This window comes from Hemitrygon akajei, chromosome 7 (genome assembly GCF_048418815.1).
Source record: "Hemitrygon akajei chromosome 7, sHemAka1.3, whole genome shotgun sequence".
Lineage (NCBI taxonomy): Eukaryota > Metazoa > Chordata > Chondrichthyes > Myliobatiformes > Dasyatidae > Hemitrygon > Hemitrygon akajei.
The window spans coordinates 107,092,965-107,215,911 of NC_133130.1; the positions used below are offsets into that span (position 1 = coordinate 107,092,965).

Here is a 122,947-nt window from a genome sequence, read left to right on the forward strand (position 1 = left end):
TCAATGGTGATTGTGGAGGAGATGTTGTTGCCAATCTGAACTGACTGGGGTCTGCAAGTGAGGAAATCGAGTTACTCACGGAGTTATTGAGGTCTGGGTCTTGGAGGGGATGACAGTATTGAATGCCGAGCTGTAGTCAATGAAGAACATCCTGGTGTATGCATCTTCACTGTCCAGATACCCCAAGGTTGAGTGAGGAGACAATGGCAATGCATCTGCTGTTAACCTGTTGTGACAGTATGCAAATTGGAGTGGATCCAAGAGCAGAAGTTGATATCTTTCATCACTAACCTGGACGATAGTTGCCGAGGCAGATTAGCACATTCTTCTTATTTCTAAAGCCTTGCTCTTTAGCCTCTGCCTGTATGCAGGGAGGAGGAGGAGAGCCAGATGGTCAGATTTTCCAAAAGGCAGTCCAGAGGTGAACAGTAGACATTCGTTATGGATGTATAGCAGTTGGGACTCCCGGTGCTACAGGTGAGAGGTCAGTGATAATTTGGCAGAGATTTCTTGAAGCAAGCTTGATTGAAGTCTCAGCAATGATTTGAAAGTTATCAGGGTCGGCTGGTTCTTGTTTGTTGATGGCAGTACTCAGTACCTCGAGCGCCTGCTTAACATCAGCCTTTGGTGGTATGTAAACTGTGATTAGGGTCATGGAGAAGAACTCTCTTGGTGAGTAGAATGGGCAGCAGGGGAACAATGATGTCTGAGCACCGTGAATAAATCATCATGAAACACAGATCCCCCACCTTTTGCCCTCTTTGAATCAGCAGTCCGGTCCATCTAGTGAGGGAGAAACCCTCGAGTCTGATCGGCAATTCCAGTGTGTCTGAGGTGAGCCATGACTCCGTGAAGCAGAGAACACAGCAGTTCCTCATTTCCCTCTGAAATGGCAATCTTGCCCTTAAGTACACAATCTTGTTCTCAAGAGACTGTGTATTTGCTAACAACATATTGGGTAGAGGAAGCTTTACACCTCACTGTTTTAATTTGGCTTGGACTCTTCCTTCCTTTCTCTCTTTCAGCCATGGCTATGTACCTTTGTCCACTTAAAGGTGCCGTACTCACATTCCTAAGAGTTTAGTCCACTGACTCCTTCAGGATATTATAAAATCGGTTATTCATTAAGATGGGTTAAAGGTACGTTAGTTAAAGGGAAAATGCACACTGCAGATTGCAGTGACAGCAGTTCAGAAGAGGTATATCTAGGAGTTTTGTGCTGTCGTTGTGTGTTGCCAGTGCCATCTTCGTGCTCCAGTCAAACAGTCTGGCAGCATCTCGGGAACCAGTAAAGAGTTGGCATTTTGGGCTGAGACATTTCATCAGATTTGTTTAATTTGCTTAAGTGTTCACTACCAGTTCCTAATGCAGTTTCATAAATCACAAAGTAGGGCTGTTGTTGTAGGTTGAATTTTAATGAAGCCTACAACTTCTTCCACATGGTTCAAGAACGGTTATTACCTTACCACCATCAGGTTCCTGAACCAGCGAAGATAACTTCACTCACCTCAACTCTGAACTGATTCCACAACCTATACACTCACTTTCAATGACTCTACAACTCAAGTTCTCAGCATAATGTATTGCCTTTTTTTTGTTATTTGCATGATTTGTCTTCTTTCACACATCGGTTGTTTGTCAGTCTTCATCTTTTATTGTTTATTATTTATAATTTTTCATAAATTCCTCTGTATTTCATTATTTTCCTGCAAAATGCCTGAAAGATAATGAATCTCAAGGTAGTATATGGTGACGTATCACAAACAAGAGAGATGCTGGATTCAAAGTAGCACTCACAAAATGCTGGAGGTACTCAGCAGGCCGAGCAGCATCTATGGAAAAGATTAAACAGTCATTGTTTCAGGCCAAGGTTCTTCATCAGGACTCGTGAAGGGTCTCAACCCGAAACATCAACTGTCTACTCTTTACCACAGGTGCTGCCTGGCCTACTGAATTCCTCCAACATTTTGTGTGTTGTGTATAAGGTGACTTAAGGAATTTATTACGAACTTTGGGTGGCTTGGTGGCTATATTCCTTCAGCATTAGGTGTGAGGATTCTAGCAGCAGAACTTCCTCCTCTCGTTTTCCTTTCAGTTTCCTCCATGGTTTCTCTCAACCTTCTGAAAACTACTGCAGCAGATGCAATACCTGCCTCTTTTACCTTCCCACCATTCAGGAAGCTAAGTAAGATCATCAGACATGGGAGTAGAATTAGGGCATTCAGTCTGCTCTGCCATTCCATCATATTATCCCTGTGACCCTCAATCTCCTGCCTTCTCCCCAGAACTTTTGACACCCCTACTAATTGGGAACCTATCAACCTCTGCTTTAAGTAGACCCAATGACTTGGTATCCACAGCCAACCATGGTAATTAATTCCATTGATTCACCGCCTACTGACTAAAGAAATTCCTCCTCATCTTTGTTCAGAAGGGACATTTCCTTATTCTGAGGCTGTGCCCTCTTGTCCTAGACTCTCACCCTATAGGAGAAATCCTCTCCACATTCACTCTGTCTAGGCCTTTCAATATTCAATAGTTTTCAATGAGATCCCCCCCCCCCCCAATTCTTCTAAACTTCAGAAAGTACAAGCTTCGAGCCATCAAAAGAGCAGATGTTAAGCTTTTCATTCCCAAGATAGTCAAATTTGGGATTCCCGAATGGTCCCTTCAGGTGAAGCAGTAATTCATCTACACTAAATCATGACATTTGATGCCCATCATATGATGTCTTCTGTGTTCAAAAGATCTAATACAAATTGGTGTTACCACTTTGCAGAACACCCCCATCAGCAAGAGTATCACTTACATCCTCTACCTCATTCTAATCCTGACCTCTCTATCACTGGTCTTCGGCATTGCTCCAGTGATGGCAAAGCCCATGCTCAAGTACAGCACCCCTTGCCTGTGGCAATTTCAGAAGCTAACAGTGAATTCAACAATTTCAGATAATCTCTCTCTCTTTCTTTTTCTCTCTTTCCCTGTCTTTCTCTCTCTCTATCTGTATTTCCCTCTATATGTTTTGTTCTCTCTCTACCTGTCTTTGTAGACTCTCTGACTCTATCTGTATTTCTCTCTATATCTATCGTTCTCTCTACCATATTTATAGACTTTCTCCCTTCCTCTATCTGTATTTCTCTTCTATAGAGTACGTATCATTCTTTCTCTCTCTCTATCTGTATTTCTCTCTAAATATCTATCATTCTCTCTACCGCATTTATAGACTCTCTCCCCTCCTCTATCTGTATTTCCCTTCTATAGAGTACGTATCATTCTCTCTCTCTCTCTCTCTCTCTCTCTCTCTCTCTCTCTCTCTATATATATGTATACATATATATCATTCTCTCTCTATCTGCTTTTATAGTCTCTCTCTCGCTCTCTCTCGATAAACATTTTAATTTTATTTTCTTCTTGTGTCTCTAAATGTCACTTTTTGAAGTAACTGATACCTTTAAAAATCTGATCTGCACCTATCATAAATACTCCCACTGTCCCTTTCACCCTTCCCACAGCCCTGCCACCAGTGCCCACTCACCCAACTTAAAACTCTTTTGTTTTCTTGCCTTCTCCTGTTCTTAAGAAGAATTCCTGACCTGAAATCTGAGTGAGTTCTCTAATGTTGTTTTGGTACCTGGAGGACCAGTGGACCACTCAGTCTGGCCTCTACCCTTTGACCTGTGTGGCATGGGTGACCCTACCCAGAGCCAAAGCCTAAAGCCCTGACTCCAGCCAGCACAGCTCTCTGGGTCACTGAGGCACACAAGCCTCCAAACCACGACAAGGTTGTGGTCCTCTTGGAGGTTAGATTGGCACACAGATGATAGAAAAAATGGAGGACTATGTAGGAGGGAGTGGTTAAATTGGTCTTGGAGTAGGTTAAAATGTTGTATTGTGTTGTAGTGCTCTAAGTTCTATCTGTCTCTGCTTTTTCAGAAAATTTTGCATGCATCATTGAGTTGTTTGCTAATCTGTCTACAATATGTTTTGACATATTCTTTCTGCAGCTCTCTGTGTTTTAATTGGCTGTGTCAGTGATAGACAGCACAAATACAAAGCAATGAAATGCTACCTCAACTAATCCTTTTTTTAAAGTAACTTTACGCTGCTGAACACCCGTCAAGCACAATTCAAAACTTTCACCACTCCCACTACGAGTTCGAGTACATCTGCCGAGTCAGTTTTCGCATTGGCTGTTTCCATAACAATTGTGTTTCCTATGAAATGCCATTATCTGGTTTCACCCTGAATTTATCAAAACTCCCTCTGCTCCCAGGAGGAAATGTAAACTGAGCACTTCTCAGTAATTCCACTTAGCTGACATGCATCCCCCTCCTTTCACTGTATGTTTCGATGTTTCACTGTGTACACATGACCAATAAAACTAACCTTTACACCATTTCCACCAGGTATTTGAAAATAAATGTTACCCCTATCTCTCTCTCTCTCACATACACACACACAAACTGAATAACCCTACCCAGATCCTGACTACTAAATCCTGTTTGATTTTATAAGGCAACAAAATTTTATAAACTTATACATTGTGTTACGAACGTGCCACAACTCTGAGGGGCCGAAGGGTACAAAGTAGCCCCCTCCTTTTTGAGAATCACAAGATCGCTATTAATGCGGGTCTGGGACCCAGGAAATGAGAGAGAGACACGTAGAATCCACAAGGGGTTTGGAATGCCCTGGCCCCTCAGCGATACAAAGCCACGGAAAACGGCCATTGTCTCTTGGAGACGGAATTGTGTATTGAGTACTGTACTATTCATTGAAGCCCTCAGGGAATGACCAGAGTGGGCTGGGTGATGGATGGCATCATCCCAACCTGATTGACATCTGAGTTGAAAGCAGTGGGGGGAGGGGGAAATGTGAAATGATAGGAGAAGACCGAAGGGGGTGGGATGAAGCTAAGAGCTGGAAAGGTGATTGGCGAAAGTGATACAGAGCTGGAGAAGGGGAAGGATCATGGGACGGGAGGCCTAGGGAGAAAGAAATGGGGAGGGGAGCACCAGAGGGATATGGAGAACAGGCAGAGTGATGGGCAGAGAGAGAGAGAAAATAAACTAAATATATCAGGGATGGGGTAAGAAGGGGAGGAGGGGCATTCAGGAACTTAGAGAAGTTAGAGAAGTCAATGTTCATACCATCAGGTTGGAGGCTACCCAGCCGGTATATAAGGTATTGTTCCTCCAACCTGAGTGTGGATTCAGCATTCACCTGAGTGAGTAAAGATAAAAGAGGGTCTGGGGAACAACCCCTTCAGACGCACCAGGAGAAACGCTAGAAATCCCGTGACAGCGTTTAATAGCGACAGCCGGTGGGGCCCGCGTGCGTCCTTTCCCGTTGCCTGGGATTGGCGGGACTGACCATGGAAGAACGGCTTAGCTAAAAGGAAAAGGACACCAACGACATTTCGACGGATCGACATCATAAAAAAGGAAAATCTGGCAAGTTCCAAAATCTCCCTCTCTCGACTCCAACCAAATGCTGCAGCCTGAATGAACTAAAGTGACTTTTATATTTCCATCGGACAATACATTATCCCCTAGACAACAGTAGAGCTATTTCTTATTGATTATTATTATACCCGTGCTTTTAGATTTAGTATTGACGACGTATATTATCTGTATGTTTGCATTGATATTATTTTTGTGTATTTTTATCAATAAATACTGTTAAAAATAGTACCATCAGACTTCAACGGACCTCTCTATCTTTGCTGGTAAGTGACTCAGTTACGGGGTACGTAACAACTGTCATTAGTGTAAGATTTTAACTTCCCCAAACGTCACATGTTATCCAAAAGGTCAAGAGAGAGAGCAGTTTTATAAGCTTGTACAGAAATGACAGTCACTGCAATTATTACAGCAGACTAAAGTAATACACAAGCTCAAGGAAGTCTGCAGATGCTGGAAATCAAAGCAACACACACAAAATGCTGGAGGAACTCAGCAGGCCAGGCAGCATCCATGGAAAAGAGTGGACAGTTGATGTTTCAGGCTGAGACTCTTCAGGACTGGAAAGGAAGGGAGATGAAGACGGAGTAAGGACGTGGGAAGAGGGGAGGACAAGTACAAGGTGGTAGGTGATAGGTGAAACTGGGAGAGGGGGAGGGATGAAGTAAAGCTCACCTACCACCTTGTACTTCTTCCTCTTCTCCCCCCCAAACTTCTTATTCTGACTTCATCCCCCTTCCTTTCCAGTCCTGATGAAGGGTCTCGGCCTGAAACATTGACCGTTTACTCCTTTCCATAGATGCTGCCAGGCCTGCTGAGTTCCTCCAGCATTTTGTGTGTGTTGCTACACTGGGACCAGAGAAAGCGGGATCTCCCAGTGGCCACACTTTTTAATTCCACGTCTCATTCCCATTCTGATATGCCCATCCATGGCCTCCTCTACTGTCAAGGTGAAGCCACACTCAGGTTGGAGGAACAATACCTTATATACCGGCTGGGTAGCCTCCAACCTGATGGTATGAACATTGACTTCTCTAACTTCTCTAAGTTCCTGAATGCCCCTCCTCCCCTTCTTACCCCATCCCTGATATATTTAGTTTATTTTCTCTCTCTCTCTGCCCATCACTCTGCCTGTTCTCCATCTCCCTCTGGTGCTCCCCTCCCCATTTCTTTCTCCCTAGGCCTCCCATCCCATGATCCTTTCCCTTCTCCAGCTCTGTATCACTTTCGCCAATCACCTTTCCAGCTCTTAGCTTCATCCCACCCCCTTCGGTCTTCTCCTATCATTTCGCATTTCCCCCTCCCCCCACTACTTTCAAATCTCTTACTATCTCTCCTTTCAGTTAGTCCTGACGAAGGGTCTCGGCCCGAAACGTCGACAGTGCTTCTCCCTATAGATGCTGCCTGGCCTGCTGCGTTCCACCAGCATTTTGTGTGTGTTCCCTTACATTGAATTGGTCTGCCAGTAGTAAAGATCAAAGTGCCTCAGCTTTAGCTATGGGCAGCTGGGCTCTTTTCCTCAGCATTCTTCTTCCTGGCTGTCTTACCTCCTACTTTTACCCTTCGTGCTCAAACCTAAATATTTCAAGAGATGAACAAGTGCTTCCTGTCCGTCAGTGCACCCATACGTGAATCAATCACAACTGAGCTTGAGCAGTTTCACCCTGACTAAGTACCGTAGATTCCGGATTTTAAGCCGCTACTTTTTTCCCACATTTTGAACAGCTTTGAACTTTGCGGCCAATAATCCGGAGCGGCTAATGCATTTTTTTTTTCATGCCGCCTCGTAAACATTTTGCCTCGTAACAGTAGACCAATAAAATTGATGAGTAGTTCACAGAGGTCCAATGAAATTGTACGATAAATCAAGCGCACTTTCACAATTAAATTATTGTAAATCAGTCATTTGTACTCACCCTCATCAACATGGAAAACACTCGAAGCATTGTGCTACCTACCCTCTTAGTTTAAACTATATTTGTTTTCTGTACTACATCGCGGGATGCTATGACGACACACCCGGTTTCGCGGCGTCTTGTGGGAAAATGCCGTTTGCGATGAAACGGGACGGAGGGGGTCGAGCGGCGGAGCGGCTTTGGATCTGAGCGAAATCTGCTTTTAAATGCCGTTTGCGATGAAACGGAAAGGAGGGGGGGGAGCGGCATTACGCGAGCGGCTTTGGATCCGAGCGAACTCTGCTTTTAAGTTAAAGGTATCAATAACTTTTCCTGGTAGGCTGCAGTATATATATTTTTTACCAGTCGTTAGGAGATATTGGAATGTTGTTCAGTAAAGAAGTATACGCAACGTATATTTAAAAGTAGCCGCGTACGGGCACGGTTCGAAAAAAAGCATTTGCAATATGTATTTGTTTTTGTTACCATATGGATTTAATTAAAAGTTAAAAAAATCCTCACGTGTAATATCTTTCTGTGTAAATATCTCATATTACAACGTGGGACACCTGCGGCCGAAAATCCGGTGCGGCCTAAAATCCGGTGCGGCCTTTACATTTAAAAAAATGATTTTATTTCTAAAATTAGTGCCAGCGGCTAAAAATCAGGTGCGCTCTGTAGTCCGGAATCTACGGTAATGTGGTGTTGAGCTCTCTTCACTTCTGATTAAAAAAAAGTGGTCTTGATATGCTGCCTCGTTCCAACACCAGGGCCTCTCTTTCCTGTATCTGTCTCTCAGCTGGAATGATGCATTTACATTATTTCTCCAGAGGAGCTATGACCTGGCCTTACCCAGATACTCGAGCACAAAACCGTTGCTAAAACAAAGCTGTTGAAGCTTTTAAGTTGAAAAGAGGCTTCTCAACATTTTTCTGTTCCTTCTTCCTAACGTGGAAGTTAAAAGTTCAAAGACCAAAGTAAATTTATTATCAAGTATGTATTTGTCATCAGATACCACCATGTGATTCCTATTTTTGCGGGCATCCACAGCAGAACAAAGAAACACTATAGAATCAATGAAAAATCACACACGAGGACCTGCAAGCACCCATTGAGCAAAAGAAGATAAAATGCAAATACAAAAATACAAATAATCAATCTGAGAACATGAGTTGTAGAGTCATTGAAAGTGAGTCCATAGGTTGTGGAATCAGTTCAGTGTTGAGGTGAGTGAAGTTAGCCACACTGGTTCAGGAGCCTGATGGTTGTAGCGTAAGAACTGATCCTGAACCTGGTGGTGTGGGACCTACGTCTCCTGTATTTCCTTCCCAATGATAGAAGTGAGAAGAGAGCATGGCGTGGATGGTGGGGGTCCTCGGTGATGCATGCTGCCTTCTTGTGGGAGCACTCCTTGCAGATGTGCTCAGTTGTGGGGAGGGCTTTGCCTGTGATAGACTAGATTCTATCCACCACTTTTGTAGGCTTTTCCATTCTTGGGTCCTGGTGTTTCCATACCAGGCCGTGATGCAACCAGTCAATATACTCTCCACCACACATCTACTGAAGTTTGACAAAGTTTTAAAAGACATGTCAACTCTAAAGTAAACTTTTAAGAAAGCAGAGGCTTCAATGATTTTCTTCCTGATTGCAATACCTTTGCCATAGCTAGTCTGTTATGTTGTTAATGTTGTGTGCAAGTGATGCCTCAACTTTTTTCTTTATAATCCTACCAACTAATGAATACCTGAAAACACATGCATGGACATGAATAAAAACCGTTACACTTCCTTGTTTCTGCACAGGGGATGTGCAGACCCAGGTTTCAGCCAACAGGCCTCGACTGTTGGACTTCTGCTTGACCTTTGGGCTTTAACCACCTCAATAAACATTATCATCCATTACATAATATTCAAGTTGGCATTGCATTTCTCAAAACTGCATAAGAACACGGGGGCTGGGATCCTCGTGTCAATGTGAAAGAACTGGGACTGCTTTTCTCAAACTCATGTACAGTGTTTCAGACTGGGATTGGAATTATTAAGAAAGGGTTCTGCTGGGGTTGGCATATAAATGTATACTTTGATTACTCATTGACATACCTGGTTCAAAAAATACAATCTTAGTTGCAACAATTATGTCGTTTGAAGAGTAGTCGTTGCTGCAAAGAATTCATTGATCAAAAGCTCCATGAACAGCACTGCGATCATCGGAACATGAAATTCTCCGGATTCAGAGATGGGGGAAAAAATCACTGAACAATGGCTATCCCTTGCTCAGACATACATCGTTAACTAGAGTGAACCCTTAATGTGTAAAACAGAAAATGTTCAAAAACAATTTTTGATTAAAATACAAAACCAATACATTATTGATTTCCTTAAAACTGGCACGATTGCGATCACATCAATGTAAAGTGTATAGGTGAAACATCATTTAAGTGTGACTAATAAATGTTCAGGTCCAGGATTATTAAGTAGAGAATTTGATATTTATTTAGAGATATAGAGCAGAAAAGGTCCCTCTGGCCCAACAAGCGACACTACCCTGCAACCCACCTATTTAACTCTAGCACAGTACAATTACCAATTAAACTGCCAACCAGTATGCCTTCGGTATGTGCGAGGAAACCGGAGTGCTCAGAATAAACCCATGCATTCACGGGTAGGATGTACAAATCCTTACAGTCGGTGCCAAAATTGAACTCCAAAATATGACACCCCAAGCTGGCACCTTCCAGGTAGCTACAGTTAGAAGCTTAATTATCAAGTGACTTATTCCTTCTTAATGAGACTATATATTTCATAAATTTAGATAGCTTTTTCAGATGATAGAATCCTGGTAGCAGTGTATGTTCCACCTCAGGTCAAGGTCAGGCAGACACTGGAGGAGCTGAGCAACATTATCAGCAGGCACGTAACTGTGCACCCTGATGCCTTTCCTATCATTGTGGGAGATTTCAGCCAGGCCAGCTCTGAACCAATACCACCAACATATGCCAACATGAAACCAGAGGAACCAACACACTTGAATACTGTCATGCCACCATCAAGAACGCTTACCATACCACCCCCCGCCCTCACTTTGGGAAGTCGGATCACTTGGCTGTACTTCTACTCCCAGTGTGTAGACAGAGTCCAAAGGTCACAGCACCACTGCTGAGGACCAAGAAGGCATGGTCAACAGAGGCAGAGGATCGCTTACAGAACTGCTCTGAGTCGGTGGACTGGACAATATTCAGGGATTCAACTTCATCAAGACCTGTATGGATGAGTGTGTGCCTTTGGGAACCTACTGGACATATACAAGCCAAAAGCCATGGATGAACCAGGAGGCTCACAGTCTGCTGAGGGCTAGATCCGTGGCAAGAGATCCAGGTATGACCTACTGAAGGCTATTTTAAGGGTGAAAAAGCAATTCAATTGATGTTAGAAAAGGAATCGGATGCACGTCAGCTATGGCAGGGTTTGCAGGCCATTACTTCCGACAAAGTGAAAGCTAACATCAGGAATGGCTGTGATACTTCACTCCCAGATGAGCTCATCACCTTTCATGCACACTTGGAAATGGAGAATAAAACCACTGCTGCGGTCAGAAGTTCCCACCTGTTTCATACCAGAGCCCAGGAAGAGAGAGCAGGGTGAGCCTCAACAACTATCGCCCAGTGGCACTCATATCTACTGTACTGAAACGCTTTGACAGGTTGGTTATGACTAGAATTAACTCCTGCCTGAACCCACTGTACTTTGCCTATCACCACGATAGCTCTACAGTGGATTCAATCTCACTGGCTCTCCACTCTGCCATGGACAATAGCAATACCTACATCAGGCTGCCATTTATCGATTACAGTGCAGCAGTCGACACATTTGTATCTCCAGTTCTAATTAACAAGCTACAAACCCCGGGCCTTTGTACTTCCCTCTGCAGCTAGATCCTCATCAGGAGACCAGATCAGAAATAACATCTCCTCCTCGCTGGTGCACCTCAATAATATGTGCTTCGTCCTCTGCTCTACTCTCTACACCCATGATTGTGTCGTCAGCCACAGCTCAAAAGCCATCTATAAATTTGCCGATGACAGCTATTGTGGGCAGAATCTCAGGTGGTGATGAGGAAGCGTACAGGAGTGAGATGGATCAGCTGGATGAGTGGTGTCACAACAACCTTGCCCTCACAATCAGTAAGACCAAGGAATTGATTGTAGACTTCAGGCAGCAGCTGAAGGAACTCACACCAGTTCTCAGGGAACAACAGTGGAAGGGGTGAGCAGTTTCAAGTTCTTTGGTGTCAACATCTCTATCCAGGGCTAAGCATATTGATACAATTAAAAAGAAGGCACAACAGTGGCTATATTTCATTAGGAGATTGAGGGAAATTCGTATGTTATCAAAGACAAAAAATTCCTACAGATATAAATTCTGACTGGTTGAACCACTGTCTGGTATGGAGGGGCCACTGCACAGGATCAGAAAAAGCTGCAGAAAGTTACAACCTCAGCCAGCTCCATCGTGGGCACTAGCCTTTCCAGCATCCTGGACTCATTCAAACGAGAATGCCTCAAAAAGGCAGCACCCATCATTAAGTACCCTATCACCAAGGACATGTCCTCTTCTGCTTGCTACCATCAGGGAGGAGGTACAGGAGTCTGAAGACATCATTCCGGCAACAGCGTTTTCCCCTCTACCATCAGACTTCTGAATGGACAATGAACCCATACATATGGATAGATATACTTATTGTAATTTATAGTTCACATTATTATGCATTGCACTATACTGCTGCCACAAAACAATAAATTTCACAACAGTCTGCCAATGATGTTAAACCTGCCTCTGATTCTGATTCTAATAGATTTCAGAGTGGGACTTTGCCATTGCAGCATGTACATGACATAATAATTGGCACGTAGTATTGCTCTCTGCTTTATACATTATTAAAGCTTGCTTACAGGGGTTTCTCTCTTGCTGAAGATGGAACAGAAGAAAGCCTGCTGTTCCCAATTGTGCCTTTTATAGTCTCCATAAGACTAGAAGACATGGGAGCAGAATTAGGCCATTCAGCCCATCAAGTCTGCTCTGCCATTTCCAACATGGCTGATTTACTATCCCTCTCAAACCCACTCTCCTGCTTTCTCCCTGTAGCTGTCAGGAAATGTAGAGGAGGGTTTATCCACAATCAGGGCCAGCGGAGATGATTCAGAGGTAAATGATAACTTTAATAATAACCCACAAAATAGCAAGGCACGAGGGGCCACAAAACAAAGGGGAAGAGAAACTAAATGCAACAGGTAACAAGGTGAACTTTAGGCAGGCAGAGGCAAAGCTTGGAATGACTGGTTGAGGCCGGCTGGTTTGTATAGTGACCAAGGGCTGTGGACGAGAACTGGGAAGAGGCTGCAGATGGAACAAGTGGCAGGGGAATCTGATTTGCTGGCTGCAGACAGGGAGGTGTCGGCAGGTGCGGGTGGGAGGCATCAGCAGAAGTAGGCCTGACAGGGTACCACCCCACCACCCCACCACCCCTACGGTTTAATGCTGATTGCCCTGGGCAATCTGGATGAGTCCGGCGGGACTCATTGACGAGGAATGGATCCAAGACGTAACTGGACAACATCCAAGACCCCTCATCTGGGCCGTACCCTTCCCAGTCAACAGGTCACATCCATGGAGATGTGAATCCAGCAACTGGTGAACCATGTACACTGGGCTACCTTCCACCGTCCTTGGTTCTGGAGGTGCAGGCTCAGGTTTGTTGAGTGGCCCATGGACCACGGTCTTGAAGCAGGACACGTGGAAGTCAGGTGTGTTCCTGAGGCTCTGTGCCAGCTGGAGATGCTAAGGGGGATTGGGTTGATGCCAAGGCTAGTCTTAAAGGGACCAATGAACCGGGGCGAGAGCCTGATGTGTACAGGGGCGGATCTGGGGTGGACAGTCAGATACAGTCCCCAGGCCAGTGTAGTCTGGCTGGGCACTGACGGTGGTTGGCCTGGCCACAGTAGGTGTGAGTGGCAGTGAGGCTGGCCCTCTTTGGGCATCAGTGAACCAGAGCCCTGGCAGCCCTCTTCTCTTGTAAGGAAATGAGGTTTTGGTGGCCTCACCAGATCAGGAAGAGCTTGGAGTTTCCCATCAGACAAAGCATCCATTCCTCCAGGCCCCATTTAATAGCGAATAGCTCTCTGTCTCCTACTCCATAATGGTGCTATGGGGGTTATGACACCATCTTCCACTCATCCCATGGTGAATGAGGATCAGGTTAGATGAGCTCTGTAGATCCAGTTTGGTGAAGATCTGGGCCCCGCAGAGTGTTTCAAATGCGCTATCATCAATGGGAGAGGGTAGCGATTCTTAATGGTGGTTTTGTTGAGTCCAAAGCAGTTGAAGCAGGGTCGAAGACCCCATTGTTATTCTTCACAGAGAAGAATCCTGCACCAGCTGGAGACCGGGAAGGGAAAATGAAGCCATGCTGTGATGTAGTCATGCACGGCTTGGGGAAGAGAGATGGCCTCGGGGAGCAGGGTAGTGCCCAGGAGGAGGCTGATTGCACAGTCGTGTCATCTGTGAGGTGGCTTCCCTTTTACTGAAAGCAATGGCTAGGTTATGATATTCCAGTGGGCGTTTGGTGAGGTCAAGGATTTCTTCCGTCTCCATGGATTAACGGGGTGAAGTCAGCTGAGGCTGCAGGTCCCCAACTCAACAGTGAACCGGATGGCTGGGGGAGGAGAGGGTCGTGAGTGGAGAGCCAGGGGTAATCCAAGAAGATGAGGAGAGTGATGGAGGAGGAATTGGATGGATTCCTGATGCTCTCTATTGCTCACCTGCACAGGCCGAGGGTTCACTCTGACCATCCCAGACCTCGAGGGATATCTGTCTGGCCGTGATGCAGAGGGGGTGAGAGTCAGGTTCAGTGGGGATTTCCGAGCTGCTGACGCAGAGTCCGGTCCAGAGGGTTGTCTCTGTACAGGAATCCACTGGACCCTCCTGAGTGCGTAGAGCCGACCAAGTGTGGGACGAGGAGCTGTGCTCAGCTGGCTGGGTAGAATGCCCCTCGTCTCTAACTGGAGGGGGTATTTCCCTGACATAGAGGGCATCTGATGCTTTGGTGGTCAGCTGCTCTGCAGTAGGCGCTCAAGTGCTTTTCCACCAACGCTCGTGCTCAAGGGGGGGTTAAGGGAATTCTCCTTAACTGTACCGGTTCTGGAGGCGTTGATGATGAGGGTCCCGCAGTCTGAAACGGTTCTGGGAACGGAACTGAGCACCAGGCTGATGAGCTGGAGGGTTGTTCCACAAGACACTTAGCAATAAAGTGGGCCAGGGTGATGTGGTTTTCAAGGCCAGGTAGACAGCTTGTCCTTCAAGTACTCCAAGAAGCCATGTTGGTAATGAGCCAGTAGCTCTTTGACATTCCAGTCGCACTCCACTGCCAGGTTTCTGAATTCCTTGGTGTAACCCAGCACAGAGCACGAGCCTTGACACAGGCCATGTATCTGATCTGCAGCCTGCCTCCCACTTCCTGGACGGTCGACAACCCGGCGCAGCTCAGCAGTGAAATCCAGTTGTTTGAAATGGTGCTTTTATTGTCCCAGTTAACAGTGGCCCAGGTCAGAGTTCGCACAGACAAGAGAGAGGCGAGGAAGGCGATCCTGGGCCGGTCCATGGAATTCGGAGACAGTCGAAGTGTTCAGGCACGAGATTCAGAGGGAGGAGGTTAACTGGTGTGCATCTGTTTCACCATAGTGGAGAGCCGTTTGAGAGTGGCGAGAAGATGGCCAATGGTTCCCTGCTACTTTCGATAGTGTGCTAGTGTCAACAGAGAACTTCCTTTAGGTGAGCATAGTCTTCCGGGTCAGTTGAGGGTTTGCTCATCTTGTCAGGAAATGTAGAGAAGGCTTGACCCGACAGTAGAGCAGCTGAAATGATTAAGAGGCCCATTGGTTCAATGAGTGAACCAGCTCTGAGGATGAGAACTAGGGTTAAATAGGCTGCAGGCAATGATTCTGGAATGAGTGGCTCCCAAGTCCCTTTGCAACTCTGACCTCTGATTTTACTCCCTGTTTAGAACAAGGTCTATGCCTTAATTCCTTCAACAGAGTCAGCATGCCTGCTCTTCAATAGAAGTGTTGGATCTCGACCAACCAGTGGAGCAGCTTCATTGAAATACAGCTCCCATCAGCTCTGAGAAAAGATACTCAAGCAGTAAATGTCACTAGCCCAAATCACAGCCATATATCAGTAGCTTAAAGGCCATCAAAGTAGTAAAAACATAATCTTTAAAAATTCAACCTTTCTGCGTTTCCTTCCCCAGAGACAGGCTTCGTTCTGGAGTGCCCTGCCCCCTCAAGCCTTAACCTTGTCTTACCAACAGGATGAACACTGAGCCAAACATAACACTTTTTCCCTGTCAGGTACATTGTGCAGAATGCTGGCATTGCTAGTCTGAACACAGAGTGAGCAGTGTGCAAACTGTATTGAGATGTTTCCAGTGAACTTGGGAGCTGCTTTGTGAGGGTTTCAAAATCAGAATCAGATTTAAATCCGCTGATATATATACTGTATGTCATGAAATTTGTTGTTTTGCAACAGCAGTACAGTGCAATAAGTTAATAAAATTAAAATTACAGTAAGAAAGGTTTACTAAAAATTGAATTAAATTAGTAGTGCAAAGAGAGAGCAAAATAGCGAGCAAGTATTCATATTTGCAAAGCAAGCATGAGGAAATCTGCAGATGCTGGAAATTCAAACAACAACACACACAAAATGCTGGTGGAACACAGCAGGCCAGGCAGCATGTATAAGGAGAAACACTGTTGATGTTTCGGGCCGAGACCCTTCGTTAGGACTAACTGAAAGGAAAGATAGTAAAAGATTTGAAAGTGGTGGGGAGGGGAAAATGCAAGATGATAGGAGAAGACCAGAGGGGGTGGGGTGATATTTGTAGCTCCAAAAAGTAACTGACAGAAAAACATGGGAGCTTGTGGATAACATGTGTACTTAGTTTTCACTTCTAATGAGACACACACCTATATGTTGGTGTAATGATATATGCTGTTCACATACTTTTACATAATGAATGATGTAGACAACAAAGAATGCTTAATCAAAAAATATGTTTAAAATATTACTGAAATATTAAACGCACTACATGTTGGTTCAGAAATCTGATGGTGCAAGGGAAGAACCCAAAACACAGGAGGTACCTAATAAAGTGGCCACTGAGTGTAACCACTGAGGTTGTTATTATTTCCGGTAGCAAGATTATTACAATGCATTTGTCTCCAAGGAAACTTGCTCAGCAAACACGTCCATCCAGTAAATCTAGTAAAATCAGCAAAGGTTACTGTGGTGTTTCAGGAATAAATACCTCCCCTTTAACATTTCAGGATGGATCTGTTGCCGAGTATTAAATATTGAAAATGAACAGTGGGAGCTTGACAACATAGCCTTCCCTTGAACAGAGAGATAATATAGCACATTGTTCCTCCTATATCAGTACCCAGGTTTATTATTAACAGAAGCTAATACCAATATTCAGATGCTAAATGTAGGATTTGCAGTGTTGCACTACGAAGCTATTTGTCATGCTGAAGTCCACACAGACTGTAAACAATTGATTGAAAAATACTTTAATTGTTAGCATTTTTGTACCTAATTTTTTAAAACTCCAATTATACTGCGAAAGTTGCCATTAGTTTTATTTTAATTATAAAGGCTGTGTTAAAAAAGACTTCCCAGAATTCCTGTACTATATTTCTTCAGGTAAATATTACAGCGCCAGTGATGGTGTTGAAATCCAGCCACTGTCTGTCAGGAGCGTGTACGTTTTCCCTGTGACCGGGTTTCCTCCAGGCGCACCAGTCTCTTCACACATTCTAAAGAGGTCCGGTTTGGTCACATGGCGTGATTGGGCGGCACGGTCTTGCTGGGCATTAAAGGCCAGTTACTGTGCTGTATTTCTGAAAAGAATTAAAAATGATAAGTAACTATGGGAAAATTACTATGACAAATAGTGAATCTAACAGTATCAGATACAACAGCTATCCACATCTCTTTAAACAGGGATAAATGTCAATCTAATGCTTGCAGCGTAACCACGTTTAATTGTTCTGCAAGTGTTAGTGGACTGTAACTTTAAAGAAAATTCAACGTTACTTGAAAACGTTCATTTTGCAACTCAACTAGAGTCAAGTGGGCCTATAATTGGAAATATAGTGAACGGTTTTAATTTCCACATTGATGGAAGGATGTGCAGGAGTCTAATTGGAATGAAGAAGGTGTCTTATGAAGAAAGGTTGAACAGGTTAAATTTGTAATTATGGAAATGTAGAAGAACGGGAGCTGATCTTATTAAAACATCACAATTCTGAGAGAGATTAACAAGATGGATGCTGAGAAGACAGTTTCCCACATAGGACAGTCCCTCAAGTCTGTTCTCCATTCAATAAAATCACAGCTGATCCCATCTTGGCTTCCGCACCACTTTCCCCCTCTTTATCCCCACCTGTCAATTCCCCTGTAATTGAAACATCTGTCAAACTCTGCCTCAAATATATTCTATAGCCATGTTACCACGGCTTTCTGGGATACAAAACGCTAAAGAGTTACAAGACCATAAGACATTGGAGCAGAATTAGGCCATTTGGCCCATCTTTCATGCCTGACATTTTCTCTCTCAACCCCATTCTCCCCCTTCTCTCTGTAACCTTTCACACTTACTAATCAACCCCCGCTTTAAATCTACCCAATAACTTGGCCTCCACAGCTTTACCACTCTTTGGGTGAAGAAATTCCTCCTCATCTTTGTTGTAAGGAGACATCCTGGTATTCTGTTGTGCCCTCTGGTCCTAGACTCCCCCACTAATGGAAACATCCTCTCCAAGTCCACTCTATATAGGCCAGATCAATTGTCAGAATAGATTTTCACCCCATCTGCACCTGAAATTGGCAACTATTATTTTGAAACTGTTTTCCAGTTTCTATTGTCCCCGTGAAAGTGGGGTTAACAGACTTCAAAAAGAGCTTCAAATAGAGTTCAATGTTTCCAGGTAAGAATGAACTCCACTGAAGCTAACTATTACTTGCAGAGCTATGCAAGTATTTGTTCACAGTTAAACCTGTTTAAAGTAAAATGGAACCAGAAAAACCATGTAATGTTGTAATAAAGTAGATTTTGCAACTTCAAAATTTTGCCTTGCAACGTGCCTTTCCTCCGCTCTAACACCTCTTGCCTTACCTTCACCATTGGTAGATTGGTTTGTTATTGTCACAGTCACCGAGGTACAGTAAGAAACTTACCTTGCGTACCGTCCGTAAGATAATTTTAGTACAACAGTGCATCGAGATAGTACAAGGTTAACGAATAGCAGAATGAAGAATCAGTGTTCCCGTTCCACAGGAAGTGAAGTGCAGGTCGACAATAAGGTGCAAGGTCATAACAAGTTAAATCGTGAGGTCAAGCGTTCATTTGATCATATTGAGGGACCATTCAATAGTCTTAAATCAGCCGGATAGAGCTTGATGGTACATGCCTTTAGGTTTTCCTATCGTCTCCCCAGTGAGGCGAAGAGAAGAGAGACTGTTTGGGGTGGGTGGAATACTTCATTATGCTAGCTACTTCATTTGTCCTCAACTTCAATAATATGATAGCAACATCCATTTATTGAACACTGTTAATGTGGCAAAATTCTCAAAGGGCACTTTGTGAGAGCATCATATAACCATACAACATATCAATTACAGCACAGAAACAGGCCATCTCAGCCCTTCTAGTCCGTGCCAAACGCTAACTCTCACCTAGTCCCACTGACCTGCACTCAGCCCATAACTCTCCATTCCTATCCTGTCCATATATGTAACGGGGGTTTTTTTCTTTTTCTTTGTTACTGTGTATGTAATCAAAATGGCATCTTTGTTTGTTACAAGTAGGAATCCTGGCGCCTGTCTTAATGGTAGGAATGCTATTGTCTTTGTTATGATAAGTGCTGGAAGCTTGTTTGGGACTGTAAACTGATTGTTGGTGGGGACTTTTGGGAGTCGGCACGATGGAGTGAGAGAGAGAGGACGGGGTGCTGGAAGCTGGGCGACGGTACGGACCCCGAGCGGGGGTCCCCGGCCCAAGGTTTTCGGTGATGAGAGGAGACGGAGACAGAGGAGTGTGGAGCGACTGGTCGACCACCGTGGGGGTCCCAGGAGGCGGGTCTAGAAATTCGGATGGGATCGAATACCAGAAGACTTCAGTAATTGAGCTCCAACGGTTGTGCACGAAGTGGTTTGGACTTTGATAAGTTTGGCGCCTTTTCTTTTTTTTCTCTTATTCATATATACTGTATCGTTAGTAATCGCTTAGTTATAGTAATCTTTATAAATTGTACTCATTTAATCGCATAAGGTGTACTGTCTGTTTTTTGAGCGAGGCGGGGACATCACACAGCATCCACACCAGCTGATTACCCAGTTTGGCGGGGCCGAAGGCTGCTCCCCCTAGATGAGAACGAGTTTGAGCGATGCCTGAGGTGACCCAGGGGTTACATATACCTATCCAAATTTACTTTAAATTACAATACCAAACCTGCCTCTGCCACTTCTACTGGAAGCCCATTCCACACAGCTACCACTCTCTGAGTAAAGAAATTCCCCCTCGTGTTACCCTTAAACTTTTGCCCCCTAACTCTCAACTCATGTCCTCTTGTTTGAATCTCCCCTACTCTCAATGGAAAAAGCCTATCCACGTCAACTCTATTTATACCCTTCATAATTTTAAATACCTCTATCAAGTCCCCCCTCAACTTAATTCCAAAAAATAAAGACCTAACTTGTTCAACCTTTCCCTGTAACTTAGGTGCTGAAACCCAGGTAACATTCTAGTAAATCTTCTCTGTACTCTCTCTATTTTGTTGACATCTTTCCTATAATTCAGTGACCAGAACTGTACACAATACTCCAAATTTGGCCTTACCAATGTCTTGTACAATTTTAACATTACATCCCAACTCCTATACTCAATGCTCTGATTTATAAAGGCCAGCATACCAAAAGCTTTCTTCACCACCCTATCCACCTTCAGGGAACTATGCACCATTATTCCTAGATCACTCTGTTCTACTGCATTCCTCAATGCCCTACCATTTACCATGTATGTCCTATTTTGATTAGTCCTACCAAAATGTAGCACCTCACACTTATCAGCATTAAACTCCATCTGCCATCTTTCAGCCCACTCTTCTAACTGGCCTAAATCTCTTGGCAAGCTTTGAAAACCTACTTCATTATCCACAACGCCACCTATCTTAGTATCATCTTCATACTTACTAATCCAATTTACCACCCCATCATCCAGATCATTAATGTATATGACAAACAACATTGGACCCAGTACAGATCCCTGAGGCACACCACTAGTCACCGGCCTCCAACCTGACAAACAGTTATCCATCACTACTCTCTCATTCAGCCACTGTTCAATCCATTTTGCTACTTCAATATTAATACCTAACGATTGAACCTTCCTAACTAACCTTCCGTGTGGAATTTTGTCAAAGGTCTTACTGAAGTCCATATAGATAACATCCACTGCTTTACCCTCGTCAACTTTCCTCTTATCATCTTCAAAAAATTCAATAAGATTTGTCAAACATGACCTTCCATGCACAAATCCATGTTGACTGTTCCTAATCAGACCTTGTCTATCGAGATAATTATATATACCATCTCCAAGAATACTTTCCATTAATTTACCCACCACTGACATCAAACTGACAGACCTATAATTGCTAGGTTTACTCTTAGAACCCTTTTTAAACAATGGAACCACATGAGCAATACGCCAATCCTCTGGCACCATCCCCGTTTCTAATGACATTTGAAATATTTCTGTCAGAGCCCCTGCTATTTCTACACTAACCTCCCTCAAGGTCCTAGGGAATATCCTGTCAGGATCCAGAGATTTATCCACTTTTATATTCCTTAAAAGCGCCAGTACTTCCTCCTCTTTAATCGTCATAGTTTCCATAACTTCCCTACTTGTTCCCCTTACCTTATACAGTTCAATATCCTTCTCCTTAGTGAATACCAAAGAAAAGAAATTGTTCAAAATCTCCCCCATCTCTTTTGGCTCCACACATAGCTGTCCACTCTGATTCTTAAAGGGACCAATTTTATCCCTCACTATCCTTTTGCTATTAATATAACTGTAGAAACCCTTCGGATTTATTTTCACCTTACTTGCCAAAGCAACCTCGTATCTTCTTTTAGCTTTTCTAATTTCTTTCTTAAGATTCTTCTTACATTCTTTATATTCCTCGAACACCTCATTTACTCCATGCTGCCTATATTTATTGTAGATATCTCTCTTTTTTCCTAACCAAGTTTCCAATATCCCTTGAAAACCATGGCTCTCTCAAACTTTTAACCTTTCCTTTCAACCTAACAGGAACATAAAGATTCTGTACCCTCAAAATTTCACCTTTAAATGACCACCATTTCTCTTTTACATCCTTCCCATAAAATAAATTGTACCAATCCACTTCTTCTAAATCCTTTCACATCTCCTCAAAGTTAGCGTTCCTCCAATCAAAAATCTCAACCCTGGGTCCAGTCCTATCCTTCTCCATAATTATATTGAAACTAATGACATTGTGATCACTGGACCCAAAGTGCTCCCCAACACACACCTCCATCACCTGACCTATCTCATTCCCTAACAGAAGATCCAAAACTGCCCCTTCTCTAGTTGGTACCTTTACGTATTGCTGCAAAAAACTATCCTGCACACATTTTACAAACTCCAAACCATCCAGCCCTTTTACAGTATGGGCTTCCTAGTCTATGTGTGGAAAATTAAAATCTCCCACAATCACAACCCTGTGCTTAGTACAAATATCTGTTATCTCCTTGCAAGTTTGCTCCTCCAATTCTCGCTCCCCATTAGGTGGTCTATAATACATTCTTGTAAGTGTTACTACACTTTTCCCATTCCTCAATTCCACCCAAATAGTCTCCCTAGACGAGCCCTCTAATCTATCCTGCCAGTGCACCGCTGTAATATTTACTCTGACAAGCAACGTCACACCTCCCCCTCTTGTCCCACTGATTCTATCACACCTGAAGCAATGAAATCCAGGAATATTTAGTTGCCAATTACACCCCTCCTGCAACCATGTTTCACTAATAGCTACAACATCATATTTCCAGGTATCAATCCATGCTCTAAGCTCATCCACCTTTCTTACAATGCTCCAAGCATTAAAATAGATGCATTTAAGAAACTCTCCACCTCTTCCTCTCTGCTTATCTCTAACATTACAAAGAACTTTACTGTCTTCTTTTTCTTCCTTCTCCCATATATCTATTCCTACACTCTGGTTCCCCTCCCCTCTTGCACCTAGTTTAAAACCACTGGAGCCTCTCTAGCAAACCTACAATGTAAGAATACTTGTCCCCCCCCAGTTCAGATGTAAACCGTCCCGCCGGAACAGGTCCCACCTTCCCTGGAAAACTGCCCAATTATCTATAAATCTGAAGCCCTCCCTCCTGCACCATGTCTTCAGCCACGTGTTGATCTGCACTATCTTACTATTTCTAAACCCACCTGCACGTGGCACAGGTAGCAATCCTGAGATTGCTATCCTGGAGGTCCTGTCCTTTTACTTGGCTCCTAGCTCCCTAAACTCACCTTTCAGGACCTCCTCACTCTTCCTACCCACGTCATTGGTCCCTACATGGCCACGACATCTGACTGCTCACCCTCCCTCTTGAGAATACTGAGAACTCGATCCGAGATATCGCGGACCCTGGCACCAGGTAGACAACGTACCATCCGGGATTCTCGATCTCTTCCCTGGTAGGTCGTCCCCACCAACAGTATCCAAAACGGTATACTTATAAAAATTGATTGCAGGGTATATGCTAAGGCAATGTCCAAAGACTTAGTCATTTTAGTAGGGTCTTAAGAGCATTTTATAATAAATGGGCTTGTTTTGGAACTCCCGCAGCTTTAAGCTTTCATAGCTCAAGGTACACTCAGTGACCAATTTATTAGCTACACCTGTACGTTTGATCATTAATCAGCCAATCACGTGGCAGCAACTCAATGCCTAAAAGCAGGCAGACATGGTCAAGAGGTTCAGTTGTTGTTCAGATCAAACATCAGAATGTGGAAGAAATGTGATCCAAGTCACTTTGACCATAGAGCAACTGTGGTGGTTTGATTGCCTCATAAACTCTGGATCTCCTGGGATTTTCACTCACAACTGTCTCTAGAGTTTACAGAGAATGAAATGAGGAGTAATAAAGATACCCAGTGAGCGAGAGTACTGTGGGTGAAAATACCTCGTTAATGAGAGAGGGCAGAGGAGAATGGCCAGAGTGATTCAGGCTGACAGTAACTCAAATAACCATGTGTTACAACAGTGGTGTGCAGACAAGCGTCCCTGAATGCAAGTGTCGAACCTTGAAGTGGATGGGCTACAGCAGCAGAAGACCATGGACATACACCAGTGGCCGCTTCATTAGGTACAGGAGGTACATTATAAAGCGGCCACTGAGTGTATGTATACCAGTGGTGAAATGATTAAACCTGACCTGATTTGAAAGAATCATGGAGGGATTCGAAAAGGAATAAAAAGCTGAAACTGGGAGGTACAGGGAAGTCGGGTGAGGGGCTTGTGTGATTTAGACTGAGGGAATGAGGAGAGAGCAAAGGTTATTACTGAAGAATTGAATGCACAGGCCACATTTCAAGAGGAGTTTGAAGAGTTTCATAATAAAGGCTAATGTTTAAACTGGAAACACAGGTATCTGAAGAGAAAGAGTCAAAGTCAACATTTCAGGTTAGTGTACTTTCACGTAAAGGAGTTAGTAAATTATAGCTGAATTTCTGCCACTCTGCTCCTGCAAAGTGGGCCCTTCAAGATATTAACTACTTCTGCCTCTTCAGACGGTAGTGGTTGTGTAGTCCACTGTACTAATTTTATTAATATAGCAAAATTCCAATAATCCGGCATCTTCAAGACTTTGGTGGTGCTGGACGAGCAGATTTATTGACCTATTGGATATAAGGTACCCTTATTAATACACCAGCACTGTTTTCATTTTTTAAATGTTACTGCATCTAGAGATCATGGGTTAAAGGTGAAAGGTGAAATAAAGGGGAACACGAGAGAGAACTGCTTCATGCAGAGAGTGGTCAGAGCATGGATCGAGCTACCCATGCAAGTGGTAGATGTGAGTTTGATGTCAACATTAAGGAGAAATTTGGATAGGTACATGGTTGGGATGGTATGTTGGGTTGTGGTTCGGGTGCAGAATAGAATAGAATAGAACTTTATTGTTATTGCTCAAGACAACGAGATTGCACAGCTACTCCAGTCCGTGGAAAAAAAATATTTATAATGCACGTGGGACGGCTTAATTAAAAAAAAATCCTAAATTTACATGCAACAAGTGACTTTGATAGTCCATAACATTCAAAGGCCATTAGCAAGCTGGGGCATAGCATTGCTCAGCTGCACGACAGGCCTCGGGAAGAAGCTGTTTTTCAGTCTTGCTGTCTTGGCCAAGATGTTTCTGTATCTCCTACCAGATGGCAGGAGATTGATTAGCAGATGATTAATAGTTAATGGCAGATTAATACCTCAGCATGGACTAGATGGGCTGAAGGGCCTGTTTCTATGCTGTGGTCCTCTATGACACAATGGCAGGATAAAATTGATGAATTGACTTATTTTTGCCAAATGGACTGAAGAACAGTGGAAAAACTTTTATTCTGCTTTGATCTCATTTTATTACAACAGTGTATTGAGGTGGTACAGGGGAAGACAATGATGTGATGCAGAGTAAAGTCTCACAGTTACGGAGAGTGCTCAGTGCCGGCAGGCAAAAAGGTGCAAGGCCCGAGTGAGGTTAGGAGTCCATCTTATCATACTGAGGGGCTGTCTGGGATAGATGCTGGATTTGAACCTGGAGGTACACGCTTTTGCATCTTCTGTCTGATGGGGGGTGGCGGGGGTGAGACCCCATCCAGGGTGGATGGGATAGTTGATTATATTGGTTGCTTAATGATTTTTCCTGTGAACCAAGTGAGCTTAGAGGGAGTTGAGGAAGTCGAACCAGTGTTGGAAGCGGAGGCCCGGTGGGCTACGGGAGCATGGGAACAAAGTCCTAATGAGTCTAAAAGGAACGTGGGAGAAGGACTCCTGATCATTTCAAAGCAGATTGGAAATGGGAGACAGGGAATTTAAAAGAAGCGATGGAAACAGGGTGCTGGTGAGTTTAACAGGAGCGCAGGAAATGGGGTAGTGCTGAATTTAAAGGGAATGTGTGACAGAGTGTAGGGAGTGTAAGAAAGTGAACCAACGAGCCAGATATTGAATCATCAGGACATCCAGACAATAACAGAGCAGATTATCAGAGCACATTGTCTACCTATGAGAGAGCTTTTGCCTTGCTTGAAAAGAATCAGACCTTCCATTAAGCAAATGAAGGCATCCCGAAGCAGTACAGAGTTTCATGTGAAACCCTGGCACTAGCTGGATGCCATCAAGCACAGTGGCTCCGGCAGCAGGGTGACAGAGCTCACACTCTCAGCTCTGAACCCTCACCAACACCCTACGTCCACTGCCCAGCCTGGGGCAGTCCATGCACAGAGGGTTCAATTCCCCACCTGGGCTTTCTATGCAAAACTCCGTCACAGACAGTCACAAGCCTGGCTAGGAAAGGAGGAAAATTGTGCATGGAGCAGGTTAACACGATTCCATAAAAACCCAGAGCTACAGAAACGCCAACAGAAGCTCCAAAGACCTCATTCCTGGAAGGCGTATGAATTCGTGTTGTGAAATCTGTAGGTTCATGGAAGCCACGAGACCGATCACATTTCTTCATCCAGGACCACCACCAACCCAGCCTAGGACAGAGCACTTTGACAGTAGGGGTGATGGGTTTAAAATGTGAAAGCAAAGCTTTCTATGCAAGAGCTGACAGCAAAGAACTTTGCTAGGCACCTGCTAACTTTGGCTCTGCCACTGAGCAGCTCTTTGAGGGCTGGGAAGCAACTTCTAGAAGGAGTAAGACTTTCAAAGCAGCTTGAAAAAAAAATCTCACGGCTGCCATGATAGCGCAGTGGTTAGAGCAATGCTATTACAGCTTGGGGCATCAAAGTTCAGCGTTCTCTGTAAGAAAGTTTGTACGTCCTGACCACACTGGCGTGTGTTTCCTCTGGGTGCTCTGGATTTCTCCCATAGTCCAAAGACGTACCAGTTAGTAGGTCAATTGGTCATTGTAAGTGGTCCTGAGATTAGACTAGTGGGCTGGCAGGTGGAGCATGCCATTGGTCCAGAAGAGCCTGTTCTGTGCTATAAACAAACTAAATAAAAGAAAATCAGGAGTGAATAATGAGCAATGGCGCCAATTTCGAAAATACTTTCAGATTGGAACTAATTGATGTTATAGTTTTATTTATAGATGGTGAGATTGAGGCATCCGTTTCAACAATACTCCATTGCATGTTTCTTTTTCAATTTTCTACCAGACCTTTCAGCTTCTAAAACACAGAGTCATTGTGCAGACAGCTGGGAAGCAATGATATGATAAACAGCCTGAGAGAGCGACGGTGGTGATGATTTGGACATCACCAAGCTCCACAAGATAGTGCCATCTTCTTCTGTCATGACGAACACTTCAAATGTATTGCTTTCAATCTGCTTGAGGTGCTTTTAGAACATAGCACAAAGAATGCTATAGCATAGTACAGGCACTTTGTTGTGTATTACATATTTCAGTAATCTTGTATATATTGTTTGATTAAGCATTTTTTGTTCATTTAAACAATTCATTATGGGTTACAGGTGTAAATACGTCAATTACATACATCATCACGCTACCATATGATACGTGAGCATCTCGCTTTACATAAAGAAGAAACTAAGACTTGCATTTTGGACTCTGCGTCCTTTCTTTGAATGAGTTTAATGTTTTGAAGTTACAGCTCACGATGTTGTGCCAACATTTCATTTAACCTTCTTTTAAGATCAATCTAACCCCTTCCTCCTATATAGCCCTCCATTTTCCTATCATCCCTGTGCCTATCTAAGACTTTCTTAAATGTATCTGTCTCTACCACCAACCCTGGCAGGGCATTGCACACACTCACTGCTCTCTGTAAAAAGCTTACCTCTGACAAAACTCCTCCCCACTTTCCTCCAACCACCTTAAATTATGGCCCCTGGTATTAGCCATTTCCACCTTTGGAAAAAGTCTCTGACTATCCACTCGATCTACAGTATATCCCTTTTCATTTTCCCTGTACACGTTTATGTCACGTTATATACGGATATGAAGTCACCTTAGGTACAGATTCTCCAGTACCTAGTATCACTTTATATGCACACAATCAGTCTATTTTTTAAGTCTGTTTGTTTATTTATTTGTGCACAGTGCAGAATAGGCCTTTGAGCTGTGCCACCCAGCAATCCCCTGATTTAACCTAATCACAGGACAATTTACAATGACCAAGTATGTCTTTAGACTGCGGGAGGAAACCGGAGCACCCGGAAGAAGCCCAGGTGGACACAGAGAGAGTCCTTACAGGCAGCAGTGGGAATTGAACCCGGGTCACTGGTACGGTAAAGCGTTGTGCTAACCAACTGTGTATCAGCTAATCTTATGTACATATTCAATCTGCATTGAATCCAGAGTGACAATCATTTCACTCTCCTTTACACTGGTGTACTGAATAACAACAATAAACAACCTGGAATCTGGAATTATTTTATCTCATTATTCTGCAGGACAGAGCAAATTTCATGCGGTGAATCAATTCTCTCTTTCGGGTTAGGACAACGTTCGTGCAGCTTTTGTTTTCTAATCTCGAGGATGTTTCCCGGACTGCTGTATCACTATTCGTGTCACTTTCATGAAACTGGCAGATTGCCTCCTTCTGAACATCGTGTTGTCAGCACTGAGACTGGACGACAGTGTTTGGTCTACTCATACGATTGGCTGCAGTTTACCATCACTCCAGGCCCTGTATATGTCCAAAGCAAAGAAGAAGGCAGGAAAAATCATTGTGGACAATACCCACACAGCAAACTCGGAAGTTCCCTTCTGGGCAGCGCTATGGGGCTATTAAAACAAAAGCTTCGCACCATCTTAAAAGTCTATTTCCCAGGCAGTTAATCTGATCAACCATTCTAGTTAGCACCCCCCCGTCCCCGTCCCCGTCCCCGTCCCCGTCCCCTCTGTCACTCACTGCACAGTCAACACTTTAATCCCAGAAGCTGCTGACCTTCTGGGATTTTCATGCACAACAGTCTCTAAACAGTTTGCAGAGAATGGTCATCCGGTTCTGTGGACGAAAACACCTTGTTAATGAGGGAGGTCAGAGGAGAACGGCCAGACTGGTTCAAGCTGACGGGAGGGTGACAGTAACTCAAATAACCACACGTTACAACAGTGGTGGTTTGGTAGGAATATGGGGAGGAGGGAGGGAAATTTTTTTTGCACTTCATTTATGAGTGTGGTGGTCTGTTGGGGGAAGGGTGGGTGTTTAGGGAGGTACAATGTAAAATCTGAGGGAAAGTTGGGCACGTGCACGGATGGGAGGATTTGGAGGGTTGTGAGCAACTGGGACTAGCTTGAATGGGCATTGAGGACAGCATGGAAAAGATGGGCCAAAGGGCCCGTTTTCATGAAGTGTGATTCTCCAATGCTGCTTCCTCCTGGTGACCTTAACACCTTTGACGCACGCTTTGAAAGGGAGAATAAAACAACACCTATGAGAATCCCTGCAACCTACGATGGCTCTCTGACCTCTGCCTCATAGACTGATGTCAAAATATCTTTCAAGAGACTGAACCCTCACAAGGCATCAGGTCCCAATGGCGTACTTGGCAGGGTACTTAAAAACCGTGGAGACCAACTAGTGGGAGTGTTCAAAGACATCTTCAGTCTCTCACTGCTGTGGTCAGAGAGTCCCACCTGCTTCAAAAGGGTGAAAATGCCCTCGGAGAGCAGGGTGAGCGGCCTCGACAACTATCGCCCGGGGCATTCACAGCTACAGTGATGAAGTACTTTGAGAGGTTGCACCAAACCACCCAAGTCCATGAGAAACCTGTGTCCAGGAACCTTTGCTGTAGGACATACACCCTATTGTCCACCTGCACTGCACTTTCTCTGTAGCTGTTGCACCTTATTCTGCAACGTTATTGTTTTACCTTGTTCTGCCTCAATGCACTGTGCAATGATCTGCACAGACTGTAAGCGAGACAAACTTTTTACTGTACCTCAATAAATCTGACAACAATAAATCATTTGTAATTCATCGGGGAATGATCATCCACAAGGATTTTGATTGATTCAAGTCAAGGGTCTCCGTCGGTCAGAGTTGACCATGGATATTGTGTCCTAGCTGTCTAGATACACAAGCCTGGGCAGTACGTCAACCACAGCTGACGAACCCCACCTGTCCGAAGCGATTAGTTTTAAGGTGCCTGTAACTCATCTTTGCCCCTTCTCCTGTCGGTAGAAACGGTTCCTCCAGGCTTAGGAGCTAAGCCACACGTGAAGGCAGGAGCTGCACTTGGTTGTCAGAGGCTATTCGAGACGTATACCATTAGGAGCATTTAATAGGTAGTGGGAGCTTATCCCCATATGACCCCTGGCTATAACAGTCTTTAGAAACCATTTGATTGATTAAAAACTACAATTGCACGTTAGTGCTAAAACTGAAAAATTCAATCACACAGAATTGCTCTATATTATTGAAATTCTAGCCCAGATAATCTATTTCTTCTGGTGAGTCAGACAGAACAAAGGTGCACAATTTTATAATTGGGCAATCAGGAAACTATGCCAGGAAATAGGTTTTTCTGCATAAGCAGCAATAAAAATGTAAAGTTATCTATCTCCTCTGTCATTACTCTGGCGTGCTGTGGGAAGTTCCAAGATACAGCAATTTACTACTTTTTCCTAATTTTAGTAGTGAATATTTTCTGCATAATGAGCCAAACCTTTCTTTTTCAATTCTGTCTCATCCAAAACTAATTTAAAAGGAACTCGAAATACAGTGCCTGGCACTCAACACAAAATGCTGGAAGAACTCAGCCTGTCAGGCAGTGCCCATGGAGACAAATAAACGGTCGACAGTTTAGGGCAATAGTCTCCATCACAACTGAGGATCCTGTAGCGTCCTGTTGAAGGATCTTGGCCCAAAATATCAGTTCTTTATTCCTCTCCACAGACACTACCTGGCCTGTTGAGTTCCTTCAGCAATTTTATATTACTCTGATAAGCTGCTGAATATTTAAGAGTGATAGATAGATAGAGAGAGAGAGAGAGAGAGAGAGAGAGAGAAAGAGAGGGAGAAATGGAGTATGAGAGAGATAGAGGTAGAGAAAGAGAGAGAAAGAGAGAGAAATGGAGAGTGTCAGAGAGATAGAGGTAGAGAGAGAGATGGAGAGAGTGGGTGAGGGAGAAAGACATTGAGGGAGAGAGAGGGTCTTGCAAGAAGATCTGTGTACGGGAGAGAGGCTGTCTTGCCACAGTTAATAAGAGCAGTCCTGCTTTCAATGTGGTGGATCCTTCCAAATGACCTCTGGCCCCACCTCTCCTCAGAGTCTGTGGACAGGAGATAACTGCGACCGCACCCCAGCCCTGCCCCAGGAGCATGGTTCTAAGCCAAAAGGTTGCATTTCAGTAGCTCCCTGGGCACATCAGGGTTTCTGACCTGAGCCAGAGTAGGTGAGTGGTGCCAGTCTCGAGCTTCGGCGGACAGCTGCCAACTCTCGTCCCACTCAGGCAGGGCAGAGCCGTCACCCCCCTCACTCTGGCAAGTTATATTTTTCCTCACAAAAAATAAAAGTCTGCAGCTCAATTAACACAGAAAGGCGGTTCAAGCAACAAACTGACTCATGAACCTTGTTATTGAAAGGGGATATGCACAGCATTTTCAGTAGATCCATGTCATAAGGGACCACTGTGAAGTGGTAGATTTTGAAGACTTAAAAGACAGCAGATTCTGGAATCTGCGGAAACCAGTAATCTGCTGGAAGAATGTAGTGGGTCGGGGAAATGGGTGAACATTTTAGATCAAAATCTTACCTGAATACTGAGTATAGAGAGACAAGATAGCCAGCAGATCTTGTAGGTCTTTAATGCATTATTGAGGTCCCCAACAAACAATTGCAAGTGAAACAAAGAAAGGCATCAGCATTAGCTTCGGATTTTTCTGCCCTTTACTATTTATGGAGCACTTTAAACTATCCAGATACGTTGCTCCAACATTTCAAGTTACTTCTTGATAAAACTTAACAATTTGCAGTTTGTGGCCAGAATGGGAGTGTCACAGTTAACGTAATGCTATCCAGCGCAAGTGACCCAGGTTCAATGCCCTCCATTCTCTGTAAGGAGTTTGTACGTTCGCTCCATGTCGGCGTGGGTTTCCTCTGGGTGCTCTGGTTTCCTCCCACATTCTCAAGATGTACCGGTTAGTAGGTTGATTAGTCGCATGGGTGTATTTGGGTGGTGCAGGCTCATTGGAATGTGAGGGCCCGTTACTGTGCTGTCCCTCTAAATAAATTGTGGAGGAGCAGCTTAGGAGGACAATGGTGCCTAACGGCAACTCCTTTGCTTGCATCTTTGGAAACAGCTCTATTTCCATCTTTAATATCTCTATTTTCCCCTTTCAGGGTTCTTTTGAAGACCCTGACCTGGAGTTGCACACTAACTTCAGTTCTTTGTGGGAGCGGGACCCGCTCACAGGGTCTCACGACTGGCCGCTATTCAATATACCAAACACGTGGCCCAGAAGACCAGCGCGCCTTCAGGGTTCCGAGATTCCATGGCTTTGGAAGCGGGTGGACTCAAGTTTGGTGCTGCCGCCTCGTAATGTCGTGGGAGACGGAAGATCGAAAGCAGCAAGCTGGCTGTCTGCCCAGAGACCCGAGTTCTTTGAGCACAGAGCTCGGAAGAAGCGATGCAACAGATTTTTAACACCATAAATCAGTGAGTTGTTTGTTATGTCTCCCCTCTCGCTGTGAAATGGGGACACCTCTTTTTCCCTTATTAGGGAGAGAGAGAGAGAGCACCCGTGGTAGGTCAAATACTGAGTGAACGAGTAGTCTTTAGGGTACTGCAAGTCTGTGTCTCTGTTGATGCTTTACTGCATGCTGGAGTGATTTCAACTGCAGGTGAGGAATGGTTCCCTGATAGGTCAACGTGCCAAGGTACAAGTTAAATCTCTTGTGCTGCAGGGATCAATGATAGAACGTCCACTTTTTAAAGTTTATATAAGGGACTTGGTGAAGGTAGCAAAGGTGTGATTGCTAAATTATCTGATAATACAAAGACATCAGCTGTACAGAGGACTTAAGGAGGGCACAAAATGGTAGGTGAGTGAGCAAATATTTGACAAATATAGTATAGTGTGGAAATATCCAAAATTGTCCATTTTGGCATGAAAATGGAAGAGAAGTTTAGTATATTACCAAAGTGGTAAATGTCACAATGTGTACTGGCAATATCAGAATCCACATGCGGAGGAAAGACAGACTTTGATGCAGAGACGGCGATGAGAGTTTATTCATAATAATAGTGTTCATGGGTTCATTGACCATTCAGAAATCTGATAGCAGAGAGAAAGAAGGAATTTCTGAATCACTGAGTGTGGGTCTTCAGGCTCCTGTACCTCTTCCCTGATGGTAACAGTGACAAGAAGATGGCATACCCTGGATGAGGGCTTTTAAGGATGAATATCGCTTTCTTATGGTGCAGCCTCTTGAAGATTTCCTCGATGGCGGGGAGGTGGAGCTTCTGATGGAGCTGGCTGTTTGCTGTTCAATATGATCATGGCTGATCTTCACTCCCCATATTCTCCACATTCTCTTTTCTCTTTTATACATGAGAATTTATCTCCTTCACACACACACACACACACACACACACACACACACACACACACACACACACACACACACACACACACACACACACACACACACACACACACACACACACACACACACACACAGTGACTTGTCCTCTAAAGTCTTTTGCAGTAGCAAATTTCACTGGTTCTCTATGCTGCAAGTGAAGCATTTCCTTCTGAGATCAGTTCTAAATTTCCTTCATCTCCCAGTAACTGCTTATTCTAGATCCCCAGCCAGGGATCATCCTCCTCACACCCAGTCTGTCTAACCTTGTCAGAAGGTTCTAACTTTCAATATGCTTTTCTCCTATTATTCAAAGCTCTGGTGAGCACAAAAACTAACTCCCCTCAGAAAACAGTCCCAGGAATAAGCCAGAGTTGAAACGCAACTTCTTTTACTCTATCAGAAGGGCGTGAGTCTTTGGAACCACCTTCCTCAATGTTTGGTGAATATTTTTAAGCAAATGTAGCTAGATAAGTGGTAAAAGGCTACTGGGGTAGGCGGTTCTGTAGAGTTCCTGTAAGATGGTGATGTGCTCGCTCGCAGTGGTCTCTCATCCTTTCTATCTTTTATTTTACGATTGCTAGACACTGCTGGACATTAAGTGCATCAAGTACTACATGACCACCCCACTTGTGAGCTGCCTGATGACCGTGGACCTGGACTTGCTGCATATCGTGTTGCTGCCTGCTGCTGTGACCCAAGGGCGGAGGCGTGTGCGGTCCAACAGTCGGTGCAGATGATTGCCTTGTGATCACAAGGCCCTGTTGGACATTGATAATGTAGAATACTGCAAGTCCGGTTCTCCGGTTCTTTGGCAGGGGCGTTGCGTGGGCCATGCCCTCGTGCCGCGGGGTCACTTGTGGCAGCCTGCCCGGGGAGGAGACACCAGAGATGGTGTGGGAGTGAGCTGGAGGCCATGCCCGGTCGAGGGTTAGCTCTCTCATGTCCAGTGTTCGCTCGGTGTAAGGCGAGCTGGATTGCATTTATCTGCAGTTGCACTAGTGCTTGATGAGGAACTCCTGCGTGCTTTTTCTTGCAGAAACTTCGCTCCAGGCCAACATCCCATACATCATCAATCTACAGGCCCTGACAACCAAGGACTCAGGCTATTTTTTGTCAGTGTTGTTTTCTGCTATCGTAGTTATATGTGCTGAATGTTCCTTGTGCTGTGTGTGACTGTCGGTACTGTGTTTTGCACCTTGGTCACACAGGAACGCTGTTTCACTTGGTGGTGTTCATGGGTATGGTTGAATGATAATTGAACTTGAACTTGAGTTGACACTACAATCTGATCAGCCCATGACCTTACTGAATCAAACCAACTGGCTCTTAATATGTTGAGTTAATTCATCATAAAGTGTAGGGGAAATGCAGTAATTGGCTTGGCATCCTTAGACCAAGGAGAGGGTGAAGAGCTTGTGCATTGTTCCCGGTCACTAGGCATTGAACACAACTTCACGCACTCAGACAACTAGGATGTTCAGGCTGGTGTGGAAACGGGGCACGTGTGATGTTCTGCCTACTCCCAGGCTAACTCCGAGGATGAGAGGCTGTCCAATAATGAATAGCAAATGGATCTGTATATGCCTGCTTAGAAGAAGCTGAGCTTCGAGGAATGAGGGATGTTCTTGCTGAGATGTTTCACGGGGTAGAGTTCCAAGCAAGGGGATAAACATACACTCAGTGGCCAATTTATTGGGGTACAGAGGGTGATGGATCTGCAGAATTCTCGGCCCCAGAGGAAAGATATTGTGCAAATGTTTAAGGAGGAAGCAGATATCTTTGTTTTGAAAGGCTGGGAACTGAGGGCTTTGGGAAAGAGATCAGTCATTATCATTGAGGAACTAGGTGACCCACTCAGACACTTATTTTCATGTGTTCTTAGCGTCCCAGAGCACAAAAGCAGGCCCTTTGGGCCAACTAGTCAATTCCAATTTAAATTAGTCTCATTTCCCTGCATTCAAAACCTTTCCTATTCATGTACCTGTCCAAGTACCTGCCAAATGCTTCTGTACCTGCTTCAACCATGTCCACACTCCCTTCGTGGCTACACAGCAACTACACCAGACTCACAAACAGCTACTTCCCCCAAGCTGTCAGAATGACCATCATCTCCACCCCACCACCACTATATACACATCACCGTTCCTTTAAACAGATCCTCAGCACCTTTCATCCCCCCCCAGTTCACACTTCCATTCCACACCTCACACCTATACTGACACAGTCACTGTCCTGCAGTGTTTCCATATACCTTGCTGCTGCCTAGAAGAGTTCCTCTTGCCAAGACTCACTTTGTCACTGAATCATTTCCTGTAAGAGTCAACTTATGTAGAGATACTCCTGCCCTAGCGTCACTTTATGTACATGTGATCAGTCTATCTGTATAAACTAATCTTGTGTATATATGGCCACACTCAAACTTACATTGTGTTATATACGACTGCTTTTATATTTATATTTATTGTGTTTTTTCAACACTGTATCAGATCCGTAAGACCATTAGATAGAGAAGAAGAATTAGGCTATTTGACCCATCAAACCTGCCCCGCCTTTCCATCATGGTTGATTTATCATCCCTCTCAACCCCATTCTCCTGCCTTTTCCTCAGAACTGTTCACACCCTTACTATTCAAGGACATATCTACTCCCATTTTAAAAATACTGAAAGATCGGGCTTCCACAGCCATTGATGGCAGTGAATTCCACAGGTTCTGGCTGAAGAAAAACCCTCTGGCTGAAGAAATTCCTCATCTAAAGAGACATCCTGGTATTCTGAGGCTGTGCCCTCTGGTCTGGGCCTCCCTGCTACAGGAAACATCCTTTCCACATCTACATAGGCCTTTCAATATTTGATAGGTTTCAAGGAGATCACAGAGTCATAGGGAAGTACAGAACAGAAACAGGCCCTTTGGCCCATCAAGTCCATGACAAACCATTGAAACTACCTAGTCACATCGACCTGCACCCGGACCACAGCCCTCCATACTGCTGCCATCGATGTAGCTGTCTAAATTTCTCTTAAACATTAAAATCGAGCTCCCATGCACCGCTTGTACTGCCAGCTCGTTCCACTCTCTCACGATCCTCTGAGTGAATAAATTTCTTATGTTCCATTTAAACTTTTCACCTTTCACCCTTAATCCATGACCTCTGGTTGTAGTCCCACAGAACTTCAGGGGAAAAAGCCTGCTTGCATTTACCTATCTATACTCTCATAATTTTGTATACCCCTATCAAATCTCCCCTCAATCTTCTACATTCCAAGGAATAAAGTCCTAACCTATTCAATCTTTCCATATAACTCAGGTCCGCCAGACCGGGCAACATCCTTAGAAATTATCTCTATATTCTTTCAACCTTATTTACATCTTTCCTGCAGTTAGCCAACCAAAACTGAACACAGTACTCAAAATAAGGCCTCACCAATGTCTTATACAACTTCAACATAACATCATATTGATGAAGGTAGAGCAGTGAATATAGTGCATATGGATTTCAGCAAGGCATTTAATAAGGTTCCCCATGCAAGACTCCTTCAGAAAGTAAGGAGGCATGAGATCCAAGGGAACATTGCTTTGTGGATCCAGATTTGGCTTGGCCACAGAAGGCAAAGGGTGGTTGTAGATGGGTCATATTCTGCATGGAGGTCAGTCACCAGTGGTGTGCCTCAGGGATTTGTTCTGGGACCCCTACTCTTCGTGATTTTTATAAATGACCTGGATGAAGAAGTGGAGGGATGGATCAGTAAGTTTGCTGATGACACAAAATTTGGGGGTGTTGTGGATAGTGTGGAGGATTGTCAGAGGTTACAACAGGACATTGATAGGATGCAGAACTGGGCTGAGAAGTGGCAGATGGAGTTTAACCCAGATAAGTGTGAAGTGGTTCATTTTGGTAGGCCAACTTTGAAGACAGAATATAATATTAATGGTAAGACTCTTGGCAGTGTGGAGGATCAGCGAGACCTTGGGGTCCGTGTCCACAGGACACTCAAAGCTTCTGCGCATGTTAAGAAAGCATACAGTGTAATGACCATCATCGACCGTGGGATTGAGTTTAAGAGCTGAGAGGTAATGTTACAGCTTTATAGGACCCTGGTCAGACCCCACTTGCAGTACGGTACTGTGTTCAGTTCTAGTCACCTCGCTACAGGAAGGGTGTGGATACTATAGACAGAGTACAGAGGAGATTTACAAGGATGTTGCCTGGATTGGGGAGCATGCCTTATGAGAATAGGTTGAGTGAACTCGGTCTTTTCTCCTGGGAGTGACGGAGGATGAGAGGTGACCTGATAGAGGCGTACAAGATGATGAGAGGCATTCATTGAGTGGATAGCCAGAGGCTTTTTTCCAGGGCTGAAATGGCTAAAGTGAGGGGCCATAGTTTTAAGGTGCTTGGGAGTAGGTACCGAGGGGATGTCAGGGGTAAGTTTTTCACACAGGGAGTGGTGGGCACATGGAATGCACTGCCAGTGGCGGTGGCAGAGGCGGATACAATGGGGTCTGTTAAGAATCTCTTAGATAGGTACATGGAGCTTAGAAAAGTAAGGGCTATGCAGGTGGGAAATTCTAGGCAGCTTCTAGAGTGGGTTACATGGTCGGCACAACATTGTGGGCCAAAGGGCCTGTAATGTGCTGTAGATTTCTATGGTCCATGTTCTATCCCATCTCCTGTTCTCAGTACTTTGATTTATGAAGGCCAATGTATTAAAAGCTTTTTTTACCACCCTATCTACCAGACATCTTTGTTCTACTGCACTCCTCCGTGCCCTACCACTTACTATGTAAGACCTACCCTGGTTGATTCTACCAACGTGCAACACGTTGCACGTGTCTGCATTAAATTCCATCTGCCATTTTTCAGCACAGTTTTCCATCTGGTCCAGATCCCATTGCAAGCTCTGATAGTCTTCTTTGCTGTCCACTACACCCCCAATCCTGATGTCATTCGCAAATTTGCTGATCCAGTTAACCACATTATCATCCAAATCATTGATACAGTTGACAAATGACAATGGACCCAGCATCAGTCCCTGCAGCACTCCACCTGTTACAGGCATCTAATCAGAGAGGCAACCATCTATTACCACTCTCTGGCCTCTCCCATGAAGCCAATGTCTGATCCAATTTACCACCTCACCTTGAATGCCAAGTGTCTGAATCTCTCCTGCAGGACCTTATCAATGCCTTTGTCAGCTTTCCTGGTAAATTCCTCAAAATTTTTTTATAAGATTAGTTAGACATGACCTACCATACACAAAGCCATATGGACTACCCTTAATCAGTCTCTGTTGTCCAAGTACTCATATGACTGGTCCTTTGGGATACCCCCCGATAATTTTCCCACTACTGTCGTTAGGGTCACTAGCCTATAGTTTCCTGGTTTATATTTAGAGCCTTTTTTAAACAGCAGAACAACATTATCTATCCTCCAATCCTCCAGCACCTCACTTGTAGCTAAGGGTGATTTAAATATCTCTGCTAGGGCCACTGCATTTTCTGTACTTGCCTCCCACAGGGTCCACAGGAACACCTTGGCCCTGGGGATTTACCCACCCTAATTTGCCCCAAGACAATACACGCCTCCTTCTCTGTAATCTGTACAGGGCCCACGACCTCACTGCTGCTCTGCCTCACTTACGTAGATTCTGTGTCCATTTCCTGAGTAAATATAGATGCAAAAAATCCACTTAAGATCTTCCCCATCTCTTTTGGCTCCACACAAGGATTACTACCATTCTGATCTTCCAGAAGACCAATTTTGTCCCTTGCAATCCTTTTACTCTGAACATAACTGAAGAATCCCTTGGGATTCTCCTTCACCTTGCCTGAGGGCAACCTCATGCCTTCTTTTATCCCTCTTGATTCCTTTCTTAAGTGTTCTCTTGTGTTTCTTACACTCCATAAGTACCTCATTTGTTCCTACCTGCCTCCACCGGCTATTCACTCCCCTTTTAACCAGAGCCTCAATATCTCTTGAAAACCAAGGTACCCTCAACTTATCTTTACCTTTTATTCTGACAGGCACATACAAGCTTTGTGCTCTCAAAATTTCCCTTTTGAAGGCCTCCCACTCACCAAGTACATCTTTGCCGGTCCCAATCCACACTTGCCAGATCCTTTCTGATACCATCAAGATAGGGCTTTCTCCAATTTAGAACCTCAACCCACGGACTGGACCTATCTTTTTCCATATTTACTTTGAAACTAATGGTATTATGACACCTAGATGCAAAGTATTTTCCTACCCAAATGCGTTAACTGCCCTGTCTTATTCCCTAATAGGAGATCAAGTATCACACATTCTCTAGTTTGACTTCTATGTACTGATTAAGGAAACTTCCCTGAACACGTATGAATAGCTCTATCCCATCTAGTCCTTTTACAGTATGGGAGTCCCAGTCAGTACGTGGAAAGTTTAAATCACCTACTATAACTAACTTGTTTCTCGCAACAGTCTGCAATCTTTCTACAAAGGTGTTTCTATGAATCCCGCGGACAGTTGAGTATTCTATAATATACCATTCTTATTCCTCAGGCTCGTCTAGCCCTTCTAGACAAGTTCTCCAGTCTGCCGTGACGTTTTCCCTGACTAGCAACACATTAGTCGCTCAATCTTTTGATTCCTGATTTCGTCTGAGGTCTAACAACTTTTGTCTCCACCTATTAGCCCCCCCGCCCCTCCAGTTCAGGTGCAAACCGTCTCTTCTGTACAGGTCGCGACTTCCATGAAAGAGAGGGCAATGATCCAGAAATTGTCCTCCTTCCTACATCAGATTCGTAGCCACGTGTTAAAACGGCAGATCTCCCTGTTTCTGGCCTCGCCAGCACGTGGCGCGGGTAGCAGTCCTGAGATCACAACCCTGGAGTTCCTGCCCTTTAATTTAGCACCTAACTCCCTGAACTCCCTTTGCAGAACCCCGTCACTCGTCCTACATGGACCACGATCTCTGACTGCTCACCCTCCCACTTAAGAACGGCGAGGACTCGGTCCGAGATGTCCCGGACCTGGCAACATACCATTTGGGAATCTCGTTCCCGTCCACAGAACCGGCTTTCTGTCCCCCGAACTAGCGAATCTCCCATCACCACAGCCCGCCACTTCTCCCCCTCCCCTTCCCTTCTGAGACCTGACCACTGTGACTTTCCTAGGCTAGGTCACCCCCACCGCCCCTCCCCGACAGAATTCAAAGTGTTGTTCAGATCCTCCCTCGTTCTATCCCGATTTAAAAAAATCATTTCGTTCTCCTCTACTGAAGCATAGCAATTAACAATCTTGAATCTTGAACATTGTGTTCAAGTGCATGCAAATTGCATTAGGGTGGGATTTGTGCAACGTTACGAGGCTATTTTGTAAAGAGACACAATTCAGATTCTAACGGGCGAAGACGAGTGAATCGGTCTCGGTGACAGCGACCACACGGGGCCAGCTGGTGACTGGACTAGTGTACCTTAGGAAACCAATCGGTTAAATACTAGCAGGTCCCATGACAGAACCGGAGCAAGACAATACTTCCGCTCTAACAAGAGTTATTGCAATATAGTCCCAGTTAATTGACTTCGTCATCAAAATGATAAATTTCCAGTACAATATACGCAGTGGCTTACATGTGAACTTTGTCATCCAAACAAGCTGACATACATATTGAAACGAGGCGAACCTGGAGAACAGTTCACCGCAGGACTTTTTCACCCCGTTCCTTGGCCGTTTGTAGGGTCTCGGACGTCGCTCGGTTTTAACTAGCGGGATTGAAATCACTCGGATCAGCAAGATGACAATTACAAAAGAAACAAAGAATGCCGTCATTGTGAGCTTTGGGTTTCTGCTGCTGTTTACTGCTTACGGAGGGCTTCAAACTGTCCAGGTATCTATTTTCAGTAAAATAAACTTAATACTTCGATATAACTTTCAATTTTCGATTTTAGGAGGGGTGCAAATTTATAATTTGAAATGTACGATGTATTTTCCTTTAAGAAGTGATAGCTTTGCCCCGAGATAAGCTTGTATTGTATAAAACAGCGTGACCTCGCCGCTCTCGGTTCGCAGTGTTGCAGAACTTGTTAACATAACAGCTCATAGTTAAAATGATCCGTCACAACAGAAACCGATCAGTTAATGTGGGTCGTCTCTTACTGGGACTGTCACCGATAGCGATATAGATCGCCCGGTAACCAACTCCGATCTTAAAATTGTAGAACTTAAAGAACACTATATGCGAATTGGATTCTCTGTGAACACGTGTAGTTTAATTTCAGATCAAATCCTTTCCCGCCGTCGGTTTAGTCTAACTTTTGGCATCAGTAGAAACGCCACAATTAGTTTAGCGCTTTTGGACCGGAGAGGTGGGGAGAGGAGCTCTGCGTGGATGTGTTAAGACGAGGGAACCTTCCCAAGTCAGGAATGCTGGGGCAGTGGGACTGTACTGGGGGCGAAGCGGCGGCGGACATTCATCCCCTCTCACTGGCCAGTGCAAGGCGCGGCTCCGGGCCGGCAAAGTGGGCAGCCGGCGCTGGAGAGGAAGGTGGTCAGAGTGGGCGAGGAGATGCGGGGGTAAGAAACTTTAACACTTAGTGTGAAAAAGGATCTCGTGCTTTCCCGGCGCATATGACGAAGAAACTTTTCTCGGGCTTCCAGCCGGGTACAAATATCGATTTTAACCGAATTTTCAATAACAACTCTGCCATCTTCATCAGGGACGATGCCGAGGTACTTCCAGTTCGCTAGTAGATACGCTCCCGTCATCCGTCCCCTCTGATTGGTTAGTCCTCATCCAATCAGGTTTCCGGTGTCCCACCTTGCTGATGATCGATTTCCAGTACAGTACTTACTAAGGGCAAGACCTTCATCTTTGTTAAAGCTATTATCGTCTGGTTTTATTTCAATGGTTCTTTCACCAGGCGGTCCCAAAAACCCATTCGCGCGGCACAGTAGATTTATGCCTTCGAAGTTAATCCTATGGCTACCGCCGATTTTTTCCGGGGAACCCAAACGAATACAGTACTCCTCCTGTTCCCCTTAATATGGGGTTCCACCGTGCGCTGCTCCGCATTTACAGGGAATCCTGTAAACGTCAGCCGTCTGCTGTCCTTAACCATACCCTCCGGACAAGGAAGAAAGCGAGAGACTGCGAGAAAGGAGCGACGAGAGCTGGTTTGGGGAGAGGGACATATTCTCAGACAGCGAGAGATTCAGATTCAGAGAGGGGGGGGAGAAAGTCCGAAAGAAAAAGCAACAAGAAAAGTAGAAACGGAGAGATAAAGAGGAAGAGAAAAAGAGCATGAGACTGAACAGCAGAGACGGACAGAGGAAGGAGCGATGAAGGGCGAAAAAAACACATGAGAACAACAGAAAGGCGATAGACTTAATGGTATGGAAAGATCCATATTAGCGGTGCGAAGGGTAAGAAGAAGAAAATACTGAAATATGGAACTAGGAGATAGCGAGGGATTGGGAGATAAAACCAGCATGGATAAGCAACTTGTGAATTTCGAGAGACGATAGAGGGCAAAGAAAAATAGAGGGGATGAGGAGAGAAAAACTGATCAGTATTTCCAGCAATCCCTATAATTATTCCATCCGCAATATCTCCACGGCCTTCTCTGCTCCTAGCCGTTGTTCACCCAGGAGACGGGTCGACCCAAGGCGCTCCCTGACTGGAATGGGGTTGGGCTCCTTTTTAGAAAGTAACCAGATTCGGTGATTGGGCCACTGTGCGTTAGCAGACTCTGCCACATCTGGGACAGGAGACAGGTAAACAGACCAGTGCGATGGGAGTACCAATGTTCCTTCAGCCGTATCTGCTCGGTTTCCACCTGCTCCCCAGGAAAACACTGGGGGGTTGTCAGCTCCTTCCCATCTTTGAGTGGTTATGGGATTATCAAAGTACATGTATGTCACCATTTACTACCCTGAGATTCATGTTCTTGTACGTATGGAGAGAAAGCAGGTACAGGGTTCTGAGTTGGATGATCAGCCATGATCATACTGAATGGCGGTGCAGGCTCGAAGGGCCGAGTGGCCTACTCCTGCACCTATTTTCTGTTTCACAGTAGAACAAAGAAATACAATAACTCACACACAAAGACTGATAAACACCCAATGTGCAAAATAAGACACACTGCAAATACAATACTCATAATAATAATGATAATAAGTAATAAATAATAGTGATAATATGAGTTGTAGATTCCTTGAAATTGAGTCCATAGGTTCAGTGTTGAGGTGAATCAGTTCAGTGTTGAGGTGACTAAAGTTATCCAGGCAGGTTCGGATGATTGAAGGTAATAATTGTTCCTGAAACTGGCGGTGTGGGACCTAAAGTTCCTGTACCTTCTTTCACGTGGCAGCAGCGAGAAGAGAGCATGGTCTGGATGGTTTTGGCCCTTGATAATGGATAAATTAGACCATAAGATATAGGAGCAGAATTAGGCCATTTGGTCCATCAAGTCTGCTCTGTCATTTCGGCATGGCTGATCCATTTTTCCTCTCAGTCCCAACCTCCTGCCTTCCCCCTCCTCACATCCCTTCATGCCCTAATCAATCAAGAATCTATCAACCTCTGCCTTAAATATACATAAAGACTTGACCTCCACAGCTGCCTGTGGCAATGAATTCAACGGATTCACTATTCTCTGGCTAAAGAAATTCCTCTCATCTCCATTCTAAAAGGACACCCCTCTATTCTGGGACTGTGTCCTCTAGTCTTTCACATCCCAGCAAAAGAAGCATCCTCTCCACATCCACTCTATCGAGGCCTTTCACCATTCGATAGGTTTCAATGAGGTCACCCCTCATTCTTCTGAATTCCAGTGATTACAGGCCCAAAGCCATCAAATGGTCTTCATATGACAAGCTGTTTAATCCTGGGATCATTTCCGTGAACCTCCTTTGAACCCTCTCTAGTTTTGGTACATTGTTTCTAAGATAAGGGACCCAAACCTGCTCACAATACTCCGTGAGGCCTCACCAGTGCTTTATAAAGTCTCAACACGACATCCTTGCTTTTATATTCTAGTCCTCTTCAAATGAACGCTAACATTGCATTTGCCTTCCTCACCACAGACTCAACCTGCAAATTAAGCTTTAGGGAATCCTGCACAAGGACTCCCAAGTCACTTCGCATCTGTTTTTTTTGTATTTTCTCTCCATTTAAAAAAATAGTCAACTCTTTCATTTCTTCTACCCGAATGTATGATCACACACTTCCCAACACTGTATTCCCTCTGCCATTTCTTTGCCCATTCTTCTAATCTGAGTCCTTCTCTAGTGTCTCTATTTCTTTAAAACCACCTGCCCCTCCACCTATCTTTGTATCATGTGCAAACTTTGCAACAATGTCATCAACTCTATCATCCAAATTATTGACATATAACATAAAAATAATTGGGTGCAATACAGACCCCTTTGGAACATAACTAGTCACCGGCAGCCAACCAGAAAACCTTTATTCCCATTCTTTACCTTCTGCCAATCATCCACTGCTTTATCCATGCTAGAATCTTTTCTATAATACCATGCGCTTGTAGCTTGTTAACAGCCTCATGTGTGGCACCTTGTCAAAGGCCTTCTGAAAATCCAAGTACACAATATCAACTGAATCTCTTTTGTCTATCCTGCTTGTTATTTCAATAGACAATAGACAATAGGTGCAGGAGTAGGCCATTCGGTCCTTCTAGCCAGCACCGCCATTCACTGTGATCATGGCTGATCATACACAATCAGTACCCCGTTCCTGCCCTCTCCCCATATCCCTTGACCCCACTATCTATAAGAGCTCTATCTAACTCTCTCTTGAATGCATCCAGAGACTTGGCCTCCACTGCCTTCTGGGGCAGAGCATTCCACATATCCACCACTCTCTGGGTGAAAAAGTTTTTCCGCATCTCTGTTCTAAATGGCCTACCCCTTATTCTTGAACTGTGGCCTCTAGTTCTGGACTCACCCGTCAGCGGGAACATGCTTCCTGCCTCCAGTGTGTCCAATCCCTTAATAATCTTATATGTTTCAATCAGATCCCCTCTCATCCTTCTAAATTCCAGTGTATACAAGCCCAGTCGCTCCAATCTTTCAATATATGACAGTCCCGCCATTCCGGGAATTAACCTTGTGAACCTACGCTGCACTCCCTCAATAGCAAGAATGTCCTTCCTCAAATTTGGAGACCAAAACTGCACACAATACTCCAGGTGGGGTCTCACCAGGGCCCTGTACAGCTGCAGAAGGACCTCTTTACTCCTATACTCAATTCCTCTTGTTATAAAGGCCAGCATGCCATTAGCTTTCTTCACTGCCTGCTGTACCTGCATGCTTGCTTTCATTGACTGATGTACAAGAACACCTAGATCTCATTGTACTTCCCCTTTTCCTAACTTGACTCCATTTAGATAGTAATCTGCCTTCCTGTTCTTGCCACCAAAGTGGATAACCTCACATTTATCCACATTAAACTGCATCTGCCATACATTTGCCCACTCACCCAACCTGTCCAAGTCACCCTGCATTCTCATAACATCCTCCTGACATTTCACACTGCCACCCAGCTTTGTGTCATCAGCAAATTTGCTAATGTTACTTTTAATCCTTTCATCTAAATCATTAATGATAATCATAATGATTCCATCTGCCATTCTTCAGCCCATTTTCCCAGCTGATGCAGATCCCTCCGCAAGTCATGGTGGCCATCCTTGCTGTTCACTACACCCCCAATCTTGGTGTCATCTGCAAATTTGCTGATCCAATCACATTATCATCCAGAATATTGATATAGATAGCAAACAACAACGGACCCAGCATCAATCCCTGTGGCAAAATCACTAGTCACAGGCCTCCAGTCAGAGAGGCAACTCTCTGGCTTCTCCCACAAAGCCACTGTCGGATCCAATTTACTACCTCAACTTGAATGCCGAGCGACTGAGCCTTCTTTACCATGCGTTACCTTTGTGTGTATTTTATCATTGATTCTATTGGGTTTTTTTGTATCTACTATGAATACTCACAAGAAAATGAATCTCAGGATAGTTGGTATACTAAATGTACTTTTGATAACAAAATTTACTTTGAATTTGGAGGGACAGGGTTCTCTGAGTGTGATGGGTACTCTGGATGAGTTGCCAGAGGAGGTGGTAAAGGCAGGAAAAAAACAGAGGTTTTGAAAGACATTTGGATAGGTACACGGTTAAGAAAATTTAAGAATATGCGTCAAATGTAGGCAAATGGGATAAGAATAGATAATCACCTGAGTTGACAGGGACAAGTTGAATTAAAGTGCTAGTATCCATGCTGTATAAATCTATGAACTTAGTATGGGCATTTAAAATTGATAAGAGAAATTCTTTCCTAATAGGGAATTCAGAACAAAAGGCTGGGTGTGCTGGGTCAATTGAAAGTCTCAAGACTGAGATTAATATACTTATTAACAGTTATCATAGATAGAGAACAAAGATGTAGAATAGAAACTTCACAGCAGTACTGGAGGGCTCATCTACTGAGGCCATATGGGTGGAACTGAGGAATAAGAAAGGGATGATCAGATTATTGGAATTATGTTATAGACCACCTAGTAGTCAGCTGGATTTAGAGGAGCAAGTTTATAGATAGATCGCAGACAGTTGCAAGAAAAATAAGGTTGCGATCGTAGGTGACTTTAACTTTCTGCCTTTTGACTAGGACTCCCATACTGCATAAAGGCTGGATGGGATAGAGGATGTCAAATATGTTCAGGAAAATTTCCTTAATCAGTACCTAGAGGTCTCAACTAGACACAGCACAGTACTGGATCTCCTATTAGGGAATGAGACAAGGCAAGTGGCAGAAGTGATCATAATTCCGTTAGTTTCAAGGTAATAGGACTGGTCCTTGAGATTCTAAGTTGGAGATAGGCCCATTCTGATGGCAGGTGTGGATTGTTTTTTATGGCAAAGGGATGCTTGGTAAGTGGGAGGCCTTCAAAATGAAATATTGTGGGTGCAGAGTTTGTTTGTTTGTTACTGTTTGAATAAAAGGCAAGGCTAACAGGTTTAGGGAACCTTGGTTTTCAATGGCCCTGGTTAAGAAGAAGAAGATGGGGCTGTACAGCAGGTATAGGCAACAAGGAACAAATGAGATGCTTGACGAGTACAAGAAATGCAAGAGAACATGTAAGAGGAAAGTCAGGAGGGCTAAAAGAAGGCACGCGTTTGCTCTGACAAACAAGGTGAAGGAGAATCCCAAGGGCCTCTAAAGATATATAAAGTGCAAAACAATAGCAAGGGGCAAAATTGGTCATATTGAAGATCAGAATAGTCATCTATGCATGGTGCCAAAAGGAATGGGGGAGATCTTAATGGATCTTTCATCTCTGTATTTACTCAGAAGACAAACACAAAGACTGAGGCAAAACAACAGTGAGGTCATAGACTGTAGTTAGATTATAGAGAAGAAGGTGCTTGCTGCCTTGAGGTAAACTAGGGTGGATAAGACCCAATGGCCTGACAAGGTGACCCCTTGGACCTTATGGGAGATTAGTAAGAAATTGCAGGGGCGCTGATAGAGATATTTAAAATGTCCTTAGCCACAGGTGAGGAGCCAGATGATTGAAGGATAGCTAATGTTGTTACATTCTTTAAGAAAGGCTCCAAGAATAAGCTGTGAATTTATAGGCCAGTGAGGCTCATGTCAGTAGTGGGTGAATTATTTAAAAGTATTCTAAGTGGCAGTATATATAAATATTTGGATAGACAGGGCCTGATTAGGGCTAGTCGACTTGGCTTTGTGCATGGTAGGTCATGTCTACCCAATCTTATAAAGCTTTTCCAAGGAGTTTACTCAGAAAGTTGATGAAGGAAAGGCAGTGGATGTGGTCTTTACCAAGGTCTTTGACCAAGTCCTGGTCCAGAAAGTTCTGTCACTTGGCATTCAGGGTGAAGTAGTAAAATCGGCTTAGCAGGAGAAGCCACAGAGTGGTAATGGGGGGTTGCCTTTCTGACTAGAGGTCTGTTACTGGTGGTGTGCCACAGGGATCAGTGCCCGGTTTGTTGTTGTTTGTCATCTATATTTAAAATGTGAATGATATTGTAGTTAACTAGATCAGCAAGTTGTGAATGACACCAAGATAGGAAGCATTGTGAACAATACCGAAGGCTACCAAAGCTGAATCTGGATCTGGAACTGCTGAAAAAAATGGTCTGAAAAATGGCATATGGAATCTAATGTAGACAAGTGTACTTGGGGAGGGCAAGACAAGGTAGGACTAACACAGTGAACGGTAGGCCACCGAGGAGTGTGGTAGAGCAGGGACATCTGGGAATACCGATCCTTAATTCCTTGAAAGTGTCATCATGGGTGTAGAGGGTCATAAAGAGAGCTTTCATTACATTGGTCCTCGTAAGTCAGAATATTGAGTGCAGGGATGTTACGTTGAAGTTGTATAAAATGTTGGTGAGACCAAATTTAGAGCATTGAGTGCATTTATGGTCACCTACCTTTGGGAGAGGTATCAATAAAATTGAAAAAGTACATAGGAAATTTACACGGACATTTCTGGGACTTTTAGAAAAAGGTTGAATAGATTAGGAACACAAGAAAATTTTTTCTTTTGCTTTTTTTTCTTTTTCAATCTCTATTATTATTATTAATATCAACATGATAAGATTAATACATAGATAGTGGGATTACAAACTTACAAAGTTACACCGAACATGAAAGGATACACAAGCAATAATTACAATATAGTTAAGTCTTCCCAAATCATGAATGATACAAATATCATATAAACAGAACAAAACTAGATATATCATATATAAAAACACAAGAAAATCTGAGATGTTGAAAATCCAAGCAACACACTCAAATGCTGGAGGAACTTAGCAGGCCAGGCAGCATCTGTGGAAAGGAGTACAGTTGAGACCCTTCATCAGGACTAAAAAAAAAGATGAGGGGTCAGAGTAAGAAAATGGGAGGTGGAGGGTAGGGGAGGAAGAACCACAAGGTGACAGGTGAAACTGGGAGTGGGGCAGGGGTGAAGTAAAGAGCTGGGAAGTTGATTGGTGTCAGACATACAGGGCTGGAGAAGGGGGAATCTGATAGGAGAGGACAGAAAAGTAGGAAGTGCACCAGAGGGTGGTGATAGGCAGGTAAGGAGATAAGGTGAGAGACGGAAATGGGAATGGGGAGCGGTGAAGGAGAGGGGAGGATGTTACCAGAAGTTTGAAAAATTGATGTTCATGCCATCAGGCTGGAAGCTGCCCAGACAGTTGGTGTTGCTCCTCTAACCTGAGTATCGGCCTCATCACGACAGTCGAGGATGGGACTGGGAAACAGTATTAAAATGAGTGGCCAATCCCAGTTTTTCTGGCAGATGGAGTGTAGATGCTTGGTGAAGCGGTCTCCCAATCTGTCTCGCTGATATGTAGGAGACTGGACCTACATAGGACCTCCAGGAGCACTGGATATAGTAGATTACCCCAACAGACTCACAGGTGAAGTGTCGCCTCTCTTGGAAGGACTGTTTGGGAGTGAGGGCGGAGGTGTAGCTCTAGTTCCGCTTGCAAGGATAGGTGCCAGGAGGGAGATTAGTGGGAACTTAGTTATTATTCTATCAATTTGCTGAGTGTACTCACAAGAAAATGAATCGTGACATATGTGTACTTTGATAATAAAAATTTACTTGAACTTTGAACCCAGCTCACTGACACTGTAATGATGTTATGCTAACTGCTACACTATCATGCTTCCCCCCCAAACCTGATCTGGTTAGAGTTGCTGGGTTTTTAATGACTATCCAGTTCTGTCGTTATCACCACTAAAGCTCATATTTGGTTTAAGTTCCAGATTATGTACTGAAATTAAGTTCCAGAAATGCCTTGGAAGGATTTGAACTCAAATCTCAGGGTGTCGGTCAAGGTCTCTGGAATACCTGTTTGCTGTGCCGTCCAAATTCGCCAGATCCTGGCGGTGAATTTGGGGGATTCTGCAGTAGTAGCATTTTAACGGCAAACACAGGAGATTCTGCTGATGATGGAAGTCCAGAGTGACACATACAAAATGCTGGAGGAACTCAGGTCAAGCAGCATCTATGGAGAGGAATAAACAGTCAATGTTTCAGGCCAGGAAAGAGTACAAGCCAGAAGGTGATTTGCAAAGCCAGGTGAAGATAGAATCCTAACAGAGCCCTTCTTCTTCAGTCCTTTACCTTTCCCAACTATCATACCTACCTGCCTTCACCTTTCACCTTCTAGACTGAACTCCCTCCTCCCCCCCAAACTTCTTAATCTGGCTTCTTCCCCTTTCCTTTCCAGTCCTGATGAAGGGTCTCCACTTGAAACATCAATTGGTTATTCCTCTCCATAGATGCTGCCTAGCCTGCTGCGTCCCTCCAGCATTTTGTATGCATTCAATGGTACTTCCCCAGTTCCTTGAGGTGTCTGCTGTAGGTAGTCCTTGTCTCAGAAGCCTGTAGAGATGTAGGGATCACTCCTTGTTGGTAGACCATGAGCCTAGCACCCAGTTTGAGGTTTGCTCTTCAAACACGCTTTTCATCAGGTGTTCCAAGAATTTGCATGGGCTTTAGAGGTTATACAATGAAGTGAGCTTCACTGCTCTCTGCTTTGGCTGTGAGATAGCTTCTGAAATACCGAAATTCTCAATGTTTTCGGGGGTCTGATGTTGGGCTTTTGTTGTTATTATTTACTAAGTTGAGAGAGGACCTTTGTTTTGTGGGCTTTTGATGTAAGGACAGTTCTCTCCTATGCTCCAAATAAACAAACATCTTCTTTACTGTTCTGACTGAGGTTGGACTTGCAATGTTTTCAGAGAAGGTTGAACCATCTCTTATTTTTTCTTTTTTTTTGTAATAATATCCCTACTTAAGTTTTAAAAATATAGCAAGTTCTTTTAAAAATTGACAAAAGGATTTGCCCAATGGCACAGACTTGCTTGATCGTAATCTGCACTGGCAGGAGATCTGTGGTAAACCATTCAAACTTATGGTCTGCACACTATCATGTTCCTGATATAGTATGGTAATCAATTTCCAAGGCTTGTCAGATATGGGAAGGATTCTCATTGTACCTCTTGGTTGACAGAGCCAAAGGTTTTTGTAAGATCTTAGGAGGCCATGTTTAGTATTTCACCCACATCTATCTATGTATACGCTTGTCAGCTGAACATGAGCCCAATTCTGGAAGGTAATAACTGATTCCATTAAGTTATTTTTAAATTTCATTTAGGAATACAGTATGGTATCAAGCCCTTCTGATCTAACAGGACACGTTGCCCAGTTAGACCCATGTGACTTACTAACTGATATGTCTTAGGAATGTGGGAAACCTTAGCACCCAAAAGGAAGCCTGCAGGGTCATGGGAAGGAGACACACACTCTTTACAGACAGTGACAGAATTGAACCAGGGTCACGACGCTGTAATAGCATTATGTTAACCACTACATTACTAGACTGCCCTGATCTACCAAGATTTAGCTTTACCTTGGTGAGCTAGCAACAACATAATGTAATAGCTGATATCACAAACTCTAGTATTTTCCTACTTACAAATTTGCTCTTGACTGTTTCAGTGGTCAATTTATTCATGTTCTAGTGATGTACATCCTTTAGTAAATTCCCAACTACTAATTCTATCTCAGCTGTTAATCCTCCAGGGTGTTTATTTGCCCGACCAGATCACCCATATTCAAGCTGCTATCTCTGTCTCAGCAGTCAGTTAATCAATGTCTCCAGTTCAACCTCTTAAGGTCAAACTCTGCGGCTTATTTGCTCTTCAGTCTTGTTTAGTGCGGTGGAGTGTATACTGACTGGTTGTATCATGGTGTGGTATGGAAACAGTAATGCCATTGAACTGAAAATCCTAGAGAAAATGGTGGATACAGCCAGTCCATCACAGGAAAGCCCTTCTGCCATTGAGCAGATCTACAAGGAGCACTGTTGTAGGAAAGCAGCGTCCATTTCAAGGACCCCCACCACCCAGGACATGCTCTCCTCTCACTGCTGCCATCAGCAAGAATGTTTAGGAGCCTCAGGGCCCAAGTCACCTGGTTCAGGAACAGTTATTACCCCTCAATCTTGAGCCAAAGGGGATAATATTGATCAACTTCATTTGCTCCATCATTGAAATGTTTCCACAACCTATGGATGCACTTCAAGGGCTCTTCATCTCATGTTTTCAACACTTATTGCTAATTTATTTATTATTATTATTTCTTTTATTCTCTATTTGCACAGTTTGTTGTCTTTTGCATATTGGCCATTTGTCCATCCTGTTGGGTGCAATATTTCATTGATTCTATTATGTTGCTTGGATTTACTGGGTATGCCCACAAGAAAATGAATTTCAGGGTTGTATATAGTGATACAGATGTAATTTGATAATAAACTTTCTTTGAACTTGAACTTTTCATGAATTTGCAGCCATTGTGCATTCTGCACCATGTCACCACAGGAGGGGAATCCTAGACATCAAGAATACCTGCCATCTTGTTTGTAACTGCCTCACACTTACCTTTACACAATTCAACAGATCACACTCCCGTAATTACACCTTGTTTTATAAAATGCATTGGGTGATTCTTTTTTCTACGTAACCAATCATTCAAATTGCCTATCTTTTATAGAAACATGGAAACGTAGAAAATAGGTGCAGGAGTAGGCCATTTGGCCCTTTATTCTGTTGTAATTCCACGACTCCACCAATTCATAGATTCTGTGATCTTTGACTATTTTTATACAAAGCAAATTTGATGATAGAAATTTTAGGTTTATCAGCATTTTAAAAGTTCATTCCAGTGACAATGTCAGCACAACATTTCTAAAGGTTTTTGGGGAAGAATTTGCAGTGGACAGAACCGAGGGTGCTTCTTTCATCTCTATTAAGTATTCTGGCTTTTTTTTTTAAAAAAAGAGGTTCATTATGGAACTACCTGCTTCTTCAAACCGTGCTGCCATATTAAGCATGGTAATAGCTAATATCTTACCCTTGTCCTTACCTACCACTACACAAGCCCTCCATTTCCAGCTATTCATTCTCCGTGATGTCTGCCAACTCCAACTGGATGTACCACTAAGCATATCTTCCCCTCCCTACAACTCTCTGTTTTCCACAGGGATTGCTCTCTACTTGATTCCCTTGTCCACTCATTTCTCCCCACTGATCTCCTTCCTGGCACTTATTCTTACAAGTGGGACAACTGCTACACCTACTCATTCACTTCTTCCCTCACCTACATTCAGGGTCCCAGTCCTTTCAGGTGAGATGACACTTCACCTGCAAGTCTGTCAGAGTCATCTTTTGCATCTGATGCTCCAGGTTCATCGGTGAGACCCATCGTAGAGTGAAGGATCACTTCGTCAAGCACCTTCATCTAGTACAACAGGCATGATTTTCTGGTGACCCCCATTTTAATTCTACTTCCCATTTCTATCCTGACATATTGTTCATAACTGACTACAGAAGCTTTGTGACTGGTTTTCAAACCTATCCATACTATCCTTTGATCTTTCAGTGGTAAACCCAACTGTCTTCCTCAGGCACAAGTAAGTCAAATGACATGTTCCCCTAGAGACATCTCCTTCTATACCCTCTTGAATGAGCAGGGCATGGGTGGGGCCTTTAACTTAAAACCTTGAGGGACAATGTAATTGTTCCTGCAAGTTATTAGTTAGCAGTTAGCATGTTGGCTCAAAGCCTCCTCTACTGCCATGATGAGGCCAAACTCAGGTTGGAGGAGCAACACCTCATGTTCCATCTGGGTAGCCTCCAACCTATCAGCATTAAGGTCGATATCTCTAACTTCTAGTAATTTCTCCCCTTCCTCTTACCTCTTTCTCTGATTCTGATGAAAGCTTATCAACTAAAAATATCAATTACTTTTCTCCCCCAACAGATGCTGCCCAGCCTGCAAATACTTCCATCATTTTATGTTTTATTGCATAAAATTCTCTGAGTTTTGTTTTTACCGTTGTTAGTCATCAGTTGATATGATAACCCTTTCCACCCTTTTATCCTACTGTTCACACATGTAAGGGCTTTAATTCTCTATATGTTTAGTTCCTTGCAGATTCTGTACTAAGCTTGAATTGTAAAGCTGTATTTCATAAGTAATTGTTCATGGTTGAATGACTTTCTCACTTTTTTAACTTAATGACGTAAATTCCATTAGTAGCGAATGAATAACCTAATTAAAGTTCATCAATCCTAACCATGAAATATCAGGGAGGCGACAAACATCACTCACTCAACAGACTCAAGTTAGCCAGCTAGTCATAGAGAAGTACAGCACAGAAAGAGGCTCTCCAGACCATCTAATCCATGCCAAAACCATTTAAACTGTTTACTCCCATCAACTTGCACTGGGACCATAGCCCTCCATACCCCTACCATCATGTATCTATCCAAATCTCTCTCAAACTTTGAAATTGAGCTCCCATGCACTACTTGTGCTGGCAGCTCATTCCACACTCTCATCACCCTCTGAACTTTTAACCTTTCACCCATAACTCCTGACCTCAGTGGAAAAAAACCTGCTTGCATTAACGCTATCTATAACCCCATGATTTTGCATACCACTATCAAATACCCTCTCAGTCTTTTACGTTCTAAGGAATACAGTTCTAACCTATTCAATCTTTCCTTATAACTCAGGTCCCCCAGACTTAGCAACATCCTTCTAAATTTTCTCTGTACTCTTTCAACTCTATTTACATCTTTCCTATAGGTAGTGACCAAAAGGGCACAGAATACTCTAAATTAGGCCTCATCAACGTCTTTTGCAACTTCAACAGAACATCTCACCTCCTGTATTCAATACATTGATTTGTGAAGGCCAGTATGCCAAAAGCTTTCTTAACAACCTTATCTACCTGCGATGCCATTTTCAACGAATTATGGACCTCTCTTCCCAGATTCCTTTCTCCTACCACACTCCTCAGTGCCCTACCATTCACTGTGTAAGAACTACTCTGGTTGGTCCTCCCACTTGTCTGCATTAAATTCCATCTGCCATTTTCAGCCCATTTTTCCATTGATGCAGATCCCATCCACTGCCTTGTCTTCTTCAACTTTCCTGGTAACTTCCTCAAAAACCCTATAAAATTGGTTAGACATGACCTAACACACACAAAACCATGCTGACTATCCTTAATCAGGATAGTCTATCCAAATACTTATATATCCGGTCCCTTAGAACACCTTCCAATAACTTTCCCACAACTGATGTCACTAATCTATAACTTCCTGGTTTACATTTAGAGCTTTTTTTAAAACAGTGGAACAACATTGGCTATCCTCCAATCTTCTGGTACCTCTCCTGTCGCTGAGAATGATTTACCTATCTCTGTTAGGGCCCCGGCAATTTCTGATATTGCCTCCCTCAGGGTCCAAGGGAACACGTTGTCAGAACCTGGGGATTTCTCCACCCTAATTTGCCTCAGGATAGCAAACACCTCCTCCTCCTCCTGGATGGATTCTTAATGAAAAGTTAGCAATTAAATATCCATCTTGATAAGACCGTAAGACAAAGGAGCAGAATTAGGTCATTAATCATATAACCATATAACAATTACAGCATGGAAACAGGCCATCTCGGCCCTTCTAGTCCGTGCCGAACGCTTACTCTCACCTAGTCCCACTTACCCGCACTCAGCCCATAACCCTCCATTCCTTTCCTGTCTATATACCTATCCAACTTTACTTTAAATGACAATACTGAACCTGCCTCTACCGCTTCTACTGGAAGCTTGTTCCACATAGCTGCCACCCTCTGAGTAAAGAAATTCCCCCCTCGTGTTACCCTTAAACTTTTGCCCCCTAAGTCTCAACTCATGTCCTCTTGTTTGAATCTCCCCTACTCTCAATGGAAAAAGCCTATCCACATCAACTCGATCTATCCCCCTCATTATTTTAAATACCTCTATCAAGTCCCCCCTCAACCTTCTATGCTTCAAAGAATAAAGACCTAAATTGTTCAATCTTTCCCTGTAACTTAGGTGCTGAAACCCAGGTAACATTCTAGTAAATCTTCTCTGTACTCTCTCTATTTTGTTGACATCTTTCCTATAATTTGGTGACCAGAACTGTACACAATACTCCAAATACGGCCTTACCAATGCCTTGTACAATTTTAACATTACATCCCAACTCCTATACTCAATGCTCTGATTTATAAAGGCCAACATACTAAAAGTTTTCTTCACCGCCCTATCCACATGAGATTCCACCTTCAGGGAACTATGCACTATTATGCCTAGATCACTCTGTTCTACTGCATTCCTCAATGCCCTACCATTTACCATGTATGTCCTATTTTGATTAGTCCTACCAAAATGTAGCACCTCACACTTATCAGCATTAAACTCCATCTGCCATTGTTCAGCCCACTCTTCTAACTGGCCTAAATCTCTCTGCAAGCTTTGAAAACCTACTTCATTATCCACAACGCCACCTATCTTAGTATCATCTGCATACTTACTAATTCAATTTACCACCCCATCATCCAGATCATTAATGTATATGACAAACAACATTGGACCCAGTACAGATCCCTGAGGCACACCACTAGTCACCAGCCTCCAACCTGACAAACAGTTATCCACCACTACTCTCTGGCATCTCCCATCCTGCCACTGTTGAATCCATTTTGCTACTTCAATATTAATACCTAACAATTGAACCTTCCTAACTAACCTTCCATGCAGAACCTTGTCAAAGGCCTTACTGAAGTCCATATAGACAACATCCACTGCTTTACCCTCATCAACTTTCCTCGTAACTTCTTTAAAAAATTCAATGATTTGTCAAACATGACCTTCCACGCACAAATCCATGTTGACTGTTCCTAATCAGACCCTGTCTATCCAGATAATTATATATATCATCTCTAAGAATACTTTCCATTTATTTACCCACCACTGACATCAAACTGACAGGCCGATAATTGCTAGGTTTACTCTTAGAACCCTTTTTAAACAATGGAACCACATGAGTAATACGCCAATCCTCTGGCACCATCCCCGTTTCTAATGACATTTGAAATATTTCTGTCAGAGCCCCTGCTATTTCTACACTAACCTCCCTCAAGGTCCTAGGGAATATCCTGTCAGGACCCAGAGATTTATCCACTTTTATATTCCTTAAAAGCGCCAGTACTTCCTCCTCTTTAATCGTCATAGTTTCCATAACTTCCCTACTTGTTCCCCTTACCTTACACAATTCAATATCCTTCTCCTTAGTGAATACCAAAGAAAAGAAATTGTTCAAAATCTCCCCCATCTCTTTTGGCTCCACACATAGCTGTCCACACTGATTCTTAAAGGGACCAATTTTATCCCTCACTATCCTTTTGCTATTAATATAACTGTAGAAACCCTTTGGATTTATTTTCATCTTACTTGCCAAAGCAACCTCATATCTTCTTTTAGCTTTTCTAATTTCTTTCTTAAGATTCTTCTCACATTCTTTATATTCCTCGAGCACCTCATTTACTCCATGCTGCCTATATTTATTGTAGATATCTCTCTTTTTCCTAATCAAGTTTCCAATATCCCTTGAAAACCATGGCTCTCTCAAACTTTTAACCTTTCCTTTCAACCTAACAGGAACATAAAGATTCTGTACCCTCAACATTTCACCTTTAAATGACCACCATTTCTCTTTTACATCCTTCCCATAAAACAAATTGTCCCAATCCACTCCTTCTAAATCCTTTCACATCTCCTCAAAGTTAGCCTTCCTCCAATCAAAAATCTCAACCCTGAGTCCAGTCCTATCCTTCTCCATAATTATATTGAAACTAATGGCATTGTGATCACTGAACCCAAAATGCTCCCCAACACATACCTCCATCACCTGACCTATCTCATTCCCTAACAGAAGATCCAACACTGCCCCTTCTCTAGTTGATACCTCAATGTATTGCTGCAAAAAACTATCCTGCACACATTTTATAAGCTCCAAACCATCCATCCCTTTTACAGTATGGGCTTCCCACTCTATGTGTGGAAAATTAAAATCTCCCACAATCACAGCCCTGTGCTTACTACAAATATCTGCTATCTCCTTGCAAATTTGCTCCTCCAATTCTCACTCCCCATTAGGTGGTCTATAATACACTCCTATAAGTGTTACTACACCTTTCACATTCCTCAATTCCACCCAAATAGTCTCCCTAGATGAGCCCTCTAATCTATCCTGCCAGAGCACCGCTGTAATATTTTCTCTGACAAGCAATGCAACACCTCCCCCTCTTGTCCCTCTGATTGAGTATAGGAGTAAAGAGGTCCTTCTGCAGCTGCACAGGGCCCTGGTGAGACCACCTGGAGTATTGTGTGCAGTTTTGGTCTCCAAATTTGAGGAAGGACATTCTTGCTATTGAGGGAGTGCAGCGTAGGTTCACAAGGTTAATTCCTGGAATGGCGGGACTGTCATATGTTGAAAGATTGGAGCGACTGGGCTTGTATACACTGGAATTTAGAGGGATGAGAGGGGATCTGATTGAAACATATAAGATTATTAAGGGATTGGACACACTGGAGGCAGGAAGCATGTTCCCGCTGATGGGTGAGTCCAGAACTAGAGGCCACAGCTTAAGAATAAGGGGTAGGCCATTTAGAAGGGAGATGCGGAAAAACTTTTTCACCCAGAGAGTGGTGGATATGTAGAATGCTCTGCCCCAGAAGGCAGTGGAGGCCAAGTCTCTGGATGCATTCAAGAGAGAGTTAGATAGAGCTCTTATAGATAGCGGGGTCAAGGGATATGGGGAGAGGGCAGGAACGGGGTACTGATTGTGTATGATCAGCCATGATCACAGTGAATGGCGGTGCTGGCTAGAAGGGCCGAATGGCCTACTCCTGCACCTACTGTCTATTGTCTATATTTTTCCATATGGCTGGTATAATCTGAAAAATTTATGACTAAAGTCATTAGTTTTTCTAAAATATAAAAACATTACAGAACATTTTCTGAACATACTGTGATATTTTGAGAAGGAAGGATTAAAAATGACTTGGCTTGCCAGTGCTTGTTGTGCCCTACTAGTTTTGTGTGAACGTGCACCCCCAGTGAGTAGAATGTTGTGTATTAATTCAGAGCAGCCTGTTAACTGTTCTGTTACTGAACACAGATCTGACACATGCAGTGTGGATAAGATCAGCCATGATATGTGTATGAATTTTTCCTAGACCTGTATTTTCATTATTAAATAGTTTAAATATATTGGTTCTATTGGACACAGTTAGGGAGGTGGGGGAGCCTACCAGGGGAAGAGTGCTGTGACAGGTCTCTGCTCTGTGGTTCAGACGGGAGGAGAAGACATGACCAGTAGTGATAGGGAATTCATTGGTTAGGGGAACAAGTATCAGGTTCCGTGGGCGAGAACGAGATTCCCAGATGTATGTCGCATCCCGGGTGCAAGAATCAGGCACCTCTCAAATCAAGTAGTAAAAGGGGATGGCTCGGTATTAACAACACAGCCAGGAAGGGTGATGAGGTCCTGCACAGTAGGTTCAGGATGTTAGGTCCTACCTCTCCCTCTTACTGCTGCTGCTGGAAGGTACTCGAGCCTTGGCTCCCGTGTTCAGCTGCCTCGGCGGCATGAGGGTCTGATGTTTAATGTGCTGCAATTCGATCGAGGGACTTCGGTGCGGAACTGGATCTCGATGGTGGCCTGACCCAGGGCTGACTCAGTGGCCGTAGCCACGGCTATCGGCTCCTGAACCAGCTTCGCCTGCCTCGGCGGGTCGTGGCTGCCGGCTCACTTCTGTGGATTCAGTGGCTTGGTGTTTAGTGTTCTGTGCACAACTTGTTCACTTTATGCAGTTTGCACTATTTCTTCTTTTTTCTTTTCCCCTGTACGTCTGATGGTCTTCTTGTGTGGGGATCTTCTTTAAATGGGTTCTATTATGTTTCTTTGTTTTGTGGCTGTCTGTAAAAAGATGAATCTCAGAGTTCAAAGTACAGGTATTATTAATGTAAGCATATAACTTTAAGTTAAAGGACAGGGCTGCCAGGCTGGTGATCTGAGGATTGCTACCCGTGCCACACGCTAGTGAAGATAAATCTGTTTAACATATGACGAAGGAGATGGTGCATCAGATTTTTGGGCCCTCCTACAGGGAAGGGGTGACTGTACAAATGTGATGGTTTGCATCCAGACTGGCTGGGGAGGGGTGCTAAACTCCTTGCAGGAAGGTTAACGAGTGCTGCTCTGGTGGGGTTTAAACTAGAGTTGTAGGGGGATGGGAACGAGGGTGGCAGGGCATGCTCGTGGAATGGTTTCGGGGACAGAAGACTTTAAGCACGCATACAAAGACAGGAACTGAAGGTTTGAATATGGTGGGACTAATGTCTATTTCAGTGCAAAGAAAATTGTAGGCAAGGCAGATGAGCTGAGAGCAGGGGTTCCCAACCTGGGGTTCACAGACCCCTTGCTTAATGGAATTGGTCCATGGCAGAGAAAAATTTGGGAGCCCCTGGCTTAGAGCATGGATCGTCATGTGGAATTATGATATTGTAGTCGTTAGGAGGGTCAGGACTGGCAGCTCAGTGTTCTGAGGTTCCATTGTTTTTACGCACGATAAAGGGAGGAGGTATTAAATGGTGACAGGTGGCATTACCAGTCGGGGAAAATGTCACAGCCATGTTCAGAAAGGACAGAATAAGGGCTTGCCTACTGAGGCTAAATGAGTGAAACCGAGGAATTTAAAAAGGAACAACCACATTAATGGAATTATATGATAGACATCCTAATAGTCAGCAGGATTTAGAAGAGCAAATTTGTACAGATTACAGACTGTTGCAAGAAAAATAAGGTTGTGAAAGTAGCTGGTTTCAACTTATTGACCTAAATTGTGAAAGAACTGAATGAGATAATAATTGTCTAATGGGTTGAGGAACGTTTACTTACTCAATATATAGAGGTCCTAACTGGAGAGAGCGTGACACTAGATCCCCTATTAGGGAGGTGAAATCGGTGTTGTCATCAATGCCTGGAGCTGAAAGAGATGGGGAGACTTTAAATGGATTTTTTTGCATTTGTGTTTACTTGGGAGATGGATATGGAGCCTGCTGAGGTGCGGTGAGGTGATGAACTGTATCTGGAAGTGCTTGCCTCCTTGAGACTTATTAAGATGATTACACAAGGGGAAGTGCTTGCTCTCATGAAAAAATTAAGATGGATAATTCCCCAGGGCCTGACAAAGTGGACCTAAATTCCTTGGACCTTATGGGAGGTTAGCGCAGAAACTGCAGGGACCACGTCAGAGGTGGTTAAAACGTTTGTAGGCACAGGTGAGGAGACAGTGGACTGAAGCTGGCTAATGTCGTTCCATTATTCAAGAAAGTCTAAGAATAAGCTGGGCGATGATAGACTGGTGAGCCTGACGTCAGTAGTGGATAAATTATTGGGAGGTGTTCTAAGGGAACAGATATACAAGTATTTGGACAGATAGGACCTGAATAGGGATGGTGAACATGGCTTTGTTTGTGGGAAGTTGTGGCTAACAAATCTTACAGGTTTTTTGAGGACGTTACCAGAGAAGTTGATGAAGGAAAGGTAGTGGACATTGTCCATACTGACTGCCTTTGATAAGGTTCTGCACGGGAGGTTGGTCATAAAGGTTCAGTTGATGAAGGAAAGGTAGTGGACATTGTCCATACTGACTGCCTTTGATAAGGTTCTGCATGGGAGGTTGGTCATAAAGGTTCAGTTGATGAAGGAAAGGTAGTGGACATTGTCCATACTGACTGCCTTTGATAAGGTTCTGCATGGGAGGTTGGTCATAAAGGTTCAGTTGATGAAGGAAAGGTAGTGGACATTGTCCATACTGACTGCCTTTGATAAGGTTCTGCACGGGAGGTTGGTCATAAAGGTTCAGTTGATGAAGGAAAGGTAGTGGACAATGTCCATACTGACTGCCTTTGATAAGGTTCTGCATGGGAGGTTGGTCATAAAGGTTCAGTTGATGAAGGAAAGGTAGTGGACATTGTCCATACTGACTGCCTTTGATAAGGTTCTGCACGGGAGGTTGGTCATAAAGGTTCAGTTGATGAAGGAAAGGTAGTGGACATTGTCCATACTGACTGCCTTTGATAAGGTTCTGCACGGGAGGTTGGTCATAAAGGTTCAGTTGCTTGGCATTCAGGATGAGGAAGTAAATTGAATTCAACATTGGCTTAGAGAATAGCAGTAGATTGCTACCTCTCTGACCGGAGGCCTGCGACCCGTGGTTTGCCACGGGGATCGATGCTGGATCCATTGTTGTTATCTACTACAACAATCTGGATGATAATGTGGAAAACTGGATCAGCAAGTTTGGGTCACAGTGAACGATGAGGAAGGTGATTAAAGCTTGCAGCAGGACCTGGACCAGCCGGAAGAATGTGCGGGAAAATGGCTGATGGAATTAATGCAGGCAAGTATGAGGCATTCACCTCGGGAGGACAAACCAAAATACAACATACACAGTGAACAGTGGAGCACTGAGGAGTGTGGTAGAACAAAGGGATCTGGGAATACAGATCCATAATTCCCTGGAAGTGGTGTCACAGGTAGATAGGGTTGTAAAGACAGCTTTCAGCATATTGGCCTTCATAAATCAGAGTTTTGAGGACAGGAATTAGGATGTTATACGAGGAGAAATTTGATAGAGGTATACAAAAGTATGAGAGACATAGATAGGGTACACGCAAGCAGGCTTTGTCCACCAAGGTAGGCTGAGACTAGAACTAGAAGTTATGGGTTAAGGGTGAAAGGTGAAATATTTAAGAGGACTCTGAGGGGGAACTTCTTCACTTGAGGGTGGCATTAGTGAGGAACGAGCTGCCAGTGGAAGTGGTGAATGCGGGTCTGATTGCAGTATTTAAGAGAAGTTTGTGTAAGTACGTCGTTGGGAGGAGCATGGAGAGCAATGGGACAAGGCATAATAAAAGTTCAGCACAAACTAGAAGGGCCAAAGGGCCTGTTTCTGTGTGCTTTACTCATTTTGTCACTCTATTTTACTCATTTATTTAATTGGAATGCATTTAATTTGTATTATGTATTGTAAAGTATCAATTACGTTTAACTTATTTCCCTCCTTACTTTATTTCTGTTTTACAGAGCAGTCTGAACAGTGATGAAGGCCTTGGCCTGGCCTCATTAAGTGTCATCTATGCAGCTCTTATCACCTCTTCAATGTTTCTTCCACCTATAATGATAAAATATTTTGGCTGTAAGTGGACCATAGTTATGTCCATGTGCTGCTACGTTACATTTTCAATTGGCAATTTTCATCCAAGCTGGTAATATAAAATTTTAACTTTTATTTGTGGTTTGAATGACGTTATTGCTCTGTAATATTGCTAGGTTTCCTATGCATGTCCATGCCTTATAAAGACTCAGCATCACATTCTTGTTTTTATATTCTAATCCTCTCAAAATGAACGCTAACATTGCATTTGCCTTCCTTACCATCAACTCAACCTGCAAGTTAATCTTCAGGGAATTCTACACTAGAACTCCAACTCCCTTCATACCTCAAATCATTGAATTTTTTCCCTTTTTAAAAAATAGTGTACACCTTTATTCCTCCTTTCAAAGTGCATGATCATATACTTCCCAAGATTATAATCCATTTGCTACTTCTTTGCCCATTCTCCCAATCTGTCCAAATCCTTCTGCAGACTTCCTACTTCCTCAACACGACCTGGCCCTCTAACTATCTTTGTATTGTCTGCAAACTTGGTCACAAAGCCAACAATTCCATTATCCAAACTGACGACTAGACACCAGCAGACAACCAGAATAGGCTCCCTTCATTCTCACTCTCTGCCTCCGGCCAGTCAGCCAACCCTATATCTATGCTAGTATCCTTTCTGTATGCTAGATCTTACCTTGCTAAGCATCCTCAAATGCAGCACCTTGTCAGCGGTCTTCTGAAAACTCTTTTGTCTATCCTATCTGTTATTTCCTCAATGAATTCCAACAGAAATGTCAGGCAAGATTTCCCCTCAAGGAAATTATGTTGAATTCAGCCTATTTTTTCATATACCTCCTTGTACCCCGTAACCTCATCCTTAATAATGGACTGCACCATCTTCCCAACCACTGAAGTCAGGCCAACTTTCTTCTGCCTCCCTCCCTTCTTAAAGAGTGCATTGACATTTGCGAATTTTCAGTCCTCTTAAGAAGATGTTGGCATGCCCAGGTGGAAGGAGTTATTTGGGAAAGCACTGCTATGGTAGTAATCTGAATTTAATGAATATAGAAAAGAATTAAATTAATTAAAGATTTGTACAGCATAGAAATAGGCCCTTTTATGTTGATCCCTGCCAGGAGTTCCCAACCTGGAATCCAGAGACCCCATGCATAATGGCATTTGTCCATGGCATAGAAAAGGCTGAGAACCCCCGATCTATATTAACTTCAGTTGCCTGCATTAATTTCATATTCTTCCAAGCCTTGCATATTCACATACCTGGACAGATCCCTCTTAAATATTATTCCTGCCTCCATGACTTGCTCAGATCCCTTATTGTGCTCACCTTAAACCTATGCCTTTTAATTTCAGACACCCCTACCGTGGGAAGTCAAGTTTGGTTGTCTCCCCTATCTAGGCCTCTCAGAATGATATATAGCTCTATCATGTCTTCTGTCTGTCTCCGTTGTCCGGGGGAAACAGACCTGGCCTTTCCAATCTCTTTGAAGGAGGATTGAAAGACTGAGCCTATGCTAATAATTTTTTTTAAAGTGTAGAACAATAATAGTTTTAGTAATTTAAATAATTAAGGAGGCTGTTTGTAGTTTTATTGTTTACTCACATTTTCCCTTTTCTATTTTACCTGAAAATTTGTGTTGTACTAGTTCATTCCATTAGGGGTGTGTATTCCGTTGTATGCCTGAAACTGAACACAAAAGGCTAAATTACTGGATATACATCCAGTATCAGCACTTATGGTCTCACTGTGAAACAGATAATGTACAGGAATCAATGTCTGTGAAATAACAAAAACGTTACCTCTGGTGTCTGTTATAAGATACAAATATGGAATCTATGACTTCAAATCAGACTCTGTTTTCCTGTAAATCCAAATAGAATCGAGAAGTGAAATAAATTGGGAAATTTTACGTGTGGATTATGAACAGTTATAATGAGGTTATTGTTTTCCACAGGTACACACTTATTCCCACTGCAGTAATCCTTGGACTGGGAGGAGCTCCGCTGTGGTCTGCTAAATGCACCTACCTGACCATCTGTGGGAACCGCTATGCGGAGAAGTTCAATAAACTTCCAGAAAATGTAGTAAATCACTACTTTGGAATTTTCTTCCTTATATTTCAATCATCTGCTGTTTGGGGGAACCTAATGTCTTCATTAATATTCCAATATACTTCCAATGAAGGTACAAATACATACTTCTTTGGAAGTACTATAACCTTTGCTGCATGGTCATTACTGATGGGAAATGTTAATGCCTCAAATGATCAAAGAGAAGACATTTTAAAGGCTAATTAATTAATATTAACTATACTTCAAACTTCTATCCTTTATTAAATTCATTTAATTGATCTGTCAGAATGATGTTTATTTAAAATATTAGTGAAAGAGAGCTATGTACCAGGATGGATTTAATTGTTTACATCTTGCATAGATGGGGGCATGTTAGAGAAAAGTCAATTCTGAGGGATTGCTGACAATTTCCCTACGTGGCGTAATCTAGAAATTGCCCCCCCCCCACTGTTCTCTTCATATTCAGATTCAGTTTATTGTCATTTAAAAACCACAAATGCAATGCAGTTAAAAAATGAGACAATGTTCCTCCAGAATGATATCACAAAAACACATGACAAAACAGACTACACCAGAAAATCCCCAATCCTGAGTCTGGAGAGGCTGCTGCGTATTAATATCACGCTACCGTAGTCACAGAGAGAGAAACAAAGTTAATGCTTCAGATCAATGACCTTTTACGTTAGAAAGGTTGAAACATTGCTCTCCAGTTGCCTGTGGCTGTCAAGGGTTCTAAGTGCAAATTAATATTCATAAAATTCTTATCACCTTTGCTCTTTCTACTCTATTTTTATGATTCAGCCAACTAGGCCTTGGCTTTAGCGGAAAATAAGCATAAACATTGATACCAAATCCAAAGCTGTCTTTAGTATTGTGGTGGTGTGGAATTTGGAGTGGGGGAAGGCAAGTCTCACTCCTTATGACCTAATCTCTCCCCCGCTACCCCGTGATCCACTGATCTCCCTGCTTGGCAATTTCATTCTCACTCCCCCACAGTCATTAAACTCCCTTTACTTTTTCTACTGCAGTTATGTCATGGTGATCTTTCTGCCCAATAGCTTGCTGCCAGTCAGCTTCTCAATCCGGATAGACACAGAGCAGGAAAAAAAAATGCAAATACAGTAACCGGGAAGGGTTGAATTCCCAACTACTCTGCTTCCTGTCCACTCACCCATAAATGTCCACAATTAAATTTGTATGTGGGGAAAAAATGGCCAACAACCATTAGTCACAGAATGCTTGCCTTCTGGGATGATTACTTCTCCAAATTCTTTATGAGGGATAATTCCCAGTGGCCAGAGGTTTCCACGGAGGACTATTTGAATAGTAGTTGGAAGCAACTATAGCCAGCCAGCGGTGTAGTGGCACCAGCACCAGACTTCCAAGCGAATGGTTTGAATCTGGCCAGCCCCTTGCACCCTTTCCATCCATGAGTGTCGAGCCAGCAACTCGGCCTCATAGAGAACAGAGAAATGCCAAGGAAATGGCAAAAATGTCACCCAATGCGCCGCAAGGCACAAAAAGGAACTACAATAGGATCTTGAGTTCTGTGCTGAAAACTGCAGATTGGCAGGAGAAAATTGCAAAATATAGGAAGTAGCAAGCCAGTAGATCAGGAAAACCCATCTGCAGGGAAAATAACTGTGCATCTTAAGTAGGGGCTAGCCTCCGATGGAGGAATGGATGATAGAAAAAACATGCTGCCTTCCTGGGAGAGACGTGCAGATTCCAGTGTGACTCCTCAGGAGTACTTTTACCATTCAATTGTCAGCACCAGAAATGGCAGCGTTGTCAACAGACGTTACCTCATAGCCGTGTTCATGAAGCTGACGATGTGCCATCGTGTTGCTGATATTTCCTGGTTAAACTCTGTGAAAATTGTCTACTGAGCATTGAATAGTGTATATAACTCATCTACCACATGATCATAGGTACTGATAATTTGGCACCATGATACATACCAGTGTTTCATCTTCTAAGGCCCCCTTCGTTCTGTTTCTAACTTGATTGGATAATGTGAGCCAGTTTCTGACGTCGTGTTTTCCACGACTGTGTTTAAGACTGCGACCTTTGAAGAGCTACTTTTCTGGTGCCACTGCAAGGCTTTGGAGCTTTTCAGCAATCAAAACGCAAGGATTCGTTTTTGTCGAGAACCGAGGAACCTGAGCAGTTTGTGAAAGCAGTTGCAGATTGTCATTCAGTGTGTGAGATGAACAGCAGGAAGGAAGGATAAATTGGAGCACTGTTTATATGCAGCATCTAATCCAGCATTAGCTCTCCCCACAGCAGAGGTTCATTCCCACGCTATGACTTTGCCTTTGATGCACCATCAATAACTCACGCTGAGACTTAGGAAGTGAGATATCGGCTTTTATTGACTGAAGAACAACACTACATCCTGGGAAAATGAGGGAGAGCAGCAGACCACAGTCGCCTTTATACAGGGGTCTGTGGGAGGAGCCACAGGAGCAGTCAGCAGGGTCTGTGGGAGGAGCCACAGGAGCAGTCAAACAGGTATATCTAGTTCACCACAGCCTTCACATGCAGATTAGTTCCACGGGCTTTATGGCTTGCTGGTCCATGTTTTTTTGCAATTGTTGAGGAATTCTGAGGAGATTTGGTATGTCACCAAAGACTCTACCAAATTTCTATAGGTCTACTGTGGGGAGAATTCTGATTTGTTACACCAACGTCTGGTATGAAGGGCCATGCAGAGGAGCAGACAAAACTGCAGAGGATTGCAAACTCAGCCAGCACCATCATGGACATTAGCCCACACACAATCGAGGATATCTTCAAAAGGTGGTGCATCAAAAGGGTGGCATCCATCATTAAGCACCCCCGCCACCCAGGACATGTCTTGTTATTACTGCCATCCGGGAGAAGGTATAGGAGCCTGAAGGCACACACTCCACATCCTAGGAACAGCTTCTTCCCCTCCACCATCAGATTTCTGAAAAGTTCTGAACCCATCAACACTACCTTACTACTGTATTTTGCTCTTCTTGCTATACATTTTTAAAAATTTTAACTTATAGTTACAATACTACACTGTCTTGTTACCGCAGAACAACAAATTTCATGACATATGCCAGTGATAATAAACCTGATTCTGATTCCCCTGCAAAGCAAGGTCAAAATATTAGAGTGAGCCAGTGCATTGGTCTGAGAATGGTTCAGTACTGCAAATATTACGTGCGAGGTGTGGGGGAATGTACTGACACCAGGAAGAGTAGGTGCAGTGAGATAGAGCTAAAAAGGAGTACTGTAAACTGTGTGATTAAGCAGCCATTGAGGAGAGTGGTTACTGGGAGCTAAGCTCTTCTCATGCATCTCCCAGCTCAATGGAAATGTTACACAAATGAACTATCCAGCATCAACAATTTACCTCCTCTTAGGAGTTTATACTGTTGTGTAAAACTTAATGACAGTATGTCCAACTATAAAAATTCTGCTACTGCATAATTTATTTTTTTTCTGGTAGGTATTTGTTGTTTATATTCTAGTCCCAGATCTTTAATATCGGTAGACCATCTGTAAACTGGATATGGACCAGATGCAGGTCGGTGGGACTAGGCAGAAAAATGGTTCGGCACAGCCAAGAAGGGCCAAAAGGCCTGGTTCAGTGCTGTAATGTTCCATGGTTCTAAGTTGTGATGTGAAAACAACTTCAGTTTCCTGTACTATATGCTGAGACTTAAAACACAAGAATATAACATGCCCCTATATTTACTTACCTAAACCGTTTATGCCCCTTTGAAAGGTGTTGCCAGGAATGTTTTCATTCTCCAAACGCTGAAGGGATTAGGACCTTTCAATAGCTTGTCCTCTGCCTGGACTTTGGTTTCAAAAGGAAGTAATTGCTGCCTGATTCGTTGGGCATTTCCCCCATTTTCTACAATTTCAGATTTCCAGATTCTCCAGCCTTGATTTTTTGCTTTTCGATAGGAAAACATGAAAGCCAACAGGGCTAGCAGTTACTTTCATCTTCACAGCAAGTCTCCTTCATGGGAGGTGTTGACTACCTTTATATGAGAGACACAAACAAACAGGCACGTACCCAATGAACAACATAGGCCCCACTGACTACATATTTTACATCTTTGTTACAAACCCCGGACATTAATTGCAGTTTTTGGGAACAACTCCATTTCTCGGTTTATTATTATGATGACATATATTAATTAACTCTTGACTACAATTCTGACCAAAATTGCTAACTAAATTTTTAATTCCTAATCAATTTTTAAAGTACTGTCATTGAACTATAGTAGAGGCATAATATAGCTGTTATACTATTCATCCAATAAAACAAAGTAACCTCCAAATAAATACAGCAAAAATTGCATTGCTTTATTAATTTAAGTTCTCTGACTAAATCTGGATTGCAAGCTTAAGTTATGCAACAAGAATATAGTGATTATGATAATTAATTATATTCAAAATTCCTCAATCTCTCTCAGTGTAATATGATGTAAAGATTTGGTAGCAAAAGAATGTTACAGAAAAATCTGAACTTGTGTTTTTCTCATCTGACAAATCGTGTTCTTTGGCCTACAGCTAACATCACTGAAGAGCACTTGTCATATTGTGGAGCTGCTAATTGCCCAGCATATGATTCAATGCTCAATACAAATGTAACGCAAACAAGCTATCCAGCATCCACAATTTACCTCCTCTCTGGAGTTTATACTGGTACGTAAAACTTACATCCAAGAAGAAAAAGTCTGTTTCTGTATAGTTTGTTTTCTCAGCAGGTAGTTGTTCTTGTTGGTATTTTAATCCCAGATCTTTACCATCAGTAGCACATCAGTAAATTGTGAAAACGTTAGTTTCTGCTGCCATGTGCTAAGACTTACAACACACAACTAGAACATACAGCTACAGATCAAGGCTGTCTACGTCCCTTCGTAAACATTTCTATCTTCTGCACAGCCCACTTTTCCACCACCTTTGCATCGTCGAACAGGCATACATGATCATTTTAATGCAAAATAATTCATGTAAATTGTAAACACGCTGAGTATCCAGGGCTGATCCTAGTAGTAACAGTATGCCAATCTTAAAAAAAAATCCATTTGGAAATAGAGTAATCTTTTCTCTGTCCAAGCTAAAATGTTACACTCCCCCATCCCTGCTAATTCCTTCGAGCCTTATTTCACATAATATCCCTTTTGTTTCCTTATTATTTACTTTTCAACATCATGATCCCCTCCTTTCTTAACTTGCAGACTGAGTCAATGATAAGGAAGGCAAATGTGATGTTAGCATTCATTTCAAGAGGACAAGAACATAAAAGCAAGGATGTAGTGCTGAGACTGTAGAGGGGGCGTTTGTGAGAGAAGGGGCGTGTAGAGTGGAAGAGTAGATGAATGGGCGTTAAGTTATCAGTCTATATGTAATGCCAAGGAGATTGATTGCTCTATAAAAATAGATCCATTCATCACGGTGCGGGAATCTCATTGAAACCTATTGAATATTGAAAGGCCCAGACAGAGTAGACATCGAGAGGATATTTCCAATAGTGGGGGAGTCTCAGACCAGAGGGCACAGCCTCAGAATAGAAGGAAGTCCCTTTAGAACAGAGATGAGAAGGTATTCCTTTAGCCGCAAGCTGGTGTATCTGTGAAATTCATTGCTATATATGGCTGTGGAGGCAGTGGTAAAGGAGAAGCTGGTAAGGGTATCAAAGGTTATCGGGGGAGACAAGAGAATAGGATTGAGAGGGATAATAAATCAGCCATTATCAAATAGTGGAGCAGACTAAATGGGCCGAATGGCCTAATTCTACCCCTATCTCATTTCATACTGTATGAAAAAAGGCTCCCATTCTGAAAAAGACCTATTCCAACACCTGAACCTCTGTGATAACTAGTATTCAAACAGACTTGCACCAATATCACGTGCTCTTATACTGTGCACCAGCTTTAAGTGTCACGTCTTACTGAATACCTTTTGGAAATCCAAACACAGTGTATCTATAGGTTTCCCGCTATCAAGTTTCCTTGTTCTCTCCTTGAAGAAGCTTTTCCTTTCCTAAAATCATGTTGACTTGGTTTTATTGCATTAGATTTAAGGAAGGACAATTTCAAGCTGATGAAATGTAAAATTTAAAAGGCAAGCCTACGTTACACCCTGATGAAATAATGGTTGGGATTATAAACAGCTGAAGCATTCCATTATTATATACCATCACTTTAAAAGTGATTTTTATTCTTGCTGTCTTCTGTTAACTGATCCTTACTCTATGGCAGGATATTACCTGCAATGTCATGAGCTCTAATCCAAGCTAACAATTTTTTGGTCCTGGAGAAGTGTCTCGGCCCAGAACGTCGACTGTTTATTCTTTTCCATAAATGCTGCCAGTCCTGCTGAGTTCCTCTAGCATTTTGTGTGTGTTGCTAAGGGGTAATAACTGTTCCTGAACCTGATGGTGTGAGTCCTGAGGCTCCTGTACCTTCTTTCTGATGGCAGCAGTGAGAAGAGATCATGTCCTGGATGGTGGGGGTCCCTGATGATGGATGCTGCTTTCCTGTGACAACACTGTGTAGATGTGCTCAGTGGTGGGAAAGGCTGATCCTGGATCTGGGCCGTACCTTCCAAATATCTGGACCGTACTTTCCCTTTTCTATTTTCTAATTATGACTTATAATTTAAATTTTTATTATATTTACTTTGATTTGTACTTCAGGGAGCGCGAAGCGCAGAAACAAATATCACTGTGACGATAATCCAGTGCTCCCGATGTGGTCATTTATACATTGGGGAGACCCACCGCAGACTGGGAGACCGTTTCGCCGAACACCGGCGCTCAGTCCTCCAGCAGTGGCGGGATCTCCCTGTGGCCACACACTTCAATTCCACAGACCACTCCCACTCCGACATGCCTGTCCATGGCCTCCTCTACCGTCAAGATGAGGCCACACGCAGGTCGATGGAGCAATACCTTATCTCCCGCCTAGGTAGCCTCCTACCTGCCGGCATGAACACTCAACTCACAGACCTCTGTTGATACCCCTGCCCGCCCCCTTACCCCATCCCTATCTATAATTTTAGTCTGATTCTCTTTCTCTCTCTTTCCCCCCTCACTATAATCTCCCCCCAGCCCTACCTTTCTTTCTCTTTTATTCTCCACCTTCCCCCTAGCCCATTTCCCTCCAGCCCATCACTTCCCAGCTCTCTACTTCATCCCTCCCCCCACTTCTTATCCCCCCTCGACCATCCCATGTTACTTCACTCCTGATGAAGGGTTTCGGCCCGAAACGTCGTCACTACCTCCTCCCATAGATGCTGTCTGGCCTGCTGAATTCTGCCAGCATTTTGTGTTTTTATCACTGTGACGATTGTACGCTCTAGTATCAATTGTTTGGTGACAATAAAGTATTTGTATTTGTAATGGACTGGGTGAATACAAGAAGCTGGAGAAGTACCAGGGCTTGAATGAGCAGATAGAAATTATGGGGAAGGTTAAATCCTGGTGGCGATATGAGCACCTGGACTGAGAGAGTGGCTCCAACAAATCCCAGGAACAGCATCTCACATCTCAGAGTGTAATTCAGAGGTCTTTTTCTCTATAATTATGTATTGCACTGTACAGTTGCACAAAGACAACAAATTTCATAGTGATTCTGATCAAGTTTCAGTTAGTATCTCTGGATCAGAGAATGTGGCAATCAAGGAATACCCTTGCACTGAAAAATCTGTACATTTCTGGCAGGCCAGAAGGCACCTCTCACTAAGTTGGACTCCATACATGTCCCTCTGAACAATCTGCAGGACAGACGTCTTCAAAGAAAACTCAAGTTAAATTTATAAAACATGCAAATTTGTGCCCCTACATTTCTTTCCCCTTCTCTGGCTTTCGTCCCTCTGGTAGGTGTCGGTTTAAGTGGAGTGATCTTTGTTGCTATTTTTCTGGATCAGCTCGATAAGCAAGATGTGGATGAGTTCAAAAAGAAGAAGATAGATGTGTATACTCATTTGGTGTCTACGTTTACACATCTGAAGGATAAACGGCAGGTTCTGCTCATTGTCATGACCATGTATAGTGGCTTTGAACAGGGTTTCCTTGCTGGTGATTATACAAAGGTAAGAGCTCCAAAAGTACTTACATTGACATATTTTCTAAATGTACTATATAATGTAAAAAGATTCTTTTTGGCCTTTAAAATGAACAATTATTGAAATGTCACCAACAAGTTTTTGTCCTCTATTGTGATAAAAAACTTTATTTTCCAGGATTAAGTTTTGCTGTTCACAGCTGGGATGGGGATGGGTGGTTTAAGTTAGGCTACGTCCACACTAGACCGGATAATTTTGAAAACGCCGGTTTCGCGTAAAAACGATAGGTGTCCACACCAAACATTTTTGAAAATACTTCCGTCCACATTAAAATGAGTACTTGGGCGAATCTCCTCCTACTGGGCATGCGCAGGACACATCTACAGAAAACAAGCGACATGTTTGGTGTCAAATCTCGCTGTGAAAGTTCGCGTTTGTGCAGTTACAGACTAGAAAAACCTAAAAGGAAATTGCCAAACAACGGTCAGCTGTTGGCTCCTGCGCAGGAGGACTTAAAACTAAAAAAAAACAAATACTGGAGAGTATGGAGGCAACCGACAGGGAGTTCACAGACTGTATGACCCGGCTGACGATGGACATTGAAAAACTGACTAACTCTGTTGCGTTAATAAAGCACCATGTTAAATGTATAAAACATGTCTGCATCAGTGTTATCTTGTATTTCCATACAAAGTTACATTAAGCTGTTACACATCTTTTGTCAGAGGAGTACTTGCATAAATAGGTAAAGCACCTTCATACGAGCAAGGACAGAAAACAGGGCAAAGTGAGTATACTTATTTATTCAGTAAGTTATGGGTCAAGGTACTTGGTGAGTACATTTCTAACTCTTCTGGCTTCAGCCTCTTTGCCGTCTGTTCTGAAATTGTTGGGTTGTGTTCAAGAAAACAATGAAATGGCGCGCTGCCGTCACCATCTGTTCTGGCACATCATGACAGTGTTTTTAGAAATCTCCGGTCACCCCGTCCACACTGCTCTGCCCAACTGGCGTTTTCAAATTTACACACTCTGGAGGGCATTTTAGAAAAGCTCTGTTTTTGGGGGAGGAAAACGCCGTTTCAGTGTGGACAGAGGGTCAAAACAAAGAGAAAAAGCTTCAGTTACGGATTTATCTGGTCTAGTGTGGATGTAGCCTTAATAACATTGGATGTTTCTAGTGCTCAGTTAAGAACCTTCACCACCAACTGAGCCACTAGGTTCTGGAAACCATATGGCAGATATGCCAAAGGAAAACTACAATGGATTTGTCATACAGACTCGGGCCATTTAGTCCACTCCTTAACAATAATCTATGTGGACAATTTCTATCTTGGGCAGACTACAGGTTTAATTTGAAAAGAAAACATTCAGTGAAAAATTGGCCTAAGAATTTATGTTGATTGAATCCCATAGTTGCTTATGGGTCATATAATATGCATTTCACAGCTCTGCCAAATCAAAATTCAAGTACGTTATTATCAAAGTCTGTTTAAATTATACAACCTTGAGATTCACCTTCTTACAGGCAGCCACTAAACAAGAAACCTGAAAAACAATTAAAAAACAGACCAACACCCAATGCACAGAGAGGGGGGAAAAACACAAATCATGCCAACAATAAAAGCAAGCAAACCAACGTTCAGGAGGAATGTGAGTCCATAGACACGAAGCCCAGAGCAGCCTGGGCAGGCCCACGCCCTTAGCCTCGGTTCATCACACAGCAGGGCAGATCTTCGGGAAGCTTGCAGACACGAAGCCTGGAATGACACAGCCTCAGTGCCGCAGAAAGCTGAGTAACAGTTTTCAGTTCATCTGGCCCAGCAACGGTGCAATCCTTCTAAAATTCTGAAATCACTCACCCTTTTTTTGATCTACATATGATTAAACTCTGCAGAAGTATATAGTTCAAGAAGGGCAAAAATGTCCTTGTTAAAGATTAATGCTAAACACAAAATGATATAAAATAAACAAAACATGGAAGCTGCATTTAAAGATTATATTGTCAAATTTATTCTGTTTTCTTACTTATTTACTTAAGCCCATCACCCCTACTGGGGCATAGGGCACCAACAGCAGCTCACCAGAGTCCTCTGTCCTGGGCCAGACTTTCAAGCTGTCCCTAGGTGTAACCATCTTTGAAGACCCTTCCTCTCCCGGGGACGAGGTCTTTGGAGCTTCTGTTGGCTTTCCCGTAGCTCTGGGTTTTTATGGATGGAGTTGCTAGCCCCGTGCCCAACCCTCCTCGTTTTGCAGCTGGGCTTGGGGCCATCCATGGCGGAGTATTACTTTGTTTTCATAATACTAAAGTGATCAGATAAATATCAAATGAACAAGTGAAAAGCATGCAAGATGTACTAATTTTTAACAACTATAGTTTCAGGTTCAGGAAGGTATGTCAATTTCATGGAAATCTCCAGGAACTTTAAATAGGGAGTTAATATTAATTCTCTTGGAAAATGAAAGGAAGTTTTTTGTTTAGAGCTCCATCCTAGACAACAAGGTGCAGTCACAGTTGTTCTGCTGCAGTCTAACATTTTACCATAACCTCCCTGCCCTTATATTTTAAGCCCTGCCTCATGAATTCTTCACCACTTTACTGTGTTGAACCTGTATATCAAAATCCCATGGCTCCTCACTCCACCCGTAAGGCTTATATATCATGTATCCCTTTTGCTACAATGCTTCATCTTACTTCCAATGAGCTTCCTCCTGGAATGGAGACAACCTACAGGACAAAGGAAGCTGTTTAACCAGCAACACGCCCACTTCAGAGCCAAGGCTACTCGACCTCAGTCACTGACAGTTTCTATTTATGTGTACATTCAGTCATCGTCAACTCATTCGATAGGACCTTAAGACCATAAGATATAGGAGCAGAATTAGGCCATTTGGCCCATTGCATCTGCTCTGCCGTTTCATCATGGCTGATCCAATTTTCCTCTCAGCCCCAGTCTCCTGCCTTCTTCCCATATCCCTTCATGCCTGACCAATCGAGAATCTATCAACCTCTGCCTTAAATATACATGAAGACAGCCTCCACAGCTGCCTGTGGGGTGAAGAATTCCACAGATTCCCCACTCCCTGTTAAAGAAATTCCTCCTCATCTCCGTTCTAAAAGGACACCTCTCTATTCTGAGGCACACCCACTCTATCAAAGCCTTTCACCATCAATAGGTTTCAATGAGGTCACCCCTTATTCTTCTGAATTCTAGTGAATACAAGCCCAGATCTAAACTCTCTTCATACGACAAGCCATTAAATCCTGGAATCATTTTCGTGAACCTCCTTTGAACCCTCTCCAGTTTTAGCACATCTTTTCTAAGGGGCCCAAAACTGCTCACAATACTCCAAGTGAAGCCTCACCAGTGCTTTATAAAGTCTCAATGTTACATCCTTGCTTTTATATTCTAGTCCTCTTGAAATGAATGCTAACATTGTATTTGCCTTCCTCACCACTGACTCAACCTGCAAATTAACCTTTATGGAATCCTGCACAAGGACTCCCAAGTCCCTTTGCACCTCAGTTTTTTATGTTTTCTCTCCACTTAGAAAATAATCAATCCTTTCATTTCTTCTATCAAAGTGTATGACCATACACTTCCGACACTGCATTCCATCTGCCACTTCTTTGCCCTTTCTCCTAATCTGCCTGTCCTTCTGTGGCTTCTGTACTTCCTAAAAACGACCTGCCTCTCCATCTATCTTCATATAGTCCATCATCCAAATCATTGACGTATAATGTAAATTGATCCCAACACATAGTCCTGTGGAACACCACTAGTCACCTGCACCAGAAAAGGCTCCTTTCATTCTCATTCTTTGCCTCCTGCCAATCAGCCATGCTTTATCCATGCTAGAATCTTTCCTGTAATACCATGCACTTGTAGCTTGTTAAGCAGCCTCGTGTGTGGCATCTTGTCAAAGGCCTTCTGAAAATCCAAGTACACAACAACAACAACAACCAATTCTCCTTTCTCTATCCTGCTTGTTATTTCTTCAAAGAATTCCAACAGATTTGTCAGAAAAGGCTTTTACTTGAGGAAATCATACTCACAACGGACTACTTTATCATGTGCCTCCAAGTACCCAAAAACACATCCTTAACAATCCACTCCAACCTTTCAGTCATATTATGATCACGGCCACCAAGGGTTCTTTTACCTTAAGCTATCTAATCAAATTCTGGCTCATTGCACATCACACAATCGTGCAGCATTAACAAACCTTCCCATTAGCAAATTAGTCCCCCTCTAGTTCATGTGCAAACTATCCCTTCTATACAGGTCCCACATTCCCTGGAAGAGAGCCCAATGATCCAAAAATATTATGCCCTCCCTCCTGCACCAACTCCTTAGCCACATATTGAACTGTACAACCTTCCTAGCTCTAGGCTCACTAACACATGACACAGGTAGCAATCCGGACATCACAGCCCTGGAGGTCACGCCGTTCAACATAGCATCTACCTCCCTGAACTCTTTATACAAACCTCCTCACTCGTTCTACCCACGTCATTGGTACCTACATGGACCACGTCTTCTGGCTGTTCACCCTCCCGCTTAAGAATTCTTAGGACTCAATCCGAGATATCCCTGACACTGGCACCCGGGAAGCAACATACCATCTGGGAATCTCGTTCTCACTCACAGAACTTCCTGTCCGTTCCCTAACTAACAATTCCCCTATCACCACAGCTCGCCTCTCCTTCCCCCTTCCCTTCTGAGTCATAGAGCCGGACTTACCGCCCCCACCCCCACCTTCTCCGACAGTATCCAAAGAGATTTACCTGTCGTTGAGAGGGATGGCCTCAGTGGTACTCTGCACTGGCTCCTTAACCTCTTTCCCTTTCCTGAATGTCACCCAGTTTCCTATGCCCTGCACCTTGGGTGTAACTACCTCGCTACACGTCCTATCTATCACCCCTTCAGCCTCCGGAGTTCATCCAGTTCCAGCTCCAGCTCCTTAATGCTGGATGCTCTTCTCGCAGTTGTAGTCATCAGGGATACGGAGGTCTCCCTGCCTTCCCCCATCCCACAAGAGGACATTTCACTATCCTGCTGGACATCTCTTCTGTCCTAGCTCAGCAGATATAAAGAAGAGAAGGGAAAAAACCTCAGCTTTTCTTCCCTTTGATTTCTCTGAGTGAACCCTCGAGGAGCTCAAGCCTTAAGAACACCACTTTGACCATTACGACGGCGGCCATTACCATTACACTTTGACCAGACGACGGCGGCCGTGACGAACATCGCTGTGTTTGCCCCACCCTTCCTTTAAATTGCTCTGACTAATCGATCCCAAACACTGGTCAAAGCTCCATTTTCATACATACATGAAAATAATCAAATCATTATGTTCAGCGTCAGTCTGAGGATGTGCTGGTGGAAGCTGCAAGCGTCAGCAAACTCCCGGCACCACGAGAGCACGTCCACTTCTCATGGGAGGAAAACGGAACTCCTGGAGGAGACCCAAGTTCACAGGCACGATGTATGAACTCCTTACAGACAGCGGTGGGAATTGAACCCCAATCAGTGACTGCTGCCACTGTACAGCAATGACCCCCACCCCCACCCTACTATGCCGCCACCATAAGAACTTTTCTTAAGCAATTGTATGTAGATTTCTGCTGGGATTTGAACTCATGACTTTGAAATGTTAGACCAGACTCCTAGACTACTAGGAAAGTAACCACTGAGCTACTGTAACTTACATGACTTACTTTCATACCTCAGGAGTTAAGCTTTTCTTTTAAATGACCATTTTAGTAAAGTTTAAAGTCATGTAGATGATCGTAGACAGAGCACTGATGAGCAGATTTTTGGTAACAGTTATCTGATGCTAGCTTGGCGCTCGTTTGTCACTTTATTATTGTGAGAACATTTATGGGAAGCTAATTGATTGCTATTGATAGCTACAACAATTAATGTTTTTACTTGGTAAGCATTTAGAATAGTTGCATTTTTTTTTTACAAGATTCCCAGGGAGAATCGATGTAATTTTATTTAAATATTTAGCTTCACAGATTCTTTAACCAGCTGTACTTTTTAAAAATTCTGTTGATAGGCCTACGTCACCTGTGCCCTGGGAATACAATACGTTGGTTACTGCATGATCTGCTTTGGTGCCTCTAACTCTGTTTTTTCTCTGACTTTTGGAAAATTATCAAAATATACTGGACGTATTCCATTGTTCTTCTATGGTAAGTTAAGTAGTTTATAATTTTAACTGACAAGACTCAACAGAACATCTGAGATCTAATCCACCAAGAAAATGTTCTCACTAGTTACCAAATTTAATACATTGTCAGATAAGAAACCACTTAGTTGGATTGTATCTCCTATATCAATTGACTTTATGAAGGAATCTTTTCTGCGAAGATATCAGGGAAAGGATCAAGGGAGGTGAATAGAAACAGTGCTTGGAAGAGGGAGTGAGGCAGCATCAGAAAGAGGAGAGTTGCACGTGTCTGGGAAAAGTTAGAAGTTCAAAGTAAATTATCAAAGTAGGTATATGTCGTCATGTACCACCCTGAGATTCATTTTCTGATGGACATTCACAGTAGAACCAGGAAATACAATAGAATCAGTGAAAACTACATACAAAAATGGACAATCAACCAATGTGCAAAAGTAGACAAAGTGTACATATACAAAAACAAACTGATAATAATGATAATAAATAAATAATATTGAGTTGTAGAGTTCTTGTGGAATCAGCCCAGAGCTTAGGTGAGTGAAGTTATCCACACTGGTTCAGAAGCCTGATAACTGCTTGTGAAAATGGTGGTGTGAGATCTTATATCTCCTTCCTGATAACAAAGAAAATGTATGTAATACAGCTGTGTCCTACGTTGAGGATGTTGTGATGTAAGCCATGAAAGAAAAGATATATCCAGCCAGCCATAGTAATACTGGACAAGGAACAGACGAAAACAGCAGTAGTAGATGTAGCAATCCCAAATGACAGTAACATCGGGCAGAAAGAATAGGCCTTGAAAAAGCAGATAGAAAAGACATGGAAAGTTAAAACCAGAATAATCCTGGTGCCTGGGAGAGTGGCTCCAACAAATCCCGAGAACAACATCTGAATTCATATTCATTTGGAGCACGCTTAGAAAACATGAGGAACAATTGACGTGTGCAGCTTTAGAATGACTGAAGATTATTTCAGGAATGTTCTGCTCAGTACAACTGGGTAGTTGACTGTGTCTATGCTGATAAGAAAATAACTCATCCCACTTTCCATTAGCTGATTGCCAATTTCGCAGGTCAAGTGTACATCCAGACATGTCCTGTATGTGATAAGAGTTTCTGCTCCACCACGCGTCTGGGCATGGAGATACTTCAATGATCATGCAGGCAAATGAAAACAGGGAACACACATTGAAAAAAAAAATCACATTCGACAATACAGATGGAGGAGATTAAAAAAATGGCAAAAAATCTACTTAATTTCTTGGAGCTGGAAAATTATTGGAAAAAAAACTATATATTTTAAGTATTAAAACACTGCCAATTTTGTTTTTATGTTTTTTTCTTACCACCAACCAAAGATTATATCGAATGGTGAAAGGCCTTGATAGAGGGGATGTGGAGAGGATGTTTCCTGTGGTGGAAGAGTCTAAGACCAGAGGACACCGCCTCAGAATAGAGAGGCATCCTTTTAGAACAGAGATGAGTAGGAACTCTTTTTAGCCAGAGAGTGGTGAATCTGTGGAAAAATTTTGCCACAGACAACTGTAGAAGCCAAATCTTTATGTATATTAAGGCAGAAGTTGTTGACAGATTCTTGACTGGTCAGGGCATGAAGGGATAAGGGAGAAGGCAGGAGACTGGGGTTGAGAGGAGAATTGCATCAGCCATGATGAAATGCCAGAGCAAACTCGAGGGGCCAAATGGTCTAATTCAGTTCCTATATCTTATGGTCTTATTTCAGTTCTAATTTATCAGACTACTGTTAGGAATGAGTTATGAGTTACAAGTCGCTACATCTTCAGGATTGTCTTGACTGACAATCTAGATCAGCCTTTCTCAAATATTTTGCCCTGGAGGAACCCTTGAATTAATTCTCAGGTCTCAGGGAACCCCTGCATAAAAATTATTATATCTCAGCTCACCGTACATTAGCATGATCAAGAAAGTTGTAGATATAGTAATCCAAAAATAATTGTCCATGCTCTCTGTCAATGAATTTTTAGCCAACCTTTCTTGAAAGAAAAACTGGTAGTTAAACTTAGCTTGCCTTTCTTGAAATTAATTTCTTTCTTTCCCCTTCTTAAATTTTAAAAAACTCATAAGGCAAACATAATAAGTATCTGTTAAATAACCGGCTTAAGCCAAAATGGGATTTAATATTTCTAAAGGTAGGCTCGGTGGATTTAATTTAAATAAAGGCTGTAAATTGATTTTAATTAATGTGATTTACAAGATGAAAATTTATTGACAGTGTTAAATAGTAAAGTTACTAAAAACCATAAGTCAAAACAATATGAATAAAGACATAGCCTAAGACAGTTTTATACATGACTTTGAAAAAACATTTTCTTACTAAGTGACATGATCAGGCTCTGATACAGGCCTGGCATGTGAAACCTGGGCTTGTTTTTACTGCTCAAATACTCAATTCTGGATTGAAATTGAGATAAGCACACACGGATTTCACCTTCAGCTGAAATGAGATGATTTCTATCCTTGCTCTTGATGCTTGTTAAACAAGAAAAAGCTTGCTCACACATGTAAGAAGTTGAAAACTGCAGCAAAATGTTCATTGCTTTCCTATGAATGGCAGGATACTCTTCTTTCACAGAAATCCAGAACTTGTCCAGGGATAGACCAGTAAATCTCATCTTGAGTGCTCACAAAATTCTTTCTCTTCTCTCAAGTCAAGTTCTCAGGCTGTGCATAAGACTTAGAGAAAGAGTTCCTCATCCAGTCATACACTTGTGGTGAAAGAGAGGAAAAATACTATTCATTTTTGTTCTGCAATTCTTCCTGGTGGTTTTCAATAAGACTCAAGACCTTCTGAGATCCTTCCTCTCTCAAAACCAAGCAACAGTGGAAACGTTTCAAGATTTCCACTTGCAACATGATTTTTCCAAAGATTCAGTTTCCTTTTAAATCCAAAAATCTTTTAACTTGAAGTCAAAACATTTTCTCCATGGCCTCACAGAGATTTGTTCAACTGGTTCCACAAATACTCTAGCTGAAGTTGTCCCTCTAAAGGACTGTCCTTTGACCCTAGATTCCCCCACTACAGGAAACATCCTCTCCACGTCCACTCTTTCTAGGCCTTTCAATATTCAATAGGTCTCAGTGTTATTTCCCCTCCCCTCGTTCTCCTAATCTCCAGGGAGTACAGCCCAGAGCTATCAAGCATTCCTTGTAGTTTAACCCTTTTATTCCTGGGATCATTCTTGAGAACATCCTTTGGACCCCCTTCAATGCTAGGACAATCTTTCTTAGTTAAGGGGCCTAAACCTGTTCACAATACTCCAAGTGCAGTCTGGTCAAGCCTTAGAAAGCCTCAGCATCACATCCTTGCTTTTATATTCTAGTCCTCTCAAAATGAATGCTAACATTGCTTTTGCCTTCCTCACCACTGGCTCAACCCGCATGTTAACTTTTGGGAAATCTTCCAAGTTCAAAGATAGTCAATGCCTTTATTCCTTCTACCAAAGTGCATGGGCATACAGTTCCCTGCACTATATATTCAATCTGTATTTGAAGCCACTTTGTTGCTCATTCTCCTAATTTGTCCAAGTCCTTCTGCAGGCTCCCTGCTTCTTCAACGCTACCAGCCTCTTCACCTTATATCGTCTGCAAACCTGACCACAAAGCCTTCAATTCCATCATCCAAATCACTGACAAATAACAGGAAAAGAAGCGGTCCCAACACTGAACCCTACTATTTGGGAGCATTTCATAGGCAGTGGGAGCGCGTCCCCATTACCACGCCCAGCTATCCCAGCTATTACAGAGGTATATTAAACAGAGATTGGTAACAGTCTAACCGGGGGGGAGGGTTATTATTTCCCCGGCTATAGAACCTAATGGCTGAAGTAACAGATCTCATATAGCATTCTTTGGAGCAGTGCAGTTGTCTTAGTCTAGTACTGAAAGTGCTCCTTTGTTTAGCCAAGGTGACATGCAGAGGGTGAGAAACATTGTCCAGAATTGCCAGGGTTTTCCGGAGGGTCCTTTGTTCTACCACAGCCTCCAGTGTGTCCAGTTTGACTCCTTTAATAGAGCCAGCCTTTCTAATCAGTTTATTGAGCCTGTTGGCATCACCCATGTTGATACCATTACCCCAGCACACCACTGCATTGAAGACTGGTGACAACAGACTGGTAGAACATGTGAAGGAGAGGCCCGCCTACTCCAAAGGACCTCAGTCTCCTCAGAAAGTCGAGGTGACTCTGGCCCTTCTTGTACAGAGCCTCTGTGTTGGTGCTCACCTCAAGTCTGTTGTCCAGGTGCACCCCCAGGTACTTGTAGGTCCTCACCACATCCATGTCCTCACCATCAATAGTAACAGGGAGCCGAGCAGGCTTACTCTTCCTAAAGTCCCATCACCATCATCTCCTTTGTCTTACTGATGCTGAGCTGCAGATGATTCAGCTTGCACCATCCTCTCCCAGGGCCCTGTGTTCATCCTCCTGTCCTCCCTTTATACACCCACTCATGAGAGAATTTCTGCAGATGACATGACTCAATGTTGTATCTAAAGTCCGTGGTATACAGGGTAAACAGGAAGGGAGCCAATACAGCCCCTGTGGGGCCCCAGTGCTGCCTATAGCCATGTCTGACACACAGCTCTGAAGCAGTATATACTGTGGTCTGCCAGTCAGGTAGTGCTTTATCCAGGATACAATGGAAGTGCCAACCTGCATTGAACAGAGCTTTTCTGCCAGCAATGAGGGCTGGGTGGTATTGAAGACAATTGTGAAACCAAAAAACAAGATCCTCACTGTGCTGCCGTGCTATCCAAATGGGAGTAGGCTCTGTTCAGCAGGTAGATGATGGCAGAGAGTCAACGCCAATGTGTTCCTGGTAGGCAAACTGCAGGGGATGGACAGCTGATCTGACCAGGGGTCGGAGGTGAGCCAGGACCAGCCTCTCTAGGGGCTTCATGATGTGTGAGGTCAGGGCCACTGGACGGTGGTCATTCAAGACCTTCCGGCAGTCCTTCTTGGGTACTGGGACCAGACATGATGTTTTCCTACACAGTCGGGACCCTTCCCAAGCTGAGAGTCAGATTGACAATGGGCTGGAGGACTCCACGCGGCTGCTCAGCACACTCCCTCAGGACCTTGGGGTTCACACCATCCGGTTCCAATGCTTTGCCGTGTCTGAGTTTCCCCACAGCCTTTCCCACCTGCTCAATAGTGAAGGTGAAGTATAAAGATTTAGGGGGGAGGACTTCCGGTAAGATGGCGATTGTTTAGCTGCTCCGAACTTTTGTTCCGTTACGGTCGCTATCTTTGCACTAAATGTCTCCATTTTTTAAACCTTAGTTAGGAATTATTTCGGTATCTCTTACTTGCCTGTGAACATATCTAACTTACAATGTCTAGCAAGAGTTCTAAATCCGGGAGAAAGGAAGCTACGGCTCCCTCAGACGAGACCCTGGCTGCGCTCGGAAAGCTCCGAGACGAAATTTTAAAGGAATTTAAAACCGCTTTCAAACAGTTGGAAGACAAACTGGATCGGATCAACGATAAAGTGGACAAACATGCCGAACACCTATCTCGCATCGATTCGACTTCTGAAGATTTAGAAAGTCGTGTTCGATACTTGGAGACTCTCTGTTCCAGCTTAGAGGAAAAATGTAACAAACTCCTTTCCAAAATGGTGGATCTCGAAAATCACAGCAGACGCTGCAATCTCAGAATTCTTGAATTGCCAGAGGCGACCGAACAGGGATCAACCGTGAAGTTTTTCGCCAAGTTTCTCTGTGAGATATTCGGGAAAGATTTGCTTCCGAACCCGCCCGAGCTCGAACGGGCACACAGAGTTTACGCTCCCCCCGGAATTCTGGGCTCCCGTCCGCGACCAGTAATCTTGTGCTTCCATCAATACCAGGTAAAACACAGTCTGATTGTAGAGGCGCATCGCAGGGGGTCTCTTCCTTTCCAGGATACAACCATTCGCTTTGTGGAAGATTTTGCACCCCAGACCTTAAAGATGCGCGCTGAGTTTAAAGGCGCAATGAAAGTGCTTTTTGATTGTGGTTTTAAACCCTCTCTTCGCAATCCTGCTGATCTACGAATCAAGCTTAATACCGGAAAATACAAGTGGTTCAAATCAGTGAAGGAAGCTGAAGCATTTGTGGCAAGTCTTCCGGCTATCCAGTCATCTTCGGAATCTGATCGGACCTCCTAAAATGGTGGATAGGTACTCCTCGTAGTAAAATTACTTTTTCTGGACTCAGACTTCACTTGAATCACTCAGACATTATTCATTGAAACTCTAAGGGCTGTTGACAATCTCTCCCGGGATTTGGTGTGTGTGTAATCTATTCTTGTATAACTTTATCTACAGAGTTCTACAACTGACTCTAACTTGTTTTGGAGGTTCAAAGTCTTTAGTGAAGGCCTCCCTGTTTGTTGGTTCACAGTTTAATTGCTGATTTATTTTTCCTTTTTTTATATTTATTTATTTTATCTTTTTTCTTTTCTTCACCCTTTTTTCTAATCTCTGAACTTTTTTCTCCCTTCTCTGTAAATGGTTGATAAGTACTCATCTTGAATTTATAATTTTCCCCTTCCTCTTCTTTTTTCTTTTTCCTTCTTACCTTTTTTTTCCCTTTCTCTTACTTTATTCTTCTATAATTTTTTGCAGGTAGGTTAGTTTTGGTTTTCTTCCGATTTTCTCTGTATTAAGTTTTATATTTCTGCAGAAGGTGTTCTAATCTGTAGTTATGTTTTCTAGTGCATAAACTAGTTACTATTTGCTATAGTATTTATACGGAACTCTTGTTAATGACACAGATCTGGAAGCTGTATTTGGGTTAATTTTTTTGGTAGAGCTAGCTACTTGTTTTGGTAGCCATCTAGTTTTGGGTTGTGTGGGTGGGGTGGATTTTCCAGTTCCAACATCACTCACTGTATTTATTGTTTCTCTTTATTGCTCAGGACATGTATATGTTTTGATTTTACGAATCTATGTTTACATCTCTGCTCCCAGACTGCTATTGTACTGCTTGACTTTTTATATGCCTGCTGCCTTTTATGCATTAGTAATTGATAATGGCTAGTGCACTTAAATTCGTGAGCTGGAATGTAAAGGGATTGAATCACCCTGTTAAAAGGAGGAAGGTACTCTCACATATCAAACAACTCAAAGCTGACATTGCTTTCCTTCAAGAAACTCATATTCGTTGTTTTGATAACTCCCGGCTTCTGTCAAAGTGGGCGGGTCAGCATTTTCATTCATCCTTTGCCGCTAAAGCTAGGGGAGTCTCCATTCTTATTAACTCAAATATTCCTTTTGAACTCCATAATAAAATATCTGATACAAATGGCCATTTTATTATTGTTTCTGGTAAACTATATAACACTAAAGTTGCACTAGCAAACCTGTATGCCCCCAACTTTGATGATGTTAACTTTTTTGAACGGTTTTTTTCCTCACTACCAGACTTAAACTCATACTCTCTTATACTGGGTGGTGACTTCAACTGTTGGTTGGATCCTAAACTGGATCGATCGTCCTCTGTTACCAGATCACCTACTAAATCTGCCTTAGCTATCCAATCGTTTCTCTCTAATTTTGGTATCTCTGATATATGGCGTTTCCTCCATCCTACGGAGAGAGATTATTCTTTTTTCTCACATGTTCACCATACCTTCACTAGAATTGACTATTTCTTACTCGATAACCAACTTATCCCATTTGCCTACTCTTGTGACTATCAGAGTATACTGATTTCTGACCATGCCCCAATTACCCTCTCTCTGAACTTCCCTGGTCTCCCTCAGAGGAATAAACACTGGCGGTTTGATTCAACTTTATTATCGGATGATGATTTTGTAAAATTTATTAAGGATCAGAAAGCCTTTTATTTTAACACTAATACATCACCTGAAGTGCCATCCCAGATTGTCTGGGATGCCATGAAAGCATATCTGAGGGGTCAAATAATCTCTTACACAGCAAATCTCAACAGAAGATCCCGTGCAGATCGATCAGACCTCATTAACCAGATTAAAGATTTGGATCAAATATATGCCCAAACTAAGAACCCTGAATTATACAAGAAGCGCGTTGAACTCCAAACTAAATTTAACCTTCTGTCCACTCAACCTGTCGAACGCCAACTTCTCGAAAGCAAGAGTTGCTTTTACATTCATGGGGATAAGTCTGGTAAATTCCTAGCCAATCAGCTGAGGCGTTCCAAAGCCAAACAACATATTACAAAGATCCGGAAGGAGAACGGAGACTTTACATCGGATCATTTAGAAATTAATGACGCATTTAAAAATTTTTATACTCTGCTTTATTCCTCTGAATCTCTGAATGACAATATCTCTGTTGATCAATTTTTACAGAATCTGAATATCCCCTCACTTTCATCTGATTTCAAAGCCAAACTCAATGCGCCTATAAAATCAGAAGAAATATCTTTTGCAAGATATTTCCTCGGGGAAATCTCCTGGACCTGATGGGTTCCCTGTAGAATTTTATAAATCATTCTCTTCACTTCTTTCTCCTCAGTTACTTTCAGTATTATCTGACTCGTTTAATTACGGCAAATTGCCACCCTCTTTCAATGAGGCATCTATTATTCTTCTTTTAAAAAAGGGCAAAGACCCAACAGAGTGTTCCTCGTACAGGCCAATCTCTCTGCTCAATGTTGATGTAAAGATCTTAGCTAAAGTGTTGGCTCATAGATTAGAAATCGTTATTCCCTCCATTATCTCTAATGACCAAACAGGCTTTATTAAAAACCGTCTCCCTTTTTTTAACATTCGGCGTCTATTTAATATTTTATACTCAGCTCCAACTGGGACTCCTGAATGTGTTATTTCCCTCGATGTGGAGAAAGCATTTGATCGTATAGAGTGGAACTACCTTTTTGCAGTCTTAGAAAAATTTGACCTCGGCCAAAGTTTCATCTCTTGGATCCAATTGCTGTACCTGTGTCCTACTGCTTCTGTTTTAACTAATTTTCAGAAATCCCAAGTATTTAATCTCAAACGTGGCACCCGTCAGGGATGCCCCTTAAGTCCCTTTCTCTTTGATTTGGCTATAGAACCTCTGGCGATAGCATTTTGAAACTGTCCTGAATTGACCGGGATTTGGAGAGGGGGTGTTGAGCATAAAGTTTCTCTCTATGCTGATGACTTATTACTCATTCTCTCAAATCCGTCTACATCCTTACCTCTAATGTTTTCACTTCTTGACCAGTTTAGCCAGATCTCTGGCTATAAACTTAATTTACATAAGAGTGAACTTTTCCCAATTAATAAAGAAGCACAAGAACTAATATTTCGTGATCTCCCTTTTAAAGTAGTCCATAATCAATTTACTTATCTTGGAATTACAGTCACAAGGAAGTTTAAAGATCTCTTTCGTGAAAACTTTGTCAATCTTTCATATGCTATAAAAGAGTCTGGTACAATGGCCACCTCTATCTATGTCTTTGGTAGGTCGTATTAATGTTGTTAAAATGTATGTTCTCCCCAAATTTTTATACTTATTTCAATCTATCCCAATTTTTATTCCTAAATCTTTTTTTGATTCCTTAGACTCTATTATTTTGTCATATTTGTGGCAGAATAAGCGTTCTAGAATTAATAAAATCCACCTCCAAAAATCTGAAAAAGAGGGTGGCATGGCTTTACCTAACTTCCGTTTATATTACTGGGCAGCTAATATACGTTGTGCTACCTTCTGGTCTTCCTTCCACGGTCAACCCGAGTGCCCTAACTGGGTGGCAATGGAGTTGAGCTCCACTAAAGAATTATCTATATCTGCACTTCTTGGCTCTGCACTCCCTAGTAGTCTGTCCAGATCAATAGCTAATCCTCTTGTTAGACACACTTTGCGTATATGGGCTCAGTTCAGGAAATGCTGTGGTTTCCAGGGGTTTTCCGTTTCTAGCCCTGTCGCACATAATCACCTTTTTTTACCTACTACGTACGATTCAGCATTCCATGTTTGGTATAGGAAGGGCATTAGACATTTTGAAGATCTTGTCATTGATAATCGCTTCGCTTCTTTTCAGCAGCTCTCTGTTAAGTTCAACCTGCCTAACGCTCACTTTTTCAGATATCTCCAAATCCGACACTTTATTGCTCCTTTAATTCCTAACTTTCCTGAAATGCCTGCGAAAAATGCTATGGACCTATTTCTTTCCATTAATCCACTAGGTAAAGGTTTAATATCAATTATCCGAGATAAACTAGCAGCCTTACGATGGGCCCCTGTGGATAAAATTAAAATGGCCTGGGAGCAGCATTTAAATATCTCCTTATCCGAGGAGAGCTGGGACTCAGTTCTCAAATCGGTTAACTCAACCTCTCTTTGTGCTCGCCATTGCCTTTTACAGTTTAAGATTGTTCATAGAGCCCATATGTCTAAATCTAGACTATCTCGATTCTACCCTGGCATTAGTCCGCTCTGTGATAAATGCAAGAGGGGCGTGGCCTCTCTCATCCATATGTACTGGTTCTGTCCTAGCTTGGAGAAATTCTGGAAAGATGTCTTCACTACATTATCGGGTATTTTGAATCAGCACCTAGAACCAAACCCCTTAATTGCTCTGTTCGGTTTTTGGGGTGAGACAGATTTATGTCTGGGTCCGACCAAATGCCGAATACTATCCTTTGCCTCTCTCCTGGCTGGACGCTTGATCCTCCTTAGATGGAGAGATGTTGCCCCGCCCACTCATGCGCAATGGCTTAACGACATTATGGCCTGCTTGGACCTTGAAAAAATTCATTATTCAGTTCTTAATTCGGATCTGAAGTTCCATAAGGTCTGGGGACCTTTTATCGAGTACTTTCATAACCTTCCTCTTGACTAGGGTTTTTTTTTCTTCCCTTGCTTTCAGCTCCCTTTTTTTTCTGGTAGTAGGCATTATTATCCTCTGTTGCTAAGTGTATTCACAGTCTGGGAGTTTGACTGTCCGGACTTATACTCTTTATATTGTGTTGTGGTCGGTCTGGAGTTGTTGTTTTTTTTCTTGTGTTGTGGGGCTTGGGGAGGACACTAAGCTTACTTGTCTTTAATTTAGGTACTTTTTTGTTAAATTCTCTTTCTTTGTAGCATATTGTTATTGTATGCTTAATCTTGCACTGTATTAATGCTCCTCATTGGGATTTGGGGTTTTTAATTTGTAAAATGTTTTGAAAAACTAATAAAAAAATTAAAAAAAAAAAGATTTGGGGGAAACTTGCAGGATCTGGACATTTAAAGGTGCAGGTATTCATAATAAAATAACAAAAATAACTGAAATAGTGGAGGCCAATTTAGAGCAGGGATGGAGGAGGTTATAAATCTTGGATACAAATCACGGAAAGTTAAAATGCAGGTACAGAAAGTAGGAAGGAAAATTTCATGGAGAGATATCATCTTCTAAAATCTACTTAAGCATGATAAGATGGACTGTCAACCTCGTGAGGATCTTGCACCTTATTGCTTAACTGCACTGCACCTTCTCTGTAGCTGTACACTTTATTCTGCAATGTTATTGCTTTACCTAGTTCTACATCAAAGCACTGTTAATTTGATCAGTATGGATAGTAAGCAAGACAAGCTTTTCAATGTCCAGTGTCTATAGAAGCATTCAAACCCCCCCCCCCCAGAAGTTTTCATGTTTTATTGTTTTACAGCATTAAATCACAGTGGATTTAAATTTTTTTTAAACAGAGAAAAAAAAGATTCTTTTGCGTCGAAGTGAAAATAGATCTCTACAAAGTAATCTAAATTGATTACAAATATAAAACAAAATAATTGCTTGCATGCTGTAAGTATTCAACCCTTTCAAATCAATATTTAGTAGATGCACCTTTGTCAGCAATTAGAGCCCTGAGACTGTGTGGATAGATCGCTATCGGCTTTGCACATCTGGACACTGCAATTTTTCCCCATTCTTCTTTACAAAACTGCTCAAGCTCTGTCAGATTGCATGGGGATCATGAGTGAACAGCCCTTTTCAAATTCAGCCACAAATTCTCAATTGGATTGAAGTCTGGACTCTAACTTGTCCATTCCAGGACAATAACTTTGTTGTTTTTAAGCCATTCCTGTGTAGCTTTGGTTTTATGCTTGGGGTCATTGTCTTGCTGGAAAGCAAATCTTTTCCCAAGTCGCAGTTCTCATGTGACTGCATCAGGTTTTCCTCCAGGATTTCCCTGCATTTTGCTGCATTCATTTTACCCTCTACCTTCATAAGCCTTCCAGGGCCTGCTACAGTGAGAGGTCCCCACAGCATTATGCAGCCACTGTCATGCTTCACGGTAGGGATGGTGTGTTTTCATTGATATGTGGTGTTTGGCTTATGCCAAACATAGTGTTTAGTCTGCTAGCCAAAAAAGTTCAATTTTGGTTTCATCAGACCATAGAACCTCCTTCCAGCTGACTTCAGAGTCTCTCACATACCTTCTGTCAAACTCTAGCCGAGATTTCATGTGAGTTTTTTTTCCAACAATGGCTTTCTCTTTGCGACTCTCCCATAAAGCAGCGACTGTTGAAGCACCCGGGCAACAGTTGTTGTATGCACAGTCTCTCCCATCGCAGCCACTAAAGTTGTCATAGGTCTCTTGGTAGTCTCCCTCACTAGTCCCTTTCTTGCATTGTCACTCAGCTTTTGAGGACAGCCTGCTCTAGGCAGATTTACAGCTGTGCCATATTCTTTCCATTTCTTGATTATTGACTCCAAGGGATATTCAGTGACTTGGAAATTTTCTTGTATCCATCTCCTGACTTGTGCTTTTCAATAACTATTTTACGGGAGTGGCTTCATGTGTTCTTTTGTCCTCATGGTGTAGTTTTGGCCAGGATACTGACTCGGCAGCAGTTAGACCTTCCAGTACAGGTGTATTTTTACTGCAATCAATTGAAACACCTTGACTGCACACAGTTTTATATATACGTAGCTAGGGTACCTTAGCTAATTATGTAACTTCTAAAACCAATTGGCTGCGCCAGTGATGATTACTAAAGGGGGTAAATACTTATGTAATCAATTATTTTATCTTTTATATTTGTAATTAATTTAGATCACTTTGTAGTGATCTGTTTTCACTTTGACATGAAAAAGGCTTTTTCTGTTGATCAGTGTCAAAAAAGCCAAATTAAATCCACTGTGATTCAATGTTGTAAAACAATAAAACATGAAAACTTCTGGGGGGGGGGGTGGATTACTTTTTATAGGCACTGTATCTCAGCATATGACAATAAACCAATTCCAATTTGATAATCAGTTGTTCCATAAACAATCTCACCGATGATATTAAAAGGAATGGGTGGGGAGGTTAAGGGTTAGTGAAACAATATTTATTACTAATTCATCAAATAAACACCCATGGAGCAGACTAAAGCTTTCAGAAAACTATGTTTTGTTGCACATTAAACCAAAAATTGATGCAAACTTTCAATAATTACACTCAATGATTTTAAGATATAAAGGTCTATTATACATATATTACTGTACAATAATCTTACTGTTTTCATTTGCTTTATGTTACAGCAACTCTTGTCAATGTGGCATCAATAATTTCATTGCTTTTATGGAAACCACATCCAAATCAACTACCGGTGTTTTTTGTGTTTCCTGTTCTTTGGGGAATGGCTGATGCTATCTGGCAGACACAAACTAATGGTATGATGAAAAGTAATAAGCAATAAGATAATATCGTTATTAAATTAGAAATGAAATTAAGATTAATATTGAAAAAGAACTGTTATTGCAAGGAAGATTAAGTTAAAGTCAGATTCTTTGGTATAAAAATGTGTTCCACCTTTACTGTGTGGTCAGTACAATTTAGGTACCAGGTCAGCAGGAAAAAAAGATTCTTTTGTGTCAAAGTGAAAACAGATATCTACAAAGTAATCTAAATTAATTACAGGTCTTCATCTGAGATTGACAGGTAACCAACATTTGGTTTTCACGCAGATTGCTACAGCACAGACACACTGAAGTTCTTCAGTCCAGCGTGTCCTTAGGAACATCAAATACCCATCTATATTAATTCTATTGATCAGCACATGATTTGTAGCCCGCTGTGTCTTGATAATACAAATACTCACCTAGATGCTTCTTGAATGGTCAAAGAGCCTGTCTCCTCCACCCACTTGGGCAGTGTTTTTCATATTTCAAAACCACTCTGGGTGAAACATACTTCTTCAGATCCACTCCCAATTTCCACTCCTTTCCCTAAATCTATACCCTCTAGCTCTTATGGAGAAACATTTCTTACTATCTATCCTATCTATGATCTTCTTAATTTTGCATACATTGATCATGTCCCCTGAAGCCTCCTCCCCTCGAAGGAAAACCCAGGAAGGAAAAACCTCATAACTGAAATGCTCTAATTTCTGGCAACATTTTGGATCTCCTCTGCACCCTCTTCTGTGTAATCACATCTCACTTAAGTGTGGTGTATTCATTGTTTAGCTTTTTTTAACCATTGCTTTATAAAGTCATCCCACTTTTGATTTATAAAGTTGTAGCCTGTTCTTATGTTTCGTGCCTAGCTCAGTATCCCACATGCCTTTTCCACCACCTGACTATACTGCCACCTTCAGGACTACTTGGGCTTGTGCACCAAGGTGCCTCTGTTCCTCAATACACTTCAAGGTCCTACCATTCTTTATGTCTGTTCTACCCTAACTAGACCCCGCAAAATATATCATCCCACACATCCAGGTTAAATTCAATCCAATGTAATTGATTGCTGTCTTGTAGCCCATGACAATTCTTCCTACAATCAACTACACTATCATTTTCTGTCGTTTCCAAGCTTACTAATCATACCTCCTACATTCACATCCAAATTGCCAACATACAGTATATAATTTTCCCAGCATTGATCCCTATGGTACACCACTGGTTACAGGTTTCCGATCATTAAAACAACCCTGCTTTATCATCCTCAGCCTCCTATTACCAAGCTAATATTAGATCCAATTTGCCAACTTGGCCTGGACATCTTGTCTTAACCTTTGAATTCTACTTCCAAACATGAAACTGGATTGTGAACAATTTAATGAGTGTTCTATACTGGATCACCCTCCATGTTGTATGTACACTCAGTGGCACTTTATTAGCTACACCTGTACACCTGCTCGTTAATACAAATATCTAATCAGCCAATCACACAGCAGCATCTCAATGCATAAAAGTATGCAGACATGGTCAAAAGGTTCAGTTGTTGTCCAGACCAAACATCAGAATGGGGAAGAAATGTAATCTAAGTGACTTTGACTGGGAATGATTGTTGGTGCCAGAAGGGGTGGTTTGAGTATTTCATACACTGCTGATCTCCTGGGTATTTCACATACAATAGTCTCTAAACTTTACAGAGAATGGTGCAAGAAACATCCAGTCAGCGGCAGTACTATAAGCAAAAATGCCTTATTAATGAGGAAGGACAGAGGGGAATGTCTGAACTGGTTCAAGTTGACAGATAGACAACAGTAACTCAAATAACCACGGATGTGGAAGCTATGGAGAGGGTGCAGAGGAGATTTACCAGGATGTTGCCTGGTTTGGAGAACAAGTCATATGAAGCAAGGTTAGCAGAGCTGGGACTTTTCTCGTTGGAGCGTAGAAGAATGAGAGGGGACTTGATAGAGGTCTACAAGATTATGAGAGGCATAGATAGGGTGGATAGTCAGTACCTGTTTCCCAGCGCACTAATAGCAAACACCAGAGGGCATATGTACAAAATTAAGGGAGGGAAGTTTAGAGGAGATATCAGGGGTAAGTTTTTTTTAACACAAAGGGTTGTGAGTGCCTGGAATGATTTGCCAGGGATGGTGGTGGAGGCCAAAACATTAGGGGTATTTAAGAGCCTCTTGGACAGGCACATGGATGAAAGAAAAATGGAGGGTTATGGGGTAGTGTGGGTTTAGTACTTTTTTTTTAAGGATTATATGGGTCGGCACAACATGGAGGGCTGAAGGGCCTGTACTGTGCTGTAGTGTTCTATGGTTCTATTACAACAATGGTATACAGGAGAGCATCTCTGAATGCACAACATGTCGAAATTTGAAGAATCAGAAGACCATGAACATACACTCAGTGTCCACTTCATTAGGTACAGGAGGTACCTAATAAAATGGCCACTGATTATATATGACTGCCCGTGGGGCAAAAAAAAGTGGAAGAAAATAAAATGAATGACAGATGATACTCAAAAATTAGAAGGATTTTGGAAAGTGACAATAATTTTTTTTCTCTTCAAGCCCTCTACGGAGTTCTATTCCTGGAGCACAAAGAAGCAGCATTTTCCAACTACCGGTTGTGGGAATCCGTGGGATTTGTGATCGCATTCGCTTATGCAAATTTTTTGTGCATAAAGATCAAGTTGATTATTTTACTGATTGTCCTGTTAATAGGCATGACTTTATATGGAGTTGTGGAATACACTGAATACTCAAAAGCAGGGCGTGGAGCTACTTCACAAATATTTCCTCAAAGGACTAAAATCAAAAACATACTGGAAGTAGAAACTAAAATTGAGAAACCTGTTGTTGAGAGTGACATTGAAATACACACCACAATCTCTGAAGTCAAGTTCTGAGGATTTGTATTGACTTTTACAGATGTTTCTGTTAATGACTGAAGATCAGTATTTTTTTTAAATCACTCATAATTTTATATGTAGTTTATAATTTACATAATTGAAAATATTTTAAAGTAAAACTATTTTACTGACTTGAAATTAACCAGATCGATTTTTGAAATCTTCAGTCTTTAACTGAATGAGATAATTCAACAGTAAAGATTATTATTATGTTTTAAAATGTTAGCAGATCACCAGGTGGCAGAGACAAAAGGCTGCTTATTGTTCATAGATTTGATCCACTAATGGAATCTCTCATCTAGCTGGTTGCAGATATAATTATGTTAATGAGAAGTAGAAATTGTGGAACAAGGATTTTCCAGCAGCTTACAGTATAAATATTTTTAAGTCCAACATCCAATTAGTTTGATGAGGGATTCCTCGCTCCAAACAACTGTTAAAATATTTCAGTTTTATGGATATTTTATTGTGCATTAATAGAAATGGATCTTCCCTAAATAAATTCCCATCATGTGATGTAACTGAAGCCAAATATACCATTCAATTCCTTATGATTAATTGGTAACCTTAATATTTTTGGACTAAAAGCACACTCCTAAGTGAGAAGTCTAATCAACGTTTGTGTTTAAAATGAAGCTGTTTGTTGACAATAGATGTCTAATATTCTTATCAAAAGGTTTTTCACAAGATATATCCATATTTTTGTTGCCGTCATTATAGATATTGTTTTGTACATTTCTCAGTAATAATTAGCTGGAGAAAGGGGAGATAACCAAAAGCATAATTAAAAGGTCCGTTTTTAGAGGAGACACAAGAGTAGAATGGTGAATCTGTGGAATTAATTGCTACACATGACTATGGAGGCCACATCATTGGGTATATTTAAAGCGGAGGTTTAAATCATCAGGACTGGTGAAGGGTCTCGGCCTGAAACGTCAACTGTTTACTCTTTTCCATATATGCTGCCAGGCCTGCTGAGTTCCTCTAGCATTCGTGAGTGTTACAAAGTGCATGAAGTCTTTTTGGATGAGTTGAGTGAAAGTGGAAAAGTTGTAGCAAAAATGTAAATAAAGGAGAATTTTTACTGGAAGGCCAACTCAGAGTTTCTGTAGAAGAGGAAGCATCAAAACATTGAGTCTAAAGTAGGGACTGTTAACTGTCCTGAATTCCATACTAACTCAAATAGTTTTTGTAAACGTTTATATGATGACAAATGAGAAAGAGCAGCAAGCACAATGGACAGAGTAGTTTGGGGAATTACCGAATAGACCACCACTAGATGAAGGACCTGACATACAGCAGAGGACCTCGACATCAACACAGATCCACCTACCCGAGGGAGAAGATACCGGTGCTGCCGATAAATCACTAAAGAACAGCAGAGCTCCAGGACAGGACAATTTGAAAGCCCAACCGGTCAAAGCTGAACCCAGAGCTGCAGCGGTCATCCTGCAACCACTGTCCACTCCCAAGGGCCGGACAATGGGAGTCACCATGTGGATCCCCGAGAAAGGAGCATTAAGTGACTGCAACAACTAATGTGGCATCACACTTTTGTCAATGCCCAGCAAGATCCTCGCCAACTCATTGTCCAACGGATTACAGAGGAAGGAGCAAGCTGGCTTCAGGAAGAACAGAGGCTGTGTCGACCAGATATTCACACTGTGTAATATCATAGAGCAGTACACAGTAGCAGAGACAGCTGTATGTACATTTTGTGGACTTTGAAAAGATATTTGATAGCATCCACAGGGAGGGCTTTGCCAAGTTCTCAGATCATATGGGAACCCTTCCAAAATTGTCCAGCTCATCCAGAGTTTATGCTAATTTCACTTGAGTCAGTTAGAGAAAGACTGAGACCAAGACCCTCAACATAAAGTCTCCTCCTCCCATCAAGACCTACCCAGCGCCAGCAGATTCATCTAACTGGGCAGTATCATTCGGCTTGGTGGGACCAAGGATGACATTCAGTGCAGAGACGCAACAAAGTTAGAGACATCTTCTGAACAATGAACAACCAAGTACACTGCCCACACCAAAGTGAAGCTGTACCAGAGATGTGTTCTGTCCACACTCAGTATGAGTCAGAATACTGGTGCACGACAGAGAACAACCTTGCCAAGCCGTCATCATTTTGCACCATGACCCTCCGGTAGATCCTTCGTATCTTCTGGCCAAGAAAGGTCTCCAACCACACTCTGCTCCTCAGGGTCATCAAGAGGACACAGCCACAATCATCACAAGGAAACGTTGGAGATGGATTGGGCATGTGATGAGAAGAGAGGCCAAATCTATCATCAAGATAGCACTTCACTGGATCTCTGAAGGGTGGAGGAAACGCGGGAGACCAAAAACAACTTGGTGCTGTTCCGTAGAGGCAGAAATGAAGACCCTGAACCACACCTGAGGCACAATAGAGAAGATGGGCATGGACAGACAGAGATGGAGGCAATGAGTAAGTTATAATGATGACTACAGGTAACAATATTCTCAATAAATAAAATTTAAAACTTGCCTGTTGCACATTTGACATATCAGTAATATTTGAGTAATATTGTAAATATACTGTTGATTAAGCAGACTTGTTTGTTTAAATAATTCAGTACAGGTTATATGTAAAAGTACGTGAATGGCATACGTCATCACATTATCCACGTAATACGGTGTTATTCGCTTAAAGTCAAAACAAAACCAATACAAGCATTCCGGACTCTCTGCATTTTTTTCCAATTGGTTCAATGTTTTGAAACTATAAAACATAACAGTACTATTAATCTGTATGAAGTAATTTTACTGTCTGAAGCCTGCTGAATTCAATAAACTTTTGGCAGTGATACTATATTGAGTTATTATTGCTAAAAATCTGTGCCATTCTGGAAATGTATAGAAGAGACAGAAGTTAAGCACCACCATTCAATAAATTTCTTATATGAACCCATATCTCTTGATATTCTTCATACTGAAAAACTTATACACCCGTCTTAATTATGCTACAACTAAGCCGAATACCAGGGCCTTGTTTTCAGCACTTCCTTTAAACTTAATGGGTTCCCCTTCTATGTTCCTTTTAAACTTATGTTCACAGAAATCTACTATATTGCCGTGTAATGTCTAATTAAAACAGTTTGGAAAATTTGATAGTCCTGCACTATCATAGTCCCAAACGTGCCAGATTAAGAGTTTTATTGTACTGATATCAGATTAATTGGTTTATACTTTCCATAACCTCCTCTCCTTCAAAGTTCAAAGTTTAAAGTAAATGTTATTATCAAAGTACATTTATGTCACTATATACAACCCGTGCTTTCATCGTAGTGGCACTTACATGCTGGAGCCAGTTGAATCTTGGCCATTAGGCTCGAGAATGAGTCAAACTATAGTCGGGGAAGTGATGACCCGTCCTGTTAGACTGTGGTAATTTATTTGTTATTCTTTCTACTTCTCTTCTAATATTTATATCTGTGCACTTGTAATGCTACTGTGACACTATAATTTCTTTTGAGATCAATAAAGTATCTATCTCTATCTATACCCACATTAGTACAGACGGCACAAGATAATTGCATGTACCATAAGTTATACAAGATGGTGAACAGAGATTAATAAAAAGATTGCAAACACAAGACGATACATAAAAACCAGTCAAGCTACATTAGTGGAAGACATGGTCCATTGCTGAGGTAAGGTTAGTTAGATGCAAATCAGTTCAAGAACCTGATGGTTGTAAGATAGTACTACTCCTGAGCCCGATGGTGTGGGACTTCTGCACTTCCTGCCTAATGGTGGCAGCAAGGGGGGGCATGACCAAATAGTGGGGGATCTTTGATGACTGATGTCTCCTCCTGCAGATGCTGCCCATGGTTGGAGAGATGTGCCTGTGCCCACAACTCTCTGAAACTCTTGTGTTCCTGTGCATTGGAACTGCTGTACCAGGCCATGCTGCAATCAGTGAGCACACCTTCAACAGTGCAATTGTGCAAGTTTGTTATGGCATTTGGTGATATAGCAAATCATCGAGCTTCTGAAAGCAAAGATGCTGGTGCACCTTCTTCATTATTATATCAATGTGCTGGGCTGTGTTGGCACATGGATAAGGCATCGGTCTAGTGATCTGAAGGTCACTGGTTCGAGCCTCAGCTGAGGCAGCGTGTGGTGTCCTTGAGCAAGGCACTTAACAACACATTGCTCTGTGACGTCACCGGTGCCAAGCTGCATGGGCCCTAGTGCCCTTCCCTTAGACAACATCGGTGGCGTGGAGAGGGGAAGGCCTGCAGCTTGGGCAACTGCCGGTCTCCCATACAACCCTGCCCAGGCCTGCGCCCTGGAAACTCCAGGCGCAGATCCATGGTCTCTCGAGACTAACGGATGCTGGGCTCAGGGCAGGTCATCTGAGATGTTAACACCCAGGAATTTGAAGTTCCTTATTCTCTTCGCCTCTAACCCACCAATGAGAACCGGCCTCCTTATTGTACACTGAGGCATCAAAACCCATGACTTGGCCAACACTCGTGTTGTCAGTGAATTTAGAGATGGTATTGGAGTTGTGCTCAGCCACACAGTTGTAGGTATAAAAAGTACTCACCGATCTATACTGATTAAAGTCTGCCAATGAGGAAATCAAAGATGCAGTTGCAGAAGCCAAGATCTTGGAACTTGGTGGTAAGTCTGGAGTGGATGATAGTATTGAATGCCAAGCTGTAGTCATCTGTCTACATGCCTCTACAGTATCTGTTTCCACCACTATTTCTATTCCACTACTATTCCACCACTGTTTCCACAGTACGTTCCTGGCACCCACCACCCCCTGCACATCTCCTTTAAACCTGCCACCTCTCACCTTAAATCTATACCCTCTCATATTTAACACGAGTGAATCTGCAGATGCTGGAAATAAATGAAAACACAAAATGCTGGCAGAACTCAGCAGGCCAGACGGCATCTATGGGAGGAGGTAGTGACGATGTTTCAGGCCGAAACCCTTCAGGAGTCAAGTAACATGGGATGGTCGAGGGGGGATAAGAAGTGGGGGGAGGGATGAAGTAGAGAGCTGGGAAGTGATGGGCTGGAGGGAAATGGGCTCGGGGAAGGTGGAGAATTATGGGAAATAAAAGAGAAAGAAAGGTAGGGCTGAGGGGGAGATTATAGTGACGGGGGAAAAAGAGAGAGAAAGAGAACCAGACTAAAATTATAGATAGGGATGGGGGTAAGGGGGGGCAGGGGTATCAACGGAGGTCTGTGAGTCGGATGTTCATGCCGGCAGGTAGGAGGCTACCTAGGCGGGAGATAAGGTATTGCTCCATCGACCTGCGTGTGGCCTCATCTTGACGGTAGAGGAGGCCATGGACAGATATATCGGAGTGGGAGTGGTCTGTGGAATTGAAGTGTGCGGACACAGGGAGATCCCGCCACTGCTGGAGGACCGAGCACCGGTGTTCGGCGAAATGGTCTCCCAGTCTGCGGCAGGTCTCCCCAATGTATAAATGGCCACATCGGGAGCACCGGATACAGTATATCACCCCAGTTGACTCGCAGGTGAAGTGGTGCCTCACCTGAAAGGACTGTCTGGGGCCTGGGATGGTGGTGAGGGAAGAAGTGTGGGGGCAGGTGTAGCACTTCTTCCGTTTGCAGGGATGAGTGCCCGGAGGGAGGTCGGTGGGGAGGGATGGGGGGGATGAACGGACAAGAGAGTCGCGTAGGGAGCGATCCCTGCGGAAAGCCGAGAGTGGGGGGGGGGGGGTAGGGGAAGATGTGGCTGGTGGTGGGATCACGCAGGAGGTGGCGGAAGTCATATTTGACATTTCTCCGCCTGGAAGAAGACTCTGTCTGCCCTGTATGTGCCTCTCATAATTTTATAAGTATCTATCAGGCATCCCCTAAGCCTTTAATGTTCTAGTGAAAACAATTTAAGTATGTACATACTCTTCTTATAACTAATACTCTCTTATCCACATGGCACCTTGGTCAATCTCCTCTGCACCCTTTCCAAAGCTTCCACATCCTTCCCTTAATGGGGTAACTCTAAATGCATCACAACCAATACTTTGTACAACTGTGGCATGTCTTCCTGACCTTTATATTCAATACCTTGACTGATGACAGCAATCATGCCCATATGCCACCCTACCTACTTGCCTCTTTTAGAGAACTTTGAACTTCAACCCTAATATCCCTCTATATCTCAATGCTCTTTGAGTGGCTGGTCAGTGAGCACATTAAAGCTGGTTTCCTGGATACATTGGACCCTTTCCAGTTCACTTATCACTCAAATCAATCCACTGACAATGCAATAGCTTCTGCCCTGTCCCACCTGGAAAATGGGGTCTCATATGTCAGACTGCTGTTTATAGACTTCAGCTCAGCATTCAACACCATCATACCCTAGAAACTGTCCTCGCTGGGTCTAACATCTCCCTCTGCAATTGGATACTGGACTTCTTAACAGCAAGGCCACAGGCAGTCCAGGTGGGCAGCAATGCCCCTCACCCCATTACGCTGAGCACTGGCACACTCCGAGGCTGTGTGCTCAGCCCGCTGCTCTTCACACTGCTGACGTATGACGATGTCGCAGGATCCAGGTCAAACTATGTCATCAAGTGTGCGGGTGACACAACGGTGGTTGATCTCATCAAGAACAATGACAAGACAGAGACAGAGGAGGTGGAGTGACCAGCGGTCTGGTGTGAGAAGAACAACCCAAGCCTGAAATCGTTGTGGACTTTGGGAAGGGGCAGACAAGCCACCCCACTCTGTAAATACATGGCTCCTCCACAGAGTTAAGTCCCTGGAGCTCACATCACGATGGCCTCACTCAGTCCCCGGACAAGAAGGCAGGCAGCACCTCCACTTCCTAAGAAGATTGAAGCAAACAAGGCTCCCCTCCCCATCTTAACTGCATTTTACACGAGCACCATTGAGAGCGTCCCGACAAGTTGCATCTCCATCTGGTACGGGAGCAGTCGAGCCTCGGACCAGAAGTCCCTATGAAGGACTGTGAGAACAGCTGAGAGGATCATAAGAGACTCCCTGCCATCTATCGGAGACATTTATCAGGAGCACCACGTATGCAGGGCCCTTAGTATTATTAAAGATCCCACCCATCCATCCAGCATCCTCTTTTACTTTCTACCACCAGGCTGGAGGCTACGATGCATAAAAACAAGAATGGTCAGAATGAGAAATAGTTTCCTCCCCCAGGCCGTTAGGGTTCTGATCTCCCTGCTGCATCATATTCGAAGTGTCGCTGGTTAATCCGTTCCGTACCCTACAATATTTAATATTAATGCTCTTGCTTGTTCTTTATGTGTGACTCATCTGTAGATCTTATCCTTAGTAATCTTGTGTTATGTGTACTACTGTGCTTGACACCCTGGTTCAAAGAAACACTACCTCGCTTCTATATACATTTTTTGTTTATGTACATCACATACATGTATATAGTTAAATGACAACAAACTTGACCTGACTTTAGAGTCCTACCACTTACTATGCATGCTTCCTTTGTATTTGGCCTCCCAAAGTGTAACACCTCACACTATCCTGGATTAAACTTCATCTGCTTATATCTGCCACTAGTATATATTCTGCTGTATCTTTTAATAAACTTCTTCACTGTCCACAACTTCACCAATTTTCATGCCATTAGCTAACCTACTAATCAGCCCATCCAAGTCATTGATTATACCTATCACAAACAACAGAAGTCCCAGCACTGAGATCTGCACAGCACTACTGATCACAGACCTCCAGTCAAATAATACCCCCCTCCCCCCAATCACTACCCTCTGCCTTCGATGTCCAAGCCAATTTTGGATCCAATCCCATGAAGGCACTGTCGATCCCATGTATCTTAATCTTCTGGATCAGCCGACCATAGGATCATAGAGTCATAGAGCACTACATCACAGAAAATGCCACTTGGCCCATCTAATCTGTGCCGAACTATTATTCTGCCAAGTCCTATCAACCTGGACTTGGACCATAGCCCTCCCATCCACGTACTTATCCAAACTTCTCTTAGATGTTGAAATCAAATCCACATCCACCACTTCCACTGGCAGCTTGTTCCACACTCTCCCCACCCTCTGAGTGAAGAAGTTCCCCCTCATGTTCCCCTTAAATATTTCATTTTTCACCCTTAACCCATGTCAAATGCCTTACTAAAATCTATGTGTACAATATCCATCGTCCTACCCTCACCACCTTCTTCACCTCCTCAAAAAACTCAAGTTTTTAAGACAAGATTTGTTCCACATAGAGCTGTAGTGACCATCCCTAACAAGGGCATACATCTCCAAATATGCGGAAATTGTGTCTCAAAGAATCCTCACCGAAAGCTTCCCCACCAACATGAGGCTCACCATCCTATAATCTCCTTTATAGGAATCCAGTTAACCAATTGCCTTTCTTAAAATGGAAGGACTTTTACAGAAATGTGAAAAGGGTAAGAGGCAAATGTGACAGGAGAATTTAAAATAACAAATAAGGAAATGGCAGATGATTTAAATAAATACATGTCTGTTTTCACAGCAGGCAGTACAAAAAGCTCCTGAAAATACCGAAGAACCAGAGTCTATAGCAAATAAGGCAATTCTTAAAAATAACTAGAAAAAAATCTTCTAGACCTCCAGTATCGAATTATTCATATAGCAGAGTTTTGAAGGAGGTAACTACGGAAACGTAGGTTATCAATTTTCAGAATTCAGATTATGAAAAGGTTCTTGCAAAATGGAAGGTGGCAAGTGGCATTCCTCTACCCCAGAAAGCAGAAAGACATAAATTAAGAGAAACCACAGAACTGGTAGCTTGACATTGATAGTAGGAAAAGTGCTTGTAATCTATAGTAGTACTATAGATAGTAAAAGATTAGATTAGATTAGATTCAACTTTATTGTCATTGTGCCAAGTACAGATACAAAGCCAAATGAAATGCAGTCAGCATCTAACCACAAATGCAAAGAATAGTGTTATTTACAAAATAACTCAAATAAAAAGTAAGTGCTACAGCACACAAATATAAAAGACCATAAAACCATAAGACAAAGGAGCAGAAGTCAGCCATTCGGCCCATCGAGTCTGCTCCGCCATTTCATCATGAGCTGATCCAATCTCCCCTTTAGTCCCATTCCCCCGCCTTCTCACCATAACCTTTGATGCCCTGACTACTCAGATACATACCAATCTCTGCCTTAAATACACCCAATGACTTGGCCTCCACTGCTGCCCGTGGCAACAAATTCCACAGGTTCACCACCCTCTGGCTAAAAATTTTTTTTTCGCATCTCTGTTCTGAATGGGCGCCGTGCAATCCTCAAGTCATACCCTCTCGTACTAGACTCCCCCACCATGGGAAACAACTTTGCCACATTCACTCTGTTCATGCCTTTCAACATTCAAAATGTTTCTATGAGGTCCCCCCTCATTCTTCTAAACTCCAAGGAGTACAGTCCAAGAGCGGTCAAACGTTCCTCATATGTTAACCCTCTCATTCCCGGAATCATTCTAGTGAATCTTATCTGAACCCTCTCCAACGTTAGCACATCCTTTCTTAAATAAGGAACCCAAAACTGCACACAGTATTCCAAGTGAGGTCTTACCAGTGCCTTATAGAGCCTCAACATCACATCCCTGCACCTATACTCTATTCCTCTAGAAATGAATGCCAACATTGCATTCGCCTTCTTCACCACCGACTCAACCTGGAGGTTAACCTTAAGGGTATCCTGCACGAGGACTCCCAAGTCCCGTTGCATCTCAGAACTTTGAATTCTCTCTCCATTTAAATAATAGTCTGCCCGTTTATTTCTTCTACCAAAGTGCATGACCGTACACTTTCTGACATGGTAATTCATTTGCCACTTCTTTGCCCATTCCCCCAATCTATCCAAGTTTCTCTGCAGACTCTGTTTCCTCAGCACTACCAGCCCCTCCACCTATCTTTGTAACATCAGCAAACTTAGCCACAAAGCCATCTATTCCATAATCCAAATCATTGCTATACAATGTAAAAAGAAGCCGCCCCAACATGGACCTCTGTGGAACACCACTGGTAACCGGCAGCCAACCAGAATGGGATCCCTTTATTCACACTGTCTGTTTCCTGCCAATTAACCAACGCTCTATCCACGTATGTAACTTTCCCGTAATTCCATGGGCTCTTATCTTGTTTAGCAGCCTCATGTGTGGCACCTTGTCAAAGGCCTTCTGAAAATCCAAATACACAACATCCACTGCATCTCCCTTGTCTCGCCTACTTGTAATTTCCTCAAATAATTGCACTAGGTTTGTCAGGCAGGATTTTCCTTTAAGGGAACCATGCTGAGTTCTGCCTATCTTGTCATATGCCTCCAGGTACTCCGTAACCTCATCCTTGACAATCAACTCCAACAACTTCCCAACCACCGATGTTAAGCTGACAGGTCTATAATTTCCTTTTTGCTTCCTTGCCCCCTACTTAGATAGCAGAGTGACATTTACAATCTTCCAGTCCTCCGGAACTAGGCCAGAATCTATTGACTTTTGAAAGATCATTGCTAATACCTCTGCAATCTCCACTGCTACTTCCTTCAGAACACGAGGGAGCATTTCATCTGGTCCAGGAGATTTATCTACCCTTAGACTATTCAGCCTCCTGAGTACTTTCTCTGTTGTAATTGTGACTGCGCATATTTCTCTTTCCTGACACCCTTGAATGTCCGGTATATTGCTGATGTCTTCCTCAGAGAAGACTGATGCAGAATACTCGTTCAGTTCCTCCACCATCTCCTTATCTCCCATTACAGTTTCTCCAGCATCATTTTCTATCGGTCCTGTATCTACTCTCACCTGTCTTTTACTCTTTATATACTTGAAAAAGCTTTTAGTATCCTCTTTGATATTATTTGCTAGCTTCCTTTCACAGTTCATCTTTTCCCTCTTAATGACCTTCTTAGTTTCCTTTTGTAAGCTTTTAAAAACTTCCCAATCCTCTGTCTTCCCACTAATTTTTGCTTCCTTGTATGCCCTCTGCTTTGCTTTTACTTCGGCTTTGATTTCTCGTCAGTCACGGTTGCGTCCTTTTTCCATTCGAAAATTTCTTCTTCTTTGGAATATATCTGTCTTGCACCTTCCTCACTTCTCGCATAAACTCCAGCCACTGCTGCTCTGCCATCCTTCCCGCTAGTGCCCCTTTCCAGTCAACCTTGGCCAGTTCCTCTCTCATGCCACTGTAATTTCCTTTACTCCATTGAAATACCGACACATCGGATTTCAGCTTCTCTTTCTCAAATTTCACAGTTAACTCAATCATGTTGTGATCACTGCCTCCTAAGGGTTCCTTCACTTCCATCTCTCTAATCACCTCTGGTTCATTACACAATACCCAATCCAGTACAGCCGATCCCCTAGTGGGCTCAACAACAAGCTGTTCTAAAAAGCCATCTCGTAGACATTCTACAAATTCTCTCTCTTGAGATCCAGTGCCGACCTGATTTTCCCAATCCACTCGCGTGTTAAAATTATCATAACACTGCCCTTCTGGCAAGCCTTTTCTATTTCCTGTTGTAATTTGTAGTCTACATCACTGCAGCTGTTTGGAGGCCTGTAGATAACAGCCATCAGGGTCCTTTTCCCCCTGCGATTTCTTAGCTCAACCCATCAAGATTCCGCACCTTCCGATCCTATGTCAACTCTTTCCAATGATTTCATTTCATTTCTTACCATTAAAGCCACGCCACCCCCTCTACCTACCTGCCTATCCTTCTGATACACCGTGTATCCTTGGACGTTCAACTCCCAGAGACATGCATCCTTTAGCCACGTCTCAGTGATGGCCACAATATCATACCTGCCAAACTGTAACTGTACAACAAGATCATCCACCTTATTCCTTATGCTTATAAAAGTACTGTGACAGTACATTATGGGTGCAATACTGCTTAGCATTGTGATGTGAGGTTCAACAGGGTCACAGTCTCAGGGAAGAAGCTCTCCCTGTGCCTGCTGGTGCGGGAGCGGAGGCTCCTGTAGCGCCTACCGAATGGGAGGAGAGTAAAAAATCCATGGTTTGGGTGAGATGCATCCTTGATAATGCTTTTTGCCCTGCCCAGGCAATGTTTATGGTGGATGTTCTCAGTGGTGGGCAATTGGGTGCCGATAATCCACTGGGCAGTTTTCACCACACGCGGGAGTGCTTTGCGGTCCGATACGGGACAATTGCCATACCACACTGAGATGCAGTTGGTGAGTTTGCTCTCAATGGTACAGCAGTAAAAGTCCGTCAGTATCCTGGGACAGAGGCGAGCTTTCTTGATGCTCCACAGGAAATAAAGGCGCTGTTTCGCCTTTTTGATTGGGATGGAGGAGTTCAGAGACCAGGTGAGATCCTTGGAAATGTGGACACCAAGGAACTTGAAGCTTGATACACGCTCCACTACAGCTCCATTGATGTAGATGGGGACGTGAGTGTGGCTCCTAGCATGCCTGAAGTCCACAATGATCTCCTTGGTCTTCTGGGTGTTAAGGGCCAGGTTCTTGTTGGCACACCACGCGGTCAGGTGCTGGATCTCATCCCTGTAGGCTGTCTCGTCATCCCCTCTGATCAGGCCAACCACCATGGTGTCATCTGCAAATTTGATTATGGAGTTAGAACCATGTACAGGAACGCAGTCATTGGTGAAAAGGGAGTACAGAAGAGGGCTCAGCACACAGCTATGAGGTACGTCGGTGTTCAGGGTGAGAGTGGAGGAGGAGAGGTTGTCTAACAGATTGGGGTCTGTTAGTCAGAAAGTCCAAGGTCCAATTGCAGAGGGATGAGCTGATACCAAGCTGGTGAAGTTTGGCGATCAGCTAGGAGGGGATCACAGTATTGAATGCTGAACTAAAGTCAATGAACAGCATTCTGATGTAAGAGCTGGGAGTCAACGTGGATTAATGACATTTATCTGTCCCACAAACAACATTAAGGATATAACTTATAGAGTTTAGCCAGTGTATAAAGTGCATTTGGATTTTCTGAAGATTTTCAATGAAGTTTAAAACAACAGATTTCATATCATTTCATATTTTGTTATGAAATGGGAGGCCAGTCAGATGATTGAGTCTATGTTGGCTCTCCTAGCAATCTACTGGGTGGAATTGAGGAATGGGAAAGGTGTAGTAACACTTATAGGGGTGCATTATAGACAACCTAATGGGAAGCAAGAATTGGAGGATCAAATTTGTAAGGAGATAGCAGATGTAGACTGGGAGGCCCATACTGTAAAAGGGCTGGATGGCTTGGAGTTTGTAAAATGTGTGCAGGATAGCCTGGAGAGGCCAGCGAGTTCCTGAGATCCCAACAGCAATGCCATCTGGAGCTTAGCACCTGGTAAGGTCACCTGTGGCGGTAAGGTCACGGGGGAGGTACCAGATAAACAGCCATCCAATCTAGACCTCAACAGAGGAGCTGCTGGAAGATGGTGACACATCACAACGGCAGTGAAGGCAGAGGAAGGCTGCCGCGGTGAAGTCGTCTTCACTCCATGCCATTGGACCCTGACCCCAATATGTCAAGGGCCACGTGGCGGCTGCCCGTGCATCACCCTTCCCACATCAAACAAAGTCACGCACAGGTGTTCTCCGTTAAGGAATTAAACCCTAAAGACAACATTATACTCGACTTGAGTGATCACTTTACTACTAATTTCTCAATTACACCTCACTGATTCAACAAACATCTACCCTAGGAGCAAATTTACTGTAGTCAACCCCAACAAAATCAAGACATCTTTGGGATGTCGGAGGAAACAGGAGAACCCAGGAGAAACCTATACAAGTGAAGGGAGAATGTGCAACCTGCACAGAGACCATTCTCAAGGGTACAAGACAGCACAATTGTCCCTGATGACTACACCTGTACAAGGTGCATCCAGCTGCAGCTCCTGACAAACCGTGTTAGGGAACTGGAGCTGGAGCTGAATGAACTTCGGATCATTCGTGAAGCAGAGGCAGAAATAGACAGGAGTTTCTTGGGAGACAGTCACCCCTAAAAGTCAGGAAGCAGGTAGCTGGGTGACTGTCAGGAGAGGGAAGGGGAATGGACAGGAAGAGCAGAGCACCCCTGTGACTGTTCCCATCAACAATAAGTATACTGTTTTGGATACTGTTGGTGGGGACACCCTACCAGGGACAAGTTGCAGTGGTTGCATCTCTGGCACCGAGACTGGACCCTCAGCTCAGAAGGGAGGGAGGGAAAAGAGGAGAGCAGTAGTGATAGGGGATTCGATAGTTAGGGGGACAGGTAAAAGGTTCCAGAGAACCCACCTAGCAAAAACTCATTTCAGGGAGGTAGCACCCCTCGTCCCCGCAACCCCATATCCCCCACCCCCTGGTTGACCTCTAAGGGTGTATGTAATACTTTGTTTAGTGATTAAACCAAGTTGGGTATATGCAGAAAATGTGACATCAAAATAAGTACTTATATTATATTATCATGGAGTCATTTTTTTTTCATTCTATTACAACTTTAAGCAACTCTACAGGGAGTTTGGCCTCATCACATAGGACATCAATAGAGTAGCTCCTGAGCAGGTAGCCAGCTAGTTTAACCATATAACAATTACAGCACGGAAACAGGCCATCTCGGCCCTTCTAGTCTGTGCCAAACCTAGTCCCACCAACCCGTACTCAGCCCATAACCCTCTATTCCTTTCCTGTCCATATACCTATCCAATTTTACTTTAAATGATAGTATCGAACCTGCCTCTACCACTTCTACTGGAAGCTCGTTCCACACAGCTACCACTCTCTGAGTAAAGAAGTTCCCCCTCGAGTTATCCCTGAACTTTTGCCCCCAACTCTCAACTCATGTCCTCTTGTTTGAATCTCCCCCACTCTCGATGGAAAAAGCCTATTCATGTCAACTCTATCTATCCCCCTCATAATTTTAAATACCTCTATCAAGTCCCCCCTCAACCTTCTACGCTCCAGAGAATAAAGACCTAACTTGCTCAACCTTTCTCTGTAACCTAAGTGCCGAAACCCATTCTAGTAAATCTTTTCCGTACTCTCTCTATTTTGTTGACATCTTTCCTATAATTCGGTGACCAGAACTGTACACAATACTCCAAATTTGGCCTCACCAATGCCTTGTACAATTTTAACATTACATCCCAACTCCTATACTCAATGCTCTGATTTATAAAGGCCAGCATACCAAAAGCTTTCTTCACCACCCTATCCACAAGAGATTCCACCTTCAGGAACTATGCACCATTATTCCTAGATCACTCTGTTCTACTGCATTCTTCAATGCACTACCATTTACCATGTATGTCCTATTTTGATTATTCCTACCAAAATGTAGCACCTCACACTTATCAGCATTAAACTCCATCTGCCATCTTTCAGCCCACTCTTCTCAGAGTCTAAATCTCTCTGCAAGCTTTGAAAACCTACTTCATTATCCACAAAGTCACTTATCTTAGTATCATCTGCATACTTACTAATCCAATTTACCACCCCATCATCCAGATCATTATAGTATATGACAAACAACATTGGACCCAGTACAGTTCCCTGAGGCACACCACTAGTCACCGGCCTCCAACCCGACAAACAGTTATCCACCACTACTCTCTGGCATCTCCCGTCCAGCCACTGTTGAATCCATTTTACTACTTCAATATTAATACCTAACAATTGAACCTTCCTAACTAACCTTCCGTGTGGAACCTTGACAAAGGCCTTACTGAAGTCCGTATAGACAACATCCACTGCTTTACCCTCGTCAACCTTCCTAGTAACCTCTTCAAAAAATTCAATAAGATTTGTTAAACATGATCTTCCATGCACAAATCCATGTTAACTGTTCCTAATCAGACCCTGTCTATCCAGATAATTATATATACCATTTCTAAGAATACTTTCCATTAATTTACCCACCACTGACATCAAACTTACAGGTCTATAATTGCTAGGTTTACTCTTAGAACCCTTTTTAAACAATGGAACAATGTGAGCAATACACCAATCCTCCAGAACCATCCCCGTTTCCAATGACATTTGAAATATTTCTGTCAGAGCCCCTGCTATTTCTACACTAACTTCCCTCAAGGTCCTAGGGAATATCCTGTCAGGACCTGGAGATTTATCCACTTTTATATTCCTTAAAAGTGCCAGTACTTCCTCCTCTTTAATCATCATAGTTTCCATAACTTCCCGACTTGTTTCCCTTACGTTACACAATTCAATATCCTTCTCCTTAGTGAATACTGAAGAAAAGAAATTGTTCAAAATTTCCCCCATCTCTTTTGGCTTCACACATAGCTGTCCACTCTGATTCTCTAAGGGACTAATTTTATCCCTCACTATCCTTTTGCTATTAATATAACTGTAGAAACCCTTTGGGTTTATTTTCACCTTACTTGCCAAAGCAACCTCATATCTTCTTTTAGCTTTTCTAATTTCTTTCTTAAGATTCTTTTTACATTCTTTATATTCCTCGAGCACCTCATCTACTCCATGCTGCCTACATTTATTGTAGATATCTCTCTTTTTTCTGAACAAAGTTTCCAATATCCCTTGAAAACCATGACTCTCTCAAACTTTTAACCTTTCCTTTCAACCTAACAGGAACATAAAGATTCTGTACCCTCAGAATTTCACCTTTAAATGACCTCTATTTCTCTATTACATCCTTCCCATAAAACAAATTGTCCCAATCCACTCTTTCTAAATCCTTTCACATCTCCTCAAAGTTAGCCTTTCTCCAATCAAAAATCTCAACCCTGGGTTTAGACCTATCATTCTCCAAAATTATATTGAAACTAATGACATTGTGATCACTGGACCCAAAGTGCTACCCAACACACACCTCCATCACCTGACCTATTTCATTCCCTAACAGAAGATCCAACACTGCCCCTTCTCTAGTTGGTACCTCTATGTATAGCTGCAAAAAACTATCCTGCACACATTTTACAAACTCCAAACCATCCAGTCCTTTTACAATATGGGCTTCCCAGTCTATATGTGTAAAATTAAAATCTCCCACAATCACAACCCTGTGCTTACTACAAATATCTGTTATCTCCTTACAAATTTGATCCTCCAATTCTCACTCCCCATTAGGTGGTCTATAATACACCCCTATAAGTGTTACTACACCTTTCCCATTCCTCAATTCCATCCAAATAGTCTCCCTAGACAAACCCTCTAATCTATCCTGTCAGAACACCGCTGTAATATTTTCTCTGACAAGCAGCGCAGCACCTCCCCCTCTTGTCCCTCCGATTCTATCGCACCTGAAGCAACAAAATCCAGGAATATTTAGTTGCCAATCGCACTCCTCCTGCAACCATGTTTCAGTAATAGCTACATCATATTTCCAGGTATCAATCCATGCTCTAAACTCATCCACCTTTCTTACAATGCTCCTAGAATTAAAATAAATGCATTTAAGAAATTCTCCACCTCTTACTCTCTGTCTATCACTAATGGTGCAAACAACTTTACTATCTTCTTTTTCTTCCTTCTCCCATACATCTGTTCCTACACTCTGGTTTCCCTCCCCCCTTGCATCTAGTTTAAATCCACAGGAGCCTCTCTAGCAACCCTACCTGCAAGAATACTTGTCCCCCTCCAGTTCAGATGTAAACCATCCCGTCAGAACAGGTCCCCTTCCCTGGAAAACTGCCCAATTATCTATAAATCTGAACCCCTCCCTCCTGCACCATGTCCTCAGCCACGTGTTGATCTGCACTATCTTACTATTTCTAAACCCACCTGCACGTGGCACTGGTGGCAATCCTGAGATTGCTATCCTGGAGGTCCTGTCCTTTAACTTGACGCCTAACTCCCTAAACTCACCTTTCAGGACCTCCTCACTCTTCCTACCCACATCACTGGTCCCTACATGGACCACGACGTCCGGCTGCTCACCCTCCCTCTTGAGAATACTGAGAACTCAATCCGAGATATCGTGAACCCTGGCACCAGGGAGGCAACAGACCATCTGGGATTCTCGATCTCTTCCACAGAACCTCCTATCTGTCCCCCTAACTACCGAATCCCCTATCACTACTGCTCTCCTCTTTTCCCTCCTTCCCTTCTGAGCTGAGGGTCTAGTCTCGGTGTCAGAGATGCAACCACTGCAACTTGTCCCTGGTAGGTCGTCCCCACCAACAGTATCCAAAAAGGTACACTTAGTATTGATGGGAACGGCCACAGGGGTGCTCTGCTCATTCTGTCTATTCCCGTTCCCTCTCCTGACAGTCACCCAGCTACTTGCCTCCTGACTCTTAGGGGTGACTATCTCCCTGTAACTCCTATTTATTTCTGCCTCTACCTCCTGAATAATCCGAAGTTCATTCAGCTTCAGCTCCAGTTCCCTAACACGGTTTGTCAGGAGCTGCAGCTGGATGCACCTTGTACAGGTGTAGTCATCAGGGACAGCTGTGCTCACCCTGACTTCCCACATACTGCAAATGGAGCACTCAACTGCCCTAACTGCTGTCTCCATTACCTACTCCCAAGGTAATTAAATTAATTAAAAGAACTTACCCGGCCTTACCTCATTTTGAGTGAAGCTCGTCCTCAGCCTCTGCTTGCTGAAGCCACTCGAGCCAAGGCCTTCCTACTCTGTCTCCCTCTGTTCCATCGCCCACTCCTCTGTTAATCTGCTCACTTTTTAAATTCTCTCGCTGCCTCGTGGGCCGACTTTCACGTGCTTGCACAGTCGTGCCCCATTCAAACTGCCGAAGAAATGACCCCCTGACCAAAGAATGACCAGCCAAGGGCTGATTAAAGATAGTCAGCATGGCTTTGAGCGCGGTAGATCGTATTTAACGAGTTTTGTAGAGTTTTTCGAGGAGGTTACCAAGAAAGTAGATGAAGGAATGACCGAAAAAATGACTGAAGAATTTACATAACACAGAACACTGCAGGTGCTGTGGTCAAAGCAACACGTACAAACAAGCTGGAAGAACTCAACTGGAGGAACGTTGACTGCTCGTTTCCATGGATGCTGTCCAACCTGCTGAGTTCCTCCAGCTTGTTTGTACGTGTTAGTTTACATAACGTTAGCTGTGCTAATGAACAAATGACACCTGTTAAACTCACCTCAACATTTAACCCACCATGGGCAATAGAAAAGCCACTGTTGCAAACAGTGCAGCGAGCAACACTGTAAAGCCCGCCCACAGAGAAAACTGATTGGTCTCTCTTCATACTAAGTAGACCTATCAGGATGCTCCCTCTCACTCTTCCTTTGCCTCTCCCTCTCAAAAAAAAAAATCGATTTCCAGGATATTGCATATAATTTGTGGGCATCAGGGAGCCGCTATAAATATGCGGGAGAATCCCAGAAATTCTGGGAGAGGTGGAATGTCTGAGGTTCTGTGGGAGAGATCGAGAATCCTGGATAGTCTTGTTGCCTCCCTGGTGCCAGGGTCCACGATATCTCGGATTGAGTTCTCGGTATTCTCAGGATGGAGGGTGAGCAGCCAGATGTTGTGGTCCACGTAGGGGCCAATGACGTGGATGGGAAGGAGGAGGAGGTCCTGTAAAGAGAGTTTAGGGAGTTGGTGCAAAGTTGAAGGACAGGACCTCCAGGGTTGCTACCCGTGCCACATGCTAACGAGGCTAGAAATAGGAAGATAATGTAGCTAAATGCATGGCTAAGGAGATGGTGCAGGAGGGAGGGCTTCATGTTTCTGGACAAGGTGGGACCTGCTCCGACGGGACGGTTTGCACCTGAACCCGAGGGGGACTAACATCCTTGTGGGTTGATTTGCTAGTGCTGCTCCAGGGGGTTTAAACTAGATTTGCAGGGGGAAGGGAACCAGAGTGTTAGAGCAGATAGTGAGGTGGAGGAGGATAAAGGTCATGCGAGGACTGCACGTATAGACAGAAATCAAAGGTTTGTATGTGATAGGAATGTTCTCAGGTGCAGCTATTTCAGTGCAAGGAGTATTGTAGGGAAGGCAGATGAGCTTAGTGTGTGGATTGGCATGTGGGATTACGACATTATTGCTATTAGTGACACTTGGTTGCAGGAGGGGCAGGACTGGCAGCTTAATGTTCAGGGGTTCCGTTGTTTCAGACGTGATAGAGGGGGAGGGATAAAAGGGGGAGGAGTGGCATTACTAGTCAGGGAAAATATCACAGCTGTGCGTAGGCAGGACAGCCCAGAGGGCTTGTCTACAGAGGCCATATGGGTGGAGCTGAGGAACGGAAAAGGTGTGACCACACTAATAGGGTTGTATTATGGACCGCCCAATAGTCAGAGAGAATTGGAGGAGCAAATCTGTAGAGAAATAGCAGACCGATGTAAGAAACAGAAAGTTGTAATAGTAGGGGATTGTAACTTTCCACATATTGACTGTGACTCCCACTTTGTGAAAGGGCTAGATGGCTTGGAGTTTGTCAAATGTGTTCAGGAAAGTTTTCTAAATTAATATATAGAGCTACCTACGAGAGAGGATGCAATACTTGATCTCCTATTAGGGAACCAGACAGGTCAGGTGACAGAAGTATGTGCAGGTGAACATTTTGGGTCCAGTGACCATAATGTCACTAGTTTCAAGGATAGGTCTGGTCCTCGAGTTGAGGTTCTAAATTGGAGAAGGGCCAATTTTGTGGAAATGAGAAAGGATCTAGGAAGAGCGGATTGGGATAAGTTGTTTTCTGGCAAGGATGTGTTCAGTAAGTTGAAGGCCTTCAAAGGCGAAATTTTGAGAGTGTAGTTTGCATGTTCCTGTCAGGATTAAAGGCAAAGTTAACAGGCATAGGGAACCTTGGTTTTCAAGGGATATTGGCCATCTGGTTAAGAAAAAGAAAGGTGTATAACAGGTATAGGCAACAAGAAACAAATGAGGTACTTGAAGAGTATAGAAAATGTAAAAAAAATACTAAAGAAGGAAATCAGGAAGACAAAAAGAAGACATAAGGTTGCTTTGGCGGATAATGTGAAGGTAAACCCGAAGGGTTACTACAAGTATATTAAGAGTAAGAGGATAGTAAGGGACAATTTGGTCCCCTAGAAGATCAGAGTGGTTGTCTATGTGTGGAGCCTCACATGATGGGGGAGATCTTAAGTTTTTTTGCATCAGTATTTACTCAGGAAACTGGCTGTCATAATGGGGGCAGAGGGAACACACCCAAACGCAAGACACAGACACCGAACTACCAGGAACAGGACTAGGCGTGAGAAGGAAGCAAGGGAAGTGGGGAAGAAAGGACGCTGGACATGAACCGGACTGCAGATTTCACGGACCGGACCATGACAGTACCCCTCGCTCTATGGGAGCCTCCTGGCGACCCAAAAGGCTTCCCCAGACTATGGATGACATGGGTGGGTGGTGGGGCATTCAACAGGAGAGAACCCAGGATAGCGAGAGTTAAATGACAGTGTCTGTGTCGCTGGGTCCAAGACTGGCTGCATTGTTCTGTCATAATGGAGGCAGAGGGTACGGACCAAAAGCAAGACACAGACACTGAACTACCAGGAACAGGACTAGGTGTGAGAAGGAAGCAAGGGAAGTGGGGAAGAAAGGACGCTGGACATGATACAGGACCCAGACGAGACAAAGATTCCGAGCCTGGGCTAGGACTCGACAAGGATAGCGGAACCAGGACATGGAACTGGGAACTAGGAGCCTGGGCTTGGACTCCGAGCCAGGGACTGGACAAGGACCCAGAACCTGGGTCTTGACTCGGGCTCGGACTCCAGAATTTGGCGAGGACAAGACGTGGCTACAGGATGAGGAGAGGCAACAGGACCAGATGTGTAACTCCTGGACAGGACAAGGGAACCCCAGCACAGGACGAGGGAACTCCAGCACCGGGCTGGGCAAGGTACTCCTGGGCTGGGCGAGGCACATGGACAAGACGTGAACACAAAGCCATGGCTTGGACAGGACAAGGTTCTTGGACGTGGCTAGGACTGGACGAGACCCCAAAGCCTTGACTTGGTCGAGGAAGAGACAGGAATGCAGAGCCTTGGTCGAGGAAGAGTCCGGAACATGGAACACAGAGCCTGGGCCCCTCCTTGGGTACAGGACGTAGGGCTGGGACTCATTACACAGAATGCAGGACATGACGAGACGGTTCCCAACACAAGGTAGCGGCAGACTTCCGGACCTACCTAGCGAAGGTGACGACACAAAGACGGTTCCCAACACTAGGTAGCGGCAGACTTCCGGACCTACCTAGCGAAGGTGACGACACAAAGACAGTTCCCAACACTAGGTAGCGGCAGACTTCCGGACCTACCTAGCGAAGGCATGGACACAGAGACAGTTCCCAACAACAAAAGACAGTTCCTTATCTTGCTCCGGTGGTTGAACTTGACAGCAGTGAAGGCAAGGGTTGCTGGATCCAGGAGGAAGGTGAAGGGAAAGGATACAGACAGGAACAATCCAGCAGCCAGAGGCTGAATCCTGAAGCTATTTATGAAACCAGCCTGAACGAGAATCACCTGCCTCAACAGAAACCAGGGAAAACGGGAAAACCTGGAATAAAGAACATGGACCGGATGCAGATTTCACGGACACGACCATGACAGTGGCGTAGCGTATTATGGAAGGAAGGGAAACAAGCAGTAGTGTCATGGAACATATAGAGAGGAGGTGCTTGCTGCTTTACAGTGAATAAAGGTAGATAATTCCCCTGGGCCTGACAAGATATTTCCTCGGACCTTGAGAGAGACTATTGTAGAAATTGCAGGGGCCCTGGCAGAAATATTTAAAATGTCCTTAGCCACAAAGCAGGGCTGGATTAAGCTGGTGTGGGGCCTGTAGCATATGTTATAAAGGGGCCCTAAGTCTAAAAAAATGCACATAAGTAATAAAACATAAATTATTTACTTGCATAGTAAAGTGATTCAACTTTTTTCATTTGCTATGCAGCCAGATAATACGACAAATCAAAACATCCACCTCAGACTCCGACCGGCACCACGGCCCCCTGGACATGGGCACCAGCCCCCGGTGGACCATAAACTCTCTCTCTCTGGACTCAGACCACAGATCTGGCACCACAGATATGGGCTCCAGCCCCCGGCGGGCCATGAACTCTCCCGCTCCAGACTCTGACCACAGATTTGACGCCCTGCGGGCTTTAAGCTCTGGAGGCCCCAGCTCCGAGTCCGGCTCAGACCGTGATCCTATGGCCGGGACCGTCGGTGCTGCCGTGGGGTCCTGCTGCCGGTCCTATTCCCCTGCTACCTCCTATTCTCGTTGTGACTCCCAGCCTTCCCTTCATCCCTTATCCCCTCTCCATCCCTCCGATCCCTCATCCTCCCCTCTGCCCGCTCTCCCTGAACATCCCAACACCCCTCCTCCCCCTGAGACTTCCCACTCCTCACCCTCCCTTAACCCCAGTCCCAACCCTTGCCGTGTCTTCACCATCCCCCCTGACCTTCCCCTATCTGAGGCAGAACGCTCTGTCCTCAGTAAGGGCCTCACTTTTGTCCCCCTTCGCCCCCACCTCAGCGAGTTCCGTGCCCGCCATGACGCTGAACTCTTCTTCCGCCGCCTATGTCTCCGAGCCTACTACTTCAACAAGGATTCCCCCCTCCCCCCAGTGATGATCCATTCTCCCGGCTTCTACACTCCTCCTCCTCCTGGACACCCCCATTGGGCCTTCTACCTGCTCTCGACCTTTTCACCTCTAACTGTCGCCGAGACATCAACCGTCTCAACTTCACCACTCCTCTCTCCTGTTCCAACCTCACTCCCTCTGAACGCACTGCCCTCTGCTCTCTCCGCAGTAATCCTAACCTCACCATCAAACCCGCAGACAAAGGTGGTGCTGTAGTAGTCTGGCGAATGGACCTCTACCTCACTGAGGCCAAATGGCAGCTCTCCAACACATCCTCGTACTTACCCCAGCCACAGAACCCCACCAAAAAACATCAATCCACTGTCTCCCGCACCATCTCTACCCTCATCAACTCCAGACACCTTCCTCCCTCAGCCAAAAAACTCATAATTCCCACACCCCGCACAGCTCGGTTTTACCTCCTCCCCAAGATCCACAAGCCTGACTGTCCCGGCAGACCCATAGTTTCAGCCTGCTCCTGCCCCACTGAACTTGTGTCTGCCTACCTGGACTCCATTTGGCCACCCATAGTTCAGTCTCTCCCCACCTACATCCAGGATACATCCCATGCCCTTCACCTCTTCAATAACTTCCAATTCCCCGGCCCCGACCGCTTGCTTTTTACCATGTATGTTCAATCCTTATACACCTCCATCCCCCATCAAGAAGGCCTCAAAGCCCTCCGCTACTTTTTGGATAACAGACCCCACCAGTTCCCCAGCACCACCACACTCCTCCGGTTGGCGGAGCTTGTTCTAACTCTCAATAACTTCTCCTTTTATTCTTCCCACTTTCTGCAGATCAAGGGCGTAGCCATGGGCACTCGCATGGGCCCCAGCTATGCCTGCCTCTTTGTGGGTCATGTGGAACAGTCTATGCTCCAAATCTATACAGGCACCACTCCCCAACTTTTCTTCCACTACATTGACGACTATATTAGTGCTGCTTCCTGCACCCATGCTGAGCTCGTCAATTTCATCCACTTTGCCTCTAACTTTCACCCAGCCCTTAAATTCACTTGGTCCATCTCGGACACTTCTCTCCCCTTTCTTGATCTCTTGGTCTCCATCTCTGGAGACAGACTATCCACTGACATCTTCTACAAACTCACTGGCTCCCATAACTATCTTGACTATACCTCTTCCCACCCTGCCCAATGCAAAAATGCCATTCCCTATTCCCAGTTCCTCCATTTCCGCCGCATCTGCTCCCAGGATGAGGCTTTCCATTCCAGGACTTCTCAAATGTCCTCTTTCTTTCAGGATCGTGGTTTCCCTCCTGGCATCATCAAAGATACCCTCACCCGCATCTCCTCCACTTCCCGCACTTCAGCCCTTAACCCATCCTCCCGTCACCACAACAGGGACAGGGTTCCCCTTGTCCTCACCTACCACTCCACCAGCCTCCGGATCCAACACATTATCCTCCGCAACTTTCACCACCTTCAACAGGACCCCACCACCAAGCACATCTTTCCCTCCCTACACCTCTCAGCTTTTCGCAGGGATCGTTCCCTCCGCGACTACCTGGTCCACACGTCCCTCCCCACAGAACTCCCACCTGGCACTTATCCCTGCAAGCGCAAATGCTACACCTGTCCCCACACCTCCCCCCTTACCACCATTCCGGGCCCCAGACAGTCCTTCCAGGTGAGGCAACACTTCACCTGCGAGTCTGCTGGAGTTGTCTGTTGCATCCGGTGCTCCCGGTGCGGCCTCCTCTACATTGGAGAGACCCGATGCAGATTGGGGGACCGTTTCATCGAGCACCTCCACTCCGTCTGTCACCATAGACAGGACCTCCCGGTTGCCACCCACTTCAACTCTGCCTCTCATTCCCATCTAGATATGTCCATACATGGCCTCCTCTATGGCCATGATGAGGCCAAACCCAGGTTGGAGGAGCAACACCTCATCTACTGTCTGGGTAGCCTCCAGCCTGGTGGTATGAACATTGAATTCTCCAATTTCCGGTAATTCCCTCCCCCTCCCCCTATCCCAGGTCCCTCTCTGCCTCTCTCCCATTTCAACTTTCTGCTTCTTTACCTCTACAGTTCTTTCATGCTTATCCCCTCCCCCTCCCCCTTTATCTTCCCTCTGATTGGTTTTCCACCTGGCGCCTCTAGGCCTTCCCCCTCCCCTATCTCTATTACTGGGCTTCGGCCCTCTCTTCCCCCCCCCCCCCCCCCATTCCTGATGAAGGGTCTCGGCCCGAAACGTTGGCTACTCTTTTCTCAAGGATGCTGCCTGACCTGCTGAGTTCTTCCAGCGTTGTGTATGTAATACCACAAATGTCTGACACTTCAGTAACAGTATTACTTACATGTAGGTATCAATTTCAAATGTCAAAAGTAACAAAACTACAATTTAGAAGTTCGATTTTCTAGATTTAGCATGAGCAAATTTGTTGATGATTCTGGAAATACCTACGTATTTCACATGGAAGTTCATGTTCAATGCTCATTAGAGTGAGATTGTTCAATCTGTTCTGACCCATGGTGCTCCTTAGTTCATTTTTAATCCTTTTCAGTTTCGAAAATGAGTGTTCTCCACTGCAGTTGGTAACAATGAGTGACAAATAGATGCGCAACTAGACAGCGGCCAGTGTTGCAGCCTTTACCCGAAGTGCAGCTCCCAATCTCCGGCCTCTCCTCAGACAGCTCCGAGCGGACACCGTCCCACCCACTGACACCCTTCAGCCAATGACAGCATGTTTCTCCCAGCGCTACTCGCTGATTGGCTGCGACTGTACCTGAGAGCTGTCAGTCTCAGTATGCTCTCCGAATCAAGGGAAGTTCCCCGAAACTCAAAGTGCGAAGTAAATTGTATTATCAGAATGAAACTGGGTTCACAGCTTTTAGGAAATGCATTGTTATGAACTCAATCCACAGTACTTTGTCAAAGAACAGAAGACTGATGGCTGTAAACGAATCGTCTACCCAAAACTCGCGCTAACAGTCGTGAGAGTGCCCGTTTCACCAGACTGCCGCTTGCCCGTATCATATGCCACTTTTGCAACTAGGTTAATCCGGCTTTGAACAGGTTAGGACCTTATTCCTT

At 43.4% G+C, this 122,947-nt stretch overlaps 1 protein-coding gene across 3 annotated transcripts; it reads left to right on the plus strand.

The window, feature by feature from the left end:
* Window positions 1-32,266: 32,266 nt before the first annotated feature.
* Window positions 32,267-99,233, plus strand: unc93a (unc-93 homolog A). Of its 3 annotated transcripts, none has more exons than XM_073051638.1 (8): window positions 32,267-32,343; window positions 63,349-63,530; window positions 65,401-65,630; window positions 70,079-70,213; window positions 73,395-73,606; window positions 79,640-79,775; window positions 93,272-93,403; window positions 95,992-99,233. In XM_073051638.1, the coding sequence occupies exons 2-8, from the start codon at window positions 63,424-63,426 to the stop codon at window positions 96,327-96,329; spliced, it is 1,290 nt and encodes a 429-aa protein (XP_072907739.1). In that variant the 5' UTR covers window positions 32,267-32,343; window positions 63,349-63,423; the 3' UTR covers window positions 96,330-99,233. The 3 variants fall into 3 exon arrangements, with proteins under 3 accessions (XP_072907739.1, XP_072907737.1, XP_072907738.1); XM_073051636.1 differs by lacking the exon at window positions 32,267-32,343 and adding an exon at window positions 40,812-41,136; XM_073051637.1 differs by lacking the exons at window positions 32,267-32,343; window positions 93,272-93,403 and adding an exon at window positions 40,812-41,136.
* Window positions 99,234-122,947: the final 23,714 nt, after the last annotated feature.

Bases quoted from the DNA above. Each gene is read 5' to 3' on its own strand.
- unc93a (XM_073051636.1), top strand. From the start codon at position 41,044: ATGACAATTACAAAAGAAACAAAGAATGCCGTCATTGTGAGCTTTGGG. The intron at 41,137-63,348 runs GTATCTATTTTC...TCTGTTTTACAG, and splicing joins GAGGGCTTCAAACTGTCCAG to AGCAGTCTGAACAGTGATGA. The intron at 63,531-65,400 runs GTAATATAAAAT...TGTTTTCCACAG, and splicing joins GGCAATTTTCATCCAAGCTG to GTACACACTTATTCCCACTG.